This window comes from Sceloporus occidentalis, unplaced genomic scaffold (assembly GCF_023333645.1).
Source record: "Sceloporus occidentalis isolate IW3139 unplaced genomic scaffold, rSceOcc1.0.p SCAF_72, whole genome shotgun sequence".
NCBI classification, from domain to species: Eukaryota; Metazoa; Chordata; class Lepidosauria; order Squamata; family Phrynosomatidae; genus Sceloporus; species Sceloporus occidentalis.
This window is the reverse complement of record NW_028317052.1, coordinates 3,361,511-3,481,536: the sequence shown is the minus strand read 5'-3', so window position 1 is coordinate 3,481,536 and position 120,026 is coordinate 3,361,511. Positions and strand designations below refer to the sequence as shown.

General features: G+C 39.1%; 1 protein-coding gene across 1 annotated transcript; it reads right to left on the bottom strand.

Annotated features, from left to right (window-relative positions):
* Positions 1-1,586: 1,586 nt before the first annotated feature.
* LOC149286097 (seizure protein 6-like) lies at positions 1,587-98,742 on the bottom strand. Its single transcript, XM_089494376.1, has 15 exons — positions 98,682-98,742; positions 98,213-98,346; positions 50,450-50,642; positions 28,968-29,153; positions 27,281-27,449; positions 26,828-26,994; positions 26,508-26,702; positions 25,954-26,092; positions 20,621-20,817; positions 19,889-20,083; positions 9,256-9,447; positions 8,538-8,732; positions 5,469-5,589; positions 2,672-2,774; positions 1,587-1,616 (listed from the first exon to the last, which is right to left on the bottom strand). The coding sequence occupies exons 1-15, from the start codon at positions 98,698-98,700 to the stop codon at positions 1,587-1,589; spliced, it is 2,235 nt and encodes a 744-aa protein (XP_089350502.1). The 5' UTR covers positions 98,701-98,742.
* Between the last annotated feature and the right edge of the window lie 21,284 nt (positions 98,743-120,026).

Below are 120,026 nucleotides of genomic sequence, written 5' to 3'. Positions count from 1 at the left end.
TATGCACTATATGGGCTGTACAATATTACTTTTCGTTTAGTGGTTCTATTTAATACACAGCACTATATTTTAGTGTTGAAGATCAGTTTGCAGCCTAAGTGCCTTGTGTAGACCATTTATTATATAATTTACTAATAGTATCCAATCTCCCAAACAATGCTACTGAATGTAAAGTTGTACTTTAGTAGAATATCAACAAGGATATAGAATCGTGCTATTTTTCATCCAGATTATATTTAAGGGCATGTTTAGCTAATCTTATATCCCTAACCTCACATAGGCAATATGGATGACTTCAAGCTGAAGGTTAATCATAGAAAATTCAGTATTTTGTTATTTCCCCTTAGGGTATATGGTAAGTAAAGTGTAGTGTACCATTGATCAGTACCTGTCTAATACTATGGGCAAGACAAAGAGTAATGATGAATGTGAGTTTCATCTGGATGGGGATTGATTTAGTGTACATTTCAAAATGTAGTCAACTATGACCACTCAGTTTCCTAAGAACTATGAATTGCCCCACAATACATCCTTAGTTTGCCTATTAAGTAAAGCATGCGCTGTCTCCAATAAGGTTTGGGTATATATAGTAAGGATTAAATAATAAGCAGTCAGGTATGAATAAAATAAATAAGAGGTCCACTCAACAAACACAGGATTCCAACTTCCATAAACTCATGATCCAATAATAGAGGTTAAATCAGGGGACACTTACAGGGTTGGAGAATTTGAAGGATGTTATTCCACTCAGCCTATGTACCAGTTTCATAATTAATATAGTAAAATGTGCTAATCAGATGTTCTGATGGCCAGTCTGCAGCTACAAAATCACACTGTTTTTAGAATTCAACTCTGGAGGAAGATAATGGGAGGCGTAGGCCAACAATACTTTAATGCATGGCTGGCCGCCTATGGTTTATATGAATGCACCATCTGCACAGGGTATAAACAAAGATATAAATTCATAGCTACACGTTAACCATAAGAAATACACCTCTAGGGATGCATGAATGTGCATCAGTATCACCAACACACAATGAAAGTTTCTTTTTAATAAGTCGTAATCTCAAGGTATTAGTTTAATAATGATACCAATGCACTATTAAGCTTAACTTCCTTATACTTACCCATATTTTCTGCATGATGTCTGCTGCAGTGTTACACATTATTATTCTATTTGTTAATTTACCATAGTTATATCTCATTAATCCCTTTAACATGTGCCCCATAAGTCTCTATACTTCTTAGGACATAGGATCAGTCTCTTTTTGGAATATACAAGAAGAATCCAGGTTTTGCACAGAATTAGACCATATGACAAAGAATAAAAGAACAGCAGCAGGTACTGGACAAGAGATGGGGATTTCATGTCAAGTCAGTAAGTTCCAGTGCAAGTGAATGTTCTGCCAGCACTGAAAAGTGTCTGTGGCCTTCCTGGGGTAATATGTTCAGATTAGCCACCTGAAGAAGCAAAATGTGTCAGAAGTTGATGATCTTCTTTCTCACACCTTGGAATGAGACGAAGCGGGTCCTTCCCAGTTGCCTCCTACCAAGGCTGAAGCTGACTTTCAAGCTGTACCATCCAGCTATATAGACACTTCATACTCTCGTGTGTCCTGGAATGAAAATATCAATTTTATCTGACACAAATCCACTTTTTTCCTATGGTATTTTCTTTGTCACTATTATGTTAAATCTGTACTGTATTATTTTCACAAAAATAAATAAAATGGGTTATTGGAAATTACAGAACAACTTTTGTTTTCAGAACTACTTAAAATGTGACTAAAATATACTTTTGGAATAAGGTTTAAAGTTAGGGGATGTGTTGAGTTTGAGTACTTTAAATTATGTAACACACTTAACTTGTTATCAACTCAGACGGACAGTCTCTGGTCATGGAACAACTCTGAACAACTCTGTAACATTGTCTACCTATTTACCTCCCACCCGTATACTTTTTCACATTTAATTTTACAGGAGCATTTGTTCTGTAAAGCCAATATCTGGTAGTTTAAAGCTGTTGATATATATATATATATATATAAAACTACATTGCATAAGACCTTGAAGCTTTGGCTAGATTTCCTAGAAAATTAAGAGTATACAGGGTTTTATTATTGTAAAATCAGTCCTGCAGAACAAAGGGGATTATGCACTATGTTCAATTGGATTACACAAGCAATTACTTGCTTTGTTCCTCTTTATACGGATTTCGCTTAGCAGTAACTATAGCAAATGCCCTCAATAAATTTACTGCTATGAGTAGGTGAGCTTTAGGATGGCCAAATAATTGGAATGGGCGAATACGCTTCTATAATAATATGTGCACAGCATACCAGCCAGCTCCCTTCAAGGACAATACAAAGTCCTGGAAAACATACCTTGGCTATGACATGTCGTCATTGATGTCTTGTGACATGAGAGCAGGAGTTTGGGACCTGCCACTAAATGGCAGAAGAAAGTAAGAGGAGTTATTGATTCTGTTCTAACAGTTCAGGCTAATTCAACAAGCCATAGTATTGCTTTTTACTACTAACGTCAAATACTAAAAAAGTGGATCATTTCCAGGTTTCTTGCTCAGACTGAGGTACCTGAGCTGCAAAGTAATGGATGACACAATATGTCCAACATACCATAAATATAGTTTGAAACTTACTTGGTCACTTACCCCCGTTTCAAATGTGGGGTTGTCAAATGCTGATTCAACAGTGACTTGATCATAAGGGAGTGAGGATGAAAGAGGAAGACGGAGAGACGATTTTCCTTGAAGTCTGTATAAAATAAGATAAAGAAAGTCTAAGATCACTTGTGGAGGATATCCCCATGCTAATAAGTTTAAAGCTTAAATAGTTTTTCCGTCGGTGAAATTGACCTCACTGATTTAGCTAAGCATTATATGGGGACAGGGTGGATTGGCTCTTGCCCCCCTGGTCCAATCTACAGTGGGGCAAAAAAGTATTTAGTCAGCCACCAATTGTGCAAGTTCTCCCACTTAAAAAGATGAGAGAGGCCTGTCATTTTCACCATAGGTACACTTCAACTATGAGAGACAGAATGGGGGAAAAGAATACAGGAAATCACATTGTAGGATTTCTAATGAATTCATTGGTAAATTCCTCAGTAAAATGAGTATTTGGTCACCGACAAACAAGCAAGATATGTCTCTCACAGACCTGTAACATCTTCTTTAAGAGTCTCCTCTGTCCTCCACTCGTTACCTGTATTAATGGCACCTGTTTGAACTTGTTATCAGTATAAAAGACACCTGTCCACAACCTCAAACAATCACACTCCAAACCCCACTATGGCCAAGACCAAAGAGCTGTCGAAGGACACCAGAAACAAAATTGTAGACCTGCACCAGGCTGGGAAGACTAAATCTGCAATAGGCAAGCAGCTTGGTGTGAAGAAATCAACTGTGGGAGCAATTATTCGAAAATGGAAGACATACAGGACCACTGATAATCTCCCTCGATCTGGGGCTCCACGCAAGATCTCACCCCGTGGTGTCAAAATGATCACAAGAACGGTGAGCAAAAATCCCAGAACCACACGGGGGGACCTAGTGAATGACCTGCAGAGAGCTGGGACCAAAGTAACAAAGGCTACCATCAGTAACACACTACGCCGCCAGGGACTCAAATCATGCAGTGCCAGACGTGTCCCCCTGCTTAAGCCAGTACATGTCCGGGCCCGTCTGAAGTTTGCTAGAGAGCATTTGGATGATCCAGAAGCGGATTGGGCGAATGTCATATGGTCAGATGAAACCAAGGTAGAACTTTTTGGTAGAAACTCAACTCGTCGTGTTTGGAGGAGAAAGAATGCTGAGTTTCATCCAAAGAACACCATACCTACGGTGAAGCATGGGGATGGGAACATCATGCTTTGGGGCTGTTTTTCTGCAAAGGGACCAGGACGACTGATCCGTGTAAAGGAAAGAATGAATGGGGCCATGTATCGTGAGATTTTGAGTGAAAACCTCCTTCCATCAGCAAGGGCATTGAAGATTAAACGTGGCTGGGTCTTACAGCATGACAATGATCCCAAACACACCGCCCGGGCAACGAAGGAGTGGCTTCGTAAGAAGCATTTCAAGGTCATGGAGTGGCCTAGCCAGTCTCCAGATCTCAACCCCATAAAAAACCTTTGGAGGGAGTTGAAAGTCGGTGTTGCCCAGCGACAGCCCCAAAACATCACTGCTCTAGAGGAGATCTGCATGGAGGAATGGTCCAAAATACCAGCAACAGTGTGTGAAAACCTTGTGAAGACTTACAGAAAACGTTTGACCTCTGTCATTGCCAACAAAGGGTATATAACAAAGTATTGATATGAACTTTTGTTATTGACCAAATACTTATTTTCCACCATAATTTGCAAATAAGTTCTTTAAAAATCAGACAATGTGATTTATGGACTTGTTGTCTCATTCTGTCTCATAGTTGAAGTGTACCTATGGTGAAAATTACAGGCCTCTCTCATCTTTGTTAGTGGGAGAACTTGCACAATTGGTGGCTGACTAAATACATTTTTGCCCCACTGTAAAATTCTTCACAAAGAGCCAGTCAGACTTGGACCAGGCCACTCAAGAAGACAGGAAAATAGTGGGGTCATGTAATATGACCCCACAGCAACAAGGAGGCTGCTCACACAGTGAAAGATAGCTGCTTGTGAAGAGAGAGAGAGTGAGTAAGGGAAAAAGAAGGAGTGAGTATGTTTCTATGGATGTTCACACGAGAATTTGTGTGTTAGCATGAAAATGTGTTTGTAAGTGTTAGAATGAATGTGTTTATATGGGCATGATTGAGTTAGCATGAATGTTTATGTGCAATTGTGTATGTGTGAGAGTGTGTGTTAGCATGAATGTGGAAGTGTGTGCTAGAGGGAGTATGTGTTAACATGATTGCATAAGTGTGTTAGCATGAGTGCATAAGTGAGTATGTGTATGCATGAGTATGTGCAAATGTGAGAGTGTGTGTAAAAATGTACACCAGTCCATATGTTTGTTACTGGAGAGGCAAGCCACTTGGCTTGATCTTTCCCCTAGCCCAGATGATGCCAAGGCCCACTTATCCCTTTTTAGAAAAGACACTGATGTGCAACTGTAGCCATGGCGTACTGCTCTATTGCTGTAGTTAGTGCTAAAATGTGGGGGTTATTCACTAAAGCAGGCTTTGCAGGAGACTTGCAGTTTGAACTCTTTGACTTCACTGAGCATTATAAATGACAAGCTCCAGGAAGCTTCTCCTGCTATAGCTTCATAATAAATCTGGTGATATTTCTTGAGCGTGACCTCATTACTCAAGGCTTTGTTTCTTCAGACCACCAATATTTATGGTACTACGTCAGGTATCAAAGCTTGAGGGTCTACATTAGCAAACAATATTTCTGTTTCTTTGTCAACAGTGAGTTTAATGTGTCAGTAATCAATGTTAATGTATCTGTGTCAGTAGTTAGCATACACTTACTTGGAGAAATATAGGTAAATAGCTGTGATAACGAGAGCCACCATAATAACAGGAACAAAGACAGCCAGCAAGATGTGAGTACCCTCTAGAGGGATGCTTGAAGCAGCCGCCTTTTCCACAGCTGTAAAAATTCAGTGAAAATAAAACAAGTTGTAATCTGTACTTCATTACAAAGTATCATCCTGATTTAATGGAACAACAAAGTCTTAATCCAGGTGGTTTAACTGTAGTCTACAGGTAGTATATACACAGATGTAAAATATACTATGTTAAACAATAGAACTAAAAGTGATTTTGGTTCAACATTTTAAGAAAATGGTCTTTCTGCGATAAAACTAGTAGCGTTTACCCATTGATTGAATCACTGCGCTGGTTCCAAGTGAGAAGACCACTTTTCCAAGTCACTTCTTATACATTACTCGCAATAGAATAGTAGAATATTGTAACAAGCTATTTTATGTAGTTCCATACAATATACACTATATGGACAAAAGTATTGGTACTTTAGATTGCATTTTAAATACATAGACATCAATATGTAGTTGGTCCCCTTTTGCGGTTATAACAGCTTCCACTCTTCTGGGAAGGCTTTTCACAAGATTTTGGGGTGTTTCTGTGGGAATTTTTGCCCATTCGTCCAGTAGAGCATTTGTGAGATCAGGCACTGATGTTGGACGAGAAGGCCTGGTTTGCAATCTCTGTTCCAGCTCATCCCAAACGTGTTCGATGGGTTGAGGTCAGGACTCTGTGCAGGCCAGTCAAGTTCTTCTACAAGATTTTGGAGAATTTCTGTGGGTATTTTTGCCCATTCATCCAGTGGAACATTTGTGAGGTTGGGCACTGATGTAGGATGAGAAGGCCTGTTCCAGTTCATCTCAAAGGTGTTCGATGGGGTGGAGGTCAGGGTACTGTGCGGGGCCAGTCAAGTTCTTCCACACCAAACTTATCCAACCATGTCTTTATGGACTTTGCTCTGTTTGCTGGGTCGCATTCATACTAGAAAAGAAAAGGTCCTTGGAAGCATAGCATTGTCTTGGTACACTGAAGGGGACATGCCTTTGAACTTTTTGAACAATGGTATGCTTCAAAATTTGTAGGAACAGTTTGTAAAACGCCCTTTTCTATTGCAGCATGACTGTGCCCAAGAGCACAAAGCAAGGTCTATAAACCATGGTTGGTATAGAAGAACTTGACTGGCCCTGCACAGTACCCTGACCTCCACCCCATCGAACACCGTTGGGATGAACTGGAACAGGCCTTCTCATCCTACATCAGTGCCCGAGCTCACAAATGCTCCACTGGATGAATGGGCAAAAATACCCACAGAAATTCTCCAAAATCTTGTGGAAAGCCTTCCCAGAAGAGTGGAAGCTGTTATAACTGCAAACAGAGGCATAACTAGAAACCACAGTGTCCTGTTGCAAAAACTGCCAGGAGGCCCCCAACAGTTTGTGAGTGCCACCTTTGACCCAAACAGCCTGTGGGTGCCTTTGCCCCAATCAGCTTATAAGTGCCATCCTAACCCCCAAACAGCCTGCCTGTGCCATCTTCGCCCACAGCTTTTCAGTGCCGAACAGCTTATCTGTGCTATCTTTGCCCCAAACACCCGGTCTGTGCCATCACTGCCCCCAAACAACCTGTCTATGCCTTATTTGTCCCTTGCTTCCCCTCCAACATACACTCTGGCACACATATGCCAACTCATGCTAACACACACTCCATCTCACACCAGTTACACAAACATGCTCACACACAAACACAGGTGGGGACCAGATACAAGGCAGAAAGAGCGGGCAAAGGCACAGGCAGGGGAATGCATAGAAGGATGTTCAGAACGGGTAAAGAGAGGTCTAGGGGGATAAGGGCAGGGTGAAGAGAGAGAAGACTAGGGGGAGAGAGCAGGAGGCACAGAGAGACAGATAGACTTATTTTTGGCCAACAGATTTTGCTTCCAAAGTCTACTTTGTGCTGAGCACATGTATTACAAACAGTTAAGATACAGAGAAGGTGGCTTCATTCTACCCTAGGCCACTTACTTACCTTCAACACTCTGATCACTATAAAATTCTTTATACGAGGCTGGGGAAAGAGAATAAAAATAGAGAGGTTGTTGAGTATGTTCTTATGACACTGTTTATTTTATTGTGATTACATCATTACTTATATATACAACATTATCCCAATACTGAGGTTAAAAAAAAATCAATTGCTCATTCTTCCGCCTCATTCTGGTGATTCTGATCTGATCATTTTGTCATGGAGATGTGTTTTATATGTTAATGAAACCTTTGGGCTTTAGTTTCTCTGTAGTGTGAAGGTGGATTCCAATGTCACTATACCATTGATCTGTAATGGCTTTTATAAAAGAGTTTGCTTATATGCACCCAAAATTGTAGTTAATAAATAAATAAATAACAGTGAATTTTTACCTATGATATATAATAGTTTTAACCTAGGTTTTGTCAGTAGAATGCATTAGGATTGTTTCTGGCCTCTAACCCTGTTGAGTTCTAGCAAATACAATCCCAGGGACCAATGAACATTTGGAATGCTGATAACCCCTCGTTAGGATGGTATATTATGCTTTAGAAGAACAATTGGAAAGTGGGACTCTTCTAATTTAATTAACTTAACTAATTTTTTATGTGAGGTATCAACTACCAAATTTAGCCAGAAGGCATATTTTATATGTATAAAAAATAGGTCAAAGAACTTTTGCCATGGTGCAACAGACTAGTAACGTGGATTCAACAAAACAAAATAAATTCACTCTCTTGGAAATATATATAGAGAGTTACTCCTGGATTATAAAATTTAGCCCATTATATCGGTTTCAGTTGCAAGTCTTTCTAGACTAGGGATTCTATTTAGCTTAGTATAGTCTTTTCCCTTCTAAATGTCCCCCGGGCATCAAAGACTTCCACAAGCCTTGTCAGGGACACTCATGTACTTATACAGACACTGTGCTGAAATTTGGAATTTATCACATTATACATTCTGTGTTGCTTTTTGAGTATTGGATAATACTGTATTGCTTCTGTAGCTAACCCTTCATTGTGTTTTGTTTACCTTTGCAGGTGGGTGATGCACTACTCCATTGTGATGGATGTCCTGGTATACATTTTATGCTGTGCTCCCCCATTAACATATATCCGGTCACGCATGAAAACCGTAGAGCCTCCCCGGGCTGGTACATTCTTTTCTCTGGTTCCTGGTGCCCATTTTCTGGTATCCCTGGGTTGACACATGGTTCATATTTCTCTGCTAAACACACAAAGAGTACTAGGGTTGGATAATGCCTACTCAATAGCAATATCAGCAAACTCAAAGGGACGCCATCAATATGGGTTAATTGTTGAAGATCATGTAGATATGTCAGCTGCACATAATAATAAACATGCAATTTATTGAAAGGCAGCCATCCTCTAAAACATTACTAAAATACCGTACATGAAAAATAAAATATACACTGCAGCAATGTAGATGGACCATATTTCCTGAAGGTTCCTCAAATGAAGAATCATATAAGAAAGCTGGCGTTTCCTCTACACATATGTACCATGCAGTTGCCCTGTGTATCAGATAACTAGATGGTGCCCTGTTTGGCACAACAACGAGCCAGTGATATGATAACAAACTTGCACACGTCTAATAATCAGACACCATCAAGATAGGGGGTACAGCCAGTTCGGGTTGTGTACCAAAAAGCCTTGAGGGCCTCCTAATACATGGGGCCCCCTTGCATGGGCTTTAGAGTTAGACTGGGCACTAAAGCCATCTCACTTACGGACACACTTAGGAGCCCGGTCGCTCCATTTAGGTACTCCGGCCTGGCGGTCGTAGCAGGTGATTGTGCTGCTCCCTGTGAGTATGTATCCCTTGTCACACACATAGCGCACCGTGCTGCCCACCAAGAATTTCGAGTTAGAGAGGATCCTCCGACTGTGAGTCGCGTCACCGGGGTCTGTACATGTAGTCACTAAAGAAAGCACCCATACAAACAAATATTATAAACAAATATAATATCCACACTTCTAATTTATGCAATGTCCATATTCAAATCCATCAATATTGCATCTAATGTAGGGTACCTCGATGGGCCACTGTTGACCACTACTTTTCAGAGCAATTTGTGGACAAAAGGTGTCTTTTTTTTTTATTTAAAAAAAGTATATTATTTATATTTTTATCTATTGCTATCTGAGCAGCCATTTTATCATAATGCCTTCAGGATTTACATTATCCATTAAGGTATTGCTTTTGTTCTGTTTAGTTACTGTCCCTCCTAAATCAATGCTGACTGGTTCTGCCTCCTTAACAAGGTAGAGGAAGAAATGAGAAATGGAGATCATGTGAGGATTTGCACATTAAAAGGCTACTCCTGCCATTATACATACTTTCATGCATATGATAGCTGACTGTCACCTTTACATTAACATTTTTATGTGCAAATACATGGAGGGATTCATCAGTATCTCCTCTATGCATCTGTCCCCATCCCTTAGCTTCTATTACTTCAGGAGCTGCATTCAGTGCATTCATGCTATAACCAATACCATTCAGTGCTCGGTCACGTGAGGGTTCAAGGGGGTCGAATGAGACCCCCTAGCACATGGTCAGAAAGCACTCCATTCATTTCCTGACAGGTAACAAATTCATATTAAGTTAATAATTCAGCGCTACAGAATTTGATGGCGCTATATAAAACAATAAATAATAATAATAAAAATAAGTTAAGTTTTTAATATCTATTCTTTGTTGGTGGGGCACCAAAAGTACATGCATGCCTAAAATTCGGCCCCTGGGTCAAGCAAGTGCCTCACGTGTCCTGCATGGGACCAGACCTTGGGACAGGGAAACATGCTAAAGGCAAAAAAAGGCATTAGGTTTGGAGAGTATCTTCGAGCACAATTCTTCCAAAACAATTACACTAAAACAAAAAACACAAGTTAATATAAAGATTTGACAAATACAGGTAACAAGGGGGGGGGGTTAATGGACATTGGTACAATATGCAGCTTTGAAATATTAAGACTTGGTCATTCAAAAATATAATGCTGTTGTTCATACAGAATTTTATTTTCAGCGATTTACCGTTATCTGTTTTAATTTATTCATGAAGTTCTCCGAATATTCAGCAGGGGGAGCTGTCCCCACAGTATTAACATTATCTAGATCAAAGGATTAAAGGTAACGTAACGCAATAATTCTTTTAAATCAGATTGAATGCTTGTTGCCCCCATCTATATCTTATATATGGTAGAATCTCCTTGTAAAATCAGGACCTTGGGGTCTATTGTATGCTATAACCTGGAATTAAACATTCATTTGGACAGGGGTCTAAATTTTGTATGCTACAACTTGGATGCTACATCTATGTGCCATAAATTGGGAGAAGGAGAAAGTCTGTATACAGGGATGATATTTTCAATATATGATTGAAAAGTTGTATGTTTTTGCTGATACCACAACTTTACACCTGGAATTTGGGGGTGTGGTTGTAGCTGTTGGGCTGCGTCCGTTAATCCCAGTCCATGTTTTAGGCTATAAAAGATGAGCCACTGACATGTTAGAGGTGGGTGTATGGGAGTCAAGGTTAAAAGGTCACTTTGTATCGATGATTTCTTTGTAATGAAGATTCTATCCAATGGTATATTTATCTCGGGTACTTTGCTACGCCTGACTCAGGCCCTCAGCCTCCACGGCCTCTTTCCACAGGCACAAACCATATTTGATTGCATTCTATGGAGGCTGTCCAGACAGGTAGTCATTCATGGTGTAAATGGGCCTATTGGGGAGATCAGAGATTTCATTTGTAACTGGCCCATTGAGCAACAGCACACTGGGGATCCTAATCGCACAAGAGGTCAATCTAACTCTCTAGTCAGCCTATGCCATAATACTCACTAATAATCACTAGTTCTATCTATCACCACCCGTGACTTCCAGAATACGAAGCTCAGCTTTGCCAACATTCACCAAGGGACCACCCCAGCATCATTGTTTAAGTGTCACCATATTGATGTCAAAAGCTGGACCACTCTTGTGTTTTTCTTTGATGCTAATGAACATCTATTGACACCTAATATGTTTGCTTTATTAAAATATTTTTTTGGCATTTCTTTGACATGTAATAAAGGGTAAGGTTACAGTGAGCGAGCAGAAAGAAGTGTCTTGGCATTATGTATCACACTGAATCTTCAGAGCCAAGTACAGGGAAACAGCAGAGAGACTCATACATCCAGACTTGAGATCAATAATATTTTACTGTATTTGTCTCCGGTGTGCTGTGAACGCTGCTGTTTCATAAGGGTGAAAATGAGGTTTTGTTTGGCAGGATGTCTGAAAGTTACTGAGGTGCAGACTTGTAAGTTTTAAAATAAACTGATTTATCCAATAAATCTATTATTTTTGGTTAGTCGCCCACCCTTGATACTTGTTTCAATGTATGGCATATGATGGCAGACAACATTTTCATGTTCTCTTTTGTTTGTCATTAAATAAAGTAATTGATTAAATTAGTATACAAGTGCTTGTAATATCTACTTGGGAAAAACAGCATTGCAATTACCATTTATTATCACAGAATATTTTCCACCATGGACTTTCAGAACGGAGCTGAAGCAAGATAGATGATTAATAAACATCACAGTGTCACTAAAACCTATTACTAAAGTCTGTTGTTAATTACATTGTGTTTTTGTTCAAAATCAATAAAATGTTATTTACAAAAAGCTATTACTGTAAAAACAATGGAGTGGCCAAAAAAATGGGCTAAAGAGCTGAGTTTCTTTACAAAAACGTAACAAATTAATGTTCCTGCTATAGCAAAAACTGAAGAGTTAAAACCTGCAGTTTTCAGAAAATGTATGTGTGAGAAATGTACCGTTTTGTACATCTATTAACAACAATAGTAATAATAATAATATACTAACATTTCTCAAACATAAATTATTATACATATGAATAGATGAGTCCAATTCTCACAATCAGTTTGTGCACTCTCAATTGTCATTGTCTATTTTATTTTTTTAGCCACTTTAGTTCAGAAAAATATCTACTTAACACTGCTGAGTGCATCTAAAAAACTGATGCATTCCAATTTTTATTGTATTTCTTGAATTAGCTCAATTGGACATGCCTGATGGTATTGTATGATGGATAAGTATCTGGCTGGTAAGTATCAGCATTGAAGAGACCATTAACTCTGACCAAATCCCCAAATCAGTTTGCAGACATGCAGCCCCGAATCTCCACCATGATTCACTGTTGCCTGCAAACACTTATTCTTGTACCGCTTTACAGCCCTTCCACGAACAAACTGTCTTCTGCTACAGCTAAATAGTTCAAATTTTGACTCATTAGTCCAGAGCACTTGCTGCCATTTTCAGCCCCCCCCCAGTTCCTATGTTTTTGTTCCATTAAGACCACTTATGACCAGACATGTCCAAACAGTAGATGGGTGTGCCAGGATTCCACTGTTTTTTGCCAGTTGCTTAGCTAATGGCACTGCTGGACATCTTCTGATTGCGAAGGGAAGTAAGGATATGTTTTTCACATATTCACAAGTTTCCTTGGCCGACCACTGCATCTATGGTCCTCAACAATGTCTGTTTCTTTGTGCTTCTTTAAAAGAGCTTGGACAGAACATCTGGAAACCCCTTGAAATTTCTGCCTCGAAGATCCCTGCTGAATCCTTGTGTCTTGTTGCTGTTCTCAGTCTTGCCATGGCGTATATCTTTTGACAAACTTGTTAGTGAGTTTGGCTGTTCCTCACCCAGTTTAATTCTTCCTACACAGCTGTTTCTGTTTCAGTTACTCCTATGTGTGCAATCTGGGTGCAAGGGCTGGCCTTTGTGGTGTGAGACCTGTGATCTATGCCTGCATAGTTTCCATTCATAATTTATTTGAGCTTTACCTTCAATGCTTATTGCATATGATTTTCAGTTGATCTATACTTGCAATGTTATGTTTCAATGTGTTATTTTGTATTCTATACTTGTAAATAAAGGGTTTGTATGTCTTATTCAGTTGATCTATACCTGCAACTTGTAACTGTGTGTATGTATGTGACTGTGTGTGTGATAATGTATGTGTGTGTGTGTATGTTACTATGTGTATGAGGTTGTGTGTAAGTAACTGTGTATGTGGTCTGGTATGGGAGGAGATCCATGGGGGTGACACCATGAGTTATCGCACTGGGTGACACCAACCCTAGTGACGCCACTGGTTGCACCCACATTATTTACTGTTTGGCTATTTGTGTTTATAATCAAGTATACTAATTACATGCAAGGGACTCACACAAAAATGAGACATACAATTACATACCCGGCAACGCTCTGGTGTAGAGCTGAGTGAAAAGTTAGATTTTTTTCTGTGGGAGCTTCTGTGAATTTTGTGCAATTTTGCCTTTTTTGGTTTTAATAACCATGGAAAACGTTTGCGTCTGTGAAAGTAGTGTGAACATCTGCTTTCTGAGATCATGACGACTTTATTTACTTCCTAGAATGCTGCATGCATCAGACTAAGATGCCATGGTGTAAATGATGTAACTGGCTTGGGAAACTCAGCGTAAAAACAATTTCCATAAAAGTTTCCAAAAAGTGATATTTTTACCAATGTTTTACTTCAGCCATGTAGGGGATAAATAGAGTTGACATGAACAAGGCACATAAAAGAACTGTTACGTTACTAACAGGTAAAAACAAGGGGGGATAATTAATCTGTCTTTAAGAGAAGTCTTGATTTGGATCAATCAGCGTCTCCTGATTTCTATAAATAAGCATGAGCGGGGGTCCGTGTTTCGGCAAGCTTGACATCAGTTACACAATGAGTACTGATTTCATCTTAATGTGATGAGAAGGTGACAATAACTAGGGAAGAAAACAGGAAATTGCTTGTGGCTAATGCAAAGAAAGAGTTTGCTCTTAACAACTAGCTGAAAATAGCACGTTTAAACAAGGAGTAGCCAGAAAATGCCGACCTCCCACACTGAGCTAAACAGCTTGCTGAGTGTAATGAGAGTTTCTGCCCAACAGCAACAGATATTTTCATTTGATTGTGTACTTAATATAGGTATGAAGGCCCATTTTCATTAAATGGTTCAATACAACTAAAGTGGGACTGAAGCATAATCATTTGAAAGACAGCTGGTTAAACCACCATCATAATGGGCTAGAATGTCTGTGTGTCCTCAAAGCGAATATTTTAAGACATAAACAGTGGCACCTGCTCCTTTATGGAGACTATTCTTGCACTAATGTATGGTTAAGCTGTAAAGATATGTACTCCATTCTCCAATTGAGTGACTGTACTTAATTCTACTTCTTGACTGTTTACAATATCTCCTTATAGTACAATAAAACTATGATGGTCCCAAACAAGGCAACATAATGACCCTATTGGTGAATGTTCTTTTGGCATGACTGGGTTTTTTGAGCCCAGAAATGGGTTTTTAATTGTGCAGATCTTGATAATATTTCTGTTTAATTCACAGATGCTTCTTTATACCCCAATGTATGCAACTCTGCATATATGAAAAAAGACATTAAAGTCAGAGCTAATGTTAAGGAGGGACACGGTAAGCAAACGGTTCACTTTTTTTCCCCAACGCCATAGACGTCTTTGCTAACTTTTCTAAAATCAAGATGGTCAACAGCTAATAAGACACAAAACATATTCAAATTATTATACATACCTTTATTACAGTCTGAAAAAAATCAAGGAGAGTTTTAAGAATAATCATAGGCTGGTGAGTGGAATGTATGCTAATCTGTAGATCACTAAAATAGACAATGCCACTGGTTACCCTGACAACAGTTTATTATATATATTCAAATATTCTCCAGAGATGAAAGGATACACAGAAAATACTGTTCCAATCAGAGACTGATGGACTCTGAACTATATGAATTAATCAGAAAGAGAGGAGAGTTCTCCTTTAGGGACCCAATTAAAATCACTAACTATTGTGCCATGGAGTGCATGCTACCAAGAATAGATATGGCTTTGTGTACGATTAGGGAGGACAGGAACCCCTAGTTTCATAGGGTCGTTGGCATATATGGGACAACAACTGAACAAAAGCAACTAGGAGTATATGAAAAAGAAAATAATTACAGTCTCTGCTGTTCCTATCCTTGCAGTGTTACTCTGCTGTAAATACCTAGGTGCATCAAACGGGAACAGTAATAAGCGCTCACGGATGATTGGGAACTGGCAAAGCACACCATGCGGTTAGGTCCAAAGCACCTTATGGTGGGTGCGGGTGGGGCAAATCTGAAGAAATGACTTTATGTCATGTTTGAAAGTAGGCCATCAGAAGAGCCTTGATGTTCTTGGTTCCTGGCCCATAGGTAAATTAAATTGTGAAAATAATAAGGTCCATCTGGCTTGATGGAGAAATTGAATTTTCTCTAGGTACTAAAGATGTTTGTGGTCTGTTAATATAATGTGGGGTGCGTCCCTTCCTTCAAGTAAATGGCTCCATTCTTCGAGAATCCAAGGAGTTCCCAATTTCCAACCTAATTTCTCTCATGGGGAACCTGGTTAGTTTTAGAACCACTTCCGTCCCTTGCTCCGAGTCATCCACTTCAGTAATACATTTTCAGATAGATATTAAGTTGAGTCAGGATGGGAAGACAGAGGTGAAAATGACATTTTTAGTTGGGATAAAGCGTGATTAAGTCCTTTATGGGTTAAATCAGTGATTGATATCATAGCTTTGATGAAGTCCTTCATTAACCTACAGTATTAATTGGTGAAGCTCCAGAAATTCTATACAGTTTCTATATCATGAGGCAGATCCCAATCAACAACTGTAGACACCTCCATACAGTCCATACACAGACAAGAAACTGATATGACGTTGCCCACACTTATATTTAGTTTTTCAAATTTACAAAATGTAACTTATGTTACAAATACTTTATCACGGTTTGCTCAATTGGAGCATTATTAAGATCGCAAATGAGAATATGAATATAATTTACTTAATCACAAACAAAAACTTTCACCACTTCTTGCTCCACTAACACAGATACTCTCCCCTTGATCTTGTCGCCACGGTAATGCTTTACAATGGGATTTAACAATGCCATTTCCTTCTATCAATCTGCTTTTTATTATCTTCTCGCCTTTGTTCTACTTATAAAGTAATTATGATGCTGTCATTAGCCACAGCCTAGAAACTGACAATTAGCAAAAATTGCTGCAAAAACAGCAAATTGAATAAAAGCCTTCTTCAAATAAAAATGGTTATTTTCACTCAATGTAAATCTATTGGTGCGTCTGTCTATTTCCACTAAATTAAGCTGCTTTATAAGGGACTGTACAACTTTATAAAACGTTATATTTAAAACCTACGTATTATAACCAGTTAAGACACTGTGCCCTAATGTCCCAACTTTAAAACGTAAGCCTTTTTGTCAAATATCATGCAGATTTTTCCAATACTTTTACCAATACTTGTTCTAGACCTTCTAGTTACATATGAGACCTACATTTCTTTACATTTTGGATCAAATGTTGAATGTGTATGTACATGAACAAAAATCAGCTGCATGGCCAAGTAGCCAGAAAGAAGCATCTGCTGCGCCAATGCAACGAAGCCCGGTTACAATGTGCCTAACAACACCTTGACCCTCATCACAGCTTCTGGCACACTGTTATTTGAAGTGACGAGACCAATAGTGCTATGTTTGGAGAGGGGTCAACAAGGCCTTTAGTGAAACAAATACCATCCCCACTGTGAAGCATGGTGGTGGCTCACTGATGTCTTGGGCGTCTGTGAGCTCTAAAGGCAAAGGGAATCTTGTAAATATTGATGGCAAGATGAATGGAGAAAATACTGGCAGACAATTTGCATTCTTCGATATGAAAGCTGCGCATGGGACGTTCCTGGACTTTCCAGCATGGCGTTGACCCTCTGGTGGTTACAGCAGAAAAAGGTGAAGGTTCTGGAGTGGCCATCACAGTCTCCTGACCTTAATATCACCGAGCCACTCTGGGGAGATCTCAAACGTGCGGTTCATGCAAGACAACCAAAGACTTTGCATGACCTGGAGGTATTTTGCCATTACGAATGGCCAGCTATATCATCTGCCAGAATTTGGGTCCTCAACTATTACAAAAGACTGCACTTTGTCATTGATGCTAAAGGGGGTAACACACAGTATTTGGATTTGAAGTCTTGTGAACAGGGGTCATTTCATTTTTTTCTTTGGTGCCATGTTTGGTTTTATGATCGGACCGTTCTGTTAACCCTTCAAGTTGAATATGAATCCCATAAGAAATAAAAGAAATGTGTTTTGCCTGTTCACTTATGTTTTCTTTAAAAATGGTACATATATTACTAATTCTCCAAGGGTATACACAACTATATATATATTTTTTTCAATAATTTGCTTGGATAGATATTACATCTATCCAAGCCAATAACTGCTGCTCCAATTCCATATCTCATCAGGGGCCCTTTTTTATAGGGTGTGATTAAGGCATGGCTAGTAGAGCTTTCACTAAGACTTTTTATGTGACATTGCCGAGATTTATAAAATAATGTATGTATTTGTACAATTTAATGTATGAACAAGTTTTCTGCAGTTTATATATTGTTACTATAATGCCTGTAGAACACTGATACACTCCTACCCAGCGAACATTATAAGCGCCTACAAATGAGGGACATCAAGGGACGAAAAGTGTGTGGAGGCCTAAACATTTTAACAAAATAAAATCAATAAAAAGTTACTATGTATTTGGACATGGGATCCTCCCAGGGTAGGCTACACAGAGCTCTCCCTGTTTTTAAATGAACGGGCTAGCAGTGTGTGGCGTGGGGTTACATGTGCGTTGGGGGCCAACAGACAGCTTTTAGTAAGCAGGAGGGTACGTGGGTGGGGAGAAAGAAGAAAGAAAGAAGAAGAAAGAAGAAACTGATCTTAAAGGAAGCAGGGAGAGTTCCTAGGTAGGCCCTCTTTGTATATGGCACAGACTTTGTAAAATGCACAAAAGAATCTCAGTAAAAGAAAAAGAACTAATTATTATTACACATGTCCAGACCTTATCTATAAGCAGATAATCTCAGGCAATCAGTTTAATTAATCTGCTGAAAGATTATTAGAGATCTAAATGTAACCTCCTCTGGGTTTTCTAATTGGGATTTTGCTCTTGCTGTTCGTTGGTAATTTGGGGGTCCATGTTCCCCTCCTTGTACAATGTAGCTTTGCGGTACATGCAGACAGAACATGTATATCCAAGTGGAGATGTCTGAGCGAAGAGGAGTGAATGGGGAGTATAATAAAGGCTTAGGTGGGAGGAAGCCACATTTCTAGTTTGATGAGCCCAATTACAGCACTCAGGCAAGCTAATTAGCTAGTAGATTTGTCTTTCATCCCAGCTTTCATTCAAGTCTTGTTTTATCCACAGATGTGTTTATTAAAGATGCTGTTAACTCTTACACGCCAGGTGTCTGTACTACATGTTTTCATGTTCTCGTTAAGGAAGAAAGTGTACCCGTTTCCTGTGATAATTTTGACTATTTCTATTTTTAGAATTGGCAGGATTTTGCAGGCTGAGTGCTTGTCCTGCAGATCCTACAATTTAATGCTGGTGCAAGAAACACAAAGAAAGATTAAAGCCAGGTGTTCCTGCGTAACAGTAAGTATTCACGAATACATTTTGGCTACGGCTGAAAATTGGTTCGTAAATTAGACCTTCGAGGAGACCCTTCCATATGGAGCCAATTATCTCTGCTTGAGTACAGGTGTGTCAATCATAGTGACTAGGCGGTTGACTAGTAGAATCTCCTGCCATTGCTGAGGCATGGAATTGCTATTCCTTTGCTTGGGAAGTAACTTTTTGATCATTAATGTGAAATGTCCTCAGTGGAGGGTTGGTATTACTTTCCCCTAGGTCATGGCTATGTAGCCTAAAGTATATTGACTAGTGACAGCCTGCAGAGACTCTCTTGGCTGCACTACTGGGATTTTCACCAGTAAAAAAACACTTAAAAAGTTGACATCTTGTCCAAAAATACTGCCTGTGCTGTTCTTCCCATAAAGTGTAAATGGGCCATCAGCAGTGTCTGCCTTATTAGTACACTTACTGCTTTTGCAAGTGCTACTTGTAGTGATTTGCACTATACATTCAGAATTTATATGTAAATACAATTATGTTTCAAAGTGGTAAAAGTGATACAATCACCATAGTGACCAGTAGAATGCTCCTGATGATTGTTCACTTTTACTTCTTTGAACTTGTAGATTTTTTTCTGGTAAAGTTTGGTGAAGAATCACAATATCTGTTTGTATGATACCTTTTCATATTGGACAAGTTGGCATTGCTGACAATAATCCCATGTCCAGTCTTTGAAGCAATAACCACACCAAGGCCCAGAAATGTACTTATTTATGTCTTACCCCTTTCACAGGCAGGCAGGTCTCCACTCCATGTTAGATCCCACTGACACATGAGGAGCTCTGTGCCTGTAATTTCATATCCGGGATAGCACTGGTAGGTCACCACAGTCCCATGAACAAGCTCTGATTGTGATGTGGTTTTCCAGCCATTGGGGATTTCGGGTAGCTCAGGACATGTGTCATTTCTTGGGACCTCTGTAGACAGAACAAATGCATGTGAGCTATCACTGTGCATACAAATTGATATGGACATAGTTTATGATGACCTTTTGAATAGTTCTACATGTAACAGATTGTTCTTCGTGGAAACCCAATGGTTGTTTCATAGGGAGTAATGTTCTAAATTACTATATATTAACTGTTAATTATATTGAACTATTAAATGCTAAATAACTCATTACATAATAAAACGCAGTTAATTCTCTTTAGTTCGCCTACAGCATTGAAGAAGTGTGCTTTTTTTTTATAAGCACTTTAAAGGATTAAATTAAACCTGAACAAATGGAATACTTGATTATGGATGGCGCTGAAGGACTGTAGGTACGGGTAGGTTGCAGACTAGATATACAGATGCTACATTACACTGAGTTACAACCTTTTTATAGTATAAGGACTATTTCACGGACTTAAAAACATGTGGTGGTCCACACTGGGAAGGTCTGTGATCATAAGTATATCACTCATAAGACCATTGCCCTTGTTTTCTATTTATTTTTGAAACTGCACACTTACCAAAAAAGTGGATGATGAAGCCTTGTTGGTAGCCAAAGACGCTGCTGCCAGGGTCTGTTTGGAACTGTATGATGACATCTGCCATGGATGTATAGAGTTTGAAATGACTGTGTGTTCCTGTGTACCGACCCAGGACACGAGCTGTCAAATCATCACCGTCATAGAAAGTCAGAACATCGCTCTTGCCAATGTTCAGGCTGTAGGGTATGGGGAAAAAAGGGAAAACAAAGAAAGAAACAGAAAACAAAGATGAAGGATCTGGTCTAGGAAGATAAGACAGAGATCAAAACGAGGGGAACATGAATAAAGAAAACAATACATTGAGATAATCCTGAATTAATTGTGGGTTTGAAGACTTAGGCAATTAACAGCAAACTACTAGAGACAAAACCAATAATTCGCAGAATTTCTCAGAACTAGATAAAAAGAAAGATATACAAAGAAATCAACGGTCAGAGAGTATTCCAGGCAGGGGACATTAAGCTTAGTGTGAAATGTTTTTTTTTTTTGTTACCACAAACGATTATCATACATTAGAGAAGATTAATTTGGGGCTTAATTTCCATAAAAAGCTCAGGAACTCTAATAATGTCTGCAAATATTTTTAATGTGTTATTTATTGATTTTAATAACTCTCACACATAATAGAATGAGGATTAAAAAATACTGATTTAATAAAATTTTTACTACATATATGTTAAAAAATAAATAAAAAAATTCCACCTTTGACAGCATGTTTGAATACAAAGTAAGTTAATCATTTTAATGTTCTATCTGAAGTATATGAAGGAGAAAACACTCTTCCTTCTAACCCATCATATAAGACATTATAGTGTTACCAATTTTGCTTCTGTAAATGGGGAGAATACTGTAGATTAGTTGCTGATGGAAACTTGATGAAGCTATCAATATAGACATTTGTCAATGTTTAGCAAGTAATCATTAATTGTGAAAAATGGTGAAAATGCACCTGTGTCAGCAAATTAGCTTGGAATTAAAGACGTGATGTATATTAGGCAGCAGCTAAATGATTAGACATCTAGAGATATGATGCTGTAGCAATGCTGACTCAACAGAAGGAAGATTAGAAAGTCTTAAGACTGTCCTGACCCTGGATCAGCAGCAGTCGTTTCATAGTTTTAAATATTATTGCTTACAGGGTAGGATAAATATCCGAGAAGGGCAAGTATATATCCCCAATTGCACAAATAAAAGGTGTCTCACAGTTTTACAGAATAAAGAACAGAATCTATGTGAGTAGCTCTCTCCCCCCCTGAACTCAAGGCCATTTGAATATTTCCTAAGAGAAACTCATATGGTACAAAGCACCATTAGGTGTTACCAAGAGAAAGTGTCACTGGTGCAATGTCTTAATGCAGCCAATGACATGTACCCACAGACTAGACAATCCCAATGATCACAATGTACTTTTATACATAATTAGCAAACAAACCGATGAGACTGTTTCTAGTGAGATGTCTCCTCGTTGTAGGCCAATACTTGTCAGCTACGTACCCTGAGATGTTACTGGACTACGTTTACCGCAAACTGGTCTTCAGCTGTTATCTTTGTAGTCATGAGAGTGTGAGATTTAACCCCATATTAATGAATTATCTGCCCCTATAGTCACTTGTGTAACCATAACATTTAGGTAGGGTCAAGTTATGGGCCTAAATTGAGTTAAGCCAATATTTATGTCATTTATTTATATATCCACGGTATTTATTCATATGTTGCGCCCTCATAATGTTACCCACTCAATATATTTCTTTGGGTGCACAATAATTATTGGATGATGGTAAAACTAACAATATTTGTTGGTTTACGCTGTGTTATCTCCAAAGCTTTCAGCAGAAGTAAAATATAATTGGCCTGTTGTATGAGAAATGTAATTAAAACAATTTTGCTGTGGCAACCCTTGTTTTGCTCTTGTGCACAATGTACAAAGCTGCTATCTAGCCCCTTAAAACCGGCACAGCACATGGAGCATGTCACTATTTGGGATCGGAGCTTTCTGTGCGAGCTGCGATATGGAAGCTGGAACATTGGTTTCCGAGTGTGCAGAGCAGAAGATTAATTCCACTGACAGACACTAGTGGAAAAACAGAGCGGGATCGTTTATCACGATCATATGTTTAGATATGACAACTTCAGACAGGAGAGAGAAATAGGGAGGTATGCAAATGAAGGAATATTAATTAACCAGCAGAGCAAGAAAGTATATTAATAGTCTCCCATAATCCTTTATTCACAAGCCTCTCTCTTTGGAACACACAGAGTTGCGGAAAGGGAACGTGTGATGAAAATGGTATACAAGTGTATTCAACTGCTTCCCCTGTCCTCTACGCTGATATACATCATGTCCTGGCGCTCGGAGCCTGGTAAGGTTGCTATGGAATCTATAGCGTCCTGGGGAGCAGAGATGTACCGGGGGCCTGATCAACAAATCTTGCATGTCAGCCTCATAAATGTATAATTCTTAGGAGTGGTGATTAATTTGTATTATAGTTACACAATGTTTCCAAGTGATATTATACAGCATAACTACCTTTTCAGATTATGGGAATTAATATTATACTTTCCATGGCAGGTAACGGGTGGATATAGGGTCACTTTACTACAGGGCATATGGTCCTCTTTAGGAAGATGGACACTCATTGGGGCACAAGTTTTTCCGTTTCTCTTTCCTCCCCTAATCCACATTTTACTAGGAGCTCAGAATGAGTTTATCACTCATATATAACAGTATTTTACAGCCCTAAATACATAGCTGCAAACTTCCTAGGGTAGGTTACATGGCGCTCTCCCTTTCCCGGTGGAGTAACTTAGCCATGTATAGAGTAGAGCCAGCCACATACAGAAGGGCAAAACGCCACTCCGGTGCTGAAGAAACTGAGACGGAAAGGGAAGTAAGCGATATTGAGGGAAAGCAATGGATGTGGAGCAAGGGAAATAATTAGCACTTTTGGTTCATTACTTAGGTTTATTGAAATTGCACTTACAGGTACTCAAAACAAAGATAATTTCCTAAATAAATAAGAATTAAAAATAATGCAAATGGGTAAAAAAAGAATTGGTGGTTTCCATTAGCTTAATGTGTATCACAGTCATATACTTTCCTTTATAAATAGGATAAGATAATTGGATCTTTTTCTGCTCTCTGCTGCATTTGTAATTGATGAATCAATTAGTGTTTGGTTGATACACTTTTCTCCTCTCATATTTTTTAGTTTGAAGTTATAATTAGGAGGTGTGACGTTAACAAGGAAAAACTGTTTAAAAACGAATGTTACTTAGGTTTTTATGATTGGCCACATAAGCTACGATAATGGCGAGTGGTGCTGTTGGCCACTTTCCTGGTGTGCCTAAAGGCCAGTCCCGGCCTGGATGTGAAAAAAGCCAAAATATTATTTACTGCATAATCCTTTAAAGTTAAATTCATTTTGTTCCTATTTCTATATATTATTGCCCAAATTTGACAAAGGAACAGGAGTGAAGGTAAACTACAGAAGCAAAGAGCGAAAAAGTGAATGTGGACTCTATGTGGTCTATGAGCAGTTTCTGTATGGATTCTGCATTTTGCCCTAAACTTATATGATCTACACAAAAAAGACCGCGGCAGTAGTTATTTCAGCTTTTTTTGTCTATGATAGCTTTAGTTACCAAAATGTAAGTAACCACTAATAGCATTTTGATAACATCTCCCAATAATGTTTAGTTACATTTCTGCAGAATGGATGGATATTTGAGGTTTCTCTCTGGTCCACAAAAAAAACCCTCTAAACATCATTCATCATCATAACAGCAAGTTATAGAAATCATATCTTTTGGTACTGGAGTTTGGAAAGATCATGATGGGATTATTATTTTTCAGACCAGATGACATCCTGCCAGCAGGTAAAATATTGTAGGTGACTACATGGCCCAGCCTCCAAATAATTTGTTTTACACGAATGGGGTGAGAGCAGTTACAGAAGTACCAAGAGTTGAGTGGTAATTGCCTTAGCCCTTTGACTAAGTAGAGTAATCCTGCACCTAGTTACTGGTGTAATGGTCAGTATAGTGATATCATTTACAGTATCTAGATCATGGCAGACTGAAGCTGTTGGGGAAGACTAGACAAATACTTGCCCCCAGGCAGGTCCTGATGGAGATTTTTTTGTTTTATATGGCTTTTTAGCATATCATTTTATGTCATTTATTGCAGTGAGTAGAATCATTTTTTTGCATTAAACTTTTTCTGTTTATGTGTTTGTTGCTGTTCTAAAGTCTGGCTTCTCAGAATTATTGCCGCTTGTTAAGTTGTGTTGATACGACAGTCTTCATGCTTCATGGCTGTTTAGAATGTTAAAACGAGTGATAATTATATAGTTTATGTATTCTCTGTATAATTGTAAAAGGTAAAACATAAATGTAGCAAATCATTACATTTGGATCTCAAAATAAATTTTACATCTATTTTGCTTACCCATCGATGCCAAGGACAGGACTGACAGCTATTGAATGAGCGTAATGAAACTTCTAAGCATGGAACACACAGAAAAATTATGATGTTTCAAATTAGAGTCTCGGGGGCCGACTGGCAGTGAAAAAATGGAGACAAATTTCCCCAGGTCTGTTCCAGTTAAAAAAAAATGATGGACCACCAATATCAGTTTTTAACCTTTACATGTACGGTAATTATATGTAAGGTCACAGGACACCAGAAAATGAAGCCGCAGCTTGAGGTTTTAACTTTATAAACCAAATGTGTTTTTTTAGATTTAGGGCATGTGTTTCTGAAATCACAACTTACGGTTGCACCATGTTTTATTTTTGTGGAAAAGGGGGAACTACTTGTCAAAAAAATATTAGTCACAAGAACATGAATACATTTTACTTTAACTAGGTCTATTTAAAAAAAGTATTTAATAAAATAGATAGATATAAAGCAAATGTAATAGTTTTATATGAAAACAGTAGTGATAAACCAAAAAAAGGAATAAATGTACTTAAGTGGGCTAAATTTAAATTCAAAATTATCCTTAATTTTTCTTGAAACGGAAGATGCCTCTTGCAAATCGTTATTCAGCATAATGGAATAAAAAAAAGCAGAGAAATACACCATTGTACTTTTCTGTTTTGTTTTTAATTCCATACTGCTGAATATCAATTTCTAAGAGGCATCTTTCATCTCCAGAACATTTTTGGGTAAATTTAAATTTTGTTTTAAATTTTGCACTGAAGCACACTTCAGTACATGTTTTCCTTTTTTCCCCCCTAATATATGAAAATGCCTTTGGCTGATTAATAAAAGTATTGGTAAAGATATGTAATAATCTTTCATGACTTACACTTGTATATCAAGTAAGATTCTCTTTTCTTCTTCAACATGAATCCCCCAAATGCAGTCCTGTCCTTTTCCATAAGCTTCAGGCCAGTTGGGTGACAGCACAACTCCTGCTGAGTCTGTGATTTCCCCACTACAAACAGCTGAAAAGATGAGAGTACATTATATCTAAATTACATATTTGCTGGTGCGATCTATGCTTATATGGCTGCTTTCTTTGGAGAAACCTGGTGGTCATTTCTTCCCATTAACTCTATAGCTCCACAATCATGAGATTTATACGTTGAGGTCTGTATGGAAACTATATGGTATATTATGACACTGGTCAACGGTTTTGTAATTAAAATTTATAGTTAAAACATATTTCATATAAAATTCACCGTTTAGCAAATACAGTACATTTCCTAGCAGAATAATTAGAATCTACCAGTTTGTTACAATTCAGAAAATAAAATGACAAGGCAAGTATGCCATTTTGTCTAGACTGCTAGATATGTATAACTGCTCACCATGCATACATGCTCCCCTTTTGTCTCTTGTTTTTTTATTGTTTCTTACCTCGGCATGCTGGCTCTGTCTCATTCCACTGGGGGTCTGCAGAATCTTGACACTCAATGATAGTAGAACCTTGTTCTAAAGTGTATCCAGCATCACATGTGAACTCCACGACCGTCCCCACAGCAAAGGAAAGGTCACTGCTTGTGAAGTTTCCATACTTCACAAAGGGCTCAAAACAATGTCCTTGTTCATAAGCTGAAGAGATAAAAGCAATCCATTGAAAACGTTGGCTATTTTCAGGAGCTATGTGAAATAAAAAAAACAGTACAAGAATGCGGTCTTACAAAGAATCTTGGGGCACAAAGACATTTGTCTGTTACCTTGATATCGAAGGGCTACTCCAGTAGAACCCCCACTACTGTCTGTAGTAAACTCAATAAAAAAATGTCGCCCACTGCTGAGCAGGCCCTCAATAGGAAGATATTCCACTTCATATGAGTCATAGATTGGTGGAGAATCAATGTTATTTCCATCACGGATGATAAGCCTGAAAGTATATGTCATAGATTAAAAATGATGGTCCCAAATACCAAAACTTCACAATACCAAAAAAAGATTTGTTGTCCCTTAACTTTTGCAACAGACATGTTTATATTAAATAGCATTACTGTTCACAACATCAGGTTATTTACATTGTAGCGCTAATAATAATCATAAAATCCATACTCATACCCCTATGCTCTTACTCTAAGTAAACCTCCCTAAAAATATCCATACATATTTGTATATGTGTGGAAGAGGGTGAGTAAAGATTTGCTAACGCACATGTTTACCTGTCATCATCCTCTGCTAGGGAAACTTTCTCAAAGTGGAGGTGGAGACGCTGTAGAGGGGAAGCCTCCAACACCCAGTGACAAGTCAGGTTATTGCTGTAATTTCCAGGGAAGTTAGGTGAGACAAGTCGTCCGGTAGTAATGTTTCTGATGAGTCCTCCACAGGCAGCTATATACAATAAGTATTAAATTAAATAATGTAACTGTATAAGTACTTCACATTTAGGAAAATGATTGGATATTAGCTGTCTTTCTGTTCCTGGTCTTCATACTAAGCTTTAACTAATGCCCCAAATTTACCGTCTTAACCATTAGAGGGTAGTAAAACAAAATGTCAGGGCTCCTCTGCATGTTCAGTTATTGGGCTTCCATTCCTTTCCAGCACTATTATGGAGGTCTTTTTTTTTATTAAGAATGCACAGAACAACCACTTACCCCATTCATGTTATTCACCTCTGGATTCTATATCCACGTGGGCTTTTAAAAACAACATGTTTGCAGCCATGCAAAATATTGCAGCATTCTATTTACTGTGTAGCAGGTCCCCTCAACAAGTCCCCAAATCCCCAGAGGACCAAGTTTTGGAGACCAACTCACATAGTAAAAATCAAGGCTCAGGTTCTTCTGTCCTCAAATTGGTGGGAGATTGACTGTAAAAATATACACACTTGAGGAGACTGGAGCACTGGAGCTAGGTAACCATATTCATTCAGCACTTAAATGGGTTAAAATCCATCTCAAAGGAGACAGCTAAATGATCAACAAGGGGCTTGGTTAAATGTAGTTGAGGCCAGCTAATCACAACTTTCTGCTTAGGCCAACTAGAGATGCTTGCAGCTTTGGAATAATTATGAAATAAGGACCCTATATAATATACTGCATTTTCAAGGCAAAATACCTAAATCCATAAAGATAAAATTAGTAGAAATTTACAATAGAACATTGATGCAGTACAGACATAACATATATTTTAGGGTTGTATAGATTGCCCTATAGAAACATAGAATTTGACAGCAGATAAGAACCATTCAGCCCATCTAGTCTGCCCATTTGTCCTGATGTACATTGTTTTTAAAGCTTGTTATTGAGGATACAGGGTTGGAAAAATCTGTCATCACCAGGAACAATTTAAAAAAATGCAGCTGGTTCTATTAGCAATTCACGTTTTTGTTCACCTTTGCCAAATACCTTTTATGTGTAATACTAATGATAGAGCGAGCTAAGAACTCCAACGTCGTACTATTCAATATCGGTTAAACATTTCAAAAAAGTATATTGATACGTTTCTTTTAAATAGTTGTCAAGGTTTTCTAAAGGTAAAAAAAATGATTAAATAATTTCAAGTAAATGTTAAGGACTATAATTTTATGCTACGAAATTCAAATGGAAATTATTAAAAAGAGAGAGGTGAACGAATAGACAGGCACTAGTAGAGCACAGCTAGTAATGCACTATAAAACAATGAGCAGGATCGATGGATTGTTTTAAAAACAGTGCTACATTGCATAGACCATACAAAATAAATGAAACAGATTAATGTGGCCCAATACTGGAGTTTTAACAATATATTTATATCTTTACATATACATATTTGCATCATTACAATAACCTACAAGTTATTTTACCTGATTTAATGACTTGAGTGCGGCCTCTGTATGATTTGGGTCATAATAAACATTGGACTTACGTTCACATTGTGGAGCTCTGTTGTTCCAGAATGGCCTTGTTGCATTGAGACATGTTAGTACATGGGCACCACGAAGCTTGTAGCCTGTATTGCAGTTAAAATATGCCTCTCCTCCTGGATGTAGGCTGGTTACCGACACATCCCCATATACTGGTCTTTGAGGGAACCCACAGCTGAGCAGGTAAGCTGCAAGAACAGAAGCAAAACTCAAATCAATGAACTATAGTTTGAGCAGAACTACAATAGTGGTGGTGACATACATAAAAAATATTAAAATTATATGTAAAGCATATAAACCAGCTGTAAAATGGGACAACAAAAAAGTAATCAAAAATATTATCCTCTCATAATCTAATGCATGTTACTTATACTACAAAAGTATACATACATACATACATACATGTATACATATTACATTTAGGAAAATATTATATAATGAAATATTTGGTAATGAGGGTCTTGCTAAGAATGGTTTGTATACATCAGTATATTTGGGAGAAGGTTCCAAAATAAAAAATACATACACATTTATAATTTTACTATCACTCAATGGTGTAGTGATGCCTATTTTGGGGGATCAGCTCCCAATGCATACGTCCCTAGGGTAGGTTTTGGTTTTGAACACCAATGCACACTAGCTGGCTAAGGGAGAAATGCTTAGCTGGCTAAGGGAGAAACATAGAAACACTCTGCAGGAGAAACATTTTCAAAATTGTTCCTATGGTGTTGCCAATACGCTTCCGGCACCCTGTACTAGATAATGTAACAATTAATACGTTTTTCAAAACATATCAACAGTAAGTTTGACAGATATCCAAAATTGCTGCAATTATAATTACACATAGTTTTCTTAAAATTATGAGTAACAATAGAATACAATGTGCATCGATATTCAGGAAGGAGGATTCCAGTCCATAGGGGCCCTGGTAAGAGAGGATTTAAGTTTATTTAAGCCAGAACAACACAATACCAGCAGTGTGCGGCGTTACAACAATCCAGTGCTAAGGGACAGGAGCTTATTTATAAAAATTAAGGCCTTTCAGAATTTGGCCAACCTGGGGACATTCCTTAATCATACAATATAAACAAAGTTTAAATGAATAATCCTTGCATTTGCATGAATCCTCTGCAATGAAGTTGCAGCTATATGCTTAATATATTAACTTGTGAATTTACATACACATAGGGGCACATCGATATGCAAAGTAAGATGTATGAGATATGTATCCTGTTCTTCCCTAAAGGGTTAATAATACTACAGCTGTACAATATTGCATCAGGTCTATTTCATCCCTGCTGAACAGTGACAAGAAACAAAAACCCCAGAAATGATACTGCTCTTTAAATACCACCCTAGGGTGCCCTGTAATAATTGAACTGTAACTGTTTGGACTGCTTCTACTGCCACATTTCCAGCCCTCTCTTTAGACACCCCGGTGTGGTTAAGGCATACGGTGGAGCGACGTGATGGGACGCAGCCTGCATGGATTATAACAAGGTATATATGGCTGCCAGAGGTTCCTGTGCATGAGCTAGAGTGATGAATTAGCTGAAATAAAGTTATAATGCCCCATCTCGATCTTGCGATGGATTTCCTGGGATGAGAGTTTGGCACCACTCATTAACTCACAGCTTGATAAATTAGCCGTGCTGCTTGCCTAATGGGACCCATAAAATATTTCCTCCGGTGTCTGTGCCACTTGTCTCCGAAGCACAACAGATAGCTGTGCGAGAGGGGAGAAAGCTTCCCAGGGAGACAGAGAGGGAAGAGGAGAGGGGTGACGAGTAATTGTGAGATCATTCGTTCACCTGCTTGGCTGTTTATAAGCGATATATCTGTAATTATCATTACTGTCGCTGCAGAGCATGGAGGAGAAGGCTTGTATGAAAATCTGATTACTATACATGTCCTTCTTGTGGGGGAGACAGGGAGGTGAGGTGTATTATCCCATTACACATGCAATGCTCTGCTCTCCTTCTTTCCCTCATAATAAAAGCAAATTACTTACATTATAAAAGATATCAACTAAACAGCCAACAGAACTCTTTTTTTTAAAGGGTTGTTCTGAAAATTTGATAATGGGAGTACCTCGTTGGAAAAAAATCATTAATGATTGGATACGGCTTGAGAAGCAGAATTACATTAGGGAAAATATATTTTGTTTTAATTGCTGCAACAGACAAAACATTGGCAGTCTAATTTTTCTACTTGCTAATTAGTATCCACAAGTCTTGAATTTTTGTGAAGAACTGGCATCTAAGTTTATTATGACATCTAAGTGTATATTATGACATATTATGACATCTAAGTGTATATTATGGCATCTAAGTGGTTTCAATGTCAACACACATGGCTTATTCACTTTCCCTAGTCCACCGTAGTGTCCAGTCTGTTAGGGATCCTTATAGGAGGAGTCACATTTGGAACAGTTTGATAACATACTATTGGCTACTAAAAGTTCCCTTATTGGATTGTCTTCCCCTATATTGTGTCTTCCATCTCAGGAGGTTACCCCTGAGGTCCCAAAAGCTTATGTAACTTTTTTTTTTTATGTTGGCTTGATAAAATGTATCAACTTCAACTAGGCTCAAGACTCAATTCTCTCTTGGGCTACTACTGCTACTTGTGTTGCCTTAAGAAAAAAATTCCTTTAGTGGAACAATATTTGATTCAAATAGGGGAGCTATTTCATTTGAAGATGGTTCTATTTTTTTTAACCACATGGAAAGAAGTAAACTGTGTATTGTATTGTATTTTACTACAAGCCCTACAGGTAGTACTGCTAGTGCTCTAGATTTCTAGATCTATCTAAGACCTGCCTAGCTAAGACCATCATAGCAAAACCTATAGTCATCAGATCTTGTTTGCCACAAGAACAGGAATTGACTTCATATGTGTAGCGAGTAAAACAGGTATGAGTGAGACCATCTAAAACTGAAATGCAGTAGTCAAGACAAAAGATAATGAGTGAATGAACAAGCACTTTAGTTACATCTTGTGTTAGGCATGGTGGGATGCAGGCAATGGTTTAAGATGCAAGCAGCAGTTTTTTGGGAAACAGACAGAATGTAGGGCGTGAATGTCGATTTGGGTCCTATCTAATCTATGGGCTCAATTTTATAATCTAAATCAAGTGTACAATGCATGATATGCAACCAAGTGTTTGACTAATTCATGCATATTTATTGTACCTGTGGGGTTTAATTAAGATACTGTCTTGACTGCTTCTTTAAATAGGTCTAGATCTGGGCAAAAATGATCTGTTCTTTTGCAGGCAAAGTAGAACCAGCAACATGACAACAATTAGTTATATACATGTTGTTGTTTAGCAATTAATCTGTTTTGCACTACAAAAACTGCAATGAATTAATGGCTAACTTAGAAATGCAGAAGTAATTGCTATAATAACTTCTACTATTAAGGAACTCTATCTATGACTATAAATCAGGCATTACTTAGTTCTGCACATTTTCTTTTCTGTTGCAATTATACATGAGACAGTTTGCTTCCTTAATCACAGTTTATCTGACATCACTAGAACGACCATAAAAATGGAAACACATCCAACACAAATGTACGCCACAAAACCAGACAATTTCTACCTCAGTCTGGTCTTCGTCAAGCCAGGAGCCGGCAAGACCCAGAATTTTGGCCACTGTGTGCTTTATTTATATTGGCGCCATGTACAATAGCTATTTGAAATGATTCGAACCATCCTCTACTTGTAGAGAGTTAACATATTCAGGAAGGCTATAGAAATAATGTAGAAGAAATGTCTCTGCAAAGAGGAACGGTCAATCCACTGGGCAGTAGAAGGTGTACCAAGCGGGTCTGTGCTGTGGACTGGCCCATCAAGCTGCAGCTCATACACCTTACGGCAGTAGCGTACCTAGCGGGGGGCGGTCCGCACCGGGTGCCGCTCATCAGGGGGGTGCCAACTTGCCGGCACCCCTCCAGAGACGGACAGCAATGTCCGACGCTGGAGGAGCAGGCTCGCAAGGGAGCGGTATCGGAGGTCTTTAGCAGACCTCCGGCTCCCTTGAGTGATTTTAAGCCGGGTTCAACCCTTGAACCCGGCTTAAAACCACTCAAGGGAGCCGGAGGTCTGTTAAAGACCTCCGATATCGCTCCCTTGCGATCCACGCGGCAACAGCTGCTGTGTGCCGGGATTTGTTGTCAGATCCCGGCGCACAACACTGAAGCCGCGCCCACAGCCGTCCGTGCCCTCTGACCCGGAAGAAGACAGAAGAACTGAAGAAGAGGAGCGAAGAGGAGGAAAAGAAGCTGTAAGGAGAAAAGAGGAAAGGTAGGAAAGCATTCAGTGAGTGAGTGAGAGTTGATTGGTATATGTGGATTGGTATGTGTGGATTAGTATGTCTGGATTGGTATGTGTGTGGATTGGTATGTGTGTGGATTGGTATGTGTGGATTGGTGTATGTGTGTGGATTAGTATATGTGTGGATTGGTATATATGTGGATTGGTATGTGTGGATTAGTATGTCTGGATTGGTATATGTCTGGATTGGTATGTGTGTGGATTGGTATGTGTGGATTGGTATATGTGTGGATTGGTATATGTGTGGATTGGTATATGTGTGGATTGGTATATGTGTGGATTGGTATATGTGTGGATTGGTATATGTGTGGATTGGTATATGTGTGGATTGGTATATGTGTGGATTGGTGTGTGTGTGGATTGGTGTGTGTGTGGATTGGTATATGTGTGGATTGGTATGTGTGTGGATTGGTATGTGTGTGGATTGGTATATGTGTGGATTGGTATATGTGTGGATTGGTATTTGTGTGGATTGGTGTGTGTGTGTGGATTGGTATATATGTGGATTGGTGTATGTTTGGACTGGTATGTGTGTGGATTGGTGTGTGTGTGGATTGGTATATGTGCGGATTGGTAAGTGTGTGAGAGTGATGGGTGTTATGCTGTACCATTTCCAATGTATTTTTCATTATATAATTATGCTCTAGTACATCATAACTCCCATCACTCTATACTGTTCCATACAGTGGCAGAGCTGGGAGACAGAGGCCTTGCACCCCCACCGCAGGACTCCTGAAAGGTAAGTGAACTTCAAAGTGGGAGAGGGTAGATAGTTAGGAGGGGGTAGATAGGGAGAAGGGAGTGAGACGGGGGGATAGGGGGTAGATAGGGAGAAGGGAGTGAGAAGGGGTAGGTAGGACAAAAGGGAGTGAGAAGGGGTAGATAGGGCAATCATACTCCTATCATGCCAAGTCTGCGAGTACATCCTGGAATCTGGGTATGCCTGGGCATGATAGAAATGTGATTGCTGTTAACAATCATATATATATATATATTAATATTGTTATTTAATTGTTTTGTCCTATTTTGGTGTGTTACTTACTTGAAATAAAAGTGTTAGAATTTTTTTTATGGTGTGGGGGGTAAATGCTGCATTTTCGGTTTCAGTCCAGAATTCGTTTCGGTGCATCCCTACTACTAATGAAGTGGTAGGCCTACACCACATCAATGTTTGGCTTAGTATATAGTGATAGGAGTTATGCTGCACTATTGTCAATGTGTGGCTCAATGTATAGTGATAGGGATTACGCTGTACCACCGTCAATGTGTGCCTCAGTATATAGTGATAGGTGTTATGTTGTACCACCGTCATTGTCTGCCTCAGTATATAGTGGTAGGTGATATGCTGTACAACCGTCAATGTCTGCCTCAGTATATAGTGATAGGTGTTATGCTGTACCACCGTCAATTTCTGCCTCAGTATATAGTGATAAGTGTTATGCTGTACCACCGTCAATGTCTGCCTCAGTATATAATGATAACAGTAAGCGTTATGCTGTACCACCTTCAGTGTCTGCGCCGGTATATAACAGTAGAAGCTATGCAGTTTTAAAGTGGGGGGGGGGTGCCACATACAGGATCCGCCCCAGGTGCCAAATACTCTAGGTACGCCCCTGCCTTACGGCGTACGTCAGAATTTGCTGCTTCTGAAAATTCTGCCACTAGTTAAAATATTCCAAGCACAATATCATCAGAGACACTTCTGTAAGAAAGATACAATTCTTTTGTTGAAAATCTAATTTTGACAATAATGCCACACAATTCTGCGGAGCTGGAGAACAGAGAATATCCACCAGGTAGGTTGCTGTCTTCTTGGGTATCATCACTAATGAGTACCTGATCTCATCATGCACAAGGGGTCCACGTGGATTATGCCCCTTAGTAGAACAAGGCCCAAGATAATGCCATATTAATAGGCATAGGTAATGCTGTAAATGCTGTGTAAAATTAATTTTGTTCAAATATATGTCAGCTACAAACGGTATGAATTTTTTTAAGTTAAATATGCACTGACGTTAAAGCTCTTGACTCAGCTTTTAAGAATCCTTCAAACATCTCAGTGTAGATCACATGCAGGTGTCCTAGATCTGCTTTTTATAATAAGTTTCCAGATCCATCCTGCAGACAAAATATGACATTTTTGTCCCTCTATGCACACACAATATATGTGCAATTCCACGGATTTGATGAAATGACATATTCAATTCATTTAGTTGTACGGGGATTTTCTGCGGATAAGGATTGTATCGAGGAATCATCCAGATCTGCCATGGGCCGAGAATCAAAAGGATAATTCACACATCTCTGATCATCAGTGACAAATGTGGATTTGTGAGCTTCTGCTTTGCAAACATAACACATTCACGTTTGCTGTATGAACTAGCTGAATGTGTCATATTTACTGATGGTGAAAGTAATGATTAGCCAGTGATGTGAACATCCAAACAGGAATAGCTTGATAACCTTTGCATATGTATACAATCATTCTTGATAACACCATTTAATATCATACCATTTGTGCATGTACTATTATTGTTATATACATTTCAATGTATAAACGCATTTCTGGTCTATAAACAAATATATATATATATATACTGTGAATTTTATGGGTGTAGAACACTGTGATACACTTATACCCAGCAAACATTTAGAATTTGGGGAAATAAGAGGAAAATCCAGTGACGTAGGAGAAACAGAAGGATTTGGATCCAAAAGAGGGACTGTCTCTTCCAAAGAGTGGGGTATGTGAAGATTTTGCGTCAGGTTGGTAGCTTTTATTGCCAGGTCTGTTTAAGGCACCATCTCTGGTCAGGAGATGGCAGTAGAGCACAGTGTGCACAGACAATGCCAATGTGTGAACAAGCTCAGGATAGCTCATTTATTTGGCGGTACTACTTGACCCATGAATCAGTATAAAATTCTTTTACACTTATGCTAAAATCTATTGCGGTAATAATAAATGTGTAACCTATTATTGCGAATGCTTACTACTTCGCTATTGTGGTTACTAAAGAAACAGAGTTCTAACGCATTTTAATTGCATGTTTTGATGAAAGAGTCTGCTTAAAATGAATATGTTATACAAATTGGTTGTACCTTTGAAACAGTAAATTAAGCATATATATACTTAGCCTTATAAATATATTATATATATATATATATATATAATTAGCTTCAACAGACCCAAAATATTTTCCAAAGTTATACAATTAGCTTATACACAAAAGACTATTATATACGGATATACGGACTCAAAGTAATCAATACTAACAGTGGATTTTTATAACATTATCCAATGTAGTCTAACATTTTATCACCATCAATCCCCACCGAAAAAGACAACATCATTTTACATTACAGCCCAGGATATATCTTAGCTTTACTTTCAAACATTAGTGTTCAATGACTGAAATGCTGCAGTACATAGTCCACAGTGAATAGAAATAATATATATATATATATATATATATATATATATATACAGTATATATAGTAACCATAGTAGAATCCCTTTAGTAAGGCAAACAGGTGGCCTTTCCAGTGTCACAGAAGATAAAGACTAAACTTGAGCACAGCTGCAAAACTCATGTAGACAATATTTCCTTAAAAAAATTTTCTGCGTTTGTTGTGGACAACGCATTTCGTTTTCAAAACTTTCAGCTCAGATGAAATTAGGAGTGCTTTTTTGATTCAGAAACTACATTCAGGGACATTCCCAAAGGGAGAGATCCCTGACACCTTATGGACTCGCCTTCCACCTACAGCAGCAGCAGCATATCATGAATGGGCCAGGGTGGGCCCTTGACTGGGTGCCAAGCAGGGCTAGGCCTTGGCGGCATTTTTTGAATAAGGCAGGGGAGGGGTTAATCGAGGGTTATTGTGCGCCATTGTGTTGTCACCTTAGCACTCGTTGAAGATCAGCAGCAGCAGTTGTAAGGCATGTGGCCTGGGCAGCCACTGGCAGATGATAGGCACATACATTTCCTCAATATTCGAAAAATAAAAAGAACTGATCTTCCAGAATAACGGGGAAGATAGTAGAAGGACAGTAAGAGGAGGTAGTGGCAGTTTCTCAAGAAAGGCTTTGCCAAAGTCATACTAGCTCCTCTGAAATGGTCAAATGAATGGCCATTTGTTTTCTTTGGTTTTGTTGGTGACTCTCCACGTTATCGGAGATTTGTACAAACGCACACGACCAGCAAATTGAGTTAAAAATACGAATCCATATGCACCTCTATTATAAGGTCAAAAAGAAATATGTCTACTCCAAATATGCATACAAATGCAAACTGTAGGGTGCTTTTAGTGGCCCTTCTATAATTATAGAAGTATAGTGTACTCTTATAGAATAATACTAACATAAAACAGAACAAAAATCCTGGTCTCTTAATGGACATGCAGTTATATGATTTGTTGTAGCTCCTTTTATATGCCTTGCATTGTCTAAATTTCTGACCTGCAGCCTGCCGAAGACAACATTCAGCTTGGATGGGGTAAGTCCAGCTAAATGATTAATTAACACAGCAGCTCAAATGATGTGTGGTTGATTGCAGACTCTGCATGCACTACTTAGTAAGGGCTAACATATATTTACATCACATAAATGATCAAGTCACTGGGAAAATGATGTCTAAATTCACTGTTACCCTAGGTGACCTACTGTCAACATGTGTTATTTGGAAACACAAAAAGCATCTTCTAATTAAAGAAGCCCAGGGGCATTAGCATCATCACCTTTCCGGCCCTTCCTGTCTAGTTCCAGCAGCCACATTTTTACAGATAGATTGATCTATCTTTCTTCACCATGATGGAGTTAATTCACCCAGATAGAAAGCGACCGAGTGGCAGTGCCACACCAAGTGATCAATGATCCTCTTAAACCTTCCTTGTTGGAAGATGCAAGCTAAAAGCTAGGATATCTCTGCATGTCAATGTGATATATTGATATTTATCCGACCAGGTTAAACACTCAATTGAAAGCAGCCTACGGCTCAATAAACACCATTAGGCGGAAATATCCTTACAAATGCTGTAACATGGGAACAAGTGGGAACAATCTGTGTGTTTGTGTGTATATATATATATATATATATACACCGTATTTGCCCCCACACTTTCTTTAATCTTTAAAGTGGGGGTGCGGCCTAAAATGGGGGTTTAGCGCAGGGATGCGCAATTCGTATCACCCGACATGCAGTTCTAGCGTGACATCAACTTCCGGCAGCGGAGGTTGTCTAAGCGCATCGTGCAGACATCCACTGGCCGGACCCCGCTAGACACCAGGGAGTCTGGGAGTGCATTGGTAAGTCTGGGGGGGGGGTGGCATATCTAGGGGCAGTGTGGCATTTCTAGGGGGCATAAAGCATATATGGGTGGCAGAGTGTCTGGAGGGGCTGACTGGCATTTCAAGGGGGCATAAACACACCAGGGAACTCTCCGGGTCGCGGGAGCGGGGTCTTTCTTTAAACCAGCACCAAACTTTTAGGGTGCGGCCTATAATCGGATGCCGCCTATATTCAAGCCAGTACGGTATTATATATATATATATATATATATATATACATACACCTTTAAGAAGCCTGTACAGAACTCACCAGTCACTCCCTGGGACTTTTATCAAAGGATAATATAAATCAATGTGTATCTACTGTAAGCACATCTTATGTGTATATCATGGAGAAAATCCTAAATAAAAAAACACACTACGTGGGTAGTTTTCATTAAATAATTTAGTTATGGTTAAAGCTGTGACATCTTTATGCCTAATGACGAGACAGCTTCCCACATATGTGGCTATAAATGCCTATGCACCGACATAGCTGGCTCTTGATCATTCATTTGTCTTTACTGATTGTAATGCACCCCACTAGCTGATCATTGTCCCATGCTTAAAACATTTCCGAACCAATTTTTACATTTTGAATTTAAAAGGATAAGGAGACAAAATAAACCATCATTAACTGGTAGATATTTGTAACATGGGAGGTCCTGGTGATCACAGCTATTGCTGTCCAGGCGTTGATGAATAAAATATAAGTGCTATTTTTAATTACTCGCAATCAGAAAAATGAAGCCAAAGATGGGCCTTATGGAATGTCAACAAATTTAACTGTAGAAGAAGCCTAAAATCCTATTCAAATTTCACAAAATATTTAGGAACTCAATAGTGAGTTAAATGTCAGGTCCGAGAGAAGGAGAAAATGTCAAGTACCACAGCTGGAGATTGTAGTATACAACTTGTGTTGTGGAGTGTTATTAGGAACGTGAAAAATAAAGTTGAGGCTAACATAAGAAAGCATTTTGTTCTACACAATTTATTATCATTTCCCGTATATTGTAAATACCTGGTTGTTGGGGTGGTTTTTTTTGCCTTCACAGATATGTGGTCGTATTAGTATTGCTCATGCATCCACTGAATATATGAAATGTTAATGTATAACATTAATATACCTGTCTCTACATATTGGTGTGTGATAAGGGCAATAATATCCCCTTATAATATAATATAGCCTTATAGTGTAATACATTGTGTAGCTAGGGGAGTTAGCTAGTGTTTTAAAAAGTGGCACAGAGCTCCTCTAACCACCTGAGACAGTAACATGTGCCCTGGTTATGTTACTATGGTCTAAACCAGTATAATCACCAATAGAGATGCAAAAGACATTGTTCTACTGTATCGACCAGGCACAGGTAATCAGGGCCGGCCCAAGGCAAAATGCCGCCTGGGGCGAATTTTAAAATGCCGCCCCCCCCCCTTATCTACCCTTCCTCTCCCTCCGTCCCTGCCGCCCCCCCCATTATATACCCTTCCTCTCCCTCTGTCCCCCCCCCTTGTACTTACCTTTCAGCAGTCCTGCGGCGAGTCTCCCTGTTCGATCTCGAAATCTTCCGGCACTCAGCATTACAAGCCGGCACCAAGACCGAACAGGGAGACTTGCTGCAGAGGAGAGAGAGAGGGGCGCCGAGCGGGTACTGACAGCTTGGTAAGCGAAAACCACTCGGCGCCCCTTTCTCTCTTTCGCTTTTTTTTTTAAAAAAAAAAGGGCTTGGGGCGGCAAAGTGCCGCCCCTTCAAAAGTGCCGCCTGGAGCGGTTGCCCCACTTGGCTCCATTGTCGGGCCGGCCCTGCAGGTAATGTTCACATAACAGGAAACAATGTTACCGGGGCTGGTCCAAGACATTGTGCTGCCTGGGTCCAAGCTAAAGAAGCCTATAATCACAAACCAAGGAGTGAAGCTGATTCAGCTCTCTATCTATCAGTTGGATGAAGGGTATAAGTTTGATCTGGCAATATTACAAGATCATCAGAGCTGCAGCAGCCAAACCAGTGACAAGAGAATGGCAGATATACACACAAATGGCACAAGAGCAAAAAAGTTCCCAAGAGTCATGCAGCGCAAAGCATGTGAGGTATAAAAGGTTAAATATGTTGATGGATTTAATACATGACCAAGAAAGGGGAATTCTCTGATTAAACTTTATGTTGCATCGTGTATTAGTACAGACCTGCAAATAGAAATAGACAGATGTCCAACTGGAAATTTTATATTCTACATGGGTTTCTAAAATGGGCCTAGGGATAAAATACTTACCAGCTTTCAACGGTCCCACACTAGATCTGCGCTGGCCTGACATTCCAATGTAATACATGATATTTCCTATACCTGTTGGTGGCAGCCCTACCAGCCTGACTGGTCACATTTTGTTTGTTGATGACAGACCATAAACATATCTCCATCATCCATGGATTCCATCACACACGGCAGTATGAATTTGTAATCTAACAACACGTAGCAAGCCTCCCGGTCTTTATCTATACGATATTTAATAACCAAGTAGAGAAACTGAATAATATGCTGTTGACTCATAATGTACAGTGGCATTTTTTTATCTAAGCCTGGGGTGGCATGTCGATCACCACTTTTGAGCTTGCAGCAGTTCCTATCGGCTGGTAGATCAAAGATTTCCCTTGAAACTGGACCAGGTGAACGACGGAGGTCTTTGCAGTCCTATGCCTATCATTTCTGTTAACGCAGAGCACTGGAATAGAAAGTCAAATCCCAGCATCTGCAGAAGGAAGACCAGCGGTGGAGAAGGAAGTCATTTGTAGCTCGATAGGTCTGAGTGATGCATCTGGGGGCCTGCCCTGGGTGACGAGCAGGGCATCAACCTCCATATATAAAATACTTATAATGTGTATGGACTAATAAATCTAAGAACAATTATTAATTGTAACAGACATTTTTATAGGTAAAGGATATCTTTAATGCTACTGGGAAAGAGTGATAAAATGTTCTTTACAAATGCTTACAGGTATATGACATTAGCCCTTTAAAAAGTAAGAGTCACTGGAATGCTTAATGGACAATGTAACTTGGAATGAATCGGTGATAAAGATGTTTTACCCTATTAACCTTTACACACAGCTTCAGTAAAGTAGTGTAATGTTATGTTACATACTGGTGCCAGATGCCATAAATTTTCATTTTTTTAATGCTGCATTCTGTCAATCAGGTTTACTACACCTTAAAAGTATTGCCTAACGACAAGTCCATGCACAAATTTGATGCAGCATGCTTTAAAGGGACTTTTGATAAACAGGAAAAATAAAGTAAGTGTAATAAATAACAAGTAGTGGTAAAAAAATAATTTTAGTCTAACAAAGCTGGAGACATGAGTACCATAATTTACTTTAGGTATCAGACCAACTGTCACAAAGCTGTTGACCCAGTTTAAATATTTAAACATTTATGTTTTTATTGTTGTCTTTTAATGAGAAATTATTTACAAAGTGCAAATAAACACTTATAAAAACCCACGCAAACTATGTTTGCTGTAGTTAGACCCCAATCTGTTTTCACCCAACTGATGTGCTTGGGCTAGGATGGCCATTTATCAATGTCCTTAGCACCTTTAGGTCTGTGACAAGTATTTTGACTGGTGGTCTATTCGAAGAAGTTTAATAATTTGTCAGTTTAATGAAGGAGTGTGAAGCTGCCAATTCTTAACTGATTTATAGCATTAATGCTATGTTTTACTGTGTCTGTCGCTCAGACATAAAAGAAATATGTGATAATGATTTCTTAACGTCTAATTTGATGGCCTGTACCTCCTTCTTAATACACCTGTACTTTGTCTATAATATATTGCTCAACTGAAAACTAATTGCATTATTTCTGGGCACCACATGGAGAGGTGGATTTCTAAAACTCTTGAAGCACTCACCCATTGCTTTTGCCTTCTGGGTGGACACTGGGTATCTGCATAGAGTAACAACACCCAAGTGCCAACCACATTTGGACCAGACTGGCTCTAAGACAAGACTTTGTTGCCCTGGTTTGATTTGCCATCCTTTGTTGCTGTACGTGCAACATTTCCACTGGGGACATATGTAATAAGACACAGACTTCTAGTTTACCAATTATAGAGATGCAAAATGCATTGTTCTACTGCATCAGCCAGACACGGGTAATGTTCACATAAAAGGAAACTGGTTAACAGCTAGGAGGACTCACTTACTGCCTGTCACAGGACACATCTTGTATCCTTTAAAATACTTTTACTGCAATTAAGTTTTTATTTTTTAGAAATAGTTTTTGGGTTATCTGCCATGGTCTATTGACTTGAGGCTGAATGAATACCTCCAAAAAGCTGGAGGAATGGCTACCTGGGGCCCTCTTTTTTCTGGGGAGGTGGCTTTGTGGGGGTTAGGGCTAGATAGATGTGCAGGTGGGGCTAGTCCTCCATGGGGCAGGCGTAACTGATGGGGTAGTCGGGGCTTGTGCACATAGGGGTGTGGGAAATGAGCAGGGGGTGGGCAAAGTTAAACACTGCTCACCCTACCAGAAGAAAGAGGAACATGACCTGTAGACCTAGGAAAGCAGTGTTTCACCTGGAGACTCCGAGTCACACCTGGAGAGTTCCCAGCTATGCTATACATATATACAGTGTACATTGTACAAAAGACGCTCTAAGGGCCACATGGTATAATACGTATATTGCCAATAGACTGACAGGGCTTTCTGAGAAACATTGTTCGGTGCGTTAAGTGTTTCCTTGTTAGGCGCTTCAGCGTATTTCAAGTATAACACAAAACAACTTAGTTTTTGGCATATTTTGATTAAATAGCATATTTATTTGACTGTGAGATAAAAATGAAAAATGCATCAATTTTCTACGAAATTGTAAAAGCTGGGTGCAAAATACAAGTCACTAAATTGTGAATTCAAGCATACATCGTATTTTTTTCTTCAATGCATTGGTAAATATTTAATATATTGCCATAGGTGGTTCATTAATAAATTAGATGTTTTTCTTAAATCGAGGCCTTGTCTAAATATATTTGTAAACTGTTTTTATTTTCCTGTTTGTATACAATAGACATTTGTTATAATGTGCAATATTGGACCGTTCTTTCTTTAGACCATGACTTGAGTGTTATGAGAAACCAATAAAACGCACCCACAGAAATATATGTAGTAAGACTTCTCAAGGCAAAAGGTTTTCACGTTATTAAACACTGGTGTGGACACATGAGGACAGGGCTGTTCTTTGCATTAGTCATTCCAGACAAGCCCTTGGGGTGCCTAAATCATGAGGACACTGGTGGTCTATTCTGAGTGAGACCTGTCCAAAGTGACAGCTCCTGGGCCACTAGTGGTAGGTCACTCTATAGGGACCCAAAATCTCACCCCCCCCACTGTTCCTAATTTCTAGGACCTCTGGTCAATATTCTACAGCCCTAAAAGACAGTAATATTTAACTAAAATGGCAAGTCAATGCAGGCAGCGTGTTTATTAATGAAAGTAAACAATAATTTTGTAAGTATATGGTGCCATCTCGAATGAATAATAATAATAATTTAAATGAGGTGAACCAAAGATTATTCATACCTGGGATGCCATTTGGCCTATGATCGGCCTTGCTTGAGGATTGAAATGTGCCAAATTGAAAAAACATGTTTAGGTTATAGCACGATGCACTGCTATCTACTCATATACTTTGTCATTTAAATACCACCTGCCCACCATACCTGAAGAGCCACCGTGTGCTTCTCAGCTGTAGAGTCTGTCCTCTTTGGGACAGTCAGGGTGTGCGTAGAGGCAGGGACTGGGCATGGTCTAGGGACGGGACCACCCGCCCACCATACCCAAAGAGCCTCTTTGCAGTGCACAGGTGCAGAGTGCTGTGAGGTGGTCACGTGGCAGCTACAATGGGGGTCTGGGCAATAGCACAGTTGTCTGGGACTGTCATGGAGCACCCGAGGATCTCCTCAGCTGGCCCATGATCCCCACTGACCGAAAAGACAGGACAGCGGGGCGGGTCAGGTCAGTGGAACTGCGACCAAAAATCTGTACTGTCCCGCAAAAACTGGTGCACTTAGTACGCATGCATAAAACATATGAATAAACCCCTCATCAACAACAAGAAAGAACACCAATGAATATTGCAAGTAAAAAAACAAGAAGACTCTGATAAGAGCTTCACGGATGAGTTTAACCTTCACCGGGTAAAAAAAAAAAAAACAGCAGCCAGCTTTCATTCTGTAAATACAATCAAAATGTAACCAAGGACGAGAACCCAGCGCATAAGCACTCAGTGTTCTAGACACCGAACAGCTGGAAATGGCCTTACCATGTGCAGCTGCTGTTACTAATGTGAGTATACTGCCAGCTTCAAAGATGCATGCAATGCTTAACCCAATCTATATACAGCGATTTGCTATGTGCCGGGATCCAATGACAAATCTCCCAACTTTGTAGGTAATTATAGTAAATAATCACCTAATTGCTCAGGCCAATTTTATTTCCATTAGTGTCTTAATGAAGGGTGTGCACATTTAACCTGAGATGGCACATATTAACTTCAGCAGGATTACATTGCTTTAATTTATTTAATTGCCCACAGGTTAGCAGTCTGGAGTTGCAGGTGGGATCTTTGGATCTGATGTCCCGTGAGGTATTCAGATGTCGCCTGGTGTGGCACCCCCGTCTGCTGTCTCATATTTACAGTAAAAATGTATATGTCAACATAACTGTTTTCTCTGTAAAAATCTAATCGACATTACCTGTATCTAATGATGAATCTGCACATAAAACCAGAAAGGATTGCACCCTAAAGGAAAAAGTTCAGGGCAACTATCCTACAGCTTGAAAATTGAATAACAGTGAAAAATGTAAATAAATATCTATATATGGGTACACAATATGAATACTTAAGTAGTAACTTATGAACTGCTGAAGAAGTACATGTTTTATGCTTTTAGCTGGCCACAGAGATTTAAAGGTTAACAATATTTTTCTATGTTGGTCCAATAAAAGGTCTTAACTTCAACTAAAACTTACAGTTTCCAATATCAAAACAAAATCTGTGTTCAAAACAATATATAGTAAAAAATGTTGTGGGGCAATTCTTTGATAAGAGTGTACAGAGAAAGGACACAGCTCAGGAATGGTTTATAAATGTTGCATAAATATAGGTTAAAATATTTTACTTGAGAAACAAAGAATTTGAGAGCAGATAAGAACCCTTCAGCCCATCTCGTCTGCTCAGAGATGTAGAGACTCAGACCTTAATAAGTCCTTGGTCTTGTGTTGGATTCAGGATAGCTTTATGCCTATACCATGCATGCTTACATTTCCTTACTGTGTTAGCTTCTACCATTTCTGATAGGAAGCCGTTTCATTGTCGTGGTTGGGTCAGCGGAGCGTAGCGACAGAATGACAAAAAGAAGAGCCGCAAACTATCCTGTGGTTTAATGAAGCAAATAACACCAGGGTAGGACAGGTAACGTAAAAAGCAGAGTCAGGGCCGGCCCAATGCAAAATGCCGCCTGGGGCGAATTTTAAAATGCCGCCCCCCCCCTTATCTACCCTTCCTCTCCCCCTCCCCCCCCCCTTGTACTTACCTTTCAGCAGTCCTGCGGCGAGTCTCCCTGTTCAGTCTTGGTGCCGGCTTGTAATGCTGAGCGCCGGAAATCTTCCGGCACTCAGCATTACAAGCTGGCACCGAGACCGAACAGGAAGACTCGCCGCAGAGGAGAGAGCGAGGGGCGCCGAGCGGGTACTGACAGCTTGGTAAGCGAAAACCACTCGGCGCCCCTTTCTCTCTCTTTCGCTTTAAAAAAAAATAAATAAAAATAATAAAAAAAAGGGGGCTTGGGGCGGCAAAGTGCCGCCCCTTCAAAAGTGCCGCCTGGAGCGGTTGCCCCACTCGGCTCCATTGTTGGGCCGGCCCTGAGCAGAGTCCAGGTGGTAGCCAAGGTCAGGGTAAAAGAGTAACACAAAGTCCAGGTGCTTAGCCAAGGTCGGGTCAATAGAGTATCACAAAGTCCAGGAACAAGCCAAGGTCAGAAGACAGGAGGTCAAATGATAAATAGGGATACAAAAGGGACTGTAGCTTCAAGGGAACAACTGGTAGGAGTACACAAGGTAAACCACACAGCATGCAACAAGCAAGCACTGAAGGCATGGTGTTTGGGGCTTTTATAGGAGGTAAAGGAACTACTCCAACTCCTACTCCCCTAGATTGCCGCAGACCCAGGCGGCGACAGAGGGGATGGTGCTGTGCGAGGGGTAGCCAGACGATTCCCCTGAAAGGTAGGTGTTTTTAAATGTAATTTGCAGACATACATAGCACTGTAGTGATAGGCACCTCACCTAATGAAACATCAGCGTCACCAAACCCCTTATCCTCAGTCCATGCTCCCTCAGTACCCACACACTGACTGTCTGAGCACAGGGATATAACATAAATGGGATTGGTGGTAAGTGTAAGGGAACAGAAGGGCTAGTGACTAAGAGTGAGCAGAAGCAAATGTAAGCAGAGTTACAAAATTACAAATGCATGCTCACACACAATTACACATCCATGCTCACACACACACACATACATACAGAGATCCATGCTCACACACACACAATTACACATCCATGATCACACACACAACTATATATCCATGCACACTTATACATACACATCTATGCGCACATATATATATATCCATACAAACTGGACTGGTGCCCTACAAGGAGACAGGAACAAAAGGGTCGCAGGAGTCGCCCGTCACAATTGGCTACATTGTTCTAGCATTCTCTAAAAACGTGGACAGCTGAGTTACCCATTCTTTGTGGGATGCTGCATATGCAGCCTTGTTATGGACCTATTAGGGAACCTTATCTACAACAGATTTGAAAAAAGTTGTTCCCTGGTGTTATTACAGAATTTATTCTACAAACACAAGAAAATGTCTCAAAATGTTTTGCAATTTCTGTTTATGGTTTGCTTTAATGCCAGTTGGAATCATAGAGTACACTTTTCACAGCAAGAAATTGTATTACTCTATCAATAACTGTAAAATAGCTTGTGAACTACATTGTAAGATTGCATTACATATATTACATTTGTTTTTTGTTATTGAATGAAAGTGTATAGGATGCACAGGAGAGTCTAGTCTTGTCAAATAGCTGATTATATCATTAGAAAACATTTTCAACCAGTGAAATAGCCACTGACCACCAAAATCCTAATATGTGTCTATAACTGTCTCCAGCTACTGTCTGTGGTCTGTGGTCTCTTTTTTCTCTCTATGCCTTTCTCCCACTCCCACTGACCTTTCTAAATCTAGTACAGATGTGTGTCATTTAATATTTTTATGCACTATTCAAGGAACATTTGGGGAAGAAATCACTGGGGATTCAAAGCTCCCTAAGCCTTATGAGTTAATCCACTAAGAATTTTTATGTTGGCTGATTTAATTGTATTACAGTCATGAATGATTCTCTTGACACCTATTACCATAATTGAAGTGAGTGGCAAGGCAGTGTATTTTAGAGTGCATAGTTAGCCAATACATCCAACAAAATAACTACTTTTTAGGCAGTCAGCCGCCTCAAGCTCATTTTTGAAATATACATCTAAAAATTAATTTTGTGGTTGAAAACAGAGAAAATAATTTTCCAACATCAAAAAAGAAAGAATCTGACTTGTGCTAGAGGAAATGCCAATACTTCTATTCCTAAACACTGTGGATAGAACAAATAGAACAAATGTACAATAGACTCTAATGTCTGCTGTTCTAGATACATCATCCAAGAGAGGAGGCATCTAGAACCTGGATCTACATCTTGAAAGTCATATCTTTTGAAGGCCAGTGAGGTGGCAATCTATGGAATTAAGCATCACCAGACTTCGTATATTTCCACCTTACGGTGCCAGGGCTGTTAATAACTTCTGTTGGTTTATTTTTTTTCACTGAAGAAGAAATATACTAACTGTCACTGAGATTACAAACTTATTTCATAGCCTTCTGTTTCAGGTTAACTCTACCCACGTCTGTGTACACCACTTATCCAGTATTTAGAGGAATGTTCTTTTTTGAGGCTGTGCAAATATGAAAGTTGGCCATATCCACATACACTTCATCGCCTTTCTCATTGTATGGAAAAATATGCTTTTATATCCTTGTATTTTTCCAGAAGCATGATCATCAATACATTTAAGAGAGCTGTTATAGTACAACTTATTATCAAGTCCTTGTGTGGTGTTATTGATTAATATTTCTAATTAATAAAATAAAGTATTCCAAAGGAAAACATCAGAAAAAAATAAAAAAAATAAACTAACCTTACAATCTAATTAATTTCTCTTTAAGTGGTGGTGTATTTACTCTTTAACCTCAACAGTGAGTTATACATGGAGGATATCCAGCTACCTTGGTATATTGACATATATGCAACCCTCTAGGAAAAAAACTATATACAAAGAATAGTTAATTAGTTAAAAAAAGGCTTTCTGGTACATAGTTTTGACTGTCAGACATTTCAGATAAAAAAAGCTCATTAAATTTGCACACAACCCAACAAAGTGCATCACATAAACACAAACAAAAACTTATTTTCCGTTTAATCTCTCCAAGCAGATGGTAGTTACGAAAGGCTTAATTTGTCTTTGTTTGCAAATATTTCCGTTGTGGGTATTATTTTGGTGGCGCTGCACAAACCCACATGTTCTCTGCAAGATGGCCTGTGAGTTTCACTAAAAGAAGTCATCACCATTATCACCTTCCAGAAAAAAATCACACATGGATATCAACAGAAGCAGTTTGCCAGGTTTACAAAAATAGTATAGTGAAACTGTATATATAGTTCTTTATTATTTGTGGGTTTTACGTTTATTTTTCAGTTGGAGCACAATAAGATCTATTTCACAGAAAAGATAATAAAACATTTAATCCCAAGATATTTTAATGTCTTTCAAAGCTTTCTGGTGTAAAAACTAATTCAGATTTGGTCAGGGCATTTACAGTATTTGTTCCTTTGCTACTTCCTGAATCATAGACCTCATGGTCTGGTTGTCCCTTTGGGCTTTGCCAAATGTGAAGAAACATATTGTAATATTAAAGTTGCACTTGCCTTATTGTGATTGAATTGCATTATTGAGATTGAATTGAATTGGTTTTATGTACGTGCTCCCTGTAGGGAATACCATGACCTTGAGCTCTTTATAAAGAAGATAAAAGTGTCATAATGCCAGAACCCAGGAGCACACACACCACATGAGTGATTTGTCCTGGTTTAACCTACCCTGGTTGAGCCCCAAGATAGGTGACCAGGATGGGTGATCCCCAACATTGTGAAAGCTCTGGTAGAGGCAAATACGTATGGAACTGAGTTGTAGCTAGCAAAGCTGGATAATTGCAGATAGGAGATGCCACAGGTTGATGCACAGAACAGGTAGCCCCAGGATCCACAGCTTCAGGTTTCAGATTTGCCAGAAAACAGTAATGCCAAAACTTCAAGACAATCATAGGACCGTGTCTGTATGCTGCAGCTATGGCCATTTCAATTCTGGCAATGAGCCTGACCCATCCCTGTGCGCATCACAAGAGCGTCTCTGACCTGTTCACAACGTAAAGTGACCTCGCAGGAGACGGCAATTGGGTAAGCGAGCTGTTTGAAGAGACCACACTCCAGTTAGCCCTTGCTTGGCCGCTGCGAGTGGGTCTCCTGGATGTGACAAAGAGGAGCACAACATTTTTTTAACCCTTTAAACTAATGCATTGAATAGGGGCACATCTCAATTAGAAAGACCTCATTTACAGTTAATGATCATTTACTGGAGCAAGCTCTACATAAAATGTTACCTTGAAAATGGAACCGAAAGCTGCCTGGGTTGGTTTGATGCAAACTCTGGTAGTGGATCATGACTTGGTTTGTTGGGCTGCGAATCACCTGACCTCTCATAAGGAATGATTCGTTAGCCAGAATCACAGGCTCCACCCCTTCCAGGTTCTCCACGGTTACCATCTCGCCTTCTGACAAACTGATATTTTGCACCTGTTGAAAGAGTTAATTTGATATTATAACGCCTTGTATTCTCTTTTGACGTATTCTGCAGAAAACACTTAGCAGCAAGGAAAGGGATACATTATTTGCCATCATAAAACATATTTTTCCAAAGAATTTTAATTCTAGTAAATGGTTGTACTAGACCTGACTATATGTTACCGATATGGTTATCATAGGGTTCATTTTTTTTCCAGGATACATCTAATTTTCACATGTTGCTATCCACCACTTATTCAGTTGCGCGTATGTGGGATGTATAAACTCACAGAAGGAAATCAATTACTTAATCAAGCTTATACCATAATGCAGGGAAGCGCATGCAAAAAATAGACGTGTTCAAGAAATAATGGCTGGTATGGCAACTGTAACCCATCAACAAAGGCAATTATTGACACTAAATGTAACAGTTTTCCATGTGAATCCTGCGCTATATCGTTATTTCACTGTTGCCAACCTGAAAAATGTTAAATAAAGTGAAGCAATGGTATATACGCTATATAAGTGTGTTAATACTATTTTATATGAGTCAAAAAAAGGTATGCTCTATAAAACAACACTTTGGGCAACACAATTACAGGTCACAACAGTGTACATGTATGGTACTCTTAGCGGTATACAGGATGACGGGGACTACCATATGCCCCCAAACTGTATGAGGGTGATCAGTCGCAGCACAAAAAATGTGCTGATTATATTATGAGCGAATGGACATAGACATATATCCAATATACACAGTTCACATAAATATCCCTTAGATACTTACACTATCCATACAGCACCAAACTACATCATTGATTTGAGATGGATCAGCTTCTCTGTCTATGACTCTGAGTAATGTACAGCTAACCACATCATAACGCTGGACCACGCCAGCTCCCGACTGAAAAATATTCAATCATTTTTTACAACCTCTAAGCCAGTGTCTAAATCAAAAAGTTTTACAGTTTAGTAGTAGTGGTAGTTTCCAAATATCTTTTTTTCACACAAGTAAAAGTATGTCGCATATTGATAATATGGATTAGAAAATGCTCAGTTATTGTAGCAGAAGGTTCTGTAGTAGACAGTGGGTTCTAGAATGTCTGTTTTATGTCAAAAGAGGACTGCCTGAAAATGTTATTTCAATGCGATACATTGCAGTTTGCACTTCTTTTGACTTATTTCTTATTGAAAAGAAATAAACCCCTTTTCTTCTACCCATATTGTTCCCGTCCAGCAATAGACACAAGAGGTTTTGCTGAAAGCAGTCAGTGCCCCTGGCTTACATCAGCCTCCACTCACTAATGATGGCAGGAACGTGTTTATGCTTTGGCTGTTGTACGTTGTACAGTCTGTATGATGAATGTTTAGCTGACTGCGATCAATATGGGCCTCTGGCTTTCACTATCTTACTGGGCCCTGTGTAGATCAATAACAGACAACCTTTAAAGGGCACATTCCCACCCGGTCTCCTTCAAGTCAAAACTGAGGCCTCCCATGAAGGAAAGGTTGGCCGCTGTGTTTTGCATGGATGTCATCAAATCATTCAAAGTATAATGACAAGACAGGTCTCAAAGATGAGGAAACCAAACATTCGAAGAAGCAACGAAATAACATGTAAAAGATTTTAAAGATGTTGTTGCTCTTACTTTGGGTGATATTGATCTTTGTCAGTGAGTGGTTTGTTTCACAAAGACTAACAAAACTTTCAAAGGTTCTATGGATGAGTCAGGTAAAACAGAGTATATATTTCTGGAGGAAACAGATGCACAGTTACAGTTTAGAGAGAGAGTTCTGGTTCGTTGGGCTGTGTATATTAAAAGTTAAATGAACAATATCACAATTATTACAAACTGTTATATGTTTTAGCATAAATATTTGTATTAAAAGTACCCAGGGCCGGACTGGCGATGGCCAGCGGCTGTCTGAAGGAGTAAGTGTGGCCGATGCCTGGGCTTTGTTTTTTTTAACAACATAGCGTATATATATGTGGACATATCCAGCTGGTGGCTGTACACTACAGTACACCATCTGCCACTAGAGTCTGTAGCAATGTCTCCATTTCGGTTCATTGCATATGTTTTGGACATAATATGTTTTAAATATAGGAGACTATTTTGTTTGCAAGCTGTAATCTGTGTGACACAATAGTATCAAATTAATTAATATACTGTCCTCATGTTATCCTCTTACAAACATGGCCAGAACAAATTAAATGCCAATAATCCCCAATAATTTAATGCAGAGTAATCATCTAAAGTCTCTGAAAATTAAGTTAAGATTAATGCTCCTGTTAGTACATATATAAAGTATATATATAATTTTTTTTTCTAATGGGTATTCAATATTGAATTTTATTACATGTTTATTTATAGTGTACTGAACTGCAAAATATTAATATTCAGGCAAAGAAACTTATTTGGTCCTTGGTCATGTCTAAATTAAATATGTCATGTGGCTATACTGTATATATATATATATATAATGCATCTTCAGTTATACAACATGTACTCAGTGCAAAGAGGACGCACAATGGAAGAGCTCCCCCTCATCAAGGTAGGTTAGGGGGGCAGGTGGGGTGCTCTCCAGTCTCAGGCCGAGGGCAGCAACTTCTAAAAATGTACAGCTGTCTTTAAAATGTCAACTCTCCAAAACAGGAATCACAACTAACCTTCATTGGAATTTTCCAATTGTAATAGCTACAAAACTTCTCAAACTTGTCAAAACTACCTTTTCTAACCTACAAAACTTCTCATGGTAATAATGAAAATAATAATGCATATTACAGAAGAAAAAAAACTATAAAACATAATTGACACATCAGGATTAAATAGATACCAAACTCATCTGAATCCTATTTGAAAATGTCAGTTGCAATAATGGCTTGTCTTTGAGACATAAAATAGATGCTTTTCTCCTAATACCTTTTCAACTATTTTGCAGATTTGCAGATAAACTTTCTAAAATATTCACAATAAATGAAGACATATTTAAACAAATTAATATTACCCACGCTGTGGTTTTTAATGAACTTCTCCCATTTTGTTTATGCTTCACCCACGTTTGACGCATCTAAGATAATTTTAATTGGCTTGTGGTGAAAGCAGTACTCTTGGAGTTTAGGGCCATCTTTGTTTAAATCCAAGGTCTACATCCCTGTAAGGACTAGGTCCTATAGGTTGTTTGTAATAGGTCCTATAGGTTATTTGTAATATATAAAACATTATCCAGGAATGCAGTCAGGAAAAGCCATCCTTGTCCTCCTGCTCACTTCTCCTTTTTCAGTCTTTAACTTGCCTCTTGCAGTGCAAATCATTTCTTGCACTCATCATAACTGTAATAATAATAACACATGCCACTTATCAAATGCCCCATGTAGAGGTCTACAAAATGTCTCAGTTTACCAATCCGTAGAATGTAAGAGCTCTAATCAGTTGATAGTTAATAATGCCCATACTGAATGGATCTGTCGTGAAGCTCTACAGCAGCTTCTATATGGAACATAGGACAGGAAACTGAGAACATTTTTGCTCAGAGGCATTCAAGTTCTTTTAGATAGTAATTTGTGGAAATTGTGTTGTAACGGTGTGATATAACTCAGAATTTCATAAACACTCCACCCACTTTTTATACATGAGTAGTACAGTAGTGTCCCCCTTGCAAATGCATACAGAATCCTCCAAAATCCATTTGCCCATTTACTCACCACCCACCCCAACACATCTCCTGATTGCATTCTGTCAGCAACGTGTTCCGAGTGAAGAAGAAAATCAGAAAGTAGCCAATCGGTGGACAAAACATCGGACCACCAAGAAGGTATTCTGCTGCAGCTTCTACCTAAGGTGAGTATTTTATTCTGTCTTTTCAGGCTAAATTAATGCATATGAAGGAACTTACAAAGTTTCTACAGTTCATATCTCTCTAGGAATTCTTCAAACTTTGTGAAGAACACCCTGGGAATTATTGTTCAGAATACCTAAATAGCTTTGTGTGTTGGCTACTGTGATTGCAAATATGGAAAGCTACGTCAGAAAATGGAATGACCTTGGAGTCTGGCAAAATCCCACCAATAATTGTATTTTTCCCCTTCATATAGTGCAAGGAACAAATACAAAATGACACTGCTGGTATTATTGTTACTTCAAACATTATTTGTAGCTTTATGTGTGAAGGAAATGAAAGACATGGGCTATGGTCCAGTGAAAGAAATTCAGAATTTCAATTCACTTTATTGAACAATGAAAAAATATGACCGTTATCTCATACAAGCGATGCAGACGGATATTATTGTGTTCATTCTTATAGATTGAAAAAACCTTGCAGGACTTAACAGACACTAGGTCTGGAATCCTCGCTTTACCGGTACTGAAAAGTCAGAAAGGTATTACAGTTGCTACCTTGCTCGATGCATTTTATCTCCTGCTTTATAGTAAATGGAGCTATCCGTATTGTTGTCCCTAGGTAGCCTATGGTAATGTTTCACTCTTTCCGTATAAATGAGGCCAGCATGGGGTCCCTGGGTATGGTTGAGTTCTGAAGAGCTGCCCCTCACTTCCATTGGAAATGACAGCGCTAATTGTGAAATGATCACTATGGAGGGCCAGTTTAGCACCTCTCAGAGGAAAGGTTTTCTATGTCAACCAAATTTACAATGTAGTGAACCCAATCCATAGTCTGAAAATAAGTTGTGCAGGCTAGACATATCTGTAGTTAGTGTAGAGGTACTTTATTATAGATCGTAGCTAGAAAGTGTCATAGTCTGTCCCTGTCTTGGCATTCAAACTCCTTTTCTTTGGTTAGAGAACATACTGTCTGACCGCAGTCAATAGCCGTCGTACTTTTTATGGCAGCTGTCGTCAACTCTTACAAATGAGGCAGGCCATGCATTTTTTGCAATGTAGACTGGAAAAGAATACAGATGGTCTGATTTTTGTATCAGGCCCCAAGCCAATTCCTATTGCGTGCCCTAGAATATAAAGCATTGTCCTCTGATCAGCTTTCCCTCATCTCTGATCATTCTAGCCACACTGACAGATCGGCTGCCCTTCGGACAGATGAGTGGTTTATGATGTCACCGGACCACTTCAGGGGAATTATAGCCATGTGAATCACAGCTGCAGCTTCCATAATTTAGCTGATACTTTCTGTCTGTGCAGCCCTCAATGTCAGAAGGTGAAATGCTCTTGATCGATCCTCGTAGCCTCCCATAAAACATACTGAGATGATGCGGGGACAGCACTGACAATTCGTCAGCCTATGGACATGCTATACTTGGAGCTACGCAAAGCTTAACACATATTTTTAGCAAAGGCTCTTCAGCCGGAAGCTTATTCAGGAAAGCTCATGCTGTGAGTCAGTATAATCGGCTTGGGGTAAACAGTGGTACATTCTTCTTGTTTAACTGACAGCTGGTTAAACATCAAGGATTTAGAGTTATTTGTTTGACTGCTGGACAAACAAGAACATGAAACGATTACGTGTCCCAAAACATGGGCAGCGGAAAGACATTAGTTAAGCTTTTGAAGTATAATCTGTAGTTGTGTGAAGTTATAATGTATGTCACCAAAAATATCACCCAATTTAGTGGTGTTCAGTCAGTGACATTAGCAAGCTCAGATATTCAGTAACGACCCTTTGGAAAGACCTAGGTGTGCACTTATCCAGAGTCCTGAATTTCTAATGTTCCAAGGCTACTGGTCTCCCCTTCTGCATACACTTAACTAAGCAAGAAATCAGTGAACTTAGAAAACATTGCACAGCGCTGAGGAGTATTATGGATTTATATAAAGCAATAAATAATAATCATTTTGTGGAGTTCCCTCTGCCAAGTGAAGCTTCCTTTACAATTGTTGATCTGTATACTAAGTTATGAGCAAGATGTTCAATATTTAGCAATATTTACCATTGTAGGTTTGTGAACTATTATCAAATAATGGTCAACTGGGTTACTTTTGTATACTCAACAAACAAGCAAAACAAGAAGGACAGAGATCCTAGCTCTCTAGAGCTTACATTCTAATGTAAACACTGGGGCTAATGATGCTGCACCACCCAGTCATATATTCAATGGGGTGTTCAGGGGGTCGGGTCTGCGGCATCATGCATGGGTTCAAGCCCAGCAGCCCAAAAAAAGCCTCCAGGCTCTCAGGCAATCCCACTGATTTAGCTCCTTGTTAAGCAATATAGTCATGAAACTTGGGGTACTTTGTCGTAGTGGGGGCTAAGCAATATATGGCCATATAGTGTGACAGAATCCCCAATATTTGGATTTATGTTTGCCTGCCCTATTGATCGTTGTACTGTCTCTGGATTACCTTTTTGCCTGTGTCCTTTTTTATTGCATTGCTGGATTTCTGGCCATTGCCTGCCTTGGATTTATTGTTGCCTGGTGCTTGCCATATTGAGCTCTAGACTGACTTTGGCTTATCCTTGGGTAACACTGTGAATCTGTTCACTACCCACATGGCCTGTCTACTCTGCAAGTCACTAGGGTTAGTGGATCTCCTCCCACGGTGCGTATATGTCTGCATTTGTTGCGGTACCAATCTGGTGCCTGACATAAACTAGGCTATATTGTTAGTTAACAAGTGCAAAGCCTGAGTATCTCGCATTAATATTCACAAAATGGTCAAATGCAAGTAAACAGAAAAAATATAAAAAACTCCATCTTTAGAATGCTATTGACTGAAAGTTATTTTGTTTCCCTTTCACTGTGTTTCCCATGGGTCTTAAATTCTCATTTCTCACAATCTCTGTGTTTACAATGTGTGCACTCGAAGCATATTCATTTTCCAGTTGTAAGAAAAGAAACAGCTTTTTGACAATAGGGATCTGGCCTTTAGACGTCTGTCAGTTTTATTTGCCAAACACTGAACCATTCTAGCAATTTGCCTCTATTTTGCTTCTTGCTTGATATTAAGAACTTTGGAGGTATATTTTAACATATGGGGTAAATTGGAAACTTTACAATCACTTTACTATCACTGACCATTGACAATGATTGTCTAAATAGTGTCGGGCAAGTTTGATGTGGCCTCCAAGGGAGTTTGGCCTTGAAGAAGTATAAAAATGTTGCTAAGCTTACCACCAATACAAATTTCCTCTTGAAAAGTTTTACAACAATTGCTACAAAAACATCAAGGGTTAGAGTTAACTTTTGTTTTTGTAATTTTTGTGCACATTTTCAGTCCTGATTAGACTTCTGGGTTAAGTAAGGCAAAAAAATAAATAAATGTTAGGACTAGATAAGACTCACTAAGATTGGGATACTTTGCGGTATGAGTGGGTGAAGCATTATACGACCATATAGTGTAATGGAATCCCCAATATTTATGCGGGAGATGCGTGTTTTTTATATCAATCACAATTCACAAGAGATACTAGCCATAGTATATTATTGCTCTGTACATATTTTAATGCAACTATAACTGAAATGGTATGGTTGTAATTATAAGACTTGTGCATTCGTATTTGGTCAAACGTTGTCCAGCCCGAATGCCGAACATACGAACATAGCGGCGGAAAAACGTATACGAAGACGAAGACACACAACACAAAGAATCTTCATGTTCGTCTTCGTTTTCTAATCTCCCTGGTCCCTTCCCCGTCTAGCCTACCTTATGTACGCAGCATCGCAGGGGTTAACGGGAGTGGAAATCCATAGGTTCGCCGGCAGGGGCCTCCTCTGGTATCAACCAATTGTGAATTATTAAATGTGCAAGTGAAGCACCATGTATAGCTGTATCTATTTATTATTTGTGCTTTCAGTTAGGCCGTTTATTTCTGCATTAGCTGTTTGAATGAAAGTGTGATTTGTCCTGCAACTCTTACTAATTGAAATTAATGCATTATTTTGCATATCAACATTGAACTGTAGTTAACATGCTCTTGACCATTTTTCTAATTTACTTAAATCACTAGCCATTTGGCTTGTTCCCCACCAGGAATGTCTACTCTATCTCAGACCTTTGTTTTGGCTGCAACAACATAGCTTGCCTTTGATACCTTGTGTAATATTAGGCTAGTAAAAACTTTAAACATTAAGACACCCTTTCTTGTGTAAACAAATTTGACTTTTATTACCTTTCATCATAATCAAGTTGATGGATTCCCCTTATTCATTTTGTAGCCCATCTCTCTACTTTTTCCAATTTTATAAACCAGTGCCAAGAATTGCAATGCATATTTAAGGTGGTGTTGTATCATTCGCTAACAGAGGCAAAATAAAAATTCCTCCTGTGAGCCAAGAATACATCTTTTAATGCATGACAATATCTTGCTGGCTCTTGCAACAGGTGACTGATACTGAACACTGCTGCCACAATTATTTTCTATGCTTATTTCTAAGTCATTTAAAGATTTACCCTATTTAAGGTCTGATTTGGACATGTATTTTCCCCAAAATGCACACATTAGCATTTTTCAATGTTAAATCTCATCTGCCACTTGGCTGCCCAGTCTACCAATTTGACCAGCTCCCCCTGCAAGTATCGAAGTTTGAGACAAGGCTTTCAGAGATATGGTGCTTTCTCTACAAGATTACTTATTACTTTTGTCCGATTGCAGAATTTTCTTAACTTTAACAATTCTCCGAACAATATTTTTAAACCAGTGTTCAGGTACAAGCAATATAGCCCATGCCTATTTCAGAACATAAAAAATGCCTTTTGCAAAATCCAAATAAATCACATCCACTCAAACACTCCAATCAATATTTGTGCTCACCTGTTCATAGAATGCAATTTAAAGTCAGTGACACTACCTGCCTTTTACAAAACTGTGCTGACTCCTACCAGGGGCGGACTGGGCCGGGGGGCAGGGGGGCAATTGCCCCCCAGGCCGCCCTAAATCCGGGCCGGTGGGCCGGACGGACGAGCATTCAATGCGGCTGCGGCCGCAAAGTTAAAAACTAAGCGGCCGCGAGCAGGATTGAATGCGGCCGTCATGCGTACCTGGCGTGGGGGGGAGGGGGGCGGTCCGCCCCGGCTGCCGCTCATCTGAGGGGTGCCACCATGCCGGCACGCCTTCAGAAACGATGCGCGCGGCACAACATTGAAGCCACGCCCACCATCTTCCGCGCTCAGTGCACCGGAAGGACAGGAAGAAGAAGAAGAGGAGGAGGAGGAAAAGTGAGAGTGAAAGAAGAAAAGGTAGGAAAGAGTGGATTAGTAAGTGTGTGAGAGTGATGGGTGTTATGCTGAATGTAAGTGTGTGAGAGTGATGGGTGTTATGCTAAATGTAAGTGTGTGAGAGTTATGGGTGTTATGCTGAATGTAAGTGTGTGAGAGTGATGGGTGTTATGCTGAATGTAAGTGTGTGAGAGTGATGGGTGTTATGCTGAATGTAAGTGTGTGAGAGTGATGGGTGTTATGCTGAATGTTTGTGAATGAGGGTTTCAGATAGCATGGATGTGTAAGTGTTGGGGGATAGCTTGGCATAGGGAGTCCGTAATCACATTCCTTTCATGCCCAGATTCCAGCATGTAGTGGCTGCCTAGGCATGATAGGAGTGTGATTGCTGTTATAAATTATTTTTTGGTCCAACTTCGGTGTGTTAACACTTTTATTGGACAGAATAATTCAATGACAGTATTACTATATATATATATAATTGCAAACAGCAATCACACTCCTATCATGCTAAGTCAGCCAGCACATGCTAGAACCTGGGCATGATAGGATTGTGATTGTTGTTATATATATGTGTGTTTGTGTGTATATATATGTTAATATTGTTGTTGATTTTTTTGTCTAATTTTGGTGTTACTTTTAATAAAGTATTTTAAAGTTTTTTTTTGTTTTTTTTTTCAGTTTTGGCCAAGTGAATGCTGAATTTTTAGTTTCAGTCCAGAATTTTCATTTCGTTGCATCCCTACTATATACTATGCCAGTCACTAAAGTGGTAAGCCTACACCACATCAATGTTTGGCTTAGTATATAGTGATAGGGGTTGTCAGTGTCTGGCTCAATGTATAGGCACACATTGACGGTGGTACCGCATAATCCCTAAGCATATAATGATAACAAATATGCTGTACCCCTGTCAATGTTTGCCTAACCATAGAAACTATGCAGTTTTAAAGTGTGTGTGTGGGGGGGGTGCCACATACAGGGTCTGCCACAGGTGCCAAATACTCTCGGTACCCCCCTGCATCATGCGGCTGTCAGACCCAATGGCCATGCCTCAGCTCCTCTTCCCACATCTTAAAAGGGGTGTGATGAAGAGCTGAGGCATGCGGTGCGTGCACGCCGGCCACTTTAATTTCATTAGGCGCTGGTGGAGTGACTGCCGCACGACGGCCGCTTTCAATGTCGCTCGCAGCCGCTTTGATGGTGCAACGGGCCAGTTGACTAGACTTGCCCCCCAGGCCTTAGGCTGCCAGCCCTCCCCTGACTCCTACTAATTATATTGTTGAACAAAATGTTCATTATGTCCAATAAAGGTACTTGACCTCCCTTGGTTCCAACTTGCATTTGTAATGAGCAAGACACTCAGGGCCTTATTGTGGGTTTTTTCATCTCGCATCAGCATCTATCTTGTAGTCTAGTTGATGTGAATAAATTATTATTTATTGGGAGTGCAAGATTGTGTAAATATACCCCAAATACCGGTTTTCTGATACCTACAGTTTTGAGAGTAACCAATCATTACTAATAACTAATGAGAGTAATATGCTGAGATCCTTTACTTAATTGAAAAAAGTTTCCCCTTAATTTCCTATTGTACTGTATATGAGTTTTTGTGTTCATTTAAATGGATTGCTTTAAAAATTCAATACATCGTCAGTTCACTTACCCCAATCTACATAGATTCATGCAGTAGGAGGATTGAAACAATGTTCAAAATGTAAGGTTGTCATGACAACCATGGTAATATGAATATGGTCTATTTGTCAAATCAATGCACTTTTAATTTTAGTAAACTGTCACATAATAAATACTCAAATTTCCAAATGAAGCAGTTTTGTTAAAAAAGAAAAACTTGTATTAAATCAAGCCAAAAACAGTATGAATATGAACTAAATATCGATCCAGAGTGGAGGATGAACCTTTATCACTTACTTGAAACCTTATTATTTGCATCTTGTTGATACTTGGCTTGTGATTTTCAGGGTTTAACAAACTTCAGCTGCATTTGGCGACTGGCGAGGGTGCTTAGGACCATGTCAAAGGTAAAGAGCGCGATATCGCTCTGGCTTTCACAGAATGTTTGTAACAGTAAAATCAGAACAATATAAATAAATCATACGTATCCAAACATTGTTCTCTCATCTGTCTTCATCTATATGAGTTTTCTGTCACTGTTCTCTAGCTCTGCATTTTTATCTTTGTACATTAGCCACTTTTATACTTTATCTGTTCTTCGATCTGCCTGTCAATCTTCATTGTAGGAACCATTCATTCTGTAATGTGGTATCTCAAACTGGTCTATTTATTTTCCTCATTCCGTTGCCTACCCTGTATCATCTCTTCATCTATCTTTGTCGTTTACATCTTTCCATTTCTTCCCTCGATATGTTTTTGCATTTCTCACTTTTGTTACAAAAATATTTTTTATTACAAAAAATATATTACAAAATATATTTATTGACCTTTAGTGACCTTTTTTGACAATGAGCACAGGAGAATATGGGAGGGGGAGAGGACAATACCATCCCTCCTTTCTTCATTATGGGGAGGTAAAAAAGTGAAGGGCAAATACTCCTGAAAAAGATCAACGACAGGGGAGCAAGTGACGCTAACAATGCAAGAAATTGGATCACACTCCACAACACAGTACATTGTATGTACGTAGCTTTCGTTTCAACATTACTTATGGGACAGCAAAATGGTTGTCAATTACAATTTATGGGCAAAAGGATATTGTACACCTTATACACACTGTATATACCGTATATATATTGTTTTGTGTAATTCTAAATTCATTTCCTGTGCTGTATACATTATTATGAAGTTTGTGTTTGTTATGCTAACCAACATTCTAAAATGAGAGACACCATTCAAACAAGTCTGTCCGACCAGTGAAAGGGACATGGAAGCAGGAATAGGTGAAGTTTAAGTACATGGACACTAGTGTCCAGACATTGCCTATGACAAGGCTTGGGAAAGTGATGAGTACCTTTGGAGAACTTAGTCACATGTCCGTGAAAAAGCCTGGAGGGGGTACCATATGTGTTGAAAAAGTTAATTACTCACTTTGTGTACAAGTTAAATATAAAATTCAGCGTTTGCTAGCAATAAAAGTAAGTGTTGATACAGATTGTGGCATATATACCCTGAGCGATGTGCAAGGCCTTGCCCCAACTGCCCCGTGTCCTCTTCTCTGAGGTGAGGAGATGGTGGTGAGCACCAGGATATGACATCATGTTTGATCACGGGTATTACATACTTTTGGAGCCTGTGCCCGCAGCGCACCGGAGAACCTGATCATCCAATAGGCCCTGGGTTTTGTGGCAGACAGGCTACTAACCCCTTGGACCTGCGGCTTTTGGTCCTAGGCCTACTAAGCCTGTGCCAGAACACATTCAATACCTGTTGCTGCATAAAAACGCTCTACTCTCTGAAGTCATGATCTGTGAACTTTATTAGTTAGTAAATGCTGATGATTCATCTAGCAAATTATAGTCTAATATTAAAACAGCTGCCTAGCCGAAATTATATTTATAGATTTAGATTCCTCATTGGACCATATTTCCCACAGAAATGTGGAGATCTAAGTTTTAAACATATATTCACTCATATCTTTAATAATGGTACAGCTTACAGTGAAAAAGAAACTGATCAAAGTAAAGAAAAAAAAATGCAATATAAAGATTGTGATTTATAAGTGATTTATAAGAGGAAAGAGGATAGGATGAGAAGTACCGATTCTCTTTTTAATGTGCTAGCAGCAGTAAATCATATTTCTGCTAGGAATCATTTAATTTTAGTGCATTTAAAAGGGGTTTAAATCTTCTTGTCCATTTAAGACAGCATCCCACTTACTATGCAGCCAGCAGCCAAATTTATTTGTGTATTTGTACTATTTACATAAATTAGAGAGGTAGGGGTGGGAAGGGGTGTTAATGGAGGTGTATAGGAAATTAGAAACGTAACAAATAGATGCAACGGTCAGACGACACGCACTGATTTTATTGGCCATTACATGATAATGGCTCTATAAATGTGACAACCTTTTGAAGTCTGAGTGGCATACTAAGAAGCTATACATTATGATTTCATGTCCTGTCAATAAGGGCTGATTACTTGTCTCTGCTGCAACAAAGGGTTGTTATTTTTATGGACTAAAATCCCTGAAGGCATTGATACAAAGTTCTGCCAGCTTGAATGACCTATAACCAGAAATGAATATTTATATCTGAAGGTGGTATACTGAAAAGCAAGAAAAGATAATGGCATCATTCATTCATAACCATATAGAAGGCGTTACAAACAACTTTGTATGCGCCGCAAGCCTGGAGGCCTAACTTGGAAAGGGAATAAGCAAATAGCTTGTGCTGCTGAATAAATGTTGTCGACTAAGGGTATAGTAGGACTGCATATTTACTAAATAGTTGAAAAAGTTAGCTGCCTGATGCATGAATGGATGTAAGTGAGTCTCTCTTGTTGGAAGGTCCAAGCTGGCTTGTCCTCTTCCTCATATACCTCCTATTGGGCCAACCTGTGTCTGTTACAGTATTGCTCCCCTCCTGTCCCATCCCAGTTGCTTAATTTTGGAACTTCGTCCAGTTCTGGAGATACTCTGAAAAGCATTAATACGGAGGGAAGAATGTCTGTAAATGGGAGACATGGAATCCACTGTTGGAAAAGGTAGGGAGGAAGAAAGAGTGAGGAATAAGCAAAAATTCCAAACAAAAAGCCTGAGCTTTCTCCTTGTAAGGACTCACAGGGGAGGGCTGTGAGTGGGAGTCCAATATGCAGAGGGGGTCAGTAGACATCCAGTGCAAACACAAGGATAAATTCATTCCATACCTGGACGATCCATGACCAAGTCTGGTCTGATGGTACAGGTGTCAAGGCAGATAGAGACGGGAAGCAGTCATGGCAAACCATAGAGGAGGACAGGGATACAGGGAAGCAAGAAACAAAAACAAAGATGCAAAAGAAACAGGCTAGCACTAGGACCTAACACTTGTGCAAAATATGTGAAGATTTAATTTATCATATGGCCATAAGCATACTTGTGGGCTCTGGCTACCCAGAGGGGTGGACATGAACTAAATAGAGGCACAGGGTGGAGCAGGTTAAATACAAGAAGCTGAGGCACAGACATACAGGGAACTGGATGCATAATACTGTGGCAGCCTACAAGACAAAGAGCATGACACTCCTTCCTCAATTTCCATAGTATGAATTAAGATATTTAACAAAGATCCTGTAAAACTAAATTGAATTTCAGGATGTGGTTAGACCTCTAGCTTGGGGTCCAATGAAGCAGTGTTGACATATGACATCATGGCACTCAACAGACCTAGAATGCCAAGATACGATGCTGACACTAAGACCTGTTCTTCAAACGCATAGCCATCTAATCTTCCCAAAAGCACATGGTTACCGAGAGGATCACAGCTTTCCATCTTAACCACCAGTGTTGTTAATCTGGTTCCAAGTCAAATTTACAGAAGCTGCAGTTAAATATCCTTCTAAATAATCCAGAAGTATGTGCCAACCTCAGTATGCATTACATCTGACTGGATTTGGGATAAAGGTAAGCGATGGCCTCAAATTGACTTGAAATAAAATACTGTGAATTATTGCATTAATGAAAAGCTTTTAAAATCCTACCTATAAACACCAGAGAGGTGTTAACCCTAGCTCACTCATAAATATCTGGAATAAGGAAAGGGAGAAAGAATTGCAATCGTACTTCACCCTAGAGATTTCAAGCTTTTTAAGACATTGCTACGGTTTGAAGTGTGTCTTGATGTTTGTGCATGGACCCTAAAATGCCTTGTGAAGTGGTACATTTTAACAGCTACCTGGTGGAGCATTTGCTACCTTTAATGAGAAATGTTATGTTCAAATAATCACTTTCATATCCAGAGAAGGCATAGGCCCTGTTTGCTGGAGGTACATATTATCTGTTTGAATGGAATCTGAGAATGGTTTTAGGATGGAGCTCTAGCCACAGTAGCCCACATAATGGCCTCCTGTTCTGCATTTAGCACTTTGCCCCAAAACTGGTCTTTATATACATGGTCCTGTATGCTTTTGGTAAGATTAAGTAAGAATATCTGGAATCCTATTTCGAATATGAATTGCATAGTATAGTATATTTTTGGTAATATATTTTAACAGTTTTACATTACAAGTTCTCTTAGAATTATAAAGAATGCATATGGAACCCTCTGCAAATATGTAAATGGATTATAGTATGAAAACAACCAATGCTCCAAGTGCTTTATAACTACGATAAAACAGAGCCTTTTTTGCAAATTGATTTGAAGCTCTCGTGCAAGGCCGGCTAGGTAAATGGGAAGAAAATAATAGTAAATCCTTTGAAGTACATTAAATTAAAGGAAATACAGATAATGTAATTTTAAACAAAGCTAGTAAGTATGAAATAATAATAATACAACATCAATGTACAGATTGTTGAGAGTAATGCACTTATATAGTCAGAGATAGACATAGTTTGTCTATCTGCTTGTCGATAAATGAGTTATAGTTTAACAGTAGATTCTCCTGGTTTTGGAGGACATGGCAGTACACAGAATTGATATAATATATCTGTATTCATGATAAATAATGGGCTCTATAAAACGGTAGCTCGATCAGTCCATAAATAGGAAAAATATTTCGGTATCCCTTTGATTCTGCACTTTTGTGTCCAATGTGACAATGATTATTCACCAAAATGATCATATGCAATATTTTGCTGCCATTTATGTAACAATCTCGTTACATAATGCGCATAAATTGATTTTAGACTTCTTGTAACATTGTTTTTCAGCCATAGAATTACAGCGATAAACATGAATGTGGGTAATAAACATCTGACAAAACAATTAAGCAATTATAGTAGTGGGTGAGGTGAAGGCAATTTATTAAAATGCATTTGGTAAATAGAATTGTGGCCTTTATTTCATTATTCTACAGTATAAAGCATTAGCCGAAGCATTAACCTCTTTGCTCTTCTCTGCCTGAAAATAGTGGATCATGTTCGTTTTCACCTCTACAGATATTTTCTTTCACACGTACCTATGTTCTGCGAAATCCGGAGCTACATTCCTGGATCTCTCTATACAGCAAGTCACAAACAGAGATGTGTAATTAAATGGGTCACTGGCTTAAAAGGAGTGCGCACAGGAATGGCGTGTGTCTGGGAGATGAAGTTTTGACTGCTAATTAAAGGGTGTAATTAAGTAGGAACAAAATAAATTATGTAGCATGGGTAACATCTGTTCTTCCAAAAGGGTTGTCCAGAGACACAGCGTGATAGCAAGGAAGGGCAAAATGTGATACAGAAGTATAGATAGAGGACAGACTAACAGGAATAAAGGTAAAATGGCGTGAGGTTACCATACATTATTAACTCAAATACTTGTATTTGTATCAAGGAAAGATTGCCTCCTAATGTATGTAGTCTATAAATATATAGGGTTTATACTTATATGTGTCTATGTATCTATGTATCTATGTATCTATCTATCTATCTATCACTGCTTCACTATTAATGGAACCCAAAAGAATGATGACAATTTTTTTCCTGCTCTTTCAATTCGAATGAAATTTGGAAGGCTTTTCACATTCGGAAATTAATTATGATTTCACACCCTCATTCACTTTCTCATGCACTCTCACACTCTCATTCACGTTCTCTCACACTCTCACTCTCTCAGTGACTCAATGTCTCCACCGACCGCTTTTGTGTTCCTGTCTCCTCCTCCTACTTCTATTGCCTCTTCATGTTCCTCTGTCTTCTTTCTTTATCTACCAGGTCTCCTGGGGCAATTCCGCGAAAGGACAGAGGCTCCAGGCACACCCTCTTCCTCGATTGAAAGAACAGGGTAAAGGCTGTTCCTGTGGCTTCGCCTTTTTGCGGAAGTACTCTGAGAGACCACAATAATGAAGACAGATTTGCGGAGAAAGAAAAGCGCTTCTGCACAAGAAAAGGCAAGAGAAGGAGCTAAGGGAACGAAGACAGGCGCACAGAAGTGGTCGTCAGAGAAGGAAGGCAGGCATTAAGAGAGAGTGTGAGAGTGTATAAATGACAGTGCAAGAGAATGTGAGAGAGCATGAGTGAAAAAAAAATAAATTACAGTTTAAAATTTCGACCTCCTTATTTTCAGACATTTGTACAAATTGACATTTCAGTAAAAGTTACATTTTTACGAATCTGAATGCACCAATCTACTGCTTTATCATACTGCCTGTTATGAACAATACAATAGGTAATTGCTAATCACCCAGCCTGAAAGTCTAGGGAGGAATGGACTGCATTATCATTTCCATTAAGAGTAATTTTAGCGTGGTGTTTAAGCAGGGAAAGTCATCCAAAATATCACATGACTGACACCAATGAAAGCTTCCAGGTCTGCTTAAAAGAGAGTTTATTGGAGCAAACTGTTTTTTTTGTAAATGCTTGAGACTTTTTATCTATGGACTCCAAACAAATTTTCAAGTTACTGTTTTTCTCTTACCAAATCTGCTTTTTTCTGTAATTCTATTAACTACCAAACTGTATCTCAGCTGGCACCACTGATGAGAAGCCTACTGATCACCTGCTTTAGGTAATGTATTTTGAAATGTAGGCTTTTCAGCCTCTCGTATGTAGTCTTTATATTATTATTAAATATATTGACCCCAGAGAGACACAGTATATGGATTTCTAAATCATGATTAATAATATATTGATCTCTGTGATTTCAAACTCCATATATTATGAATCATGATTCTAGATCTACTGCATGTAACAAGTGTGGGTGAAGAACTACAAAGAACTTTTCTTCACTCTGGCACCCAATGCCTTTTATGCGGTGTATAATGTGTTCATATGGTATACGGTATTTCTTGGTAATGTCCAGCTGAGAAGTTAAAGTGACAGTTTAATATAATAGAATTCACCATCTTCTACTGCTGAGTTGTTATTATGTTCCCTCTTTTATCTATGTAGTTAGTATTGAAGTAAGACTGAGAAGACACAAACGGTTCTGCATGAAACCTAAGGAAACTTGATCAAAGGGTTTTATGTTGTATGCAGCAACAATGAGGAAAAACACAAATCTAACTGCATGCTATAAATAAAGCATGATACACACCAAGTAATTAGAAACACATATACTAAGAATGCATTTGGCTAGTATGTTATAAATGTATACAATATTGATGTCTGCGTATCCAGTATGTAACTGAGTGGATCCATGTAGTTTTAATCGCACTGCGTACTAAAAAAAAAATAAGTTGTTCTCACATATTCCTTTCCCCCTCAGAAGGGTTAACGGTAGAGTATTTAAGAGAAGAAGTGTGACAGTAATTTTGACAATATGAATCTAAATATCGGATCCTAATTTATTCCAAAAAAAATCTGTTGTTGAACTCATCTGCATTTTGGTAATGTCACATTATGTCAGAAGAGCATTTCTGTGTTGACTTAACTCAGCATGACCTAATTAGATTCTTCCATCCTCCTATTTCCCCCCCATATCCACTTCAAGGTCTAGACGGGATGTATTAATATAACCCTTATAGGGATTGATGCTGAGATGTAAGGAGAGGCTCTAATACAGGGGTACAAATCTACAGACAATTGCATGGTTACAGGTTAATCAAAGAAAATGTAAATATCTAGCAGGACTGCAGTTCTGAAGGACAAGCACGAAAGAGAGCTCATTCTATTTAAAAGTACATTGAATTTGCATATGCCACTACACAATAGGTGTGTTTTGTAAAGGATTGGGTGTTATCCCACATTAGGAAACCACATGACAATCTTGGCAATTAGGTTTCACCGAAAACAAAGATCAGCTAGACATACCTATAAGGTGGGCATTTCATACCTGGGAACTCCAGGTTTGACCCGGATCTCATTCACATGATTGCAGGGTGAAGCAACGCTTCTCCAGGTCCTCCTGGTCAAGACCCAAATCCTCCGGGTCGCGATACCGGGGTCTTGACACACCCCGCTCCCCGGTTTTAAGTGTCCAAAAGAATGGGAGCTATCTCTTAAAGAAATATATATATTAACATACCTGGGAACTTCTGGGCTTCGGCTACCCTGAGCATTCCCTTGCCGGACGCGGCCAGGACTGCCCAGGACCCATCTGAAAGGATGAGGGGCAACACCTATATTGGTTATGTATAGAGTTATCAAATTTTTTTAAAGAGATAGTTCCCATTCTTTTGGACACTTAAAACCCTAGAGCTCACCGTCATTAATCCTTCCAATAAACCAGAACAGATGTCCATCCTCCATAACATGCAACCACGGTATACTATTTATACTGAATAAAACTAAAAGAAGAAAAAAAAAAAAGACTAAAAGGAAGCACAGGGAACATTTTTTTTGTTATTTTTTTCAGCATTAGTACTGAGAAATAAAATGACAGGATTGAATACGTAAGTGTTGCCGCTGAGACAGAAGAAAGCAGCCGCTTAACCTTTAATCATAAGCCGTGGGAGAGCTTCACTCTGTCAAAAAACAAAGCACACATCAGCTTCAACACCTTTCTGTTCCTCCTTTGAAAATTAATTCTACTCTTTCTCCTTGCAACAGACCTGCTTGGTATATTTAATTTGGCAGCTACTAAACTAATCGAGAAGCAAAGTATGACAGCTCAATGCATCACTCTGAACACCTCTGGCTTGTCTTTAGGATTCTTTATAGGGGTAGGAAACGATCTTTGGTGCCGCTTGTTATATATTGTCATTATTCACCGCAAGCAGACTGATACAAGAGGTGAGATCATGGAATGAATCCACCCAAGTCAACCCAGGGCTATATACTGGTCCACCAAAAGAAACAGGAAAGCTGCAACAGACATTTCCATTATCTTTTCACTTTATTCCTGTGCAGAATTACTAGGAGCCTTATTGCAGACATGATTGCATAGTAGTGAAAATACAAAATCAATGGGGCAAATTTAAGGAATCTAAGGAAACTAGAGAGTGTTGGGACCTAATGTTTATTGTGGGCAGGTATAAAAGTATTTAGGACACTAAAATCCAAAAGATGGAATCCAGACATAATGGCATCATTGTGATGATGTGATTCTGCATGAGAAGCAAGTCGCTTGGGAGTTACTATTTTAAATGATTTAAAGGTTAGCATTCTGTGCAGTGAAGCAGCAGGTTAAGCCAGGAGGATGCCAAGTTATACAGTAAGATGTATCAGAAGATGTGTGAATGCTGCTTTATAGATCACCGGAAAGACCTTATTTGACGTACCATGGCTTTGGAAAGACAGAGACTATTCAATGAGTGGCCTCTAAAATAGGGTGACCACATTTTATTTCAGGCACACACTATGAAGCGAATAAGATTACACACGCAGGTATATATATATATATATATATATATATATATATACATACATACACACACACTGATTCACATATGCACACCATCACATACACATAAAATACATTATATTATATACCTTATTGGCTCGATTATAGGCTGCACCCTTAAAGTTTGATGGAATCTCAAGAACTTGGTTAAACTACTGGCTGTCAAGCATGGCCTAATTTGCCGTGGCCCCTACATCTGTTTACCTGAATGTATTGCTAAAACATCACTGGTTTGTTTCTTACATGCAGATGGAGGTCACAGTAATCATATCCTCAGTATAGACAGAGTATGATATTGAAACACTAATAGCTGTGACATTAAGGATTTTCTGTGGTGTGTAGGACAAGTCATTTTTGTTGAAATCATAGTCATTCTTTGACCCTAGGGAACAAAGAATTCCTTCTAAGGAAGTATAGAAGATTACAATTTCTTTCTTGCACTGAAATTTCTATTTTATAGTTTTAAATTGAAAAATCTTTTCCAGAACTCCATAATGTTTTTTGAACTCTTAAACAAAGAGGATCGAGGCAGTGAACTCAAAGCTTTCACACCTATTTAGCTTTTCCATAAATCTCCGGAGCCTTGGAGAGAGATGCCGGCTGCTTTGCTTTGTGCTGCTGAATGTGGTTTTAACCCTTTGATCCACCAGGTCTGGACACCTTATCTTGGTTGGAGTACTGCTTCTCATCCAGGATAAACTGTGCTCACCTCATCACATAAGAAAAGCATTCCTACATTATTACAAGAGAAGACTCAAAAGTAGATTATGTCTGTGTGTGTGATCTGCTATATTTAGACTGCTGAATCAGACACAATAACTTCATAAACTTAGACAGAATGGGTTGTATCAGGTAAAGAGAATCTGATGTTTTCTTACAAATTCCAAAATTCACAGCCAGCTTGGGGATCCAACGAAGACTGTACTGTTACATTCATTGGGTTTACCTTTTCAAAAGATTGGGTACAGACATTTATTATGGTCTAAGGATGATGGGAATTGTGATCTAACATTATTTGGAATATTTTAGGTGATGGGAGCTACATTCTACTAAGAGTGGAATTTGTCTGTAATAGAATGTTTTAGTTCAGGAGTCGCACTCATTCATAAAAGGAACTAGTAATAGGGTCTTTGTCATTTGGAGAAATTGAGGTTTGCTGAAAGAAGTCTTTTTGCAAGTCAATATCCCCCCAAGGGACTAGGATTAATCTGCTTTACTAGCCAAGAGGTTCTGTTTCGAAGCTCGGCACTCCAATTCCAAATCATGCTATTGGTTGGCTAAGGTATTCCCTGCTTATTTGTAATGACACTGCTGCCTATGCGTTCAATCTCATTCATTTATGGTGCACTTACTCCATTACAATCTCATTTTCCAACATCCCATCTATCTAATGGATCGGTTTTCTAGAACAAATGGAGTGGTCAATGTTTTTGAAAGTGTGTCAGCATGTACTGTGAATTCACATCTGGCAAGGTGGCTGTACACTGTATGTCAGAATTTTTCATGGGTTATGCACAGCCGTAGAACCCCCAGAAAGGAATTCCTACGTGTCTCACAGATGCCAGTACAAATTATTATGTGATCTCCATCTCTACATTAAATTTTTTAAAAAATGTCAATGCTCATAATATTTTCGAGCACAATTGGGAAAAATATCCCAAAATGGGTATGGTTACAGGTATTTTTGTTGTGTGCAGTTTCAATGTCCCCAAAAAACAAGGTTTACTGCCAGTGGCGTCTCCAGGTTTCATATTTAGGGGGGGGCACATGGGGGGCCAGGGACCAAAGTAGGGGGGCCAATTATAAAACGGTACATATACACTATATATATATATATATATATACACACACACGTTAGACGTGCATTTTTAACTACATAATATGCACTTATCTCTTTGAAGTAAAGACTGTGATTAAAATATGATTTCAAAATAACAGCTAAAGTGACAGTTATTTTTCATTCTTTAATATTAGCCCCTGCTGACAATATATATAAATATTAGACCCTGCTGCAGATATATAGAAATATTACACCCTGCTTCCGATATATATTAATATTAACCCCTGCTGCGGATATATATTAATATTAGCCCCTGCTGCGGATACATACTTATATTATACCCTGCTGCCGATATACATAGAAATTATACCCTGCTGCCAACATATATTAACATTAGCCCCTACTGCCGATATATAGTATTAGTCCCTGCAGCCAATATATATAAATATTAGCCCCTGCAGCCAATATTTATTGATAATAGGCCCTGCAGCCAATATATATTAATATTAGCCCCTGCTGCCGATATATATAAACATTAGTCCCAGCTTCCGATATATATTAATATTAGCCCCTGCAGCCAATATATATTAATATTAGACCCTGCTGCCAATATATTTGCCACACTGACTGCAGATCAGGGGAAGACAGTGAGAGTCAGTGCAGTGTTCCCTCCTTCTGACTGCACCGTGACATTGAGAGGTCCTCTCCCCTGTAATCATCCCCAGAGTCCCTTTGTCCCCTCATTCACTAAACCATAGTGCTCTTTTACTTACACCCTGTAGTTCACGTATAGATCAAATAAACAACACATGGAAACAGCACGTGCAACTGAATGAGATTAAAAAAAACCTTGTATTTGCAGGTATACATAAATAATGTATGGAAACATAGCATTGCAGGTATAAACCAACAGAACACACAAACCCAGCATTGCAGGTATATATCAACTGGAAATCACATGTACACTCAGCACTGAAGGTTTAGATCAAATAATCAACACATGGAAACAGCACTCCAGGTATTGATCAACTGAATAAGACATGCAAATCCTATATGCAGGTAAACATTAATAATGTATGGAAATATAGCCGATACAGATGAACAGAATGACACAAAACCCAGCTTTGCAGATATAAATCAATTGGAAATTACATATAAACTCTGCATTAAAGGTATAGATAAAACCCCCTAAATTACAGGCATAGATCACTGGTCACACACCCCAAAGCCAACCCTGGTGTCCACACTGCCCACATAGAACCTGACCAGCACCTTAGTTACACATTATGTCAACTTTGTCCCCAAACAGCTGAACGTACGCCGTTTTTGTCCCATAAAGACCTCTCCCTCCCGATCTATCCTATCTACCCCCTCTCCCTCCCAATCTATCCTATCTACCCCCTCTCCCTCCCTATCTACCACATCTGCCTCTCTATCTACCACATCTGCCTCCCAATCTATCCTATGTACCCCCCTCTCCCTCCCAATCTATCCTATCTACCCCCTCTCCCTCCCTATCTACCACATCTGCCTCTCTATCTACCACATCTGCCTCCCAATCTATCCTATGTACCCCCCTCTCCCTCCCAATCTATCCTATGTACCCCCCTCTCCCTCCCAATCTATCCTATCTACCCCCTCTCCCTCCCAATCAATCCTAACTATCCCCTCTCCCTCCCAATCTACCCCCTCTCCCTCCCAATCTATCCCATCTACCCCCCTCTCCCTCCCAATCTATCCTATCTACCCCCTCTCCCTCCCAATCTATCCTTATCTACCCCTTCTCACTTCCTATCTACCTCTTCTGACTCTCTAACCCCCTCCTAACTTTCTAACCCCCCCCTTGAAGTTCACTTACCTTGGGCTTGTCCAGCGGTGAGATCGCGAGGTCTCTGTATCCCTGGTTCTGCCGGCTTCACTGCTGGGCGCCGGATATGACGACATATACCGGCGCTCGGCTTGAAATGCCGGCACTGCGAACCAGGAAGTGGCCTCGCGGTCGCGGAGAAGAGTGAGAGGCGCCGAACGGTTGCTGAGAACTTATTCCTCAGCAACCGCTCGGCGCCTCTCACTCTCTCCTCCGGGTCTATTAAAAAAAAAAGAAAAAAAGACGGGGTGGCACACCGGGGGGCACAGCATGATGTAGGGGGGGCCATGGCCCCCTTCTGGCCCCCCCTGCCGACGCCACTGTTTACTGCAAGCCTCTATACTTGAGCATATGGCTTCTTTTACCAGGGACACTTGCAAAAAATGCATAGAGCAATCCAACAATGCTTTTAACACAGTCCTTCGGTACATATTTTCCACATGTAGCTCTCAAAATCTTTCCAGCCTAATTGGCAGGCTAGTTTTACACCTAATACATGGGTCCAATTTACAAAAGCTCTGGGTTGGATGAGTAAATGGTTTGTGTGCATCAGAGTCTTGTAACATAGTAACATAGTTCATAAGGTTGAAAAAAGACCAAAGTCCATCAAGTTCAACCTTGTAACACGATATTTTCTTTAGTGGGGCACAGAAACAGAGGAGCGTGGAAAATACAAATGTATTGGTAGGTTTGTATATATCTGAATATTTACAGGTATTATATATGCATTTAAAGTGATTGCAATCTGGAATTTGGGATGGGAGATGGGCTATAACTATTTGTGAGGGGTCTGGGGGAAGAGGGAGTGGATTTTTTTTAACATGAAGACCAACTAAGGAAAGTATTCAGAGGTTGGGCAGACTAGATGGGCTGAATGGTTCTTATCTGCCGTCACTTTCTATGTTTCTAACCTGTCTGGTAAACAGTGTCTGTAAAAATCATCAGTAATCAGTGTATATGGGATATTTGGCGCCCCAATCCCCCTATTCCTTTATTCAAGTAACTGTGATTGTTTGGATCACAGTTTTCTTTAACTGTACATTTCATAATATAGAGTATATAAACAGCAGAAAACACATTGACATGAAATTGTGTAAATTAAATACCGGTATATATTTTTTCTTCTAAAAGTCCAACTCTATTACAAAGATAGTGAGTAATTGGTCACAAAGTCACATAGAAAATGAATATTTTCCCTCTTTGGCAATTCAAAATATCGAGACATATGGAGCACAGAAAAGTGACCTGAATTAACATTTTGCCAGCATGCAGATAGAGATTAAAAAAATATTAAGAGAATCATCTGTGTGTGTGATATAAAATGATTTAAAATATAAAGTGCTATTTAATGTTCCTAGTAAAACAAATATACATTTTTTGATATTTAATAAAACCGTGGTTACGATGTTGTAGAGAATAATTATGTACTCCACCATAGCATAAATGTGTTATTTTGACTAGAGTGCAGTACTAAATAAATATATTCTATGGTTTCCATTGCGTACGGTGGATGTTCATCTATTTCTGCAGCTCGAAATTCAGTCTGCTTATGTATTACAGTAAGGAAAAGTATTTTGAAGAAATATGTATATTTTTCCTCGCCCATTAAATACTTTGTAGTAGACAATAAACCTAAAAAATAAAATCTGACCTCTTTATTGTTCAAATGCCAGCAGAATTTTCCGAAAACACAGTGTATCTGAGTTAGATCTCTAACCAACTGACTGAAGCATTACATTCAGTCTTTTTCACTGTAGTGAAAAATGCTTATTCTTATCCCAAATCAGTAGAGGCCATATCAGTGTGATACCATTTACGGAACTAGGGTAAAAGGTTCAACCTCAGACACGGTGAGTTACTGTCACAGACTGGATCTATAACACACTTACAGTGCCGGATGCAAAAAGAAAGCAGAAGTAGCAAGAAAATAGAATCCTGGAGGGCTCTGTTTTACTTTTTCTTCCTAAGGTTGTTTAAATATATTAATTTAGTTATGCTAAAAGCTCTGATGGTTTTTCCCCTGTAAGCCCTCAATTAGTCCTCCAGAAAACTTCTACTCTTTATAACAAGTAATAATGTGAGATGGACCTCGTTTATAGACTGCTTTACAATAGCAATATATGTTAATGTGTTTTTTAATATAAAACAATAAGAATACATATATTTTTTAATTAGGATGGTATATATTTGCAATATACCGGTATATGATGAACTTAATTCTAGAGACCTCCAGGATGCACAACAATATCAATATTCTAAGTGGTCAAAGAGGGTCATTTTTTGATAGTGTAATTAGAGGCATAGCTGGTGGGCAAATCATTATTGAAGCTTTTTTGTGACTTTGGGGACTATTTCTATAACTAAGTAAAGTGTTTTGAAGAAGAATAGTGTGTTTCTTGCAATATTTTTACTTTTAGTAAAAAGGAAAGATGAGTTTAATCCTCAGAGAGACTGACCCTCCTAAAAATACACATTTAGAATTATATACCTGCACTGATGTATTAAAAAATGGACACCTCATCACACATTGCTGTCTAGAGTTGGGGTAGCCTTCTAGTTATTGTAAAACATACTCTCATTATGCTTTTTATATGTGTTAATATTTCATTATTACATTTTATTTGTTTAGTGCCAATAACTATTGGCACTAAACAAATAAAATGTAATGTATATTTGTATATATATATATTTGTATATTTGTATTATTTGTGTATATATATATATATTATGCATTAACAGATTTGACATAAACTGTATTTCTTATAAAATACTCCAAACAATTTAGACATGTTAAACGTATCACTAGAAAGATTTGGCAGTTGTAGACATAAGTACATTTAGATGCTCATCAATGGTAAAAAAAAAAAAAAGATATTATAAAACCCTGGACTGGTGGAGCAAGAAGGGGTAATGAGGCAAAAGGAATTATGGATGTACTTAATTTCTAATTTGTAATAACGGTATACGTAGAAATAGGTGAAGTGTAATGGGCAAATGTGTGGACAGGATCAAAGGTGGGTGATTGAATTAATTATTCAATCATTGCAAAGAACTGATTTTAAAAGACATGGTTTATTCAATCGCAGCCTAAGTATACAAATAGGTATACAGGCCTTATGGTCAATTAATATATTTTCACTTGTGAGCTCAATATGTAGATCGCACACCATTACAAGAATCTTGTTTACTACAACATACTGGATGGAAGAAGATGATTTTATAGATTTGACATGACATAAATTATGTGTAAAAATGTCCCTACGTTCAATCGCCGGTGCATAATGCTTAAAAACATACACTTATAGAACCGTTGTTATGTTCCATCTAGAAAAAAAAACCAGGAAGCTGTAACAAATTCTTGTAGGTAAACATGCCTAAATATAGCCCGTTATTCCACGTACAGCTGGTCGCATCATAAAAGAGGGGAGATAAATCCTTAACTCTTGCAGCATGCTCACTCTGTTTGGTAGGCCTCGTATTATACATTTGTATTGTAGGTTCTCACCCTATTGAGAGTGTGCCTTGACGTGGCGGGTGAGCTTAATTATGCTTTGGCCAATTCATATAACCAAAACCTCTCATTTATATTATGTTTATATATTTGTTGCCAACTTTATTAGGGTGAGAAGTACAGACAGTTTTTGTTTTTTTGTATAGCTGGGGAAGGGACCAGAGAGATTAGTTGGAGGTATTAAAGAAGACGAACACGAAGATTCTTCGTGTTGTATGTCTTTGTGTAGATTTTGCCGCCGCCATATTTGTTTCTTCGATATTTGAGCTGTACAACAAAAATGCACAGTTAGTGTTCGTTTTCATGTTTGCCCGAATACGAATGCACAAGTCTAGTGTAAACACACGGCATATAGATAGAATATATAGAATATTCCCCTGCTGCTTGTCTCTTCTGGAAAATGTAAAAAAAAGTGTGGAGGGAAGGTCTTGATCCGCCATAGAAAGATATGGCTTCGGTGCATTATCGGTCTGGCATTCATTTCATTTTATTCCAAGTCTAGCCCGGTATTGATTAAACTGCAAATGTGTATTCAGACATTGTGTCAATACACATTTCTGAACATCATTCCATGTGGTTTAGCTATCATTCTTTTATTAATGATATTATGAACATACAGTATGCCTTACACATAGTGTGATATATGTTTTAAAATGAATGCGAAATGCCCCTGGGAAGTTGCTCAATAGAGTGGCAAAGCCAATATGACAAAACATTGAATGATTAAGAACGGTACGATTTCCTCCTAGCCTTAAAATCAGAGTATGCAAACAAATAGCACTATTCCCAAATAAATGTTAGTTAGCTACCAACATCCATTGTACCAACGTCCATTTGGCGAAAAAAAGCACTAACCGTGCATATAAAAATACACAGAGGAAATTAAAGGTCCATCATTTTATCAGTTGAATTCTATAGTTTTTCTGTTTGACAAATTACTTTGATGTTGTACATGTTGAACTGGATGAACATGTACTCATGGCTTTTAATAGTTCAAAATATGCAGAGTGATTTTAGGTTAAAAAAAAATGTAATACATATTTTAGACTTCTTTGTATATAATTAATAACTGCTGAATGGTCAGGCTACAATTAATTTGAGCTGTCAAACAAATTATTATTGAATTGTTGAATACAATTTTAGTATGCTGAATATAAGGCACCTTTATTTGTGTTCTGAAATCTACATGTGCCATGGTAAAAGTAAGAATAAGTAAGTAAGAAGCACGGGAGCTAGTGGCATAAAACACGAATCAAAGACCAAAGCAGCAAAATCTTCCGCAGTTCAGAGCTGCGTAGAAGGTCAAATAGCACCAAGGACAGGGTCTGTCTTTAAAGTACCGTGGGTCACTTTCTCAGGCTTTCGCTGTTCCTGGCTCCAACGCTGAGTATAATAATCCATTTCTTCACACTCATGTGTGACGGAGAGAGAGCTGACCTAGCACTAATACTTGCTGACAAGAAGGGAAAGCAGGGTTAAACACTGATTCCACCATCTGTACCGCTCAGCCAGCCTGAGATATGAATTATTCGTTTAAAGCTGCAGGTTACAGTCTATTAGTATGCTTCGTAATAAATACAGGCAAAGGTAAGTTTTGCATAAAGATAGCAAAATTAATGGAAATCCTAATTCACGGCCATTTTTCGGCCACATTTTTGGCCTGTTCACTTTCAGCAAGAAATTGAATTCCCTGGTCATTCTATTTGGCGGAAAATTTTGGCCCATTTTTAATTCGGAAACAAAATGAATTGCCCTGTGCCTACATTCACTCTCATTCACTCTCTCACACTGTCACTCACTCGAAAAAGATGCAGAAGAAGATGCGGAGGTAGTCGGCAGATGAAAAAAAGCAAGTTGACTCATAATAAACAAAACTTGTCTCTGTCCAATGGTCTGGTTTGATATATAAGGATTACTAAGGTCTGTCTCCTCTGTTATGTTTTCGGACCATCTTCCCTCCCTCCAATGCTAACATTCCCTTAGCAATTTCCCTCAACACCAGTGGTGCAGTCATCTCCCTGTCCCCTCATTTTCGTCTTGGTGTCACCCTTGACTCATACCTCTCATTCACCTACCATATCGAGTCTGTCTCAAAAAACTGCTGTCTCTTCATGGCGCTCCCATTTAATACCCAGTGTGTGGGTTCCTAGAGGAGTCACTGAGTGGAGGGCTCTAGTCTCTATTGATAATAAACCCCACTACCTAACCCTACCTATCCAAAAACGCAAGAACTCTTCCCAACACTGTATGCGAGTTGGAAACATAAAGTGAAATTTAATCCGCAAAAACAGACACCCTAACCTCTCTAAATCATAATGCTTTTAATGATCAGGGGATCATCACAACAACGCACTCCGATTTAGACACATGGACCTTAATTTCACCAATGCACTGCTGATTAAGAAATTAACACATGTTCAATATTTTAATGTGACTTCAATAATGAGATATGTCATTATTTCCCAGCATCTTAAATATGACTTATTAGATTGGACTCTCTGCAGGACCAAAACCCATTGGACCTAGCTAATTCTTCACAGTATGCAAACAGAATATATAAGAATAAAGAATAAATAATTGAATGGTCCTCTAGTATTAATTCGTATTAATTGCACAGAGTGTTTTAAAAGATTCGCTCAGCATGGGATGGCAAATGTATTGTGTACAGCTAAATCTAAATGCAGCTTTCCCATTTAGCCAACAAAGATGATTTCACAATGGAATGGACTCAAGATGGATGCGGTACGGCATGTATTGAAGAGGAATGCGTGTACTGTAGGTTAATAGGTCCAATGGCTGCCAATTATAAGAAAATCCGCAGTTCTGACCCTGCTCTGCAAAAAGGGCAAGTAGAAATATCTGCATTATCCTTGGATATTCCACGGATATAGACACGGACAGAGTAATATGTAGAATGGGATGACGAGCACTGGATCGAATAAACTAAAACCACTCAAATACAGAGTTACTGTTAAGGGAATTTCTGTACATAAAAAAGCTTATAAAAGATTGCAAAAATATCAGCAGGGTCACCATTAAAAAAGTTTCTAATATACACATATGCGGGAGGTAGGAAAACCTGAGGACAAATTGGACTGGAAGAGGTAAGTGCCCACATCAACCTTTTCGATGTTATTATTGACTGTATATTTTTCTAATTGTTTCTGTGACCTCATATTGGCAACTTATAGACAATATATATAGCAAAACAATTAAAATAATGGGTGATGGTGGGCAGGAAACTATTAACATTTGTGATTAATTCATACAGTTTCTTGTTTGGAAATGATAGTCCTCCCTAGTTCTCTAATTAGCAGAATGCATAAATGAACTTGTTCATATAGAATAGAATAAAGTCGAGTGCAAATAAATTACTAGTATGGGATATATGTATATATATATATATATTGTAGGGGACAGCTCACGCATGGGGCGGCAATGACAGTTTCACACAGGTTTCCAACGTAAAAGCGTGTTTATTTAGATGTTGTAATCACAGAGCACCTTGTAAACAAAACAAACTATAAGCCTGTCCGGCTCTAACTAAACAGCAGGATACCTCTCTAGCAGCCTAAGGTCTGACGCAAAGCAAAGTAACCAGTTTTGTATGGGGTAAAGCTTCATACCTGGTGGGCTGCAGCGCTGGCTGTAGCTGCTCCTTCATTCAGTGTCTCCCTCCCTCTGAAAACCTAACAGCCCTTTCTTTTAAGGCCTCCTCCCCAGTAACGAGCTTAGGAAGCCTCACCTGAGAGCACCTGGGTTTGCTACCAGGCCTGGCTGAGGTAACCAGGTGAGACATATATCCCATCAACCACTCTCCCATACACTTTACCACATTCCCCCCCGTCGACTCCAGACCAGAGGTCCGGACAGCGTCAGCAACCATACAGTACACCCTGGACAACGCATCCGCATTCCCATGTAACTTCCCTGGTCTATGCTCCACTGTAAATCTAAAATTTTGCAAGGAGAGAAACCATCTGGTCACTCTTGCATTCCTCTCCTTATTCTGTTTCATCCATGCCAGAGGAGCATGGTCAGTCACCAACACGAATTCCCTGCCCAGGAGATAATATCTCAGGGACTCCAACGCCCACTTGATGGCGAGACACTCCCTTTCCACTATGGCATAATTTTCCTCGGCTGGGGTCAGTTTCCTACTCAAGTACAGCACTGGGTGTTCTTCCCCATTAACCACTTGTGACAAAACTGCCCCCAAACCTCTAGCAGATGCGTCCGTCTGAACCAGAAATGGTTTCCTAAAATCAGGGGAAACGAGCACTGGCTGGTCACACAGGGCAGACTTCAGACACTGAAAAGCCCTTTCTGCCTCGGGGTTCCACTTTACCATCACTGACTTACCACCCTTTGTTAAGTCTGTCAATGGTGTGGCCATGGAGGCAAAATTGGGCACGAACCGACGGTAGTACCCGGTTATGCCAAGGAAAGCCCTCACTTGTTTCTTTGTTACTGGCCTAGGCCAGTTCTGTATCGCCTCAATCTTATTGATCTGGGGTTTAACCAGCCCCCTACCAATGATATAACCCAGGTATCTTGCTTCCTCCAGACCCACTGCACATTTTTCAGGGTTTATGGTTAGGCCTGCATCACTAATGGAGTCTAACACGCCCTGTACCTTCCCGAGGTGACTTTTCCAGTCAGACGAAAAAATTACCACATCGTCCAGGTAAGCAGCGGCATAATCACGATGTGGTCTCAAAATCAGATCCATCAGCCTCTGAAAGGTAGCAGGGGCCCCATGTAACCCAAATGGCATCACAACATACTGGAACAGGCCCTCTGGAGTGGAAAAGGCAGTCTTCTCTTTAGCCTCCTCAGTTAACGGTATCTGCCAATAGCCCTTTGTAAGGTCAAGTGTTGTAATGTACCTTGCCTTCCCAAGCCTCTCAACCAGTTCATCCACTCGGGGCATGGGGTACGCATCAAACTTTGAGACCTCATTTAATCTCCTGAAGTCATTACAGAACCTCCACGTCCCGTTGGGCTTTGGGATTAGCACTATGGGGCTTGACCATTCACTAGTAGATTCCTCAATAACACCTAATTCACGCATGCGCCTGACCTCCGTGGATACCGCCTCTCTACGGGCTTCTGGTATCCTGTATGGCTTCAGGTTCACTTTACTGTGAGGCTCAGTTTTGATATGGTGTTTTATGAGGTGGGTACGGCCAGGTTGGTCCGAAAACATGCGTCTGTTTTCCTGCAGGAACTCCCTCACCTCCTGCTTCTGGGGCACTGACAGTGCCTCTGCTATTGTTACTGGGGGAACTGGTTGCCCCACTTCTTTGACCCCTGCCTGGGTCGCCCCCAAAGACTCCCGCTCTTTCCACGGCTTGATCAGGTTTACGTGGTAAACCTGGAAGGGTTTTCTCCTGCCCGGTTGATGGACCTTGTAGTTCACCTCACTCATCTTCTCTACAACCTCATAGGGACCCTGCCACTTGGCTAAAAACTTACTTTCGACGGTGGGCACTAAAACCAGGACCCTGTCCCCAGGATTAAAGGCCCTCAACCTGGCAGATCTGTTATAAATTCTGCTCTGGGCCTCCTGCGCTCTTTGCATATGCGTTTTAACTATAGGCATCACCGTCGCTATTCGCTCCTGCATCTGAGCCACATGTTCAATAACACTCTTATATGGGGTGGCCTCGGTCTCCCAAGTTTCTTTGGCAATATCTAACAAACCCCGTGGATGTCGGCCATAGACTAACTCAAAGGGGGAAAACCCTGTAGACGCTTGGGGCACCTCCCGGATAGAGAACATGAGGTAGGGTAATAGACAGTCCCAATCCCGACCATCCCTTTCTACCACCTTTTTTAGCATATGCTTTAGGGTTTTGTTAAACCTCTCCACTAACCCGTCTGTTTGAGGGTGGTACACTGAGGTACGGAGGTGAGTGATTTTAAACAACTTACACAGGTCTTTCATGACCCGTGACATAAAGGGCGTACCCTGGTCAGTAAGAATTTCTTTAGGGATCCCCGTGCGAGAGAACATGTAAAACAACTCCCTAGCAATATTTTTGGAGGCCATGTTTCTTAAGGGTACCGCCTCTGGGTACCGGGTAGCATAATCCAAGACAACCAATATGTATTGGTGTCCCCTAGCTGATTTGACAATGGGCCCTACCAAATCCATGGCAACTCTCTCAAATGGTACTTCAATGATGGGAAGTGGCACCAAGGAGCTACGGAAGTGTGGTGTTGGGGCACTCTTCTGGCATGTGGGGCATGACTCACAATACCTTTTTACTTCTTCATATACCCCAGGCCAATAAAACCTTTGAAGGACCCTCTCTTGTGTTTTATTAGTCCCCAAGTGCCCCCCAAACACATGGTTATGGGCTATGTCCAGCACCAGGTGTCGGTATGGTTTTGGCACCAGAAGCTGTTCCACAATTTCCTTGTTAACTTTGGTGATCCGGTACACTAGATCCCCATTCATGGCAAGATGCGGAAATTTCTGGTCAGCTTCGGGTTCCTGTGGTACCCCATTTACTACCGTGACATTTGCCCGTGCAGTTCCCAGAGTGGGGTCTCTCACTTGCTCGGTCCCGAAGTTACCCCGAGACATTTCTAAATCTAAGACCTGTTGGCCGGGTAGGGAAGTTTCTTCTTCTTCCTCCCCAGCTAACACCTGCAAGGGGAAAGAATCTTCACTATACATTTCAGATGGGCCTAGATCCTTTTCATCATGCCCCTTACTGGTATCATTGTTCCCAATGGCCGTCTCACCTGACCCATTACTTACAGGGAGGGGTACAGACTCTGCCGGAGTTTGTTCCCCAGCTGCAGAAACGTTCCCCCTTCTCCACAGCTCCCAGAACAAGGGGAAATCGCGGCCTAATATAACCGCATGCGTAAGTCTTTTTACAACTCCGACTTCGTAGGTCACAGTTCCAGATGGGGTCACCAACTTAATGGGGGCCACAGGGTAAGCTACAATATCCCCGTGGATGCATAGCACTCTTATGTGCTTGTTCGGCACGTAGTCCATAGTCACAAGGCCGGCCCGAACCAAAGTCACCAGGCTACCCGAGTCCAAAAGTGCCTTCACGGAGCAGTCACGTATCTTCACCATACAAAAATGCGGCTCAGTCTCTGATTCTGGAATGGCTGCACAAACAGGTTCTGCAAACAGGGACTGACGCCGACTAGCGTCACACACCATGGGCTCTGAGTTAAGAGGGCAATAGGCGGCTATGTGTCCCCACTCATGGCACCTCCAGCACTGGGGGCTCCCTGGCTTCCTTAGTAGGGAGCCCTTTCTAGGATTGTGGGGTCCCAGGGGTTCAGGATCAGTCTTTTGCCCTTGCCCAAACTCTAGAGCCCTGCTCTCTCTCACATTTTTCCATACACCTCCAGCTGGAACTCTCTTACCCACAGCTGTCGCGGGTCTGACAGTCTTGGAAGGCGTTGGTGCCGCAGGGACCTCACGGAGGAAGTCCTCGGTTGCTATGAACCTTTCCACCATGTTGACCAGCTGCTCGGCAGTTCTGGGGTCTCCATGCCCAACCCACCGTTGTAGCTCCGCCGGGAGGGCGCGGAGGTAGTGGTCCACTACCACCTTTTCCACAATCTGGGCTGGTGTGGTGGATTCTGGTTCCAGCCACTTACGTACAAGATGAATAAGGTCATACATCTGGGACCTGGCAGGCTTGTCCACGGTGTATTTCCAACAGTGGACTCTCTTGGCCCGAACAGCGGGCGTAACACCCAGGCGAGCAAGGATCTCCATTTTTAGTTTTGTAAAGTCCCGGACATCCTGCTCCCCGAGGTCATAGTAGGCCTTTTGCGGTTCACCAGTCAGGAAGGGTGCAATCACTTCTGCCCACTCTGCAACTGGCAGTCTCTCTCTCTCCGCCACTCTCTCAAATACGGTGAGGTAGGCCTCAACGTCGTCGGGTGTCATTTTTTGTAAGCCCCGCTGAACGGCCCTCCTCACGTTAACAGTCTCAAGGGGGCTTGCCTCCACTTGTTGGGGCTGAGCCACAACAGTCTCTCTGAGCGCAGCAATCTGCTCCATTAACAGGCGATTTGTTTCCTGTTGTTGGGCCATAGTCTGCTGTTGCGCATGTTGCTGGGCGTGAAAAGCCTCTGCATGAAACTTCCGTTGCTGTTCCAAGGCCTGCTCATGTCTCAGGTTGGCCTGTATCAGCTGCTTTATCACTTCCTCCATTGTGCCGGATGGGCCTTACAGTGCTGCAGCCTTCACTCAGGACATATGCTTCCGGCCCTTTACATGTCCACAAAATTCAGATGCTGTGTTTTGTCCCGCCGTTGTTCCTAGCACAACTGTGCCTGCATTCTCCACCAATTGTAGGGGACAGCTCACGCATGGGGCGGCAATGACAGTTTCACACAGGTTTCCAACGTAAAAGCGTGTTTATTTAGATGTTGTAATCACAGAGCACCTTGTAAACAAAACAAACTATAAGCCTGTCCGGCTCTAACTAAACAGCAGGATACCTCTCTAGCAGCCTAAGGTCTGACGCAAAGCAAAGTAACCAGTTTTGTATGGGGTAAAGCTTCATACCTGGTGGGCTGCAGCGCTGGCTGTAGCTGCTCCTTCATTCAGTGTCTCCCTCCCTCTGAAAACCTAACAGCCCTTTCTTTTAAGGCCTCCTCCCCAGTAACGAGCTTAGGAAGCCTCACCTGAGAGCACCTGGGTTTGCTACCAGGCCTGGCTGAGGTAACCAGGTGAGACATATATCCCATCAACCACTCTCCCATACACTTTACCACAATATATATATATATATATATATCCAAATGCATGCAAGTACAGTACCCCATTTTCCCCACTTCTTCCGCCGACTGTGTAAGCTGTGGCATGGTAAGGGCTACATATCAATGAAACACTCGCAGTGTTGTTACTCCTATGATAATGGTGTGATATCCCCTGAACACAGTGTAAAGTGTGCACTGATGCTCTTGTAAAACACAATTATGATGACAGTCTGATCCCCAGAGGAGTGTCAGTGAAGTCAGATAGTTTTGTCTACAAGCTCCTAGTCTCCAAATTACAGCATGGTAATAAGCAAAGTGAAAGGGATAACACCAACGTTTCATTCCTTGGTACAGTATACTGGAAGAATCTTAAATTCTAGCTCTGCCTTTACTGCCGATTACGAGAAAGAAGGTGTAGATAATCTGGAGAAAAAAATAAATGAAAAGTGCCAAAAGTAAAGCTCAAATAAGAATTTAGCAAAGATGGGAACATGATTGAGGAGATAGAGAGCAATGTGATTTTCATAAAGGCAGTCTGAAAAATGAGAAAATAGACTAAAAAGATTACCAACCAACACGAGGAATAACAATGTGTTATACGGATAAAAACCTGTGTGTGAAGGAAGAAATGTATTTTAATTTTTAAAAATATATAACAACATCTGAGGTTTTGGATCAATACTGCAATTTGCTCTTAATAATTATCTGCAATGCCAGTTGTGGATCAGCAATAAGTACGAATTGTGAGATATACTTGCTCAGGTATGTTTATTAACTATATGTCAAGAATGCGCAAAATCTTGTATAGCATTAGCGGCCCATGTGGACTAGAATTTGGTCATCAAGATGCTGCATTGTTAGCGCCAAGGCACTGGATTTTTGGTAGGAACACAGATATATGCCTGGTACAAGTGGGCTGCATTTTACAATAGTAGTATTTGGAAACTGATGCTAAAATGTATGCCTTGGTTGACCTCCTCACCTGAAGCACACACTTTTGATTTACTGACCATTTATCAGGGCCAGATGGATCCGATTGCGTCCTAACTTAATCATTCATGCTCACCCCCTGTCTTTTTTCTCTTGGACCTACTTTCTCCTGCTGTCTCTTTTCAGTCTTGAGGTCTACAAAACCTAATTTGAAACAAAGAAAGTATTCTGGTGATGCACAGTGCTACATCAAACCTCTCTTTTGCTCTCTCTGCAGGGTCTCCTGTGTGTATTCTGCATCCTTAGTAAATGTTTGCATATATCACCCCCTTTCTCTACATGTGGCTGGCTAAAAAATGCTCATGGAAACGCATGATATTTATGCAAACCATTATATTGCTACCGTTGTTTTTTTTTATTATTACTTATCATTGCACCAATGAAAGGATCCATAGAGATGAATAAAAGTGCACAAGCTGTAAGTCATCTTTAAACGTATATAATAGGCGACCATTTCACAGCATAATAAAGTGCTGAAATTCCAGCTACCTGCGGAATGTGCAGAACCAGCCAGTCATCTCATAATGCAATTAAATCCATCACGGTAAATCATGAAACATCACTCATGTCTTCTGTAACTAGCAGCAACTCCCTTCTCGCCCATCAGAAAGAACATGCAGAAACAAAGCAACCATAAAACCGGAATAAATAAACTGCTTGGATCTTGATTTTTCATTATTTATAGCATCTTAGCAGGTGCTCAGGGTTAAGAGAAAGGGGTTGCGCCAGGTGGGTTTCACACGTAGAGATGAGTTAGTGCTATCTGAGGCTTTTTACGTGTCCACAGGAGTATTGAACTTTGGATAATCTTGCTCATGGTGCCAAAGACAGTTTCCAGTTATTAACAGCGGACAGATTGGTATTAACACCCAGATTTCAAGGATATTACTCTGACTTTGTATTCTTGTAAAACCCCACAATACGTCATGTATTGTGGGGTCTCACAAAAAAGCAAGTGGGGAAAAAAAGAGTTTAATCAATTGACTAGTTGGATAATCCCTTTGCCTGCAGCCTGTATCATCTGCTATCATGGCGCACAGCTTAAGGTTCCCCCTCCTTCCTATTCCTGCGTGCTGAACCTGCTTCTTCTTTCTGTTCCTTACACCCACTCAGCTTTCTTTGTCTTCATTCTTTCCATTTTACGCTTGTTCTTTCTTTTTGACTTGGTTCTTTACTTCAATTTGTAAGTATCATCCCCGCGCTGTCATTGTCCTCTTCCTCCTCCCTCCACTAGCGCAGCTGTCTCAGGCTGTCAGGATGTGTTCTGTGCATCCTCCTATTCAGAGATGTTACTTCTCACCTTAGCAAAGGTGCCATGAATACCGAATGAGGCCTCCTTGTGTCTCTTGCTGCCTTCCCTGAGGGGAAATGCTTGCCTGCCTCTTTCACGCCAACATTCAATTCAAGTTCCCATTATGTCGTACATGTAACTGGTAGAGGCTGAGACCTTTTTTATCTTCTGACAAACTGCTGAATTTCAGAAGCTTCATGCAAAGGGACATTTCTTGTCTATTGACATTGGTTGAGTATTCTTAAATCTACAGCACCATAAACTAAAAAAAAAGTATAGGGTGGATTTCTTTCAACAATGTAATAGACTCACATATCTGAGAAATCAGCCATATAGAATAAATGTATAAAAGAAATGTGAGAATTTGTCTAATGACAATTAGCCAATATATTTGGTTCTGTATTTGAAAATCCACAGTTTCACGCAGCAACAGTTAATAAACCTATGTAACTAAATATAAAATAATAAAATAGCATTAATTGATAAGATATAAAATTTGTTTGCGAAAGGCACACACAAATAAAGAAAATGAACAGTACACCCACACAAATACGTATACAAGGGACGTTCGAAAAGTTTCCACACTTTTTTAGACTCTATTTATTTCAAAAAGTGCTGTACCTTTTTTCGAACGTCCGTCATACATATATGAACATCATGACCTGCATGTGTGCTTCTTACTGTTCCAACATCTAGAAGCGGTTGCCTTCCCTATTAGTGAATATACAGGTACAGCTGTTAACCTGTATGTGTTGAGCTATATAATTATAGAGTTTTCCTTCTCTCGCCAGCATTGTTCCTTTCTGCTCAAAGGTACACTGTCAAGAATGCTACGGAACAAGAAGGGGAAAAGATACGCATTGTTGATTAGAACAACACACGACAGCGAGTCTGGCGCCTGCCTAATGCCTGCCTGTCTCTCATTATACATCAAACAAGTTCTTGGGCTGCCAGGTCTAACACTGGTTAAAAACCACCCTTGTGGTTGTCAGAAATCATTAGCACCTTCTAAGATCCTGCAGGACCTCAGCACCAAATTTCTCTTTACATAAAGATCACAGAATTCATAGTTAAGGTTTGCATTGCACTTTTTACAGCATAGAATAAGTATTGGTCCTCTCTTTAATAGACGTATGTTTGTAAAGCTTCGGATAGCATTAGTCACTGGGTCACCCAGCCTTTTAAAGAGTCCACTAGTGACTATAGCTCTGGGCAAACCGCTTTATCTCGCTATTGCCTTCTGGATAAAAAAATTACTTGTGTCCATCTAGCATACATCAACTCCTCTTTTTCTATGGACTTTTCATAGGGAAATATCTTGAGGCAAAGTAAATTTGACTTGACTGCAGTTTGTGATGGTATAATCTTCTTCATGGTAATTCATTCACCTGGAGGGTATGAAGCTCTGAAAAGCGCAGCAGAGAATTTGTTTTGTATATGAGCAGCTCAACTACGTTATACCGCATTTTTAACTTGGAATCTTTGCCTACAGGTGTAGTGGCTCTTATTTTAAACATCTTTATCTACCATGGTTGATGGTGAGATCTATAGAATTAAAGGGTTCCTGTTAGTTATGGTAAGTATACTTTCTTATGTCTAATTTTAGGTATTTGCTAAAAAAGTGATTATTCTAATAAGAAAAAAAAATATGTGCGGGAGGTCAGGGCTGTAAATTCCATGAAGAAGAGAAGCTGTCCAATATGTTAAGCATCCCCTCCCATGTACTGTTATTTTATACTTGTTGAATTAAAAAAAAAGTATGCGTTTTTCAAGGTTTCATTTTATACAAAGCAGACCTGAACTCTGAAGCCGAAACAAAAGAATTTGCCTTCATAATACTGATCGTAATACATTACTTTTTTTTTATATTATAGAAAATACATTAGCGAGTGATAGAGTGGTATGTGCTGGGAAAAGCCCAGACCATTCATAAGCACAATTCGCAGAATTCTAACATCGATTTCATTTTAATGAAAGCACAACAGTCAGTACACATCTATCCGCAGGACTGGTGTCTCCAGCTGGAAATTCAAAACACAAGAACACCAATATGTGATTGAAGAACAGCCAGAGGAATAGCTACACAAATATGGCAGGCTGATTCGAGATTTGGAACAAACTATCTGGGTACAGGGAATAATGATTTACAAGCAGACACAATGGAGGTTATGAAATCAGTGGATAGATTCAATACTTGCATTAATTTCTTAAAGCGTGTATGTTTTGTTATTTATTTGTTGTATCTGAGTTAATGAAGATATTTGGTAGGACAGCTTCACCCGAGGGAAGGTAAAATATCTGGCAAAAAGGTATCAAAACGTGGATAACAATTTGATTTGTGTCCTAAAGCTCTCTCCCTTCTCCTCCTCTTTCCTTACAATGGCTACCTGAATCAATCAGCTACAGTCATAATATCTGAAAGAGAACCTAATGGGGGAGAGCTTCATATTGCAGATCCTTAGTACATGAATTTAACGTGGCTGTTCTCATAGTGTAGTATACACAAATATTGCATATTGTAACATGTAAGCACCATTACAAAGGTTTATTCAGTGTAACAAATTGTAAAAATGGGATTTGGGGAGGAAAAAATATCGTTTAACATGCTTACAGGACAGCAAGGAATAACAATAGTAGATAAGCATGTAAAGCAGTTTAGGGATAAGCTGACTGTTGGTAGTGAGCAATTTTAGATCAGCATGTTACGGCTACTGTCCATGGTACTGAACAGAAAGTCAGCAATACAGACTCTCATCTACTGTAAATTGGGAAAACGAATGAATTTGAGTAACAAAGATTGGATTTTGAATGTTCCGTTACAGACTAAGCGCTCGCCTCTACTCTTTAGCGGCAAACTGAGTGTTCAGACATGACAGTTTTCTGTTCTGCCAACTTTTTATCTTTATTATTATTATTATTATTAATATTATTAATTTAAAGGTAATTAGGGGAGTCTTGAATTATGATACAATTATACATGTGTTTCAAGATTTGTACAGATTTTTTATGGATGCTTGATAAACCATCTGTTGTAATCAGAAGTCCCTTTTTTATGGCAATTTAGGGGTTTGGGGCAGGTAATGCACTTGATATTCACTTAATGTTCATATAAAATATTTGTAAAAAATCTCTCTCAGTAGCAGTGTAGGATGTGGTAATTAATTATTGTCTAGCAAGCGACGTGCACATCCCAGGCAAAAGTCTGTTATTTTAATCGGGGTATACATAATTAGTTCATGCGGCTGTTTTCTTCTGGTATTGCATTCCTTATTTTATTATTATTATCAAGTTGCAGGTAAAGTTCATGAGGCCTTCCAAAGACTGACTTTTTGTGTTTCTGGACATTTAGAAATGGGTATTATTGCAGCATAGTTGGGTTTTATGAATGAGCAGGTCTTTATTCTTAACACCTATTACCTGGCTTATAATTGTGCTGACCATTCTTGTTTCTTTAGCTAATTTAGCCAGGGTTCTTGATAAATGTATAATTAATGCTCTAACTGCAATGGGAGCTAGAAGATGTTGAACACTGAAGAGCAACTACATTTCTACCATAACACATTTCCATTTTTGTTCTGTATGAGACCCCACGGGACAGATTGTAGGTTCTCAAAGGACCCAGAAATTAAGCTCCATATACTGTGATCCAAATTTTACGGACATGTTTAACAAAAGGGAAATAAAGGATCAGAATCCTATTTCACGTTAGTTTTGTCAGAGGGAATAGAAAGACACTGTTACACAGTCGTAATTATATTATTGCCAACTTGATGATTAGAATGCATGATGATTTGGGTTCTCTTGATTCTCAACCTACTTAAACTGCTATGCGATGCCAGCCTCTAATCTGCAACATAACTTCATAAATAGAACATGGTTACAACATAATGCATTGTAAAAATATTAAACTAAATGAGAAGGTGTGATATATACTATTAATCTTTCCAAGTTTGTATGTTAATTTGGAATCTGATTGAAACACGCACATTTCTTTAGGGTATAAGTAAGTTCTGCAGTTGATACACATTCAATAATAATGTAGCGGTAAGGTGCATATCTCTAGCGGACAGGCATTTACCTCTCCTATTACAGGGTAGCTGATGCACACATGAGCACAACAGGAGAACAAAATCAGTATCTATTAATATGGCTGTTCATATTGCATCATGTGATATATCTTTGATAACATAACAGATTTGCCAATTAGACATTTCCATAGGGGAGGACGGACAATAATACTCCAATTATGTCAACACACAAAATCTTTTAAGTTCTGCTTTTTAACAAAAATATATATTTTGATAAGTGCATGTCCAGAACACCCTCTGATATATATCTATATCAATCTCTTTTTTTCAGTGAACATACCTGACCTATTTAAGTACAAGTTTAATTCCTGACTTGATGTTGGATCTTCAAATTCTAGTTTAAGATCACATGAATTAAAACTAAATCAACCTATTGGAGGTTATTTCTAAATAGCATTTCTTGTGCAAAGTTTGAGAAGTGGGTTTACCACCATAGCAGCCAATAGAATGTTCCTGCTGGTGTCAGCGTTATATTGGTAGGTAAGATTTAAAAATATATTTAAAAATATTCTTTATAAATAACTCCAAATGTGTTGTAATTGTGCGTTAGCCAATATTTCAAGACTCCAACGGAAGACTTATTGCAGAAGTCCTTACCTAATAGTGAAGTTCTATCATATGCATTTATACCTGAAATGAGTAGAAACAAATGTTGAAGATCAATCTAGTACACATCCCTGCCGTTTCTTTTGATCCAAAAAAGGAATAAAGTATAAAACGAGGTACTATTTTTGTTCCAAATGGACAGACAATTTAGCACCAGACGATAAATGTCTGGGTTTCACTCTGGATTTTGTAGTCGCTTTGCGCATGGAGAATAATAGAGTTCTCTTATCTCCCAGCTCGAATTATGTTCAGCGTTTTATTTGTTGCCTTTAATACACAATAGGAGCTAGGCTAATGTTCATTTGGCACTTGGATGGTTAGACATCGAAGAGGGGGGCAATAATTGTCTCCTATGTACAGGATGAATCGGAGAGTCAGCAACTTAATAAAAGTTAATGTCCTGTGTTACTAACCTGAGAACAAAATAAATGTGTTAATTGAAAGCTTCCAATCAGAAAACTATCCATGTGGCTGGTACTCCCTCCTGCTTAACGTTGCTTTGTTACAAGCTAGAAAAGGCAACAGCTCACTTCCTCGGATTTGGCACATTCAAATTATGGAGATATTTAGGAAGAAAATGTTTTAGATAAACAAAACAAAAAACTAACAAAACAATCCTCACAGTGGTAGGTTTAACATCAGTTCTGGTGGTTATCCAGTCTTCATTCTCTGGCCCATAATTGTAACCAATTCTATTATAGATACACCTTATGGTGCATACGTCACGCAGAGTGATTCATCAGTGAGACAGCACAAACTATAATTGAAATTCGAATCAATCAGTATTACTGTGTGAATTGGTGATGAATCACACGTAATGCTTGAGAAACATAACCGGTTTTGAAGCTCAGAGCCATGGATAAGGAAAAAAAAAAACAATCTACTTATAGATATTAATATAGAAGGGACTTGAAAAGCAAGTTCATACAGGGCCACAATCATGCAAGGGTTTTGGTGACTAAAAGGGGAACTGGCTAAACAGGGATAGGCTGTTGGAATGGAGCATAGCGGGGGCAAGTTTAACAGGTGGCAAATGGCCTGCTGCTGCGGAGTGTGAAAACCTGGTACCCAGCAGCAGATGGCAAATAAGGAGGCGTTTGTGTAGAGGTCTGTGCGGAAGGCTGTTCAGAACTCCACTTTGCAGCTACAGAGGGGTATCATGGGAGAAGCCTGTCTGGGGCTCCTTTGGATATAAAGATGACACTAGAAGCTGAGTGACGAAAAGACTGAAGCCCATTGGGGTGAGAATGGACTAGAGTGGGCCCTGACAGAGTGCTGAGCAGGGCTAGACTAAGGAGGGAATTGTGGATTTTAGCGGAGGAGTTTTGGTAGGAGGATCTTTAAGGTGGGTGGTCACAGGGGTAAAGAGCTATTTTAGTTTAACCTTACCTGGTGCTGTTTGTCCCACCCTCCATCCCCTTATGTGGTTGAGTTTGTGGGGTGGTGTTGCTGCATTAGTCACAGTCATGGGTGTTCAAGGGGTTAATGTGGTGGTATGATCATTGGTGGTCAAAACTGGCGGGAGGTTCCTTGCAAGGAGTGGTGCAAGGAGTGGTGCTTGGAACCTCAGGTCTGGGTTGGAGCATCCGGTTATGTCCTCTCCCAAAATTTGTGTGTGTGGTTAACTTGGCAAGCTAGTTTGGTGGTGATGAAGTCATTGTCTCTGTTAACACATCTATGTTTACTATTTCAGGTTTTACGGGACAATCACTGTTAAATAAAACGGCTGAGCCTGGCCCGTGGGTCGAAGCTACATCTGTCATAGGATCATTGCAAGGGTATAGTCAGATTGCTCTGATTTGTTCTAACCTGCTTTGTCACTTGTTTTTGCACATACACACAGCTCAGCAGCGGAAGGCAAGCGGAAGGAGAACAAAGTTAATCAAATCTTTGCAACCAGTTGCATTGTGGTCCAAAAACCAGACTGAACTGAGCAAAAGATAAACTTAACCAACTTTTCCGTACTGGGAGAAAAAATGAGGAGAAAAAAAACAACCCACCAACAAATATTTTCTTTTCTCCAGAGATTATGCTTGACCTGATTTTCGCTCCTTATATAACACATAATCTTATTCTATTTTTTTCAATAGAGCAATACATACCCACATTTACTTTATTGGAGCCCTGACGTAATAAACGGCATAATTGTATGTTTTCTGTATATGTGTACCAGTAGACTTCTTGTTTTGAACCTGTCAAGCTTTAATTAAGCTGCTGGGTAGGAACACCTGTTGTATGGAGGTAGGTGCGATGGATTGTTATAGTGACGGCCTAATCCTATCACATGGAGATCTGACACTGAAGGCATTATTCAATGTGACAGAATGTCGGCGGTGCCAACATAAGCCTCTAATTATAAGCTTGCCGTCACAAATGCGCAGTACCAGTTCATTCCCGAGGCTTAATAAAAGATTTTTGTTCACCTAAATGTGTTTTCTTGACGTAAGACTTATATATATTTTTTTCAAACTAACTCAGAAATAAAAATGTTTGAATTATTTGAATCCACATGAAATCTTCAGCATTACATTGTCCAAATAAGTATAAGTACTCAGTAAAACATTTAAATCATGCATTTTCTATCAATTTGTTTTGTGCTATGCATAGGCAGACTTATTTTTCAAGGGCCAATCAAGGAAACAAAATTTGGTTAACTGTCCCCATTTCCCTGCTAATTTAAGTGGGAGATAGCATTTGTTATACTCACTGGGAGGCATGCCTGGGAACTTCTGGGCTCCGGCTACCCGGAGCTTTTCATTGTGGGACACAGCCAGGACTGCACACTGACATCAGCCGGCGGTCCCGTGACGTCGGTGGGAGTTCCAACTGACGTCGGTGGGAGTTCCAACTGATGTCAGTGGGAGGTCCCCCTGACATCAGTGGTAGTTTCCGCTGATGGCCCCATTTAAAGGTAAAATGGGCGGGGAGCGGGGCGTGTCAAGACCCCGCTCCCGCAACCCGGAGGATTCAGGTCTTGAGCCAGAGAACCGGAGAAGCAGTGCTTCACCCGGCAATCTCTGGGTCAAACCCGGAGAGTTCCCAGGTATGATTGATCAGGTGGTAATCATGGGGTGGATGTAAAAGGCCAGATTTACCTTTAAGCAGGTCCCTTATTGTGCAAAACAGTGCCTAGTGATCTAAGCACACTCCTGCTCAGCCTCATTGGAGATTCAAACCATCTGTGTGTTTGGCTGATTTTAATCACTTTGCAAACTGTATATGCAAGATATAGCTTGAAATCATTTATAGCTTATGTTGTAGGTAACCTTTTTATGTATTTTGCTCAAGTATTTGGTTCCAATGGGGTTCTGTCCCCTTACAAATTAAGTTAGATGTACCACTTTTAAGTGAACCCATTTTATTTGCTTATGCTGAAGTTTATATGGTGTTACCTTCATGCATAGAGGTTAAACCCCTCTGCTTTACCGATTACAGAACGTGATCATTCCAGTGTCACTAACACTAATACATGCCTCTTATTAATACTATTTAATATTATATTAATTTATCTGTTAAAAAAGTATATTAAAGACAAACCTCTGTTTAACTACATTTTCTTTACCTAACCACGTGCAAACTTTAATCAGAGTCGCACAAGGTTGTTGATCGGATTCCTTTGAGGGCTGGGTGTGCAGGAGGAACACTTGAAGTATCCTTCTGCACCTTTGTCGCCATGGGACATCAGAGATATCTTCTTGCTTAGAACAGCAGAAATATATTCCATGCTAGAACATTGAAATGTTGATAGGTACAAATAACTCAATAAGGACTGCGTACTGTCTTAGCAGCTGAACTGCCATTCATTGAAACATAGAATTTGACAGTAGATAAGAACCATTTGGCTCATCTAGTTCCATTTTTCTTGATGTTGACCTTGGTCTTGCCTTAAATTTAGATTTATCTAATTTTAAATTTAGGTCTATCCCATGCATGTTTAAATCCCCTCACTGTATAAACCTCTGTTGGGAGGCTGTTCCACTTTTCAACCACCCTCTCAGTAAAATAAAACTTACTTACACTACATCTGCAAACCTCTGACCCTCCAGTTTAAGTCTATGACCTCTATGTTCTAACATTTATCTTCTGAAATAAACTTCCCACCTGTAATTTGATATTTTTTAAGAGCATGTTTCTCTAAAAACACTTTGCAAATATGATTTCATCAGTGATCTCATCTCAACATACCACTCACCTTAATTTCTACTCCATACCCAGAATATACATGGATAATGTAACTGCAGTCCAAGCCAGAATTATATAGAGAACTTCTGTGAGATGGTGAAAGGATAGTGCCTTCAGGTACTGTAAAGTTCTTGTTGCAAGGTTCTGTAAAATAAAGAATTATGCCTGATGTCAACTTATGGAGGCTTCATTAATGTACAACATTTATTTTTTAAGACTATTCTAAGGTGAGTGGCCCAACATAACAAACATTAGGCTAACTTTATCTGGTGGTATCTTTTTGCCAGGGTGTAGGGTACGTGTGGTATATCTTTGTAACTGAATATAATCATACACAAACCATTTAGGATATGTTGTTTATCAAACAGTAATTAATATTTCACTTCATCATTTCACTACATATTAAAGGGCTGCATGCATTTATCTCAATGTTTCATCTATAGAGTTTGTGTACTTGAAACACCCTTCCCTTTAGTCACCTGGTGCTAACTCTGTCATAGTCACAGTAGTAGTGATGATGGTGCTGGTTGTAGTTTCCTCTTCCTCCTCATAAGGCGTCACCGATAAGGGCGTATTGGGATCAGTTATCATTTTTATATCTGATCTGTTTTGGCCTAATGGGATGCTAGTTGTGCTCCCACGCAGAACAGAAGTAGCCAAAGTAATTTCATTTTCCCTATACTGTGAAGAACTTGAATGAGCTACAGTTGTGTCGTGGACTGAGGAGGTTTCATCATGGCTTTGTGTTCGGTGGGAATCAGAAAAGGCTTTACTGCTTTCTGTCTGTTGCACACCATGAGAGACAGAGGAGCTGAGAGAGTCTGGGATAGGGGCTGACGTTCCAGTATCTTGTGGGTCACTCATTTCTTTTCCCTTTTCAGTGACCACAGATGTGGTACCCATGATAATTGTGGATGGCGTTAATGACATTGTCGGTGTGGAGGCATCACCATGAAATGTAGGAACATGGTCTGGGTGTGCCAGGTTAACCAACGTATCTGAATTTTTTGTTGTGGACATTGTCTTTCTCAAGTCACTTTTATCCTCTGGGATGGTTCTGGTAAAAAAGGGGGGTAGATATCGGAAGTCTTTTTTCATTATAGTCTCATGAAGAATCCCTTCCAAAAGTGGATGATGGTTCAGTAATGTCATTGTTGGTGCAGTGGTAAAAAAGGGCACCTCTCCTTCTCGATCTTCTATAATGGTAGTCGATGTGGGATCCATTTTTGTGTCCCATCGCCTTGTTGCCTTGTTGCCAATGCCATTTGTTTCTGCAGAAAGCAGACCTATAAAAGAAAAGGGGATATAACGGCTTAATTCATTACAATATTAAGCGTTTACTATATACATTTTAACAGAACACAGTGCAAATAAGCACCATGCTTACATGAGATATGAAAACATATCAATAGAAAAAAAGACAAAACAGAATGTTCTGATTTACTAAATCCTTACACGTTTTATGTCAGATTTTGGATTCATCTTTATTTACTTTTACATTAGCTATTGTAACAGCTATGCCCTTTCTGTGCTTCTACTTCTGGCAACTTGGCAAGCCAGAGATCTTTCTGGTCCAATATTTCCTACAAACACCCACTAAAAAAATCTTCTAACCTCATTGAAGCAGAACGTAAATGTTTTTTGAATTAGCTTGCCACAAGGGAATACAAGTCCTAAAGTTTATTATATATATATATATATATATATATATATATATTTGTATATATATATATATATATATATTTATTTATTTTTAATAAAAAATGTTTTTTACAGGAAATAGATGTCTAGCGAATTACTGGCACAAAAACTCGTAACACAAATGGGTACATACATAAAATAAACAGAAAACATAGCTTCCATTTAGAATTATATAATAATACGTATTTATTGCGTTAGTAGAATATTTTCCTGCATGCATCTGACAGAAAACACAAAAAACTATTTTTTATATAGTTTTGTTAGTGAACTGTTGATTAATGTCATTTAGTTACCATTTACAATTTTTGGTATCAAGTTTAGTATAACAAAATAATACCAAACGTGATTAACTATTATTATTCTATTTATTTAGCTATTTATAGGAAAGTTCATCTAGATTTGACCTCAATCAAAGCAAAATGCGAAAAATCTATTTCCAGTGACTGCAAATTAGACAAATAAAAAAAACGACAGAATCAATGTTCTTTCCATTGCATCTTAGCCAAGTTATATAGTCATCTGAAATTGGCATTTCATTTAATTATTGGAAGATGTGAAGAGATAAGTTCAAGCATTTAATAAGATATTTAGAAGTATAGTACTAAAATTCATAACACACCTAACACACAAACTGCAGAGGGCTCCAACTCCAAACGCTCATAGCAACCTTTTGTAGTGAGTTCTACAAATCCAGGTATGCTGTTGAAACATACGGGCAACTGTAGTCAACAGCAACTGGAAGCAGTGGTACAACTATACACATTACACAACCCTTTGCCTAATGTTTTTTAAGAAAGTAGGGAGACCTGTGCCTTCCACTTCCCTTTCCCTACTAGTGACAGAAAGCATCAGACAATTATGGAATTGAGACAGCACATGAAGAAAGACTTTTGACGTACGCAGTATACATGGGTTACAATTTCCCCTCAAAGACCACATGTATTACACGTGTGTTAGTCTCCAGTCTCCACCACTATGACAGTTTTGAAAACAAATGGATAAAAAGATCCATCACATCTGCCCAGTAGGATTTAGATAACTGGGATTACAGAAATAAACTTCATATGGAATGCGCAAATGGGGTCTCCCCTGGACTACTTTAATGTTGACTTAGGGCTGACAAGTAAAATGGGATATTTTGTTGTAGGACAGTATAAGGGGGAGGAACAAAAGCCTTATCACTAGAACATCATGTGATTGAATTTCAATGTCCTGCTCTCCTACCTTGCGATTCCATGTGTGGTTTTGGCAGTTATGTTTCTTTGTTACCTCTTTCTGTGGTCACTGAAGGAATTGTCAGCCAATGCTTCCCAACTCTGCCGACTAAAGGATCACCCAGAAGAGGGTTTATGGTTTGTATTCGTTAAGGACCTAAGCAGTCATGAGTGATTCTTCTCCATAAATTTCTAAATATGTTAACATGGAGCAGTCATTGGAGCAGATACATTGATAATTACTGGAAAAACATTTTCTACATTTGGATACACCACTTTAAATCCAAGCCCGAGCTGCTGTTCACAAGCACAATATGCCAAGTGTCGCTGGACTCAGGAGCAGTCGAAACGTGTTGGAGGCATAAATCACCCTTCACTGTCTGGAAGTCTGATTCTCTTGGTTTGGCGGATGCCAGGAGAACACTACCTACCAGAATGCATAGGGTCTACTGTAAAGTTTGGTGGAGGAGGTATAATGGTCTGGGGCTGTTTTTTAGTTAGTTCCAGTGAAGGGTAATGTTAATGCTACAGCATACAAAGACAGTTTAGACAATTGTATGCTTGCAACTTTGTGGCACCAATTAGGGGAAGACCCTTTCCTGTTCCAGACATTGTTTGATGAGTTTGGTGTAGAGTAGTTTGGTGCCTTGGCCTTAACCCCAATGAATTGGGATGAATTGAACACCGATAATAATATATTGTTGAACATCACCACAGCTCTGCGAATTCAACAAATAATGATTTTAATACAACATTGGCTTAGTTATTCTTGGGCAATGGTCCCTGTGCCTCATTGGGTCTGATAAAGCCACACATGTTGGCAGGCGGCAACAATCCCTTTGTATTTCTTAGTCTATGAGTGGCTAGTGCGGACAGTCCACCAACAGCTGCTAGTTTTACCTCCTCTGCAGCAAAATAACAAGAAGTCCCAGCTTCCATTTTGCCCAATGGTCAATCCATCATTTGCCCAAGTTGTAATATGTTGGCCTTCATGAGTTGCTCTCTAATTCACTTATCCTCTTTCCTCAAAGCTTCCCAAAAGTTTTTTCCCAGTATCTTTTATATCAGCATAGCATGTTTTAATCCTAAACATTCAAACTGAAATTTTCTTTATACTTCCTCCATTTTTTATTTTTATGTATGGAATATATATATAAAAACATTTCCAGCTTTTAATTTTTCATCTGAGAACAAAAAATGTTTTCTCAGAGATTTTGGAACTCATGGCCTAAACAATGCCATCCTATTGTTCGTTAGCTCTGTGGACATATGTTTCTTCTGTGCTTGTTCCCCCTCCCTCATGGTTGGGAGTTATATCTGGAATCCTGATTTATATGATGTTTATAATCCTTTAGTTTCAAATGCTTTCACGGCTTAAGATCCAACCACTTTTTCTCTCTTTTTTTTAATCTCCTTTGCTAATCACCTGTCTATCATATGTATTATTCTGTTTTTATTTATTTATTTATTTATTGTTATATTGTAGATTTAGGTTATCAGAAAATGTATGGTTTTAAGCTGACAGTAGATAGGACTTGAACCAAACCATTAATATAAAAATAGATTGTAAGCCCTAGAGGCAAGGAGCCTCTACTCGATCTATTACAGTATACGCTCAGGTAGCTCAATCTTTCCTCCACAATTTGTTCCAAAGTGCAGCACAATATAATATGAATATGACCTATAAATAATGTTTATTATCAATAATAGTATATGTATTCTCTATAGAACCACTTATTACTTGTACATATGCTTTTTAATCCATGATTGCATTACATAATGCTAAGGAACATTGTTTTATTGGAGTCACTATTTTATTGTAACTTAAAATCTGCTATTAGGTAGCGCTGTCCAAGTTTAAGATTAATGTAGATGTGTTTGCTTAACAATGTAAGTGCCTGACTATTACATTCTTTACGGATTGCCTGCGTTCAAAACATTTTATTCACAATGCCATGAAAAAGAATGGCCATATTTGTTGTTATTACGTTTGGAAGGCGAGCCTTTTCTCCTCTAGCTCAAGCTTTACCGTGTTGCTTTCTTTCCTTGACTTCAGAAAGCTAATGTTGGTGGAAATTTTTATCCAGGCTAACCAGAGGTCCGCATTTGTCACAGGATAGCCCCCTGACTGAAACTACTGTGCCATTAAAAGTTTTTAGCATAATCAATGTGATTATAAAATTACTAGCCAACTTTAAATTGCATAGGGCTCCTAAGTAAACGTAGAAACATTGAATATGTCAGTAGATAAGATCCATTCGTCCCATCTATTCTGCCCATTTTTCCTGATGTAAAGACTTATATAATCATTCCTTGGTCTTGTCTTAGATTCAGGTTACCTTTATGCCTATCCAATGGATGTTTAAATCTAGCACAACCTCTAGCACGGTCCCTGTAAAGAATTTAGCATGTTTCTACTACTGGCTGACCCGTGGAGACTACTTTCTCCACTCTAAATCAGGGAGATTAAAGTTACTTGTAATGATAACCTCACCTTTATTTGACATCGTAACTATTTTTTCAACTAGTAGATGATCAAGTGCCTATGCTTGTCCAGGGGGCCTATATATAACACCAATGCAAACAATCTTTGTAACATAATGTAATAATGTTTTCCCTATGTTCTAAATAATGTAGAGCTTTCCAAACCCCACACATCCGATCCACATGTTGCTTCTTGCCCTTCTTATTCCTGTTCTGTCTTCTGCTTTCCTCTTTCCCTTTTTTTATACCTCTCTTACATGGCATTGCTCATACTGCCAGTTTCCTCTCTGCGCATCTTGGCCCTGGGGGTCAGAGTTATGAGGGCCAACAGTAAGCGCAAGATCAAGCAGCACATTTCATGGCTGATGATGTAAAAGGCAAAGCACCAGTGTCTGGGCAGAGCTAACAAATGTACTCTCCTCGCTTAATAAGAAAGAATTATGTTAAGTAATACCAGCGAGACAGTTTCTGTAAAGCTAATAAATTAAACGCGTCAGCGGGAACCAGAAGGAGGAGGGAGAACGAAAGGGAAGGAGAAAGCCAGGAGACTCAGGCAGTAAATTGCATTTCTTTTGATTGTACTCTTCTGTATATACAGAGTGTAATAACACACTGGGCGCTATAATTAATCTTTGTTTCAAAGGAATTTTATCCCCCCCAACAATTCTGCTATAATTACAGTGTACCTTATTAACCTCTTCTCTGCCATTGGTATAGGAAGCCCATAAAATGGGGGTTTATAATTTTTACCCTGCCCCATCATCTTTCATAAAATACCCATTTGAAGATGGTAGAGCGGCTTCTGTTTCTCTTTCTGCAGGAATAGGGGGTTGATAGGGCATTGCGAGTTGAGGTTGGGGGCACTGGTATCTTTGCCAGCAAGAAAACCCGGACTAGAAAATGTGCTTCTCCTTAAAATAAAGGATTGGGAGTGTGGAAACAATAAAAAGTCAAGTGTATAGGATACTAAAGATGGGTCTCTCAGGGCCAAAGCATAGGAGGTCACATCAAAGATGTTGATGTTAGAATAATTTTAAAGCTAAATCCACAAAGGTAGTATCTAAGATTTATATGAGTCTGTCAGCAAAGCTGGGATTTCAGGAGAAGCAGTTACTCCTTGCAAATTTGGGAGCAGGGACTTTAAATCCAGCCTTGAAGGATGAGAATGCTTCAACTGTTATAAAACTTAATTTAAAGAAGAATGATGCATTTCAATCTTCACTCCACTGAACTAGCAGAGAGCGGAGGTCCATTTAATTACATAATATAAAACTGAGCACAAGTTAAATCACAAAAATCTTTAGATGAAAAAAAGAAAATGAACAGAAGGTCAAGAGTAAAATGTATCCACAGGGAAGCCTGATTAAAGGTACCAGTATTATTAGGTCCCTTATTATTGAAAACTAGACTGGTTCTAGAAGTGTTTATAAAGTAGATGTGAGTAAAAAAAGATGACTTCAGGACAAGACGCTAACCCTGGGGTGAAATAACCCCTTACGATGACTGAGAAACCAAAAAGCCAAAGCCATAGTAGCTTTGATAAATGTTTTTAACAGCACTAAACAGTGTTGAGATCACATTTAACTTTTAATCATATGAAACTGTATAGCAAGTATAGGGAATGCGAGTGTAATGATAGAAGTGCGAATGTAATTATAGGCAGTTGTGTTGTAAATACATTTAGTGTGAGTGTAATGATAGGGAGTTCTGCAGAAGAGAAATGGTACTGAATACTGTTAAAGATCCGTAGACTGATTTTAGGATGAAATAATAGCATAGTGTAACAAAATGAAGTCCTAGTAGGGGAGATGAATAATTCTTGTGTAATGAAATGGAATACTAGTACAGAAGTAATGCTAACAGATTACATTCTAGTATAAAGGTAAATGTTGCTAGTGTGACAGAATCAAACCTGAGCTAGCCTCCCAATACACTTTTCAAATCCTTGGTGGCCGACCGGACCGCATACATATTGATGCCTCTGCGCTAGTGGCAGATTGGGCCCTGCAGTCTCCGGCCCCGGCTGGATAAGCATAGCAGGGATACAAAAGTATAATGTGCGGCTGCACGTATCCAGTTGATGCCCACACACATGTCATTTGGTGGCCACTGGCTTTAAAGTGCCAGCTTAGTAATTCTCATTGAGGAAATGTAATAGTAGTATAAAAAGTAAGTGATTCCATTGTAATGTAATACTAGTAATAAGTCAGTAATGCTGGCGTAATGAAATGAAATGAAATGCTAGTATAGAAGTAAGTTATGCTAGTGTAACGAAATAGAATGATATTATTGAACATTATAATGTAATAGAATTAACTAATTGTTAATTACATACACTTACATACAGTATCCACAGAGGTAATGTGTCAGAACGGAAAACATGAGATATGCTGCAATAAAAGTATGGAGGGCTACTTCGAAGATAACAGTGCTAATGTAATATTTGAGAATGGTACTGTAGTTTTCAATAAAGAATGCTAAAGCGAAGAAAAATAATTCTTAATAAATCTTAAATGCTGACGCTGAAATCTTACAGCGCCTGCATATGATGAAAAATCGAGAAAATCCAAGTACACACAGAACACTTGGTGTAACTTGCCATTTTGAGAGACATTTATTCTCAATACTGGTTTCTAAAAGGCGAATCAGACCTATAATGAATTTCCTCCAGGTCCTTACGGAATTCTACCGTATCTCCCTGGCCCTTACGTGCACAGCTTAATGTAGCACACCTATGAAGTGAACTGATAACACTAGCTTAAGATCTAAACAGTGAGGAAACGGTGGCTGTTTAAGCAGAGGCTTACTCATTTTCTCTGCGATATAATGGAATAGTTTATAACGCGGCTTATGATGGATATTACTGCTACAGTTATGGCTGTGAACGGCTATATCTGATATTTCCTCCTCGTCCAATTATATTTATATGAGCTAAAATATGTTATTGTGGGTTGTTGCTCTTGCAGAATTGTCAAGCTGACAAGTTGCAAATTTTCTGTTTGAGCTAAGAGATCTTGAGCTGCTCTTGAAGTGCTCTGTTGATATTTTTCTGATCATTCATTATTAGGATGTTGTAAAATACAGCAACTTAACCCTTTGGAATTCTGGAGAAGGCATCAGAGTATGTTTTCTCTTATTCCTGCTTATTCTGCCTGGTTCCTAAAGGTGAATAGGATGGAAAAAAGTATAAGATTCACATGCAAGACTTTTACACCATGAACCTAACCAGTAACATACTCTGTACCTTAACCTGATCAGCCATAACATTATGATCACCTGCCTAATATTGCATAGGGCCCCTCTTTTTGCCAGCAAAACAGCCCTGGCCCGTTGAGGCATGGACTGCACTAGACTTCTGAAGGTGCGCTGTGGTATCCGGCACCAAGACGTTGGCAGTAGATCCTTTAAGTCCTGTAAGTTGCGAGGTCGGGCCTCCATGGATGCATCCTGGTTCCATGTGTTCTCCTGGTAAGCGACGCACCCGGACATCCACATGATGTAAAAGGAAACATGGTTCATCAGACCAGGCCACCTTCTTCCATTGCTCTGTGGTCCGTTCTTATGCTCACATGGCCATTGTAGGCAGTGGACAGGGATCAGCATGGGCACCCTGACTGGTCTCACATACGCAACAAACTGCAGTGTACTGTACATTTTGACACCTTTCTATCAGCATTAACTTTTTCAGCAATTTGAGCTACAGTAGCCTTTCTACTGGATTTGACCACAAGGGCCAGCCTTCGCCCTCCACGTGCATCAATGAACCTTGACTGCCCATGACCATGCCGCCGGTTCACTGCTCTTCCTAGTACTGACCTCTGAAGACCGGAACACCCCACAAGAGCTGCAGTTTTGGAGATGTCTGACACAGTCGTCTAGCCATCACAATTTGGCCCTTGTCAATATCGCTCAGATCCTTACTCTTGCCCTTTTGATTTTACACAGTGCTGTAATTATAAATCTATTATTTATTTTAATGCTCATTATAATTTGAGATTTCCTTTATATTATGATGAATTGGACAAATTGAAATATTCTTTTTACAATTTAAGTTAGGATTAGTGTTCCCGGATAAAATGGTCTTCCATTTTCCTTTTTTTGTCCTATTTGCGTTACGACAGATAACTGACAACCTGTATGTTCCTCAAGGTACGCTTAATAAACACTTTTCTTTCAGTACTTTTTCTTCTTTGTTTAATGTCTAGATAGCAATTTTTGCACTTTTCGAAAGCTAACTGACAAAATGACAAGGTAATGGACATCTTTTTGTAAGAAATGGGTCTGAATGTGTACTGTTCTCCTCCCACATACTTAAATGGTTGGATAATAAAGCAAACCTCAAGCTGAACAACCTTTTCACAACTTATAGATAAAATACCATGTTTTTACTATATAACATAAATAAATCAGATGAAATCTTTACAAAAAATCTTTAAGCATGAATTTCTTACTCTGGCAACATGTTGGTAATATAAATATATATAGTAACTAATTTCATACAATCACACTCATATTTGTTTTTCTGGATGACAATGTAGACCCAAGTAATCTGGGGTATTGTTACATATTATATATTATTATAATATTACATATAATTATTACATATTATATATATATATTATAATTTTAATTTGGCTCTCATCTAACATTTCTCTCCCTTTCATATAAAAATTAAAAGTCCATTGCTTCTTTGGCAGTTGCTTGTAAACTTTGTAGCTGCATTAGTGTCTTATGTTTGGTAACGGCCCTGATGGGCGCTGAGGAAATGTGTCCAGGTCTTCAAAAAGATACAGAAATTGCTTCATTGTGCCTCTATTCATATCTTTTTCCTCTTCCTAGTTGTATTTTCTCATTTTGTTTTGCCGTTTAGTTCTTATTTCTTTTTATTTGTGTTTACATTGAAAATTGGAAAAATAATTTCAGAATGCACTTGTATTAAGATTTTGCATTTCCCTGCCTATTTGCAACTGTGCTAGTTTGCTTTTCTTCCCCAACCTGCTCTATTTCAAATATTCTAAGTAAAAAAAAGAAAAAGAAAAAAAAAACCAATATAATTGCTTTATAGAAGGTCTTCATATGCTAATCCCCATAGGCAGGATGTTCCGGTAGCCTACTGTGTGATACCGTGTATAAAGATTTTTTTAAAGGTGCCGGTACTAAGTACCAGCAACACCACCCATCATGGTTCTAAGCAACAAAAGCCGAAGAAAATGTTTTGTGAAAAAAATGACACATCAAGGTACATAACGTATATTACCATAATTGTTTTGTTTTAAGAAAGCAACACCAATAGGTTGCCTTTATAGAAGTCTAACCATAAGATTTCTTGAGACTTCTGGACTCAATCATTCGATCATAACATCTCCCATCCAAAAGACAGATACCATATTAGAATGCCAGAGATATAGAAACACACGTCATCAGTCATTGTATAAGCACACAGAACATAATTGCTCCATACCTTTGACACAGGGATGCATTTTCCGCCCTTGCCTAACTGGAGTTAAGTGCTAGAGGTGGCAAAGCAGAACATTTTGAAAAGTGACACCTGTCGTCAGCTATGCTTACTTGTCATACATTTTAATGAATAATTAAGAGGAGGAGGAAATGAAATGATCCATGGAATTAAGGAGTTGACAGGAACACTCTAAGCTGACCTACCAATGGCCTTCACTGTTTACAGCCTCCAAATTTCCATTTCTTTCTTTTGTAATTGGCTGTCAATTTAATATGTTTTAGGTGAGCAAAACATCTTAATTTTTAATGATGTAAAGATTTTCAGTGCCTGAAGCTCTGAGAATGGATTCTTGCCAAGTCTGACCATTTAATCATGTCACAAACAAATCGAGAGAAATTAAAAGCCCGTTTTAGATGAGAAATTGAAATTAAAGTATCATAATAAGCTCAATTTACCAACCAACTATAAGCACTCTCTGTACATAAAGCTGTTTCTAGGAACATCATAGGAAATGTGTTGATTTATAAAACACAACCTAGATCTGCAGCTGATGTTTAGTGGACATAGTGTTAACTCTGCTTCAAAATAGATCCTGAGCATCCAGACAAATGAATACATTTCAAAAGAATATATATATATATATATATATATATATATAGAGAGAGAGAGAGAGAGAGAGAGAGAGAGAGAGATGCTATATATTATTATTTATTTTGCTATTTAGGTTGGGGAAGATACTTTCCCCTGTACCTACTACCCAGAGGAACTTCCTGCTAGAGCCCTGCGCGGGGCTTTTTCGTTTTCTTAATCGCACCTGCTCCCACTGAATTTCTGACCATTACCGCCCGCTCCCGCTACATATGTGTCCAATACTTTCTTTAGCAGAACCTCCAGCACTAGATGTGATTATAAGACATATTGACTGTACACTTGAAATAGTAAGGCCCTCTTCTCCTCCTGTACCAGGATGGAACTCATAATGGGAGTTCATGGTAATGTTAATTTTGTATATTATGTTAATCTACTGGTGCTCTGTAAGTGTAATGCAATGTAATGTAAAATGTGCCACTATTAAATTCTAACCAGTGATCTTTGGAAATGTATAACTAAATAACTTGTTTGCAAAAGTTGTAGTTCTACTTTAAATTCCATAGTTTTGTCTACATTAAGCTCCTTGTACATTCTCTGGCTGCTGCCCTCAGTGGGAATCCCTTGACAAGATTTACACTGTTCTCGAAGGCTGTTGTTGGAAGAAATACAGTTAATTAAATTGGCTCTGTAGGACAGAAGGAGAAATTATTAAAATAATCTAGCTATGGTAACCATATGGTAACAACTGAAATATGTTCATAAAAAACATTTAAAAGATACAAATAATAAAAAAATCAATTTCTTCCACGTTATTCAGATTTCCTCTTTTTAATGCCCTATAGTTAGGAGACTTCTAAATAATATTCGTTCAAGAGTAGTAGTACATTTATATTGGCTCTTAGTTGTTATTGCAAAACATTTGTAAAAATTTAATTTTAGACACAGGCATTATTAAATTAAGTGTATAATTGTCAGCACGTGAGCACACATTATATTACATACATTCAAGTATCTACTGTACAGTATATATGCATATAACTGCAAAATAGATTATTATACTGTTTTAGTGTTATACCATAATTTAAATAGGTAGAGCCCATTTCTAGCTTGAAGAAACCAATATTAAATTTCTCATGTGAAATTATTAAAGGTATTAAAAAGAACATTTGCATTTTTTTTGAAGGCAATGAGAAACATACATTCAAAGATCCAAATGAGACAGTATTCAAGCACTTTGTCTGGTGATAATAAGCATGCATGATGTTAATTAAAGAGATGTTATTATGTCATACGGATTATTTTCCAATATGCATTGCTGTTAGCCAATTAAACCAACGTGAAATACTCATACATACTTGATTGTTACTTAAATCTAAGAGTATTGCAGTACGGAAGGAGAAGAACAGTCTCTGTGGGCCAACCAGCACCGCTCCCTCTCTCTTATCTCGCTCAAAGCCCTGTTTTCATGCAGTCTTCCCTCTGTGTGAGAGCTGCCATGCTTCTCCTGCAGAGTCACGTAACGTTTGTTGCGTCACCCCACTGGGCGACATGCATGCTCCTCAGTGGTCTTAGTGCGCTGCTGTTCAGATATCTGTTAAAATGTTTTTGCAGCTTTGTGGGAACAAAAAGTTGCTTTGCATGATAGCCCCTAGCTTTGTCAGTGGTCCTTATCCTGTCTCTTTAATTAAATATGATTTCTGGGGACACAGCTAATGGGAGTTTTTCAATCCAAGGTTAAACTGTGCTGGAATTATTGTGTAAAATAAAGAAGAGAAAAACACTTCAGCGGTATAGAAATTAAATGCCGCTATTCACCTAAGCAATCAGGGGTTTGTTAGCACCATGATGTGTGTGTGAATATATATTATATATATATATATATATATATATATATATATAGATATATATAGATATATATATATATATGTAGAACTATATTGTACTGGAGAGAGCCTATTGTTACAATGTTTCTCTAGAGCCCTACATAACCATGAACCACCCTGTATGATCGCCACAATAAATAAGGCTATAGTTTCCTGATAAAAGGACCAAAAATATATTGTGTTTGAAAAAATAGGTCATCATATTTGTATTATGTAAATCAAGACGAAATATCATCCCCATTGACAGACAATTAATGTAAAACAAATTCCTTTCTGAAATAAAAACAGATCCCTATGTAGTAGAATGAATAGAATGGACGGTTTAACGCAAACACAGAAAGAGCCAAAGTGCATAGGAAAGATTCTTTCTTATTTAACAGGGCAGAACAACTACTAAACAAGCCCATTTTGTATAAGTACATTTTGTATTTTTTGGAAGCACAAACACTGAGCTTTCAAAAACATCTTGTGTATTTATGTATTCTAGTGGACAGTCATTCTGTACCCTTGTTCCTTAGGTATCTTAGTAACATTATGAATCAACAATAAACACATTTATAAATAGCCTTTCTGGGGCAGTGTGCTAAATATGGAGCACTCACCATGGAAACAAATAGAATGTTCCAACCGATGTTTCAACTTTGCCCCATATGAATCTGCAAAACATGACTTCCCAGATAGCCTCAGTTTCAAGCAAATGTTTTCCGTGGTTGTCCAATATAAAACTTCTCTGTGACAGTTGTGTGTATACTTTCTAATGATTCATGGATAGTTTCATTTTCTTTCAATAATGTAAAATAAAGAATGTCCTCTGACTCCTGCAAGGAGGCTGCCAGTTAACTCAGTAATTGCAGAAAAATGTTTCTTCTGAGATCGCTCCTAGTGAATGGGCAGGGAGAACCATGATGTGCCATAACGTATGAGATGTGTGCTTGGCACCCTCATTGTCATCTCAGCATTAGTGTTTAAAGACCTACTTTTATCAGGACTCTTCTTTCTTGTAGGATTACAAGATTCAAAAAATCTTTCTTGGAAAAACACAAGCCTTCTGAAAGCCACCATCCTGTACCAAGCTATTTGCAAGATTCAAATAAAATCCCAACCACATGGGATTTTTTTTGGTGTACATTTATACTTCCAAGAAAATGCTTTGTTTCAGTGTTATTGGTATTTGAAACCTCCCTATGCCCAATGTTATTTCCTGTTGGTGTAAGAATGCACGTACTATACAATAATAATAATAATAATAATAATATCACTATACAATAATGCAGTCCCATGCCCTCTTTTTCCATGTGGACTGTCTTGCATATCAGATGTGGCATTTTAATACATGTAAAGAAATTGCTACACTTATATATAATACATAATTCCTTATAGCATGGCAGTTATTATTAAAGGCCCTCTGTGTTTCATGTGAAAAGCTGTGTACGAGAAGGTTGGTTTGGAAAAAAAATACACACTTCACAATGGCAAAACCTGGTTTATGCTTCAAAAAAGAAATATTAAGCCTCAAAACTTAGGGCTCAGCCTCTCTTCTGCCAGTTGGTCTGTAGCTGATTGCCAGCATTCTCCTCTCCCCAGAGGAAGCCAGCAGGTTTAATTCTTGTGCATACTGTTATTGCGCAAGACTTCGATCTTGGGATGGTGGCGTTCAGTTGGCTCAGAAGCTGATCGAAAGCCCCTTGCAATACAGAAATGTGTTTTGCTCCCGGGGTCCACTTTGACAACCATGTATCTCTAAAAGGTTTAGGATTCAAATCTAAATTTATATCCCTCAGCATGAAGTCTGCCTCAGTATATATCAAAAACGCAGGGTTTGACCTCTCTATTAAACCAAACTATGCGACTGTCTATGGCCCCCAAATTGCAGAGGGAACTTCTAATGGGATAGTAGCAAAACATAAGGAGGTTTTAACCCATTGAGTTAGACCGTTCAAACTTTATGTAGGTTGTCCAAACTCTTCGGACTTAGTTGATCTGATTTTGAAATGATCTACAGGCACATTTTTAATGCTTTATTTCAGTAATTCCTAGAGGCAAAGGGCCTAGAGAAATAACACTGTACACTGACACATGAAAAATATATATTCATAAGAATGGAGGTGTAAATCACTAAGAAAGCTAAGGATGGAAGAGTGGGATGGGTCTTCTTTAACCCAGGCTAGACACCTTCATTCCTCATCATTTGCTTTCACATCATTTGCTTTGACAAGTTATGCACTTTCTAAGGTGCTACACCCATTTTTGATTATGAATGTTTTACTGTTGCCCTCCTACAAAGCCTTGTATGAAATGTTGACCCCCCCCATCCATTTTATTTAGTGGTTGCTGTGTGTGCGTACCTGGGAACTGAGTCTCAGTGTTTTTTGTCCGAATCACATGGTGAAGGGGCAGATTCTCAGGATCACACATTTTGGAACGTACTCATTTCTATTATACTCTGTTGTGATCATACATAAATCTAACATTTGGTACTTTTGCTACCAGTATGTTATGATATCCCTGCTAAAATGTAAGTGACCCAATTAAGGGTTTCTTTAAATAACGAAAAGTCAAGGTTTCCATGAAGTAACTAACTAGAATCTTCACAACAAGCTATTAAAGGGTTAATATTTCATGAGTCTCAGGGGCAGCTAATTTAGAAAGTTCCCAGGTATCTACGCGTGTAAAAGCTTTCTCTCGGTTGTATTCCCGCGCGAAGTGTAGAACATCACTGTGGTGACATCTGTCAGTTGTCTAACCCCGATCTCAAAAGAAAGTTTCTTGTGGATTTTTTTCTTTTACTATATCACCAAACTGTACTTTAAAAATAATCACTTTGAAGATATTCTCCAAATATTCAAAATGTAATGTGCACCTTAGGTTAGATTCCAATTGCTTCATATATTCAAATTTATTGTTGAGAATGAAAAAGAATGAAAGCACCCTATCAAAAAAATCCTTTCAGTATTTTGTTCTTGCACATAACACTTCAAGATAGTCAAGGGAAAACAGGGGCCTTGAAAGGTGAAAATGATTCTCAATGAAAGGAAACAAAGAATTTCTATTCATTCATACATACAAATTTCCAGGTACAGTTTGTCCATTTATCTATAGACCACCACGACTGAAACATTAATTGAATAAGGCTAGGTGTGAATTGTAGTTAAACATTTACTCTTTTATATCGATGGCAATATTTGAAAGCCTAGCAGTTTCGATCTGTGAAGAAGCTATACAGAATAGAGTGGAGAGCAATTATTTCTTATGCAGGGGCAGCTGAGTCAAGTAGACATGGTACATCGAAACCCGCTTCTCCACTGCCCAGTGCTCTGTGCCCTGCATGCAACTCTGTTGATCACCTTCCTGGCTCATACACTCTATATGAAACAATATAACAATATATGCAAACACGGACTCAGGCTAATACCATATGCTACACTCACACTGACACTCAAACAATGTAAGCTAACACAAACGCTCTAATACTGTATATGGACATTCTGTCTGTATGAACAGACCTTGCTCTCCCTTCATTTTGGGCCAGTTAGGGGGAGATCCATGATTTCCCCAACTGGCCCTGCTGCTTCAGCTTTCAGTACCCCCCTGATTAAGGCACCCTAGGTGGGTGCCTTGTCCACCTGGTACTTAGACTGGCCCCGTACCAGGCTGCATACTGCATGAGCATAAAAACGTAGCGTGCTGTCAGGCATATCCAGCCATAGGCCACACTTACTTTATCAAGCAACCTTTGGCCTTAAAGTGTCCAGGCCTTGTCTGGGCCTATATAGTCCTAGATGGTCTTGAAAGCTTGCAATCCATTATATATATAGTTAGCCAATAAAGGTATCATCTTTACTAGTGACAACCGTGCAATTCTAGAGAACAGGATATTAAGGTAGCTGGCTCAACCTCTCACAAGTCGGTGTCTAATACATATATTGCATATTTTTACCTTTAAAGAATATTACAAAAGGTTTATGTTATGAAATAAAGAGTGAAATATGTGATTTGGAAAAAGGATGTATACACTTTAGTAACATAGTAACATAGTTCATAAGGTTGAAAAAAGACCAAAGTCCATCAAGTTCAACCTATATACATATTGTGTCCCTACTGTGTTGATCCAGAGGAAGGCAAAAAACCCTTATGAAGCAGATGCCAATTGCCCCATACCAGGGGGAAAATTCCTTCCCGACTCCAAATATGGCAATCAGAATAAATCCCTGGATCAACGTTCTGTCCCTATTAATCTAATATCCATAACTTGTAATATTATTGCTTTCAAGAAACACGTCCAGGCTCCTTTTGAACTCTTTTATTGAGTTTACCATCACCACTTCCTCTGGCAGAGAGTTCCATAATCTCACCGCTCTTACTGTAAAGAACCCCCGTCTGTGCTGGTGTAGAAACCTTCTTTCCTCCAGCCGTAGAGGATGTCCCCTTGTTATAGATACAGTCCTGGGTATAAATAGGTCCTGGGAGTGATCTCTGTACTGTCCCCTTATATATTTATACATAGCTTTAAGCACTAGTGCTCTATCCTTGCACAGTGTTTGATATCCCACAGTAAAGCTTTGTTGACTCCTACTAAGTTTTCCTGTGCTTCTATTGCAAGTAACCAATATCTACTTAGCACGTAATCACATAATATAAAATAAATATGCCATGACGAGAAACAGCTACAGATCAAAAGCATGATGGGAGTTGTTGTCCGAGTTGTGTTGCCCATATTCTTGGCAGGAATATGGTTGTATATTATTATTATTATTTATTGTTTTATATAGTCATCATGTTTAGAATCTACAAGTTGGCTTGTAAGCGTAAGAGTGAAAAAACTAAATAACAAGCACATTATATTTCAGCTAATAAATACATACTTTACTCCCTCATGACCAATAACGTACAATATTATTTACTAATCATATGGGTCCCATGAGAAACTGATTCAAACCCAACTAATATTCCCGGTCACTATTGGCATAATCACCCAGCTCATCTGACACATTTTTTTTATAAGTATACACTTCTTTTAATATCTGGTCTCACGAAGACAACTGACTGTAGCAGTTATTAAATCTCTAAATCTATTATCTTTCCTTCCGGGTGCGACCTTTGAGCTCTCAGCATTAATAATGGAACATTTCTTTCCAGTTACATTTCACTGTCATGATTTTGCCACTTTGAAATGAGATTAGAAGAGGCAAGAAGAAATGCTGAGATTTTTTTTTTTGTCCTCATCCCTTTTTTTGAGCGCATACCACCCTCTGTCTCTTGTGTATTTACACTAATAGGAAGCCTTATCATGGCAGCAGAGTCAATAAAAAAGACAAATATGACCATTAAAAAGTCTTAGAGAATGGTCAAGTAAGGTATTTTAACTCTTTGAGGGTAGGGTATATCCCTGCCAAGGGTAAATATAACAGTAATTGTAATTATTGAAAGGACCATGTTTGTTTAGAAGATCAACCCACCTTTAATTATAAGCATTGCTTAGGATTTTTCTGGATATTCCCTGGCATTCAAAGAGTTAAATTAATGGGTGGAAGGTGTAGCAATGTTATACAAGCAACCTGCAGAGGGTGCTAGAGAGTTCAGTGTGAGTTGTAGTAACTGTGGTTTGGAGCTAACCAGCTCAGCATGGCAGTTGTATGTTATGAAGCTATGCATAATAAAGAAGCCTGTTTTACCCTTAACTGAGAGTGCATCAATCTATGCATAGGAGGTATCTACACAGAAGGGTATTGTTACCCCTGAAAAATACAGAGTTTCCTACAAAGGGGGTTAAACAGTCTGCATGCCATTATGTTCCAAAGCTTCGTACGTGCAAGGAAATAATTTGTTTGTCACATCTTCCCAGACATATCTCAAAGAAAATTCTTGATGTCGAATGAAGAGGAGACTTAGGAAAAGAAGATAATTGAATCAAAAAGCACTGTCACTTTCAAACATACAGTAATTTCATCAAGCGTTCTCTCTGAAGGCAAAGAAAACCACGCACTTACCACCACTAACCTGTCATATGCAATCAGAGCATTTTTTTATTGAGACAGTATGGAAGTTCTCACATATAGGGTCTGCTACACTTAAGGATAGCTAACGTAAATACTATGTCTTTCCATCTACAAAAATTCCGACCCTTACTCCATAAATTATCCTCTTAATAGTTAAAGAGTCAATGTATAAACTCCCAACTCATGCTAACCAAATAGTTCTATCTTTAGTTCTCACTGAAACCCTAAATTGTCAGTAAGTAAGGATATCAACAGTTTGGATAGCTCATACCCCCCAATATTTCAGGTGTCCAAATCGGGACACCGGTATTAAGGGGTGTAGTAAGAGGCTAAAGGTACAGGACCCTGTTACCTTATAGGAAGAGCCACTTTGTGCTGCTTAGCTTTAGAGCATTGCGAGGTGGCCACATGGGTGCGACAATGAAAGTCTGCAACAGCGCAGACCTCCATTGATCTTACAGATTCCTAGGCCATCTCTCCAACTGTCCCATGGTCATCCGAGCTGTCCCATGATCTTCACTGCTTACAAAACTGGGACATCTACAGAAGACAGAAAATCAGTCATGCCCCAATGAAAACCTACAGTGATGGGATAAGCAGCTACTTAAGGTGCTTAGATGTAACTTTTTGAGCCCCAAAATGCATGATTTGCTTCACACACCCATCCCTATATTTATCAAACAAACCATAGATTGGTGGCTCCAGTATAATCAGCATACCTGGGAACTCTCCTCCGGGTCGCGGGGTCTTGACTCGCTCCGCTCCCTGCCCATTTTCCCTTTACATGGTGGTGTTTCTCAATGACATCAGCAGGAATGCCTCAGACGTCAGTGGGAACTCCTGGCCGCGTCCCGCAAGGAAAGGCTCCAGGGAGCCAAAGTGAAGAAGTTCCCAGGTATGATAATCAGACAAGCAAAGAGCGTAAATGAGTAAGCCTCTGTGTCATAATTTGACATTACCCGTTCAACTGGAGACCATCTGTGTAGCATTCTATGGGTTTCTATATTCATATTACCTGAGAATTTTACAATTTTATTCCGAGGCTTGAAAAAAATAGCAATTACTTGTGCTCTGATGGTTAAAGAGTTTTCTGAGGTGACAAGCCCATTTTAAATATTGAATGGAACTAATCTAAGGCTTCAATGCAGTGGGTTATGCCCAGTGTCATATTTGCATATTAAAGGGAGTCTGGGAGAGGCAGAATCTAAATATCTGTCATGATTAATTTAGGTGCCCCTCAGAGAACGGGGAAATAGATCAGCTCTGTTTTATTTCTGTTTTATGTAAAATTAAAGAAAAAATTGCAGATGAGCAAATGTGACCCAGCTGCCTCAAAAGTCTGATTCATTTTATAAACAGAGACGGAGATAAGTGTGGATTTTGAACAAGGTCCTGTTTTCCATGTAAAGCATGTGCCAGGTTCACTTATTCTCCAATAATATCTGTATTCAGAATGTATAATTATCATAGACGATGATGACTACAACTACCAGCATGTTTGACCAGTCCGATCTAGAATACTGGGAAAAATCTATCCTTAGTTCTCATTGAATCCCAGAGCAGACCATAACAGGGTTAATGTGCTTAATATCTGCCTACAACCTAATGAGGTGGAATTCTAATGGAAATTGTTAATGCTTCTCCATCGCAGTTTCTTTTTCCCTGCCACAAATTTGCAATCCTTCATTACTCAGGCGCTATTATCTCTTAAGCTATGCAAATAAACCAAGTTTGGAGCCATTTAAAGTATTTAGACAAAATTAAAAAAGGGCTTGTGCTGTTCCCAATGAGCCGTAAAAAAGTCTCCTCTGTGTATCATTCTCCACCTCTCACGTGACCCGTCTCCCTTTTCAGTCTGTCTTGGGCCTTTCATGCATTCTAAAGAGTTGCCGGCATTGACGCACTTAACTTATGAACGGGCTGACATGAAGTCCCCTCTCACCAGGGGACATGCAAAGCTAGAATGACACAGCTGCCATTTTTATTGAGATGTCATACTAATGACTTGAAGCTAAAACAGAAAATGCATGATTTCAGAACTGCTTCGTGCTTATTGCTACTTAGCAGTTATTTTCCCAGGAGCGTTTAGTTAACCCCTCACAATGTAAATAAAAAAATGAAAAAAACAAAAGTATAAAAAAACTCCACAAACTCATGACCCCCCCAAGATGTATAAAACACTCTGACCTACAATCCAAATGGTTTAAAATACAAAAGTATGTAAGGGAGAGTTTTGGGAAAACAAAAACCTAAAAACAATGTATTTGGGGAATTATTGTACGTATGGGACGTTGCATAGGTGTCTCCTATAGTAGTCTTCTGCATTATGATGTTAGTTTGACAGAGTTACTATGGAAGGTGGCAAAAAAAAGCCAGCTTTTTGCAGTAAGGGCATCAGCCGTGATTTGAAGTATTTGCCTCAGCTCTATAATAAAGTAAACCAAGGGGTCCAATAACTGATGTGTTCCCCGGGACGAAATGGTTAAGAACTACTGCT

What these genes read in the sequence shown, in the direction of transcription:
- LOC149286097 (XM_089494376.1), bottom strand. An exon ending in GGTATGGAGTAGAAATTAAG is followed by an intron (nt 50,643 to 98,212) that starts GTGAGTGGTATG and finishes CTCTTTCAACAG; the next exon opens with GTGCAAAATATCAGTTTGTC. An exon ending in CCGGGCTCCTAAGTGTGTCC is followed by an intron (nt 8,733 to 9,255) that starts GTAAGTGAGATG and finishes TTGTGTGTTTAG; the next exon opens with CAGAGAAATATGAACCATGT.